The sequence below is a fragment of the Strongylocentrotus purpuratus genome, unplaced genomic scaffold (assembly GCF_000002235.5).
Source record: "Strongylocentrotus purpuratus isolate Spur 01 unplaced genomic scaffold, Spur_5.0 spur5_scaffold_16, whole genome shotgun sequence".
NCBI lineage: Eukaryota > Metazoa > Echinodermata > Echinoidea > Camarodonta > Strongylocentrotidae > Strongylocentrotus > Strongylocentrotus purpuratus.
Window position 1 is genome coordinate 1,056,821 of NW_022145601.1, and position 113,009 is coordinate 1,169,829.

At 37.6% G+C, this 113,009-nt stretch overlaps 1 protein-coding gene across 4 annotated transcripts; it reads right to left on the reverse strand.

The window, feature by feature from the left end:
- Positions 1-15,216: 15,216 nt before the first annotated feature.
- On the reverse strand, positions 15,217-111,600 carry LOC575562 (D-glucuronyl C5-epimerase). 4 transcript variants are annotated; one of them, XM_030986513.1, is made up of 5 exons: positions 111,222-111,600; positions 98,288-98,374; positions 68,144-68,614; positions 45,234-45,320; positions 15,218-16,780 (listed from the first exon to the last, which is right to left on the reverse strand). In XM_030986513.1, exon 5 carries the CDS (start codon positions 16,750-16,752, stop codon positions 16,000-16,002), a length of 753 nt encoding a protein of 250 aa, XP_030842373.1. In that variant the 5' UTR covers positions 16,753-16,780; positions 45,234-45,320; positions 68,144-68,614; positions 98,288-98,374; positions 111,222-111,600; the 3' UTR covers positions 15,218-15,999. The 4 variants fall into 4 exon arrangements, with proteins under 4 accessions (XP_030842376.1, XP_030842373.1, XP_030842374.1 ...); XM_030986514.1 differs by lacking the exons at positions 98,288-98,374; positions 111,222-111,600 and adding an exon at positions 81,111-81,355; XM_030986515.1 differs by lacking the exons at positions 68,144-68,614; positions 98,288-98,374; positions 111,222-111,600 and adding an exon at positions 57,275-57,903.
- Between the last annotated feature and the right edge of the window lie 1,409 nt (positions 111,601-113,009).

Here is a 113,009-nt window from a genome sequence, read left to right on the forward strand (position 1 = left end):
GTCCAACTAAGGGTGTAGAGCATATCGTGTAGACTAAAATGTGCAATGTTGTTCAATTTCTGAATTCTTTGTTTAAAAAACTTGCTTGCTGTCAATAGTGTATACATTTTTTATACGTTTCAAATGTCTAGTCTGGTTAAAAATAGCACGTAATGATTTCATTATTTGACACGTACTTCACATTGATTTATCTTATCGATAAGCGAAACGATTTGCTTTAGTATCATATAACAAATATAACAGTAATGACAAGTATGGTTTTCCTGAAAATTGCATCATACAATGTATATTCATCGTTATGGAAAATGTTGTATAATATACAACAATGGGCATTAACATTTTCCACAACATTTATTTAATTACGTTTAATATTGAAGCTGTTGCCCTTTGTATATACATGAACTTGAAATAATAAGTAGCCTTGAAAGTGTCGCAATAAATCATGTGTGAGTGAGCTTGAAGTTTAATGGTGTAGGTTTGTTTGAAACTGTATAGCATTTACTCTGTTTTTAATGAGATATATCTCCAATCAAATCAAATCAAACTGAGTGATGTTATCGTACAACTAAACAATATCAATCTTCTGTTCTCCTAAATAGGCCTGGGAAACTTGAAAATTGCATTACAATGTGAATTCATTGTCAGTGAAAATGTAATACAATACACAACAATGGGCAAATAATTGTTTCCAGACCAATAATTTAAGTAAGAAGAACTTACATTTTATATTAAAACTGTTGCCGCTGTATATATACATCAGGCGCGGATCCAGGATTTCTTAGGGGGGGGGGGCAAAATTTGAAATTATGCGAGCCAAATATTGGTTCGTAATGGTGACCAGCAGTGACGTAATTGGGGGTGGGTGGGTGGGTGCAGGGAGGGGCGATTTCCCCCTCCCTCCTCCGCGAAACGCGGAAGCTTTGACATTTCAACAAATTATTAGAGAAAGAAGACGATTTGCTGTACCGTTCCCAAAAAATAATCCTCGTCTGAATTGAGTTTTCTTCCTCCCGCGCTAAGCGGAAGCTTACGTTTCATTAAATCATTAGAGAAAGAAGACGATTTGTTGTGTGGTTATCCCCTTTTTTTCTTTTCTTCTTCCTCTTTTTTCCTTTCTTGTATCTCCTCATTTCTTTTTTTCTTTCCCTTTCCTTGCTTCTCTTTTATTTTTTGATTGGGGGGGGGGGGGGGCAACAGCCTGGGAGGCAAGTCCTTTTGCCCCCCCCCCCCCGATCTACTTCTTCCCTCTTTTCTTTTCTTCTTCCTCTTCTTTTTTCCCTTTCTCTCCTCTTTCCCTTTCACTTCTTTCCTTCTCTCTCTCTCTTTTTTTTTTTTTTTTTTTTTTTTGCGGGGGGGGGGGGGGGGGGGGGGCCAAGGCCCGCTCGCCCCCCCCCCCCCCCTGGATCCGCGCCTGTCTTCCACCGCCTCCTCCCGGTCGCTTCCGATATGGCCATCATTCTTGATATCAAGCGCGCCGAAAGCAGTTTTGGATTGAGGTGGCAAAAATTCCAGGGGGCTCACCTTCCAGGGCCAGTGGCGTAATGAGCAAAATCGTTTGGAGGAGGGGGGGGGGGGGCAGAAGGAAAATGTGCATCACCACCACTCCTAGGCAGGCCTACATGTTACATGCAGGCCCCACGGAACATTTTTCAAAGTGGAGTATTAACGATCAGGTTAGAGTTTAGCGAGCGTAGCGTAAATTGGCGTGGGGTCAGGGGGCTTTGCACCGGCGGGGGTCAAGGGACTAAGCGCCCGGAAGCTCATGGTTTTTAGGCATTAAATTAGGGTCAGATAAGCATATTTAGATACCTTATTTGTGTCACTGGCAGGTCACTAATTGTCGGGGGTTCCAGGGAGCAGAGCCCACGGAAGCTCAGGGGTTTTAGGTGTTCAATTACGGTCAGATGAGCATCCAGGGGCCCACCTTAGGGCCCTTGGTGAGGTCCAGGGGGCACAGCCCCTGGAAGCTCAAAGGTTTTGGGTATTAAAGTACGGTCAGATGAGCATCCAGGGGGCTGTCTTAGAGCCCTTGTTGGGGTTCAGGGGCCAGAGCCCCTGGAAGCTCAAAGGTTTTCGGCATCTAATTACGGTCAGATGAGCATATTTTGATATCTCATTTGTGACATTGGTAGGTCACACATTTTGTTCTCTTTCTTTCCTTTCCTCTTTTTTTACAAAAGTGAGGGGGGCTCGAGCCCCGAGCCCCGTCGTTCTGCAGGCCCTGACATGAAGGCTTCTAAATAAGCATATTTTTATGCCTAGCTGTTACTTTGGGAATTAGTAGTTTTCAAACAAACGCATAAAAAGTTATGATTTGCAAAAAAAATGAGAAAAAATACCGGAAAATCATGTCATTTCAGCAACGTTTGTAAATCACTGGTATCGAATTAGAAATACTCCCCGCCCATAAGTACGCCAGTGTTCAGGGGCTTATGTCTTCTCACCACTATAATAAAAAAATAAAAAAAACACTTTCCCATCCTCTTACAATATTTCCACGATATGCGCAAATCGCATATATTATAAAAACCTCCATTGATAAAATGTAGGAGCAAGCGGAATGTATACGACATTTAATCCCTATTAATTTTTCTTTTCTTTGAATCGAATATAATTGATATGTGATTCAATTCAGATTTTGTTCTTTTGTATGTTCTTTTTGGTTAAAAAATACAAATCATCTTTGTCCCTTTACTGCTTTTTTAAAGGGGGGTTGGAGGGGGGCGAATGCCCCCCTGCCCCCCTCCCCCTCCCCCTCCACTTCCGGCGCCTCTGCTTGATATTGTTGTTGCTGCTCTCCTCCTCTTTCTCCTTCCTCCTCATCTCTTTCCTTAAGTTTGTTTCCCTTCCCTCTCTTCCCTCTAACAGATTTCCCCTTTGGTCCCATATTTCTTCGACAGGAGATGCACCCTCGACGAACACTATGAACAGAGTGAGGCTTTATAACCGTTAAGACTCAAAATTTGCATAAATTGTGTACGTACACCTTACGAGCACCTTACGAACGTCTAACGAACGCCAGGAGTCATTCGTACGAATACCATAAGAATCTCCGCTCGTAAGGCGTTCTTACGAACGCCGTAGGAGCCCTCTTTGAACAACTTGAGGCGTTCTTACGGTCATCGTAATAATTTGAAGCTTCTAGAATTGTCCCTCGACCCTAAGAAATGTACGTAGATCTTGCGTGGTTCTTACGATGTAATTACGGCGTTCGTACGGCCGCCTTACGAAGAGAGGGTTTCGTACGATGTTAAAAAAAATCTTGGACAAGACCATCGACCAATCTGCGTTCTTACGAACGGTCTACGAACGGTTTACGAGCGCTTGTTTCGTACGGCCTTCTTAAGAAGATCTTACGAAATGGTCTAAAAATCATTCGTACGGCGTTCGTAGCAGCCCGTAAGGGTATTTGTGACCAAGGCATTAGATCTGTACTTGAGGGCAACATAAGACATGAAACAATACAAATATATACATGTATTGTAAACTAATTCAGGAAGGCTTTCTCCAGGAAATCTGAACTAGAAATCTGGACATCAGCTCAACATATTTATCAGCACTATACATCAGGATATCATATTCTTTCTTTTTCCTGTAAGCATCTATAGTATACCCTGAAATATCAACCTCTGGCAGCCTAGCAGATGATAAATTGTTCCAAAATCAGTACAGAATATTCCTAGAATAGATTTGAACACACTTTAAATACTACTGTGACACAATAGATCATGTCATTGCCCTGTTCTCAGGTTCTTTCAATCCACAATTCGTTGTGTCCACAGTGGATTAAAGCATTAGAGATTAAAGGAGTTATTAATGTATGCTACAGCTTAAACATTAAGGAAAACAGAATTGTCATAGGATTTTAAAGTGAATAGCTATCCCTTTTTATTGCAGAGATTAGGAAGATGACAAAAGAAAGAATTTTGAGAAGGTAGTCTGGGGAAAATGACTATGATACTTTCGTAGAATACTCCAAGAATTCATGTTGTATGTTGTTTGTTGTTATTGTTATAGTTATTGTTCTTTATGGGTTTTTTTTCTCTCAAGAGAGAACTGTTTTTTTGTAGGACCTTCTAGAAAGGCAAACTGTCTACAGTGGCCAATGTTTATGTTTCCCATATTCTATTACTCTAACCTCAAAGAATCTTTACTCTTTTCAAAACTAGACACTGTCCCACAGTTAAGAAATACACATACATATGATTACAAATTTACAATACATAAACTTTCCTGTGCTGACTGTGTGAGTGAAATCAAAATCTTTGAAAAATTCCTCCGGCATGGAAAGGAGCTATGCTATGGAATATAATATAAAGGATTGCATATCAATATATCTGGGTCAACAAGATGTGAAGAGGCTAAAGAAAGGGTGCGATAGTTTGCATCATTCTTATTTGTTTCTGGACCTGAGACTGAAAACAATGTGAGTGTTTTTCCCCTTCATTTTGAGGGGGCACAAGTGACATGTATTTTTAATGTTATTCATATGCACTGATATTAGCAACAATCTATCTTATAGTTTATCTGATCATTTTACCGTCATCATAATTGTGTCAGTTTTTTTAAACAACTTCTGTGTGCCATTGGTGCCTTTACAGGCAGATATAAAGTGCACTTTACAAATCATGATTTATCAATATTGTTATTATTGTTGAACAGGTATAATCAGTTTTCAAATTTCTTGAATTTCCACCAAAAAAAATCGAGTCACCACCCTCCATTCTATGCTTTTTAAAAGCACCCAATCACACAGCTGACCTCAAACTACAATCCATTTCAAATCAAGCAGAGCTCACAAGTTGGACTTTTATTCTCGTGAGAAACTCCACCCCCTATCAAATGTAAATATGGCAGCTTTAAGAAAGAGAGCCAGCCACCTTGGCTTCCTAACTCTCGTCATGGATCTACCAAAGCAAGGATTTCTTCCATTTCCGATTTTTGTTTGCTTTCTCAAATTAGGCAGGTAGAATGCAGAAAAGGGAGTTAAAAGATGTGAAAAAGAAGTTTATCGCTTTTGGTTGCTAGAAGTTTGACCCATTTCCCCCTCAATACACAAAATGGTTTCTTCACCAAATATGATGCTACAAATGTTCCACCCCCCCCCTCTCCTTCCTCAAAAGTACTGGGACCTTTCAGATATAATCCTATAGCCTCTTTCACATGACATGGTCAACTGCATCTCAGAACCACTGCCATGAAATAAAAACTACTTAAATGTAAATAAATAACATGTGGGAGTGAAAAAAAATAGCGGGGCAGTGACTTATCCATGGGTTAAATCATGATACCGAGATGTGAAGTGCACAAAGCTTACACCGGTATATTTTGATAAGGTATTTAAAAATTAAAAAAAATCTTAAAGGTGGTTTACTTCATCAAGTATGAACATGACTTTGGGGGTGTATGGCACCACAATTCAGACTCAGAAGTTTGAATACCGGTACAGAACAATCCAGGGATATGGCTCTATTTTGCTAGCGGAGTGCTCCGCGCCTAATTCCTAATTTGTAGGATTTGCGGTAGCTACCACTCTACCAAGGTCTGTCAAATATGACTTGCCTGAGACTGAGAGGAAGAAAAAAGTTATCTAAATAAAAAAGTAAAACCAAAGTGCAAATTGTAAGACCATCTTTGAAAATATCTTGGTGGATAACGGTAAGATACACTTTGCACTTTCAACTATCAATTACAGTTTGTATTGTCGTCTTTTCTCAAAATATTTAAGTATCAAAGCAGGATCAAACTGTGCTGACGACTTGAGAATGTTTGTAATATGGTTAACACATTTAATACCTATGGGAAGCAAGTTGTTCCTGTGTATAAGCCAGTGGGAAAGTGTTGAATTCCAATCACAGAATTCCAATATGCAGTAACAAATAAATTATTCACACCCTAACCAGGTTTTTTAAAGTCCACCTTTCATTCTTGAGTTACGAAAAACACAGAAAAACCTCAAAACATCCAATTTACAATTCTATTTGATTCTGTTCAAACTGTCACAACTGTTTCTCAAAAGAAAAAAACAGACCATTGAACCTAATTCATGCAAAAGTTAAGCAAGATAAACTTGATTATTTCTCAGAAGCATAACAATGAACTAGTTTAAGCTGAACAGGGATTCTATTTCAACTGTCATGTTTTGTCAAAATTGATATGTATGAAAAAGTTAAGCAGGATAATGTAGATTCCTCAAATAATTACAATTCTTAAGAGGCTAATGGAAGTTAGCAACCGGTTGATTTGTCTCTGGATGGTAGTGAAACAGAATGAGAAACTCTTAATTTCTCTGAATTTGTAAATTTTCGCTATTGATTGGAATGGAAAGTGCAAGCGACCCTCTGTTTATTTTTTGGAACACCTCACTCGGTTGAGATGAGAAGGGATGTAGAAACCATCTTGGGTTACTGTGTACACAGAATGCTATGGATGGATGGATGACCCAGTTCTACTATTCCATTGTACCCCAGACATACTGGGACTGAGCTGGTCAAAGAAGGACAAGGGAAAGACAGAAGGAAGGAAGGAAGAGAGCACGTGAATCAAAAAGAAGACAGGAAGAGAGAGAGGAGAATAATTAAGATATAAAGAGAGAGAATATAAAAAGGGGAAAATAAAAAAAGGGAATGAGAGAAAGGGGAAAGAGAAAAAAAAAGGGAAAAAATAATAAAAGAATAAAGTGAAAGGGGGGGGGGGGGGGGTTATAAGAAAGACAGAGAGACAGAGAATTAAAAGATGGAAGAGGGGAGTTTGAACAGAGAGAGGAGAAAAGGATGGAAAAAAGAAGAAAGGGGGAAAAGAAGAGAAGGAAAAGGGAAAGAAGAGAAAGAAAAGGGAAATACAAGAAAATGGAAGAGAGAAAGAGTAATTCTAGTATTACATTGTAATCAGACTAACTGGGGGCTTGACAAAGGAAACCAAAAAGGGAAAAGAAATAAAATGAAGAGGGCAGGTGAATGAAAATGAAAAAGAAGAAGGGAAAGAGAAAAATAATGAAAGGAGAGAAATAGAGAGAAATAGAGAGACAAAGAGAGACAAAGAGAGAAGGAGAAGAAGAAGAAGAGATAAAGAGATAGCGAGAGACAGAGAAAGAGAAAGAAATAGAGAGAGAAAAAGTGATAGAGAGATTCAGGAGCCATATAGAAATAGTACAAGAAAGCCCCCGTCTCAGAATTCAATTACGTTTTCCACGGCAGTGACTTCCGCCATGAACGGTGGACTTTAATGCCTCCGTTTTCATCCATGTCAACAATACAGGGCTGCATTACAAATGAAAACAAACATGCTATCCAAACAGAAGACATAAATACATAAAGATGATTCAATTTAGAGTAAATTCTGCTTGTTGCTGGTCGGACGTGGGCATGATTTAAAGTGGATTTGGGTTTCATATAAAGCATGCTGTTTATTCAACCTACTCTTTGATGTGGGAAAATTTGAAGAGCTTGTTAGCGAGGAAATACGCTCAAGTTTGATGATGGTATCTGTCAATTCTATTCATATTTTACAAATTTTTCTGACAGTCAACAGTATATGACGATGTTTTTCTATCTTGGAAGGATGATTGAAAATTGAGAAGGAAATAATAAACCCTCAATCATTACACCAGTAGTGTATAGACTTGGCCTAACAAAACCATGAAGTGCATCCATTATATATTTGACTAAAGATGTACTACAAACATGAATCTCAAAAAATTGACAGACCGTTCTTTCTTAAGATTTCAAATCTTTGTATATATTAGATCTATATGTACATCTAGAGTTGTATAAAGGCTTCAATATATCCTGCCACTGAAAAGAATCAATTTCATCCTAAATTTGTTAAAAAGAAAAATTTCTAGACATGGATCCAGGTATCATGGTCTTTTTCCTTTGATTGAAAACTGCCCTCATGTCAGCTTCCCCTAAAAAATCACTTAAAATGTGCAATTCTCAAAACAACTAAACAAGTCTTTGAAAATGCACATGAAAGTAAGAATAATACAACCGCTCCCCATAATCTTTCATCAAAGCATATCATATGTCTTTTTAAGACTACAAATGTTGTTAATATTTCCCTCAGGAATACATAGAAAGTCTAGGAGTGATTTTAAGAAATTCATACATTCTAGATAAAACCGCATAAAAAAACAAACCAACACCAAACCTTTTCCAGATGTGTTTGTTTGATTGGATGGTGATGGAGAAAAATAATTGTTTTGTTTGGAAAGGAGGGAATCTTTCACTATGGTATTCATAAAGATCAAATTCACAGGAAATACTCTATTGACGACCCTTAACTTATCAATCTTAGGGGTTCACTTAGAAGACCCACTGAATGCAAGCTGTCCAAATGGCCTTATCCATTTGTTTCCGCTTGCAAATATTGGGGGCGGTGTCGGCGACTACACCACCAATCAACGCCAATATCAGAGCAGACAGTGAAGTAAGGGCCCCTCGTGTTAACAAGCATATCGATGTCATGTATCGCAGAAGACGCACATGAAACCAATTAAATTCAGCTTTTTATCCTTGTTCCTCCCTTTATTTCTAGATTCCTTCCCACCATCCCTCTTCTAAACTTTCTCATTTCTTGTTCTCTTCTGCTCTTCAGACCGCAGTGTCTCTATATGTGCTCACGACTTGCAGATAGACTGAGCAAATAATACATTAGATTCTGTCCATAAGGGAATATCCTGTTTCCTTTATTTCTCCTGAGAAATAGAAAGGAAATCAAACACACTATGTTCCTTCCTCTGTCTTATTTACCAGGCCATCATACCCTTTTCATGCTCCTAACCACCAAGACGACTATGACTGAGCATAACATGAGCTGTGTTCGCATGGCACCACCTAAGATTTAGGCCTAAACTGTAATGTAAGCTAGCAGAACCTCAGTTTCAAACAACGACCAACTAACAATGATGCAGGTTCACACAGCAAAAAAATGACTGCTTGAAGTTTTGAACTGCAAGGCCAAGCAAGCAGTTATTTCAAACTATGAGGGGGCAATCAAAACCTTATCCACATGGCACATAACTTCAAGTCAGGACTCCTGCTGCTCATGGTTTCTACATTAACCATATAGATCACTTATAATTAAAAACTTTGAGTATAAGCTTTCAAAAGTTTCCAAAACCACAAGTACATGCACATATAATTCTGAACTACAAGATGACCCTCAAGTTTAAAACCACGAGCTAAACTTAATTTTTGTGGACTCTCGTGTGAACACAGCTAGTGACGAAATCCCAAATCATAACCAGTACCTGTGCCTTGCTGGCTCCATGTCAATACCTATCCTATCCTCTCTCTCCAATCTTTAATTCCTTTTGTCTATAGAGCCCATCCAGCTGCGGTAAATATGACTTTAAGATTTGAAATACTCCTGTCCTCACTTGCTCTCACTTTCATTGAGCGTTACACACTTATTTCTCTATTTCCATCTGGAGTGTTTACATTGGCATAGGAGTGGTACAGATCCTTTAAGTAAATTAGCGAGAGAGAACCCTCTTTAAATGCAAGGTTTTATATTGACTGTGTATTCTTCTCACCTGGGGAGTGTTAATTCTTACATTTACATTTCAAATGGATCGTAAAGATCTATAGATCACTCTCGTTTAAAATGTATACAAGGATCATTGCCTACACAGTGCTATATGCCCAGGTTCACTGGTTCAGCATATTTCATCTTGGGTCCTCGCTAGCAACCATGGAACTCTAAACCTCAAAAGAAAAATGGAGAGCAAAGGTTGTGATATTTACACCGACTCCCCTCTCCTTCCTTCTTTTCTTTCAATCTCTCATAGTTCTTTCCCCTGCTCTTTTGCTTCTTCCCTGAGTTCTCTTATAACCCTGTTCTGTTCATTTTCCTTTTCCTCCTTCTATCCATCTCTTCTCTTTGTCACTAAACTGAATGTCTTTCTCTGTCTACCCCCTCTCTCTCTCTCTATCTCTCTCTCTCTCTCTCTCTCTCTGAGTCCTTCTCATTCATTCTCTCTTGTTTTCCCTCTCTCGACCTGTCACATTCATTTTTTGATTCCTAACTTATGATTGGAGAGGATTATTTGCCCTGAACATACTTATATAATCCAATGTGTCAGACTTCACTGTGATCTGATGCATGACATCTAAACACCTGTATTATATTGACATTCCCCAACACACACCTGAGCTTGCAGGTGTGCACTTCATAGAGTATGACCTAAATATTCAACAAGATCTAATCTATCTGGTTCAAGAAGATTAGGCTTATATCATTTAAAAGCATTTTGATATTAATAAAAACACTTCTCTATTTCTTTGAATTATTTCAGAAGTGCATTAAGTATCTGTTTTGTTTGCAGATATGTTTTAATATTCTACCCTCTTTTCATATTTTATACTTTACAATACTCATATACAATTATATGATTGCCAAAGTGAACATTTTCTAAAAATTATAATAGATGGTTCGCAAAATATAAACTATGTTTGTTTGATACAATTCATTTTTATAACAAAAGTGATCTTTACAATCAGAGACATTATAATTAAGAAAGATTTGCCCCTTTTCAATTACCAAGACCCTGAGATGTTTCTTGTTGTGATCTAAATAGTGACTAAAAGTCATAACTGTAATAATAATTTGTTATTTCTAAATTGATAAGGCCTCCTCAGAATGTTTTTAATCAAGAATTGTTTGAGGCACGATGCAAGCCTACACAGAAATACACATGTAGGATTACATAAGCATACTCTCTATTATAATCAGCCTTTCAATGTAATGAGAGTATGTGACAGCAATGGCTTTAAATACTCCTCCACCCCCGAGGGCAGCGCTGCTTAGTTCAGTTCAGCGGCTCCGTTCACAGAAGGTATGTCATCATCAGCTCGAGATTGCCAAATATCCCACTATTTGAACTATTCCGATCACAAATTATCCAGTTAATTTGCGTCTTCATCAGCCCGAAGTTGCAATTAGCGGGATATTTGGTCGAGATAATGATCCCAAGATATCTTAGGCTACATGTAGTTTGCAAAATATCCCGCTATTTGTCCTGTGCATCTTCTCCAGCCCAAAAACTCACACTACGCGCAAACGCTGAGCAAAATAGCTTGAGCTAATTTCTCGAGCTCGAGTTTCATGTTTCGAGGTCAAGTCTCGAGCTGATGAAGAGGCGATTTGTAACTTTGGGATTATTTCCCAAATCAGAAATAGCAGGCTATATATATTTGGCAATCTCGAGCTGATGAGGACAGGCCTATAGTTTCAGCGGCTTCGCTCACAGATACTTTGGTCGGCATTACGAAGCACGGGGTACGATTCTTAATCACATTATCAACAAACAATCCCATGATGCCGATGGTGAGAGACAGGGAGGTGTAAGATAATCGGATCGTAGAGCATCAGTTTCGGAATGTCAGTTGGCGGCGGCGGTGTTTTTAGTCGTTCCAGAGATGGGTCAGAGACAGGACAACTCCAAGTCTTCCATTTTTTTCTTCTCTTCACTTCTCCCTCCTTCTTTCCCATATTTTTTTGCCTTTCATCTATTTTAATAAGTTAAGTAATTTGTCATTTACAATCCTTTAGAAAAAAATGATTATATTTTCACCCTTTTCTGTGCTGTACTTATGAATAACACAGTAGCAGAACTTTTAAGAGTCAATATACACTGTATGCAAGTTTGAAATCTATTATTAAATCAAAACAATAAGTGAAAAATAGTTATGGTAATAAAGTTTCAAGGATGTAGGCCTGACCACCACTGCCTGTTTCCAGGGGGAAAAACAACATTTATTGCGCATCATTAAAATTCATTGGTAAAAAACAGACAAGTATTTTCCAATAAATTTCTACCACAAAAATCCCGTTGGTCTCTAGATTTGTGCATATTGGATTAAATTTCTATCATTTCTGTTACTGCTCTTTCTCCTCTATTTATTTCAAACCCTTTCTAGTTTCTTCATTCTCTATGTAGAAAGTGAAAATATTATTTATAAGCAAATCAACAATTTCTCCCTAAGAAAGAATTCCTTCATATATTTCTTCCTTTGCTATACACTCTTTCTGCAAGTCAAATCTCAAATGACAAGGTTTGCCTGACAAACGGACACTTTTCTAACATCAGGATACCATTAAACGAATTTGTCCGCTATACGGCTAGTAAACTAAATTTCATCACCTAGTAAAAGTCAGGATCTAAGGGCCGAAAGTGAGCAGTGAAACTGGAGAAGGGGGTCGCATCATAATATGAAATTTAGTCCAAATGTCTTCATAATTGGTTAGCTGTCATCTCCTAGTTTTAGCTCTAGTCCATTCCTCACCGTCCACCGAACTTCAACAATTAGCCCTTCCCAAAAGACTTACCATCCCTTTTTCTCTTCTACTGGGGCGTTTTGTGGAGGGGGGGGGGGGGGGGCGGGTGTCTAGTGAACTTTCAACAATTAGCCATTCCCAACAGATTTGCCATCCATTTTTTCCTTTATCAAGGGGAAAGGGAGGGGGGGGGGGAGACAGATAAAGGTTATTAAAACTTTCTCTTGCAAATTTAAAAAAAAAAAAAAAATTGTTAAAAAGCCCTTTCACTCTCGACATATCACCAAAAAAAAAAAAAAAAAAAAATCAACCAGTTGGAAGAAATTTGGAATCTATGTCATCAAATCAAACACTTTATTTACGAAGACTGATTTTCCACCCTTCACTTTGATGATGACTTGCCCCCCCCCCCCATTCTTATAATTGGTTTAATTAGTTTTAATTCTGGTGCTATTCGTGTAGGTGTAATCATATAGATTCCTGCACCTACATATTGTATCCTCATAGTCAGAAGAGCGTTAACGCCATGTAATCTTTAGCATTACAACCTTTCTGACTCTGTACAGACATGTGATGTCCTCTAGACCCCCCCTCCCCCCTCCCCCTCCATTATACACAATCCTTCCAGTATGAATTCATCACCACCCCAAATATTAAGTTTAAAAAGCAGATATCTGAGACATCATTAACCAAATCATAAACATTGTGAGAAGCAGTAACAGACACTCACTTTTGCAAACGATGCACAGAGGTATTGTAAATGTGGCAGATCTACGTCTCCCTGTAGAGCCCGAGAACTCCCAGTAGACTATTCACAGGCTTCTGTGGGTCCCAAGTTCAAGTTTTAAGGCCTTAGAAATAGAACAGATTTATACCCTCCTTCCATTCCCTCCCATGTACTCTCTTCAGTTCATGTTCACAGATCTGAAAGTTGAGCATAAATCTGACATCACAACCATGGAGTGAACGGTACGTGAAACCATCCGAAACCTACGCTAATGACGGCTATTGATTCACCGTCTTTATTGGGAAGACATGCATTTTCCCTGTAGATTTACGGTTATCTATCTCTGAAGTGTCGTCAAGTCTATTCTACATTGGTTATTGCCGATGAGGGACTTCATTTCTCTTTTATCACTTAGACCTGACACTGTACTACCGAGCATTTATATTCAGCATTATAATTTGACGTGATTTTTTGTAGCAAATAGGAAACCTTGGGCCATATATCGGCTTCAGCAAAAAGTACAAAAATGTCAGAAGTATTTTGAATTAAAAAAGAATTCAACCATGAAGAAAAAGTCTATAAATTTTAGAAATAGAAAAAAAAGGAATTACCTATTGATTTGATACATGTTGTAGTGAAGGTAGTCTGCAGATCATATTTGAATGATAAGTTATCATAATACATACAGGTTATGATTTGCATTTAAAAATCAAGACAAGCCCCTATATCCTGCTCCTGAACACATTTTAGATGGCTACATTAATGTTTAAATTTCTCTACAGGTGACAACCCTTCAAATATTTAAAAAAAACTAATCTAGAATGATATGAAATAAGAGAGGAAATTAGTAGTTAAGTATAAATACTTGTGTATTTTTTTACCAGACACATTGCTCCTCAAATAATGTAGTAGACTCGTCAAATAAAAAAGATGGCATGAAAATTTGTTCAAAAATGCCAGCAACAAGTCATACATTCTCAAATAAACTGACATTTTGTTCATCTGTTTATTTGAAGAGATTCAGGATTGATCCTTCAAAAGAAGGCCCTTACCAAGATATATTTGCTGATCCCATTCAGGAATACAGCGGCAGAGCTTTTTGTGTGGCGAGATGGGAATGAAGCTGTATAGCCTCGGGAGCAGCAAACACAGATACACTGATAGACGGAATAATATTCCTTGATCTCCATAAATAAACATCTTGTTCGAGTCCTCTCAGCAACAAAGACATCAGGAGAGGGGAAAATGGAAGAAAGAAAGAAGGAAAAGTATCAACTTCTCTTCAGGGAGTGTAGGAAATGAAAACCGCATATAGCTAGGTGCACTATGTAATATAAGATAGTATGGAAAGGAAAGGAATGAGAGAAGAAAAAAAAGCAACACACAAAAAGGATAGATAGATAGTAGGATACATAAAAAGAAAGAAGGATGAATAGAAAGAAAGAAAGATAGATACATACATCAAGAGATAGATTGACAAATAGATGGAAGGATAAATAGAAAGAGAGAAAGATAGATACATACATCTACAGATAGATTGACAAATAGATGGAAGGATAAATAGAAAGAGAGAAAGATAGATACATACATCTACAGATAGATTGACAAATAGATGGAAGGATAAATAGAAAGAGAGAAAGATAGATACATACATCTACAGATAGATTGACAAATAGATGGAAGGATAAATAGAAAGAGAGAAAGATAGATACATACATCTACAGATAGATTGACAAATAGATGGAAGGATAAATAGAAAGAGAGAAAGATAGATACATACATCTACAGATAGATTGACAAATAGATGGAAGGATAAATAGAAAGAGAGAAAGAAAGAAAGAAAGATAGATAGATATGAAGAAGAAAAAAATTGGTGGATAGCAAAATGAGAGATTGACAGAAAGAGAGGGAGAAAAAGCAATCACGATAGTCAACAAGCGAAGCAGAAAATTGAAAACGACAACAAACTTGTTAATGATATTAAACTCATAAATAAGCGTCATTCTCAGCCGCCTTTAGAAAGGAATGTGAAAAAAAATGTGAAGGTGACTTCACCATCTGTTGCCAAATTTTATTTAAGACAACATATACATGTAGAGACCTCAACCTTCATTTTCAACAGGGGAGGGGGGGGGGGGAGGAGGAGCAAAAACTCACTCAGAATCATCCTTTCACAATATCGCTCTTGACTGAAAAAAATAGCTTGAGTCTCAATGTCAAGAATGGTAGTCAAATAAATAAAAAAATCATCTGAAGGGGCGTTCTTTGTATACTTAACTATGGGCATCTTGAGAAAATTACAAACCCCCCTCCCCCATTATTAGAATGAAGAGGGGTGAAGGGTCACCGCATGACATTTTCACCACCAGGGCCCAAGTTTGCACTTCATCTATATTTCAACAAATCGTCCTCAAAGTTGTATATTTTCAATTTTTCGTCCTCGAATTTGATGAACAGAATGCCCTCTCCCATTATGCTTCTCCGTAAATCAGCCATAGCAGACTCTTCTGCTAATCGTTCAGAATAAAACAGATTTATTACGATGTATGATCACTGTTGAGGTGAAGAAGAGTGGATAAAAACCTCGTCCCCACAACAGGAGTCCTTACCTTCCAGTGGTATTAAGTTTAGACCATAAATTCATCCATCATCTTCATCAACAGTAAAAGATTTAGAAGATTAAAGATCTGAATACCTTAACACGCAAAGCTCTAAAATCGCACAAAACCTAGTTAACATTAGACTTATGATTGCAACCAGAATGTATCAAGGAATTCAGAAATTCTTACTCCAAGAGTAGGAGTATGACCTGGAGGGCGTTTCACAAAACTTGTCATCAGTGACAAATGACAGTTTTTGTTATAAGTTACTGAAATCCTTGCTTCTGGTTGGTTATTATTTGTCACAGATTTTTGTCATTTGTCATTGAAAAAAGGCTTTGTGAAACAGGTCCCTGAAAATAAAAATCCATATTATGCAATGAGACAGTACTACTAACCTTCAACTCCACTGAAGTACTTGACTCTATCTCTTGATTCCACATTGTAGTGATGAAAGGACATGAAGATACCATCGACCTTGTATGGATCCTGGACGTAGATCCTAGCATTACTGTGCTGCCACTCAAACCTCTCCGCACCGTTGTACTGGACAACCTGCCCCTGGACCTCAAAGTACTTATGGATGAAGGAGAATGGAAGATACACCTCCCCATTCTCCAACCTTGCCTGGACGGTATAATCGCTGTTGACGACGCAGTCGATCTCCTTGTATTGGTGAAGCGGTAGCTGTGGCTCATTGTACTTGATGTATGTCTCCTGTCTGCGTTGCTCCTGTGGCGGCTGCTCTTGAAATTGCTGCAATGATTGCGGTGGTTGTTGCTTCTGCTGTGGCAGTAGTGACTGTTGCTGCTGCTTTTGTTGAGATTGTGGCTGTTGCTGCTTTTGTTGTGGTTGTTGCTGCTTCTGCTGAGGCTGTTGCTGGAACTGCGCATCTTGACGATGCTCTGCAATGTGGCGTCTAGATGAGATGTCTTCCGGTCGTGAGTCAAGGCTGTTGATGTCGATGATGGTGTTGCCGACATCGCCGACATTGCCCCGGGCTGCGATGAGGAGCTCCGCCTTCACGTCGTCCTCGGGCCTTGAGCCTCCATGACAACGGAGGAGGAAGGTGAAGGTGATGAAAGAAGACGTTGCTAGGAGGAGGAGAAGAGTCCTGAAGCAGGATCGGCGTGACATCAGACGCATCTCACTGACATCCTTTCAAAGCAGCAACCTGCATTCATGAAAATTAAAGACAATTTGGTTAGAATATCATCCATCTTTTGGTTTACAATAATATTATAGGCCTACAGATATTCATGAAGGTTCATGTGTAGCACATCTTTTCCTTTGATACATTCCTATTCTATTTCATTACATAACTCCAACAGCTTGGCCGGCCTCTTCCTTTATAATAATAATAATGTTGGGCTCATGTAGCACATAATATGTTTCCATCTCTATGCCCTTACAAATCGCAAAATAACAAACTCATATCTTCTAAAACATTTGAAATAGCCACAGTAACTTAATTACACTACTTAGGAAAATATGGCAACACTTTAATATTCTAAATACAATACTTAGTTATCCCTGGATATAAGCTAAAGCAAGAAAGTATGTGTTAATTAGAAAAATAGCATACAATTATTTAAAATTTTCATAAAGCATTTAAATTATTTCATTACTGGGTATGTAAAAGTATAAACACAAACAAGTAGGTAGCTTCAGTACTTGAGATTCAAAATTAAGCATAAAATCTTTCAGAATTGTGTGAGAAGAGTAGTTTTGGATTATCATTAGCACACTTTGTAATAATAATACAGTTTGCATCCTCTATTGACGGAAAAAACAAATGCAAACACACCTAAAAGCACATCCATCAAGTATCAATAAAGTGACACTTGAATTGCAATTCAAAACCAACTCTTTCTTTTGTGCATACACAATTCCTGTTGAACTTTGATGTAACATAAGGTGCTTTACTGACCTCCGTTGTAATATAACACAACAAATAATCAGATTTATGTACAAGAAACACTATTATTGCAATTTGAAAGGTGAGCAAGCTTACTAATAGACCAGTTTGTTATTAGCCTCTGGAACAAATGACCCTATAATACAGGTCCACTTTCTTTTAGACAGGGAGAGGTTCCACTTTGCGTTTACATATCTTAGAACAATTGCTCAAACAAATTGATGGAGGTGCTTCATGAATAGATTTTATTTCCCTTTTGCCAAGATGACGTCCACCTGAGCATCATGGAATGCATTGGTACGTGGTCATAAATGAATACTGAATACATACATAACTTGATCAGCACTCAATAGGCCATTTTTGTAGTGTAAAAAAAATGCATACATCTATGTGAAGTGCCTGATACATATCATTTAATTCCCATGTTATGAATAATTGTATTTCATAATTAAAAATGCAAATTGTATACATATTACAAATTGTTAGGTAGGGCAAGCCCTTGAATTAAGCAACATCTAGTGTATACACTTCAAATTCTGTCTACTGAGATACGATTATTCATAAAATCATAGTATCGATCAAGGCACTTCACAAACACATATATAAATTGAATTTGGTTACATTCTGCCTATTGCTATGTGTTTAATGAGTCAAAGATGGATGTTTTTCATGTATAAGAGAGTAGCTAATCATTAGCATGCTATTAAAATCATGAAGCTTGCAACCACTGCGGCAGGAATACAAATACAAACTCAATAGCGTGTGACACAAAAAGTGTAACAACATAATTAAAGGAACGGGCATTGTTAGAGAAGGTCATATATACTACTGTAGGAAGTGTCTACTGGCATTCATGAATGGTGTGAACAGTCACAAAATCCACATAGGATTTTTGATGAGTGACAAATTATCAGCCCACATCACAAAATATGCTCCAACTTTTTGGGAGAAAAACAAGCACAACAGTGATAACACACATACCATTTGTTGATCAAGTTTGTGTTAATGTAAGAAACTGAAAAACAAACCAACAAATTATTTATTTCATTGATTGAAATATCATAAACTGACAGTGGTTTTATCAAGGAATTTTGTTGGTGTTTTAAACTTTTAAACAAGTGAAATATCTGTATTTGCTGAATTTTTTCAACTTTGTAGCTTCTTTTTTGCAAATTTTTAATGAAAACCACTTGATGTATACAATCTCACTTACTCTATTTTGCTGCTAAAATTGTGTTTTTATGAAGTTATTCATTTTCCAGTTAAATAAATCATCAACATTCCATTGGAGATGCCAAAAGTACTCAGCATTTTCACCAGACTCTGATCCCAAATAAGGACAGAAAGAGAAGAAAACAAACTCTTTCTTCTACTCCGAGGTTTCAAAACACCGGTCCTGAACACAGCTCGGGGGAAACCCATTCATGTTTTGTGATGAATCTAAATCCCACCCAAGTTCGCCCTATTCTGCCCCCCTTTCACTTAAAAAGCAACCTTTCATTTGAAAGCAACAACCCCCTTTTCTTGACACTAGATCCCATGGAGTTTCTCACCTAGTCCTGGCTTACAAAGTTATTAGGATAACATTTCATTGCCTCCACCTAGCTCTCCCGCCCGCTAGATGGAAATTGGGCTTTCTGGAAAGTGGATTTGAAGCAAACCATGAATGTTTCAAATCATTCTTTTATTCTCCTAACCCTGTAGGCAGACTGTGAAAAGCAGCTTTGCCTATGTTACTTATAAGACATAAAAGGAAAAGCTTTTAACACATTTGATTATACAGGAAATAAAATGGTAACATGAGAATGAGCAAATCATAAGCAGAGCTTAAGAAGGCCATATAATCAAGAGCTTTTTTGATCACATCTATACCATTAGTTTCTTGCCATACTGGTAAATATCAAATCAACAGAGTGACTTGATCGATACAAACAACTATTCTGCATTCTGCAATGATCGAGACTAACATCATAGACCTAATACATCAGGGCTCAATATTCATAAAAACCTTACTAGTAAATATAAGCCTAGTTGTCAACCAACTATGTATTATAGAATATTAAAGTAAGTACTTGACAAGTAGTTTTATAGTAAGTTTTAATGAATATGGGCCCTGTTTGCTAATGTACTTCAATTTAGGCATATTCCTCTCCAGAGCCCTTGTATAGGTTACTGACTACTGCATGCACTTGCTGTGCTATATGGATGGACTCTACTTTACATATCCTACATCAGTTGTTGCTATGACTGGCAAGCATATGGCAAGGTTTTGAATGTCAAAAGAATCTTTTGTTCTAGAAGTATTCATAAACTTAATAAACAAGTCTATTATAACTGCTAGAGACGTGAACAGCTAGGTCAACACTCAACTTCTTTTACAGGTAGACATTTCATACTTTCACATACATAAGGGTAAATACTGACTTGAATCATTCATATTATGTCTTTTCCATGACCCGTTGACCTAATACTGTGATTGAATAACGTATGATTAAAAAGAATTATTGCACACAAAACAAATATATCAATCTTGTGTAAATGTGAAAAAACACATCTAAGTGATAGACCTATATCTTTCTGTGAAAACTTAATTTTTATAGTGAATTGTACACATATTCATTTTCATTTACTGAAATGACAATTATTTTTGCCTTTTGTTATCAAAATGACCCATGGAGTGGGTGCATAGAACTTTTAAAAAGTGCGACGGTCACAGACTTAAAACTGTACAGGAGAAAATATTTCAGTTGAGAAAAATTCTTAACAATCGACAGTTACAATTTTAATATACAAAAGGGGTTGAAAGGAATTCTACAACTGCTATGATTTGCATTCAAAATCATTTTTATTCTCCGTAAATGCAGCTGCACAAGTAACAATCCAGAGTTTCCCAAGCTCTGAATCAGACGTGTCATTACTCATCATTCAAATATTTGACGTTAATAAGACAATTCAGAATGTGACAGCTCTAAATCCAACCTAATGCTTTATGATGGAAGAGGGGTCTACAAACGTGTGGCAGATAAACCAAATTCTCTGTGAAACCAGCAAACTACGCGTCCACCACCATAGTCACAATATGGTTTTATGCCCGATTTGACGCAAGGAAACGGGCTGGATATGACAGCTTTAACGGCCACTGCCTTTAAGACATATTTCGGCAGCAGTTCATAACTGAATTTTGATGAAGCACTCGGCCAATTTGATCCGAACAAGGACTAAAAGCAATCTACTTTTCCAATCTTAGGAATGAGATACAGATCTGCTGCTCTGGCAATGCTCTGGCAATGCTTTGGCAATGGTGGGGTAGTGGTTATTCTTGGATATTTGATTAATACAATGAGCATTTAATAGCTTCATGGTGCGGGTCATAGAAAGGTTGGAGAGAAGTTGATGAAAAATAAACATCAGGGGGAAGAGACGGTAGTACTACTGCAGGCACTGCTTTAGTTCAGCATAGTCAAGTTCAAGTTATAAATTACAGCATTCTTCATTTGGCACTGGTAGACTAAAAGGGGATATTTAAAAACCACAAAAATAGGCCATTATGCTTAAAAAATTAATAGAACAAGAAATAATGATTTCAAGCACTTATGAATAAAAGACAACTGAGCAATTATTTCCATTTAGAAACTCTAGCCTGACTGGCCACAAGTCAGTTCGTTATCTAAGAGTACAAAGGATTTATCTTTAATAGTCTTTGATCTAACAATAGTAGGTGAAATATAACCTAGTGGCTGTTTTCTATGTGTATTCAGCTATATCCAGTAATCGGTCAAAAGTTGGACTCTCCAAACTCTGCTGGGGAGACTGTCATTAAGCTTTTCAGGGAAAGAATGGGCCACTTCAGATTATGTCGCAATGTCTACTTATATCATAGTCTCTGCCACTCTTGCTAAGTTGCTACCTTTTTAAGTGTCACTAGGAAGTTAATATTTCTTTGGCAAATATGTAAGGCCACAATGCTACCACCACTACCATTTCTACTACTACCACAACAGCAGCCCCATACTCATCCACTCTTCCTCCTCCTCCCACTCCTTCTTCTTCTTCCCCCTTCTTCTCCCCCTCCTTCTCCTCCTATTACTATATTCTATAAAAACTATATACTTCTAACTACTCCTTATATATATATATATACAAACTAAAAATTAAGCTACTTTGTCTTGTTTATAAATTCTTAGCTCTCATACCTAACATCAAGGCCCAAAATGAGATGTATGTATGCTCTTTATCTACCGCTTTCATCCAAGAGAGAAGGATATTGAAGACAGGTTTCAGCTAGACTAACATCACTAGTAATGTCCTCATCAGCTCAAGATTGCCAAATAGCCCGCTATTTCTGATTTGTGAAATAAGCCAGAAGTTACACATCACTTCCATCAGCTCGAGACTCGAACTTGAAACTCGAGCTGGAGATATTTTGCTCAGTGTTGGTGCATAGTGCGAGTCTTCGGACTGGTGAAGATGCATCGGACAAATAACGGGATATTTTGCAAAATGGCTGGTTATTTGGGAATCTCGAGTTGATGAAGACAGGCCTACTGGTGTTAGAGGTCATGTAAGGTCAAGGTATGTGTGTCTTCTAGCTTCAAGTGCAAGGTATCAAGCCTTCTAATAATAATAATATTCACACTGCCTACCACTCAGATGAGTGATGCTTCAAACCTGCTAGAATCATACCCAATGGATGGAGCTGTAATGCACTCAATGATTTTACAGGATACATGTATCTTGGGGGCTGTTTCACAAAGATCCTAAGTTGGATTTCACAATTATGGAAAGCCGTAGAATATATTGTATTTTAAGGGTACAAATGGCTCTCCATAATATTCAAGTCCAACTTAGAGTTAAGTTTGACTTGGGATCTTTCAGCGTGTTTCCACTGAAAAAAAGTGGAACACAGATTATCTTTTCCTGAATTGAAGTACCGTGTCGCGGCGACACCGTATTAAACCAATCTGTTTGCACAGAGCGCAAAAAAATATATCACTTTCTCCTTTAAAATAAAAAGAAGCAATGAACTTGTAACATTCCTTCAAAACTTTGGAGGTACAGGACAGGGGGGGGGGGGTTCATGACCAGTAAATCCTACATAAATGTTCTTCCTTTCTTTGCACAAGTTCTACTTTTGGCTACATGCAATCCAGATATAGAAGTGTATCTTGTAACTAGTTTCGACACCCAGCCTTGAATTTGATTCAGTGTGCAAATGTGTTGAATTTTCCTCCTGTTTCATGCCAAGCGAGGGTTTTATGGTATTGTTATTAGGGACATGAAGACTGAACTCTGAACTTTTTGCTCATAACTTTTCATTCTTCACACCAGCACGCTAAATCAGTCACCGGGCTCATCCACATGAGCGTGGTGACTGAGTGAATATAGCAGATCTAGAAACTAGCTGAGAAAAATAAACAAAATTTATTTCCATGCTTGTACTTCAGCATGTGTGTAAATAATAGTTGATGTCACTTTGGTATTTGTATGATAAGTCTTAACTTTATTTGTTTAAGAGAAGTTTGAATTCAGGTAAATATGAAAAATAATCTTACTTTCTCATTAAAAAAAAAATGCAATTAAGAGTACAAGATTTTCTCTGATCAGGATTGCTTTTTCAATTCCCTCACATTCAAAATGTGATGAGAAATATTAATGGCTCAACTGGAAACTGGAAATAAATGATTTTTTTCTAGAAATGAATACATTATCAATTGATTGGTTCATTAATCAACAACATATATGAAGGGAGAACAAAAATCCAGGAGTCAGGACCTATACATGAATTGTACTCTGGATTTATCCTTGAGGACACTCAGAAAAATTATTAAAAACTAATCCCTCAATTACAAAAAGGACAGACTCACGATTTTCTCCCAAAAAATTATTGTAGGCCTTCTAAACACCAACTTGTAAAATGAATACTGAATGATGTAATTTGTTCAGTGTATGATCAGCTAGGATGGGCATAATACCTCATTCACTGAAATTCAAATTGATTGTCTATTCTCCTATTTACTCTCTCATGTTTGCATTAGATGACATTGGTCTGATTGTTCTCATTATGCCAGCAAATAAACGCCACTTAGCCCTCGCTATTAATCGCTTGATAAATGAGAATCAATCGCTGTAAAGATCAAGAGCAGAGAATTGGGTTTGCTATTCATCATCATTTGATCAATGACATGAATTTTGTAATAAGCAAGGCAATACAAAGGCTTCTATTTTAATGCTATAGTTAGGGTTTTAACATTAGTCAGTAAGTGGTTTGTTTTTTCTTCAATCTCTCTCTCTCTCTCTATTATGATTATAAAGCCCACTTGTAACATTTTTTTTAAAATTAAAAAGCAATTTTGCTATCTGTTGAAAATGAATTCATATTTTCATCTTATAATTTGAATCATGTACCAGATGTAAAGTGTTGGATGTATGAACAATACCATTTTCGTTCCGAAGTACTGTTGATGCTGTTTATCCAAAGTCATTTGTATTTACACTTATCATACACACTGGTGTCATTAATTTACTGTCAAGGCTAAATGCATTAATAACTTAGATAAGTACAACTGCACTGAATTTGAATCTTGTTCGTGGATAGCATTTATCAGAGCAAATTAGTGAATAAATCAGGGCTCACAAATTAACTTATTTCCATGACTACCATTAATTCAGGATCAGAATAGTATCACATGACCTAATTGAAGGACAGAGCGAAAGAGAACCGACCAACCAGTGACACCATCTGTATTCTATTATTCACATCGGTGTTCTGCTAGTCTCCAAGGCTGGCTAATCAACTGCTACTGGTGGTAGCAATCTAATCGCTCTTTTCTTTCATGCTGAGAAAAGTTCTGGAAGAAATGACCATCAGAATTTAGCAGTGAACTCCATGTGACAGGTTCAAATTGTATTACACTAATAGGAGCTCAAATTAGAGATTTTAGCTAGCTCAGGAATGCCTTTATAACATGTAGGAATGTATTCAATCGTAACAGGCTGCATTCGTTAATAATTGGATCTACTACTGCTACTACTACTCCACCTGCAACAACTTTCGGTCTGTGACAATTTCCTGCATAAAGTTCTTTACCTATCACCTCTAACCCAACCCTAAACCATCAGTGCTCCACACAAACTTTTAGGGAAGGGGTCCGGATTCTGTATGCACGCAGGAGCCCTATGTAAGTAAGGATTTTGACATTTTGGCGGACCTTTAGAATGTGGGTGCCATGTATCCCTGGCCCCGTTAATGTCAGGCCTTGCCTCAACCAATCCTAAAATCCATTTGCAATCCTAAACTTATTCCTATATCTTTGACAAAATATGACCTTGAACATATGTCTCTACAGTATATGTTGGTTACCAACTGCTTATCTGATAATACACTCCAGTGCTAACTTGGTGATCATTTCTAAAAGGCCTATATAATACAGGGGAAATAAATCATGATATCTTAATCTTTTAGAGCTTCAACATATCAAACAGTATAGTAATAAATCCATTTAAATAGCGCAGTTACTATATGAACATACTCTTCTACACTGAATATAAGTTATCACATTATTACCCCTGCTGTAGCTGAGGAACCATGATAAGGCGCTAAAATGGTATTATCAGGTGGTGAGGAAACCTTGCCACAATTAAGAGCTACTAAGATCACACTGCCTTTGTGTCACTGACATTAATTGTCATAAAATAACAAATAATTAGAAAACCTACCAAAGCTATTAAAATTAAACCTTGATCAACTAAAGCTGTTAAACACAGATGGTTTAATCATAACTTTAATTGATTTAAAAGAACAAAAAATTAAACTAACTACCCATCAACCCTGAACAATTAAAGCTACAATTTAACAGAGATATTAACTGTCAATTTAATTTTGTTTTAATGAAGAAGAAATGAAGTCAGCTGTTCACTTACTAATCAAATGAATGGAGTCATTCCTTTACCAGCATGCAGAGAGGTACACACAGTGAAGGGAGAGAACAGTTGATGATACTCTGACAACTGGTGTGATATTTAAGACGACCGATCCACGTCTTAGCGAGACGTCAATATCAGTTTACGCACAAGGCACCGGCAGTGAAATAGATGCGAGGACCCTGATAGGGCCACCGAAGGGTATTTCGTTGTAACAAGTTTAGTCTTGAGAGTAAAGAAAAACCTTCCCTCAAATAACTTGAAACAAATGAAGTCACTTCTCTGGTTGACATGAAACTTCTGAAATCATTTTTATCCTGTCGGCTGAGAAATATGTTTGGCAAGAAAGTTGATTTCATTTAAATCCAATCAAACTCTTAGAAACTGATCAAAAGACTGCTGAGGAATATTAGAATGGTTTGAAAGTTACTCTTAAACTGGATCTGATGAAAAGGTGATAACAATATTCACAAGCTTGAACCTTCCAGATAGTGATGAAGAAGAAAATAAAAATCAAGTGTATCAAAACAGAGAGTGATGTTGAAGTGATACTATCATTAATTCCTTCGTGAAACCAAAGCTGAATTTGATAAAATTCAAATTGTAGAGAGATGTTGAATGAAGTAGAGCCTAAATAACATCAAGTTTGGTTTGAAAGTGGAGCTGTGTCAGTCTCGGGTACCAGTACCTTCCAAGGCAATGATCAAGGATACCAGATCTTTCCAAAGCAACACTCTAACAGAAAATGTGTTATTCATCCATATTCAGAGTCAGTTGAGATCGATTTTGAAAGTCAAGTGCTAAGTACCATATTCATAAGAGATTCAAGTCTTTCTCTCTCTGTGCTGGATCAAAACACTTGATACCAGATGATACCGGTAACATTCAGGATTCAGGAAGAGAGACAGCTTCTGAAGTAGGAACCGACTTCTCAAGTCAAGTAACAAAAAACCAATATCACAATCATTCACGTTACCACTTGACTTTACAGATGTTAGGCGTCCATCAACACTTGTTATACCAATCAGAAGAAAACACTTTCCTAAATCATAGATGTCTGAAGTCAGTAAACAAGTTTGAACTGTACGGTTAGCTCTTCTGGGATTGGTGTGAGAATATCGTGCTTGGATCCTCCTATTTAATGAATCAAGATTTGGGATGAGACCCGTGTTCCAAGATACTCCTCAGCTTGGAAGAGAGAGTGCATCACTGGTCCTGAAATCTTGGTATCAAATCCTTATGAGATGGGCCTCAGAATGCATGACATGCCTCTACCAACCGCAGGAGGTGAACTGTTACCCCCCTCTATACCGGTGTCTCGCTCTTCAACAAGCATTCACAATACCAGAGCAGCAGGGTACATAGGAACCGGTAGGGGAGTAATTGGAGCAGATTTAGACTCCCTGTACAGCCTCTTTGTTGACAAAGTACGCTAGAGGGCCTGCGGGAGATTTTCTCTGTGAAGAGAAAAGGGATTAGACTCTTGCAACAGCCCCTAGGTGATAGGAATGAATGGATTGGAAGTAAACAAGAGATGAAAGAGCAGATGCAAGTGAGGTAGTATGAACATGGTATGGAGGTGATAGAGGAAACGGGAGAAGCAGAAGAGAAGGAAAACAAGACTAAGAAGAAGAGAAAAGAGGACTAAGATGGAAAAGGTAAAGATGAAGAAGAATCAAAATAAATAGGGGGGGGGGGGGAAGAAACATCAATATGGAAGAGTCGTAGTATACGGTAGTCATTCATTTACTTGAATTTCAATCAAGATATAAAGGGTTCAAATCCCAAACCTGCACTAACATCCTTTGGAAAGGCATTAATCTACATTTGCCACTTTCCACCCAGGTGGAAGTAGGTACCTGATATGACAGTGCTCAAAATGTGGGCACTTAGCTATATTAATTGGGTTGAAGAAGATGGTGTGATAGATATTAACCCTATGCAACAACAAGAGATAAAACATTAGTGTTGGCTTCTTTTACATTGCCCTATCCATCATACTAGTAATATGAAATGGAGGAGAAACAGAGAGAGAAAGAGAGAGAGAGAGAGAGAGAGAGAGAGAGAGAGAGAGAGTGTGTGTGTGTGTGTGTGTGTGATAGAGAGAGTGTGTGTGAGAGAGAAAGGGAGAGAGAGTGTGATAGAGAGAGTATGTGTGAGAGAGAAAGGGAGAGAGAGAGAGAGAGATGGTGGGGAGAAAGATGTGCAAAGAAATGTTGAAAGATGATGAGATGGAAAGAGGAAGGTAAAAGGAAAGAGGAAGGTAGGAGGAAAGAGTGGAACCATAATATACCTCTGCTATAATAGTGAGCATGGTATTTGCACATCCCTTTCACACACTTCACATCTGACTCTCTATCATTATAAAGCCATGCCTGAAGCATAAGATGAGAGCTGAAGATGGGAGCTAAAGATGGGAGCTAGAGACTTGAAGAGGAGTCTGGGAGGAGGAGGAGCCTAGGAGGCGGAGCTATGCAAGCAATCTAACCAAGGCTCAGTACAGGATCATACAGGTAAGAACAGGATAGAGTGCTTACCGAGAGCAGAGGAGCTTGATGCTTAAAAATAACATGTTCACACGAAGAACAAAGATGCTATCTTCCATCGTTTTGTTTTGGGTTGAAAAAAATGATGAGCTACTGAATGGGATACAAGAGTACTTGATGGTACTAAATAAGAGGAAGTCATTATGATGCTGATTTAAACAATACTCTTGCAAATATGTCAAACAAAGTACTTGCTCAGTTTAAATTTGGTTCTTCATATTGTTTTGGCTGGAGTATGATTATTTAATAGTTTACAATACATTAAACTGAAAAGACTGCTTTTCAAATTATATTGGTAAAAAATGCATGCTCACATCTATGTTTTTCCTAGCAATTAATTTTGTATTCTGTTATTTCTTTGTAGTAAGAGTTCATGTTAGATAAACTGATAATGGACAAGCATAAATATGTAGGCAAAACAAAAGGACAGGGGAATTTAAAAAAACTTTTCCTAGAAAACCCTATGATTTTACAAACATTTAATACCATTATATCACTAAATAAAATGACATGTACCTGGTACTAAGACTACCCTAGTCCATGATCACTTCATTTACAGCTGACCCAAGAGAACCCAGGCAAACACCTTGAACATAATACAACAAAGATGCATGCAATGTTTGATAGCAGCGGGGAGCAGGAGTAGTCTCTACGCACCAACCCTTGTCAGTCGTTGTGCATAACAATGGGTCTGAACTCAGAGACTATGTAGACTGCACGCCATAGGATCTGTACTTAAGCTGCTCCTTTCACAGCCTGAGACTGACTGAGCTAGGCTCTGCTCCACGCTTTAGGAATTGTGGTAGAGTGTCAAATTAGGGTCTGTGCTCACAGACTATGGTGAAGGAGTAGGAGGGGTAAGGGAGGTTCTTGGCTGTGGATCGGTTACTTCTATCACGAGATGCCCTATTGCCAGAGGTATCACTTACATGAACTTGAGTCTCATGGCACTTGTCCTACATATGCCTTTTGTAACAGAGTTTAGCCTCTCCTTCAGGAAACATCTGATTTTGTGTGCTGGATAGACCAGAGCTTGATTTGAATCTTAGAATGAGTGATAAACCATTTTTAATGATACTGGAGTCAATCAATAGTAATGCATAGAGTTGTAAAATGTGCAAGATATCTGTAACAATTTCTAAAAGTTTCATGTCACGAAAGTGTGTAGTGTTACAGAATAACAAAGAGATCCCCTCTAGAGAATACCCACAGTACATCAGGGTTACAACCTTCCTTCATAGTCACTGCAATCTCCTTGAGCATGTCTATGTTTTAGAGTTTCACTTCGACTCGGACATCGCTAGTCAATGAACGCACATTTACCTACAACCTTCTTCCACTAAACACCAAAGTAGATGAACCTAGCAGTCTCACTTTCTTCCACTGAACAAAGAAATGCATGATCATGGCAATCTTCAGGAGATATGAAGTAATTATTTTGCTAACGACCCACACAAGATTGGCTTTTCTTCTCAGACTGACTATGATGGTAATTACTCATCAAAGTCTGATTGGTTTTTTAGGAGGTGCATGTACTTTGAATTCAAATTGACTTAAACAGTGGGTATATTAACATTTGGATTGAAATGGGTTGCTCCAGAGGGCAATGGACTGGGTGGATATCTGCTCAATGTGCCTTCAATTATCCGAAAAGATGCAATAAATGCATTAATATAGACAGTTTTTAGAAAAATAAATTAAAGGCTTTCATCACAGGGAGGAAAAAGAGGCTTAACAATTTCAAGACATAATTTGCGTAAAAGAATTGTTGAAAAATGAGCGAGAATGTATGATGAACTTTATATGTCCAACTTCTATCATACCATGTAGAGAACCACTCAAATACAATGTCCAAAATAGAAAGAGAAAAAGCAGTGTGTGAACAAGAATGGCAGAGAGGGAGAGAGAGAGAGAGAGAGAGAGAGAGAGAGGAAGGGGGAGGGGGGGGGGGGAGAGGCAGAGACAGACAGACAAACAGAGAGAGAGAGAGAGAGTGGGGGGACAGAGAGAGAGACAGAGAGACAGATAGGGAGACAGGGAGACAGACAGACAGACAGAGACAGACAGACAGACAGACGGAAATGGAAAGGGAGTAAGTGAGAGACTAAGAAAAAATAGCCAGGAAAATATCTGATATCCTCACATGGGAGGAACAATTCAGGTGTAATAACATCCTCTATCTGAGTGTCCTCCTATACATGTTATTATCATGTCTATAGGAAAATAAAATGACAACCGGTACAAAGTATTCACATCAGACAGCCATTATTATAGGCATAGGAAATAATTACAGAGTATTCATATTAGTATGGTAAATTCTTCCTACAATGTACAACAACCTTACCGGGTAATAAATATTTGCTGATTTGTCCGTTTCAGACATATTGCAGTTGAAATCTACTGAACCTTTCTTTGCTGGTTAAAAGGGGTTCTCAAACTTTTCCCTTGATTTCTATGACAGCTTTAAGGTCCAAAACATGGGATGCTAAAGAAAACAAAATTTCCTGAAATTATGCAAATTTTCTTTAAAGTTTCAAAATACCTCTTATGTATTATCAGCCCCCGGGAGGGCTCGAGTTTTAAACAATTCAGAACCTGTTGTGAGCGATAAAAACTCTAATCCATCCCTTATCAATTTAAATTTCTCTGCACCTATTGTGTGCTTTTTTAAACGATTAAAGAGCACAAAACGCCCTCAGATTGAGCACTTCATCTCATTCAACTGTAGCAGACGACACCCTTAATACTAGACAAAACATTCAATAGGATGATGCCAACATGATTGAGATTGGACGCACCTATGGTCAAGAAAGGTAAAAGAAGTCATCTGGATGAAAAGCATTAACCCTTCACTGAATAGGCACTCTGGCTACCTATTCATTTGCTCCGATGATCTTGAGGCAGCAAGAAATTATGTGAACAATCACAGTCCTCAGGGGTGGACAAAAGCTTCTCTACTAAATTCTAAATCAAAGCATTGACTCTTTTAGAAACTTCGGAGTAGTCCCATTCATTTTGTTAGAGGACAATGGGTAGTGTTGACTCCTCTGGTCTTTTTTTGAAGTGTTATGTTATTGTTTGAAGTACATGTAGTCCAAACATATGGGGCACTGTGTGCAATGATTTGTAACTGTCAGGAAAATGAACTATATGAAATACCTTTTGGATTAAATCGGATTCATAAATAAATAAGTTTATGCCCTTCTCGCTGTTTCTCAGCAGATGATATCTTCCTCTGGCGAAGACACTTTACGGCCATTATTTTCAAATGGAAACAAACTTTAATGTGCGACAACTTCTCATCGCTTCCCGTTCTCTTCAAACAAGTAGCTAAAAGTAGAAATCGTAATGGGTGAACATCCCCCTCAGAATGGGAAAGAGCATATCTTTAATTGACAGTATGACAAACGGTCAGCACTCATTCTAACTTGATGGGCTCTCCCGCTTCAGACATGACCCCTGACCCCATTCTGGACGAGGGGGTATCCATTTTCTCTCCTAATTGCAATGTTTGCTTTTTTCTTTCGATCGTGGCTCGAGATTGCCGTCCTATCGGCCAATTTGAGGTTTCAATTTGTATTTGAGATCTAGCTTACCTCGGACGCTGTGTCAGAACATCACATTTAGATGGGGGTACAATTGCATTTTAAGAGCAGAGTTCTTCCATTCTATCCTATCCTTCCTATCTCTTTCTCTTCTTTCTAAAAGAAAAGAGGTATACAATTCTTCCATTCTCTTCCCCTTCCCAACACACAATATAATTTAAGGGAGGGTTTCAATTTGAAATATAAAGAAAGAAAAGAAAGAGATATAGATAACAATATACACAAATCCATGACAAGTAGTAAATGAAATTTATATATCAAATTACAGGAAAAATTATGGAAAACTAGAGATTAAGAGAGAAAGCCAGATGGGGGAGGGGGGGGGGGTTGAATGATAAGCGGTAAATTGAATCATAGACCTAATTGAATCCAATGTCCAAGATGGATGATAGTGTTAAAAGATGGAGACATCTTCTCAAAACAACCATCTCTCCTCAAACCAGGGTATCACTTATCAAAGGTGACCTCAGGAGGAATGCATCTTCATCTCAACAAGATTCTCATAGCATCAAAAATACATCTCCAATAATTGAAGATTGGATTTACTTTGTACCAATCTTGATCTCCCACAGAATAATACAAGTTTACTATTTGGGAGACCTAACGGGAAGAAAAAAAATTTCAGGAGAAAACACAAAATGATGAAGCCACAATACACCCTTCACAGAAGACAGGGACAAAATTACTTTAAAAATTTTGGGGCTACTTTTCAAGCTTGCTTGCATGAAAATAACACTCTTTAATTTGTTGTGCATTGAACTCTATGCAAAATCTGGGGGCTCTTTTAAGACTTTTGGGGGCTCTTTTGGGCATTTCGGGGGCTCCTTTCGGGGGCTCCCCAAGTCCCCGTGTATTTTTCCACTGACAGAAGATGAAGAAAATATTCTTGAAAGATAGTCTCTCTCTTCTTAGGGTCACAGCCATACTAATGACACGGATATCTTTACAATCGCTCTCTAATAGGGCCTCATACCGTCAACTGCTTTCATCATTTCGTCAATACTCCAGTAGATACTATTTCTTTCCTTAGCCAGTCTTGGCTCAGGTCAGCCTATAATATCCCCCCTGTGGCTTGTTGCCGGGTGCTGCAGGTTACAAACTCAATGTTTGGAGTTTGGGCTGTTTGAGATCGAACATGGCACGACTAGATTTGTATCACAGTTAACATCTGGATTGATGAGAGCTAGCATTGCATGCTAATCAATTTAAAGAGAAGATCTATCTCTGGTAAGGACAAACAAATATTCTGAGCTCATCATTTTTATGTCAATATGGAAAGTAGAAATATCCCTTGAACAGGAAAAGCTTTTCAAATGACCTCATATTTGAAATATGACGCCAAATAGTTGAAAAGTTTGAACCAAACCTTCACATCACATGTGTGTGCAGTCCCACTCACCCATTTTTGTGTGCTGTTCACTCTACGTGACGATTAGCAAAAATGTAGTAAATCTCTTTTTCATGATTTTAATGTAAATGCTTATATATATATATATATATATATATATATATTTATAAGCTATAACTTTCTCATTTATCTTTTATACACAATGGCATGACCGGAACTCAAACTTGTCTTTAAAGTGAGAGTGCAGGAGTCGGACCGGCAATGTTGTTGTTGTCACAATTCCGTGGGTATTTTGGTAGTGTGATGAATGATGCCTTCAATTAGGAAGTAATTCATTCACAACATACAGAGTATCAACAGCATCACCCAGCATTCACAAACAGCTAGGCATTACAAAATAAAAACAAATAAAATTCTAAAAGTAATGAGAACTAGCGTCTTTTTTCAAAGTTCTAGAAATTAAAAAAAATGTTGATTCTTGGTACATGGACAATAAATGGATCATTTACAGAGACTCACATTTCCAATTCAAGCTATTCCAATCGCAGAATTTGTAGAGCGCCAAAGGGTCTGATGAGACTGACTTTTAAAAAAAATGTGAATACATTTATACATTTGCATGTATAAATAATCCAAAGTGCTCTTTTGGTGATTGCGAATTAAATGATTACATGTATTAAAGTATTTCCCACATTTCCCTCTCTCTGTTAAAAACCAATTTTTCGATCATTTTTGTGTGGATAGGACTAAAAGAGCAATTAAAATAACAAATATATTAACCCGAGTTGCTTTTTTTTCTTTATCTATATATCTTGAACTCTTGCAGCCCTCCCGAGCGACGGTGTTCCTGCAGCCGTACGTTTGGCCCAATTTCACAGCCATTATGCTAACAATGATTGGGGTCAAAGATTCACCCTCAAGACTGAACGTCTGCACCATCGGGTTTTCTTTCTTTTTCTTAATTTTCCTCCAGTCATCGCAAGAAATAATTAAAACAATGTGATTCCTATCTCTCTCTCTCTCTCTCTCTCTCTCTCTCCCCTCTCTCTCTCTCTCTCTCTCCCCTCTCTCTCTCTCTCTCTCTCTCTCTCGCTCCCCCTCTCTTTCTCTTTCTCTTTCTCTTCCTCTCTCTCTCTCTCTCTCTCTCTCTCTCTCTAATTGATTCTATCTTCAGGATCCAACATCTCATTTATTCTGATGTTTGCCGTCACAAAAAACAACGATCCTATCTCAGTCTTTTTCATTGCATTCTGTCTTCAGAATCCAACATCTGGGATTCTCAAGGGTTTAAAAAAACCTAAAAAAACACAAGTTGTTCAAAATATTACCATAAAATTACTTGGCCATTTAAAATGTTGAGAATTTGTCTAATACATCATACATAATTACATATAAAAGAATATTCAACAACATTTCTCAGTGAATTCAAACTGAAAAGAGGAAGTAACTGATATTTTTTTTTGGGGGGGGGGGGGGCTCATATGGGTTAGATAGAACGGCAGTTAAAAATCTAAACCCTTCCAATTTCTCAGGTTTCTCTGTCTATCTCTTTCACCCTCTCTTGAAATTGTGCTTCTTTCTCTCATCCTATCAATTTTCCTTTGCCTATTTCATAATTTTACATTTCTCTTTCTCTTTTTTAGTAGAAGCTCGGCAAACCCTCACAGGAAACAAAAACTACACAGATGTCAGGAAATGGTGAAATATGAACTTCAATATTCTTCATAATGGAAGGAGTCCCGTGATAGATTAACTCCTAATAGTGGAATCAATGGAGCCGCCATTTTTACACACATGTATCACTTGACACGGAATGATAATAACAACACAAATAAAAAAGTAAAAAGCTGGTTATGAGAATCGGAGTAGGAAAATAGAAAACGAAAGCTGGCTGAAATCTGATGACTTTTTCATCCACCTCATTCTGTTTTGAGAGAGGAAGGAAGGAAATAGAATCTAGAAATTCCACAAAGATTTGAGATGAGAGACATCCTATTAACTGGGATTGAATTTCCTGTGTACATCCATTTTGAGTTATTGATTTTTTTTCACGGAATGATTTTGAAGCGTTGTCTTAGCAAAGTCACGTTTTAATATATAAAGAAAGACAAAATAAAAAAATGAAAAGTGAAGATTTTGAAAGGAACTAGAAGTATATTTTTGCTGAAGCAGGTTTTTATTCAAGTTTCTAGTATTAAATGGAAGAAGATGGAGCATTAGTGCATAGTGGTAATGGAGGAATTCCTTGTAATAAAATGCAGAGATGAGATACCTTTGAACTTTTAGGAAGAGGAAAAGAGGCATCATCTTCGGAAAGATCTGCATCTATGCCATCGGCATGACTACATCATGTAGTCCACCAAGGTATTACTTCAAACTCTAGCAACAGGTCCTTCTATTAACCCATGACATACTGGAACCTAGTGACTCCTGTGGTAAGCCTATGGCAATGAGAATTCAGTAGTTAGAAAGGTTAAGAATCTATACCCCCATAGGAAGAAGTCAAGATAACCTGGCACCTACAGGCTCTACATTATATATGAAATGCTAGAGATGACATGAAATATCAAGTCATATTTGGTGCTAAATTGGGGAAGTCATTACAAGTATGAGATTGTAATCTCATGTCTTACTTGTCAATCATATGTTCATAATCATGGAAGAAAAAACATTGATCCATTTCACATTCTTGTCTGGGTCTGTGTAAATTTAACAAACAGGATTTGGAGACACTTGTCAACGCATTCTAATCAAACAAGATATTGGATTATTTTCTGAATACCAGGCGTCTCGTAGCCTTGGTCTTTGGATTTCACGTTTCATTTCCATGTTCATCCAGATAATCTGATATTCTCCATGAACGCTTCATCTTTCACGATGACTTGATGAATTCTAGAGACATGTTTTCTAGCCTCCAAAGAATTAAAAGATACAACGTAAAATGTACATATTTGTTCCTAGAATCCTAATCAAGATATTATTAATTTCAGGGGGCAATTTAATATCAAGTGTTTAAACATTTTTGTCTTGGTGCTTATAAAAAAGGACCTCTATTTCAAGTAAAAATGATAAATTCTACACATTTTCTTCTTCGTCTTTTACATCACGATGGCTGGCTGGCTGGTCCTACCGGGTGAATCATGCCCAGTTAAATGATTTTTGTATGATAGGTTCGCACAATAAATGAACTCTGACTCTAATTTTTCATTCACATATATCTCAACATCTGTTTTTGCTATATGTTTCATTATTTAACCACTCTTTATATGTTCACAGACTAGATTTTTAAAAAATTCCCTTGTCATACAGGGTTTTGTATACATGTAGTTGTAGAATGAATTTCAAAAGACTGAACAGAGGGGGGGGGGGGGGGGGGGGGGGGGGGGGAGGAGAAGGGGTATTTAATCATGTCAAAGTTCACACTCAGGACACTGCACCTGTCGCCTTTTGTAGTGGGTTTAACTGCACTTGCCCACCCTCTCACCAAATAATAAAAGTCAAATTAATTTTGGTCCTTTGATCTAACCAAGGCACACTTCTAACCTTACACCAATCCATGAGGGATACAACCCAACAGGGATCTCAAAATGGACCAAAAAGAGATCAATCTCGGCCTATACTGAACAGATTACATGCACTTGAGCCCGAACGAGGAATCCGCGGAGAATAAACGAGGTTAAACAGCAAACTAAATATCTCTGCCTTTCTTGAACAGGTGGAAGGAGGTCAAAGGTTAAAAATGCAACAAATTACAAGCCATTGTGAGTTATTTGCAATTGTCACAGTCGGTGACGACACGTCCAGAGAACGCAAGAAACGGTCCCTGAGTGGATCGGTTTCTTTTTTGTCTACCTGGTTATGAAACGTGCCTTGCACACTCCTACGCTTCGTGCAGATTTATTTTGGGATCCCGGTAAGCAGATGCCCAGGGTATCCCGTTGCATGGAGGTGAGGAGGAAAATAGTGGCTAGATCAAAGGGGTTTAACCAAATATAACGAAAGTGTTGAGTTTCTCTCTCCCTTTCAGTTGAATTGTATCTTAAATCCTCTTTGGTTTCTATCTCTCACCCCTTCTTGATACTCCCCCTGACATTCACAAAGGTTTGCAGGACATTGTCCGGTAATTTCTCCTTGATTCTGTCATATCGTCTCTTGAGAGCCATGAGAGCATTAACTGTGTTAAAGCACAGGAGTTAACACCCTTCTGGTTTCAACTGACATTGTCCTCTTTCCCTATCAAGTTTCTCAATTTCATCCCTCTCTCCTTCATTTATACTCTCATTATTTCATATATTATCTGTTTGGAGCCAGAAAGGAGTTATAACTCTGTGATAAAGCATTAGTTAAGGTCCTTCTGGCTCTCAACTGGTGTTAGGTCCTCCTTGCATATCAAGTTTCTTCACATTTCTCTCCATCTCTCTATCTCTCTCTCTCTCTCTCTCTCTCTCCATCTCTCTATCTCTCTCTCTCTCTCTCTCTCTCTCTCTCTCTCTCTCTGCATCCAACTTGCCACTTCTACACCACACTTTCCCTCTTCAAGGCACAACTAAAGAGTTTATTACAAGGAAGGGTGAATTTTAAACAATTTTTAATTTCCTCATGATTATACAGCTTATTGCAATGTGTCCCTTCTATTTACAGCTTTCCTCTGGTACCTTGCATTTAAAATATGTAGATGAAATTTCTTGTCAATTATCTAGACTTAAAAAGCCTTATCATAACTACACAGCAAAATGGGAAGTAAATTGTACACTATCTTTATACTGTAAGCATCATTGATGCTTTCAATACTTCTGCCTGTCCTTAAATGTCCTTCCTTGAATAAATATTATGTGTTCTCATGATCAGCTGGCCACTCCCACAACCTTCTCCCAGCCCCCTTCCCAACCCAGACTCCTGTGTTTGTACTTCATTATCATAACAATCTTCATTTAAACTAAATTGTTCAAACATAGTCATTGCATTGCCTAAAGGGAGAAAGCAATTTTCAAGACACACATGTGCAAAGCTATGAAAACATGATTCATGAGTTATGAATATATATTGGAAATGTTTGACATACCAATGAGTTACCATGTAAACTCTGCATCTCTATCCTACATTTTCCTGACTGTTCAATTACCAAAAGGCATTTTAAAAGGCATTATAAAAGGTAATAACCACTCAAGCTCATTTCAACGGTACAACTAGTATTTCATATCTTTTCTTTCTGAATTAATCAAGTATGAATTATCATTTCTTTGTATCATATGATTCTTTGTATTGTATCAAGGCAATTAAGCATAAATTTAGTTACACTACAAATTAAATTGCCTATTAAAGTTTGAAAGACAAGACTAGCTAGATAGTAGTCAGGCAGGTACTCATCTTTCTATACCAGGTCAAGTCCTTGGAAGGTGCGTCACCACTAGCCCTCGCAAGAATCAAGCTCAAGATATTCAAAATTGGGCACTTCTTTGTAATTTGTAGGTTTATTTGCATTTTGTTGTTGTTTTGTTTAACATGTAATTATTCATCATTGTATTTTGTTTGTTATAGCACTTGGAGACTTCGGTGGTAAGCACTTTATAAGCACCGTTTTATTATCATTCTCAACAAATCAGACTGAAGCTCCCAGTGTCATCCGAGACAAGAAAAGCCCACTTGCTTGAGCAATTATCTAAATATCCAGAGCACATAGTCCAAGTGGCTCTTCACTAACAAAGAAGCCCACCATTTGAACAAATTATGGGTTATTTCATGTAAAGTTAGGTAAGGATAATAGCTTGAGCTTCAATCTCAAGAACAATTCTGAAACATAACCTGCTACTGTGAAACCTGCCTATACAGACCACCCTAGGGAGACAAGAAATGTGGTCTTTATAGGCAGGTGGTCTTTCCATACAGGTGGTCACAAAAGCAGGTTTTACTGTACTTGCATCTTCGCACCAGATTTGCTTGATCTGCTTGTGATACTAGGGTTCATTTCCTACATCATCCGGAATCATATCCCAGGATCAGAATCAGAATGAATCATGACAGCTCTGGCTAATGAGAACAGTCCTTCGTAGCTAACCTGATGGAGAGCTCTACAACCATCAGAGGTCAATGCTCTGCATATTCACAAACAAATCTCAGTCATGGATAGTAGAACTAATGGAAGTCAAGAATACAAAAGTTCTTTGATCTAAAGCATTTTGATATATCATTCACTCTCCAAATCCCTCCTGTACAAAGCTCAACCCCTCCCCTGTGAGTTGGGATGATAATATTCACCTGTTTTGATTGATTCCATGCACCGTTAGTTTACAACAATTTGGAATCATTTTTTCCTTCTTTTTGGGGTAAATAGGGAAATTAATATTTTATAAGTATTACGTACATGTATGGTAGCTTGTTTATTTTCATTACATCCTCAATTCCTCCTATCATATTATAGATATACATGTAGACCTACATGTATACAGAAGCTTTTTGACTCGAGTTTACTATGGTAATCTTACACTGATTTGCACTTCTAAAAATAACTGATTTATTCATTTTACATTTCATGTTTCCCAATGGCATGTCAAGAACCTACTATGTACATGTACATGTAAAGGCTATAGGCCAACGCTGTAAATACTTTCATTTGTATTGGCTACCAGTATCATTCACTGCGGACCAATATAATTACATTTCAATAATCCCAGAAGATTAGATGGAGGAGACCAAATGATGGAGGAGACCAAATGGTAGAGTTTTCTAATAAACATGTTATGGTCAGAAAATAACTTGTCAAAAATTCAAAATGTATATTCTTGGGAGTACAAATCATGCTGTATATTTTGTGGTGTAATTGTTTCAGCTAAATTCTTGACAGAACAGTGACATAAATACATGTAAGTACAAAAGAGAAACAGCAAAGGACAGATAAAGACAAAGTCATAGAGAGAGGGGGAGGGGAGAGTGAGTGAGTAGGCGCATTTATACTGTCAAATACCTCATTTTGAAAAGTCGCGATGTTTCGTGCACCCGGTTACACTTGTGCTGAAACATCACCGACGGAGCTGTTCAGCGATGTTTTGGCGTGTTTCGGTTGGTAATGCGCATGTGCAGTCTTCCCGACCTTTGACCCCGGCCTGCTATAAGATTTTTAGCGCGCGCAATTTCCAGCTAGCGCTATAGCTAGCTAAATAGCGATACATCCCATGCGCATGCATGCGATATGTTTTGTTTATCTCGCGTGTAGTATTTGAGGCAAGAGTGGATAAGTTACGAAGTACGGACTACGGCTGCTGATTCAGTTTTCCCAAATTCAATCGAAATCTAGTAGTAAAAACGATATGGGAAGGTTAAGAAAATCATCGTTGTTAATTGTTAATTTCATGCTTTCACTCATTTCTCTGAAGCCCTTTTCCCCACGTTTGCAGGGACGCTTGGAAGTCTGGTGGAGGAGCTCTCCCTGCCTCCACATCGAAATCAAGAACTTCATCTCATCATCAGTCCAATGGGAATTGTTCACTTCCATATTAATTAATCTAACAAAACACTCAAATACTACTACTAGACAGATATGGCCAGACGGGAATAACGAAGATTGAATAAAGGATGAGTTAACGGAATTGGAACAAACGGAGCTGAATGAACGGATAACACGCGCGACGATGGAAATGCTATAAATATCACACGGGAAGAACGTGGTTTAAAAGAGCGCGGGTAACAATCCGGAAGTGCCGGAAGTCACGTGCCTAACATCGCGATGTTACAACTGCGAGCGGTTATACTTGCCAAACACGCCAAAACACGCCAAAACACGCCAAAAGATCACACTTCGTTTTGGAATGTTTGGGGCTTGGCATGTCTGCCGGTAAAGCGTAGTTGCCCTTGGTAACATCGCGGCCAGGCTCCGGTTTGGCATTTTTTGGCGTGTTTGGATGACAGTGTAACTGCCCTAGTGTGTGTGTGTGTGTGTGAGAGAGAGAGAGAGAGAGAGAGAGGGGGGGGGGGTGGGGGTCTAGGGATGGGGGGGGGGGGGGTGGTGGGACTCCCAAAGTGAGAGAAAAACACATAATTCACCCAGTTCATGTGTATCATCAATTCTGCAGAAGGGAAAAAATAAGAATTTTACAAGATCGTGCCAGAGACAAGTCATTTTTGATCCAATACACAATTGGGCTCTCACATACCAAACCCTTGTTGAACACTGAATAGGATATAGTGGGCTTTATAAAAGGGCCAGTGAATGGAAGGATAAAGCTTTTAGATCACTACAGATGATGAACCAGTCAACAAATTACTAAAATTCTGATATGTTTGCATTTTTCCAGGATTCAATGAAATGGGCACTTCTAGTTATTGATAGGATACCGGTAGTACACCAATGTACAATGTGTATTAGTGTCCTATGATATATAATAGGCCTATATCACAGGAATTTGTTTTCTTTCTTGATGATTCCCATGTTTATTAACCAAAACGGTTTCATATCTAACATTCAATTTCTTATAACTTTGCATTGTATTGTATCTCAGTACTCTGAATCCCCATCACCCTATCAGTGATAATGAACCCAGATTGTATGACTTTATGTTTCATAAGTCAATAGGAAATTACATTTGAACTTCTATACTTCATCGGCCATAGCAGCTATGTATACTGTCAATGGCAGTAAGATCCTACTTGTGGGCAGCTGATAACTATCATTGAAATATTGATATCTTACTTTCTAACTAAATTATCAATATTCAACAAAGAGCAATAATACTGAGCAATAATACTCCTTGAATTTTTACTGATCGGAAGACAGTTTTCTTGAGCAGGTTCTGCATGGGGCCTGTTTCATAAAACTTGTTATGAGTTGAGTTTGAGTTTGAGTTTGAGTTTGAAGTTTATTATCCAAAACAAAAAGTACATCAATATAACAATCAAATGTGAATGATTAATTAACATTGAAAGGATAAATGGGACCAGAAAATAGCATTTAATGCTAATCGTGTCTAGTACCACTAACACACAAAAAGTATCACAGCAATAAATGAGAATGTAATGAATAAATATGAATAACTAGTGAATTCATACCTAAGCTACAAACTATTCTACATCTAGGGTAAATGTGTTCTGTGCTTATATACAAAGCTTTGGTATTTTACACTAAATAAAAGATGAAGAATTATATAACAAAATATTTACAAAAAGGCAAGAGCCTTGGTTCTAAGTTATAAACAACTATTCTATTAACATTTTTGATATAAGAGTTCTACGAAAGCAAGACACTGATGCTTTCTCCCTTACAGAAAGGGGTAGATCATTCCAATAGAGTGTGTTATCTATAACAACTGCTAAATTTCTATGACAAATTTGCTTTAAGCCAATCATACACCATGATTTCAGTAGCTTATAACAGTAGCTTGTAGCTTGTTATTGATATCAAGTTTCATGAAACAGCCAGGGCCCAGGTGCACCTGACTTGTACTCTTGACAAAAAGTTGAACCTTGCATGCATACATGTACATGTATCGGTACAGGAAAGACCCACTCAGTCTCACATGCATGTATGTATTGCTTTCAATTACACTGATAATAAAGGAACCATAATTATCCATCAAAACTTTCAATTCATTTCCTAATAGGGTAATATCTCAGACTATAGTTCTCATTTCAAAAGGTTAAATACATAACCAGAACGTCCCATTGCTACTCGACCTCACTGATATTAAACCCTTGATTCTCATCTTCATTAAATCTAGTGAATAACTTGTTTATACAACGAATGTGCAGTAATGAAGGGATTTCAATCTTGATCACATGGAAGATTAGTGTGGAGGAAAATTATGACAGAAATTGGGAATGACTCTAGTAATTGGGAGACGTAAATGGGTAATGCTTCAGGGTGATATCTAGTCTGTTTTGTTGCAATTCAGCTGCAAATTAGCAATTTGTTGGTCTCCATCTGTGACTCTCCGGCCGCCTCTTCCTAACTCTCATAAACAAGAGATTATCGTCAGAGGAAAGGAAATTAGATGACAAGTTCAATCTCAGAAAGAATGTCATGACCATCAAGCTCTATAGATACAAACGCATCAAACATAGATATATATGCTTGGGGCTAAGGCAGGTGACACAATCAAATTGCTTTACCCATTTTGCAGTCTAGAGGTTTGACCTCCATACCACTTCTTCCCAAAAAATCTATAAGCTTGTCAAGTTCACTATCTTTTTTATTCAGTCTGTATTACACACAACATTATTATTAGGCCCCAAATTATCATTTCCCCAATAATTAATTAAATATGAAATTAATAACATGTATGATAAATTGATAATTCAACCTTTGCACTCACAGATCAGATTAAAATAATTAAAAACAACAGGATCATACATGCATGTACATGTATCTGTATGTACTATTTCATAGTTGACACACTCTTGTTCATATAATTTATGATCATTATTTTTATGGTACCATATGTTGTTCTTTTCTTTTTAATGGAATGTGGAAAAAAACTTGAACTTGAACAATATGTTTATAAAGGGCCAGCAGACAATTAAAAAAAAACCTGATAACAAAATATGCTCACGTGTACCTTTACATTGTAGCAAATGGAATGCCAAGTAAAATCAAGAGTCCATATGCTTACATGTAAGTGTCATGTGATTGAACGAAACGGAAATCATTACGGAAAAGCACATTCATAAAACATGACTAAGTACAATGTATGCTAGTTTCTATTACTCTGTATGAGATATGAGCAAACAGGCTTTACTTTCATTGAAACACGATCAGAAAAGTTTACAAAAAGGCATAGAATGACCAAACTCAAATACATGTACTTGTTACCATCTTTTATGAGTTCAAGTATAGCCGACACTCTATTTGGAAAAGGAACATCTCTAAAACTCATAAAGACAGTGCACGTACGCTGCAGGTAAACATTAGTTGTCAGAGCACTGGCATGTTTTAACCCTTAGTGGATTTACTTTGCAAATATTTAAGGGGAGGCCTTTTTTGTTGGAACAGAACATATACTTTAACAAAGAGCACAGGTGCATATATAGGAGGGTCATACCAGAAATATGAGAGATTAATGATATATTCTATTTCTATGATATGATAAACTTTTAGTAATCTATGCAAAATGTATTTCTATGATATATATATTATATATAATCTATAATACTCTATTTCTATATTATACATATATAATAATATATTTCTATAATCTATAATAATTTATTTCTATAATTCATTACAATCAATTTCTATTGTTATTTCATTTCTATAATTTGTTACAATAAATTTTGTATAATGCATTTCAATAATCTATAATATATCTCTACAATCTATTTCAATATTTTCCATAATACTCTGGGCATACATCATTAGGAAATAACTCAAGAAGTATGATGTAGATTCTCATGTGACTCCAGATCGAGAAAATCATCTCAACAGACAATTTTATTTTTCACAGTAGAACAGTTTTTTTACAATCAGCTTCTAATACGACCGTGGTCATATATGTGGCCTATATCACCATGGAAATGCTCCATCGCCACATCAATAATTATAAAAGTGACATAATATATTGCCATATATGCCAAACTTTATGATATTTGCATGGCACTTAATACAGACGAAATGGAGAGGTGAGACCAACTTGCGTCAGTACTTAACAACAAGTACGCACACTTAAATATATATATATAGCATGCTCCACATAACTCTCTGTCTCTCTGTCTCTCTCTCTCTCTCTCTCTCACTCTCTTTCTCTCTCTCTCTCTCTCTCTCTCTCTCTACCCTCTCTCTCTCTCTCTCTACCCTCTCTCTCTCTCTCTCTCTCTCTCTCTCTCTCTCTCTCCATCAAGGGCAATATATGTTTTCAGGATAGGAGTAGAAAATCAATGTTTTTGATATTCAAAAATTATCTTGAGAATTAATTTCTACAATCAGAACAATTATGAATTTAACTACATTTGCAGAGTTATAAGCTAGAGAGAATTTCTAAATACATACATGTAATTAGAATATATAACTAAAATTTTTAACAAATATTAATATACTCCTGATGAAAGTGAGAAAAAAAAGCATGGAACATCACTTCCTTAACATACAAACAGGTCATCTCTCTTTACAATATTCACAGAGGTGTTTATACAAAGTGTTGATTACCTGAATCAAGCACTAGATGAATGTATCTGTTTAGCGCCAGAAGGGTGTTAACTCTGTATCAATGATAGGAGTCAATGACCTTCTGGCTCTGAGCTGACATATTATTCATAACATCAAACCATAAGAATAAAAATAGAATATGATCAATAAATGATTCACATACCAGAATGTTTTTGTTTATAATCTGTCAGCCATTATACCACTGCTGTACTTCTTGTCATGGTTAGTCCCTATAGCCTAGCAGTCGGATCTGTCAAAAGAGAAATAATATTGTTAGGAATATTGTTGGCACAAACCTTGCATTATTTACAAAATATACTTAGGGATGGATCTATAATGCCTTCTTTTTACTTATTTTCTTTGTGTGAAAGGGCACTGGAAGAATTGCTGTTCGATCATACAGGCATTGAGTAACATATGGCAGTATATTATTTCAACCCACGTACACATTTCCACAGCCTTGATCATATCGTCCTTGTTTTCACGAAGTGACGGTAGTGAGGAAAATCGTAACGCAAAGTGAATGCAATTTTTTTTCACTACCGTCACTTCGTGAAAACAGCGACGATATATGAGGTGGTAACCGTGGTAAACCACCTAAAACACTCTATAGCAGCAAAATGCATAAATGATGGGCAGAAAAGGGTGAACGAAAGAAGCTATGCATTTGTAAAATATATATGTAGAATGCAAAGGAAGCAGCAGAAGGATGTGGACTCATATACCTTCACATGGAGTTACACCCTTCTGCCTGTCAACAATCAATTGAGGTATCTACATGTATTCATGATTTAAAGTGAATGATAAATGAAATCATGGCTTGAGAGCTAGATAGCCGGTAGAAGGGCATTATGTTATTAACATACAATTAAATAGATATCATATAAAACCCTTCTGGCTTTCACAATCAATTGAATAATTTATTCATGATTCAAATTTTGTGACACACAAGTTATTGGTTGAGAGCAAGAAGGGAGTTAACTAATTACAGAGAATGAAATAGATACAATCCAATATCCTTCTGCCTCTGAAACGATGAAAACGTTGCAACATACACCATATCCTGTGGCTAAAAGTGATACTTTGAAACTTTGAAAGGCAGCACCCTAAACTAAATACACTTTTTCCAGAAGAAGTCCTCAAACCACTTGCATAGCTTGTAAGATAGCCCTTTAGGGGAGGTTAAAATCACTTGGCAGCTCAGCATAACAAAGATGAATTTCTGGAGCTTGAATGGAATTCCACCTCCACGTGCAACAATCATGATATGGGCCAGAGGTAAAACTTTGAAAAGCTCAACTTATTTCAATTAATTTAGGAATATAATAATTTCCTATAGGCTTTTATTTTATATTGACACCAAATATCATATGATAAATTACTGTAATCAACCATAATGTTGTCTTTAATCCAACATTTAATATGTACATGGCTTGATAATAATTTAAGAGACATTTTAGAACTAAACAGTACAACAAAATCAGTATACCGTAAAGCATAGTTTAAATAAAATGTATGTTAACTAAGATCCATGAATTTCATCACTTTCTTGAGCTTAAAACGGGCAAAAAAATGAGAAGGAAAAAATGTGTAGAATAATTAAATTTAATAATCATCAAATCAGCTCTGAATTAACATAAGAAAATGGGGATCATGGGGGACCAACAGGCACCGATTAGGCATTGTTTGCTATATAGAGGGCTCAAGAAGCTATAAGTAGTGCAGTGGGGCTTTAAAAGGCTATGATAGTTGGGTTAGAGTGGCCCTTTAATAACTTGTAAGATGACTATTCTAAGGATACGCTAAATCCCTGGCCAGAGAAGGTAGCAATAATATTTTAGCGGTTGATTTTTCTGTACCACTTGATACTTCAAACTGTCATTCATTGTCAACAAATCAACGTGTCTACTCTGCTCGGTAAACCACTCACTGGCCATTGCATGGTTAAAGAGAAAGTCCAGTTTCGGAAAAGATGAACAAAAAATTGTGAGCTTTCTTCTTAATTATTTTTAAAGTCAGTACTAGGAAAGAATATCAAGGTAAAAATGTAGTCAGCCACTGTGCGTACCAGTGTCTGCTCAGTGAGACTATGCTGACAGTATACTGCATAGGCTCTGTACTTAAGCTGCTCCTGATACAGACAGAGACTGACAGGACTAGGCTAAGCTCAAGGATTTAGGAATTGTGGTAAAGTGTCATATTGGAGTCTGTATCTGCGAACTAGTCTCCTGAAAAGGATCACTCCTTAAATGCCCTCATATTTAAATGTGGTGTTGGTTTGACCAAATTAACATTCCTGTCAAATGGGTGTGTACACTGTAGTTCCATTTCTGTGTAGAGAACATGTGACGTTCAGCAACAAAGAGCCACTTTCTTATCATTTTGATGATTCAAAAACCTCAAAGTATCATTAAATATGTACCACATATTCGACTTTTCTGTTCGCTTCCAGACTCTTTTTTTCTTCTTTCAGAGTCGTATGATCATTACTGAACTTTATCTTTAAAATTTCAAACCAAACCATCAGGGAGGAATTCAAGGAGATGCCCGTATGAATGAAACAATATGTCACTTTTCCTGGATTCCATCTCCTTTCCCTCCCATGCCAGGCACCCCCTGCAAGCTCTTCACTTACCAAATATTGAAGAGAAATGACAAACATTAGCCGGCTTGATACCTATCACATTCTTGTTTGTATACAACCAAAGCCAGAATATGAAACCTTCCTCTAAGAAACACTCATCCCTTGGGTACCGGTATTCTTGGTTTCATAAATTTTGCAATTAACTACAGGGGGAAAAAAGTAGTGGGATTCGAAATTAGGTAAATATTAATGTAAGATAATGTAAACAATGCACTTGTACTTTAGAACCTTGTCAAGAGGGACCGATGCTCAGTTTGTGATAAAAGGACGCAGAAAAATGACAATTGTGCGAGAAAGTTTAGACAGCTAAAAGTAGATTTCATTTTCTCAAAGATCACTAAAGATAAAGATTGAGATTTCAACAACAGGAAAGTTAACAGATCTAACATTACAGCTTAGAAATACATGAGTAGGTGTGCTAAGATTACTGATAGCATAAACATTTCCTCATGCAGTATTCATCCCAACAGCTTCCAGTGAAAGATATGGGGTTAAGGCTAGAGTTAGGGTTATAGTTAGGGTTAGAGTTAGGGTTAGAGTTGAAATTAGGTGTCAGGTTTAGGACTAGGTTTATCCAGGTAGGGTCCAGGGACTGGGTTGACCTTAAGGAATTAGGTTAGTGTAGGTCATTGACAGTGGGGGAATTGTGTAAAATAAAACAAAACCATCAAAAACACATCAAAATATGTGTCACATGAAGATGAACCAACAGCTACAATGTACATGTTACAACTGGACTGTCATCTGAAGTCATTCCTTCAAATGGACCCTTCCCTTTTTTCTCCAAAGTCCTCATCTCTTTTTATCTCCTACCACGGATCTCATCATCTCCTTCTCTTACCAGCGTAGTGACAGGTCTTGATAACCCCTTCTATCCATCCTCCTTATCTAAGGAGTCAAGACACTACTCATCACATGATAACTCCAGCTGATAACCTAACTCCTAATTTTCTCTCATATTTCAAAAAGCGAGACGAGGGATGTTCGCACTGTCAAAAACTTGCACCTAGATGCTCATGCATGTACCTTTCATGTTTACCCTACAGGTAGTCCTAGCAAGGTAGACAAATTATTGAAATATATTCTCCAGGGCTACTTTCTACATGTTTATTCTGTATGCTTCTAAATTTATATGAAACTATCAATACTAATTCTTTCTATACAAGGCTCTTATTGGAGATGAGGGAAAATCATCATACAGACACCATTTAGAATTTTTATTGTCAGCCATGTATGCCAAGAATCCAATCCAATCCAATCCAGTACTCTATTTGAACAGTGTGAACAGTGGCAATAAAAACTAAAAACTGGCACAATACTTGACTTAACTGGGACAGTATAAATACATCTATTGAGAACAAGGATATAAAAACCATTTTATCATCCTCAATTCCCTTCTTTCTATCAAAGGATTGGGATTGTTTTTCTCAAAGTTTTACCAAGTAGGAGCCACCCAGAAACTGGCATTTCATGTTGCTAATGAAACTTGTCTGCAACCCTTCAACCAAAAACTTGCCACCTATATGTTACAGTCATGATAAAGAGCTGGACTGATTAATGATAATATGTGTGGAATTATACAAGATGGATAGGTCCATTTGGTGTAGTTATCTCTCTTTTTAAAGCAAACTGTAATTGCTTTCATCAATCAATACTAATTCATCAAATAGAAAATATTTATCGCTTTTTACTCAATCTAACACTCTGAATCAGCCAAGTGTAGAATTGATCTTGAATACAAAAAAATACAACAAAACATGTCTGGATAACAGTCTTATATGCTGATTTTCAGGTATAGTCAAATAAAAGATAATTCTATTTCAGGATGCCAATATTTTCATCAATCAATATGATCAAACTACACATCAAACAGCAACAGGTAGCACCCTTCAATCTATGGGGGGAGTCACAAACCTACATGTACATTGAGAGTGAAGAAACATATTCTATATAACTCAATTTCATAAACTAAAAGTATGCCAGTAAGAAAACCAACGATGAACTATGGAAAGAAAAATAAAAGCTGTCCGCGAGAAGGCTGTAACAACCAAGTATTGTTAATGGCACTTACAGCCTTATTGCTGGTAGCTGATGAAATGCTCAATTCCAAGTGAAAAGATTTCAAGTCCACTGTCAAAGACAGGTGTAATAGGTCCATGATAAAACCAAGGATCTTTTTGTTTTCACTTCAAAGAGGAACCTCTCCTTGCCCCATGGATTGCTCAGTGGGTCAAATACCCAAGACTCCTGAATAAATACATCTCATCCTCCTATATACATCTCTATGATTAGCTGGACAGAGAAAGAGGGTGCATGGATCATAAGGAAGAGACAAAGAGGTGGAGGTAGAGCTTCCGACTTTCTTCCAAAAAGAGTATTCACACTTATGGCAAAACTAGTATTTTACTTTCACAAATTTGTGAAGTGTTCCTAATTCACCACAGCTTCATGCTGTGGAAGGATGGAGTCAAATGGAAATGAAGCTGGGAGCTAGGGATGATCTTTTTTCATTTCCAAAATTATACCTCCGCGTCCTCCGCTTTCATCCCATATCATCTATCGTCTTCTACTCTGGTCGTCAACGGGCTCTTGCTCATATTATCATTTCCCTCCAGTTTATCTCCTAAAATACTCTCCCTGAGATTTAACCGCAATGCATGAACACTTTTCACCACCCTCCTTTCTCCTTCTTGAAGTTCTTCCTCCTCCTTTAACTGTCTTTCATTCATCTCCCATCATCTGTTATCTTCGATATTTGCTCATATTTTAATTTTCATGATTTTTCTGCAGTTAACCCAAACATCCCGGGCCCTGCTTTATAAAACTTGTAATGACGTAAGAATAATAACGGCCAATGAAATTTGTTGATTTCAGTAGCTTACATATCACTGTACAATGTGTGTCAGTAACTTGTTATTCATGAAAGTTGAATGAAACATGGAAGAAAGACTCTCTCTCTCAGGCAGGTCTTTCACTGACTTCAATCAGGTGACACACTCACCCACCAAGGTTAAGTGCAAAACTTGCTTTTAGGGGCACTATGGGGTCATGACCTTTGACCTTAGCAGAAAAGCAGAAAGCATCGGAGAACATTGGCAACACAATAACGTTCATACAGGATGATCTTGTCTTATCAATAATCTATGAGCTGTGTATTTTTATTCAATTTTTACATTGATTTCTGAAAATTGAGCTTAAATAGACAAAAAGTGATCACTCCTTTTTCCATGGCCAATGAACAATAATGGTTCTACTATAAGCTTAATGCATGATTTGTTGAATAAATGAATTTAAAAATTAAAAATGAAATAATAAAAATGAAGTTTAATCACTTCACTTGGTCATTCTGCCAATAAACTACATTGTATTAATGATAAACTCATGAATAGCAATGGCCTCCACACATCCACACTGCACCAACTCTACACACGTTCAAAGTCACCCTCAAGACATATTTGCTTACATTATAATCAAGATAATTTCCTTTTCTCTTTCTAACAGTAATTTGATACATGTTTTACATGAGCAGAAGTAGGAGTAGAAGTAAATGAATCGTTAATGGAATAAGTATTTATTTATTAATATAATTTTGAAATTCGTACTCTTGTAGTTTGAGTTATGCATTTGTAGTATGTTAAGTTGTATTACAATTAAGATTGAAGTTCAATTTGTAAAGTGCTTAGGGAACTTTTTGTTATTACCAGTAAGCACTTTAGAAATATTTGTTTATTATGTTATTATAAAGAAATTAATTATGTACACAAACACAATTATCAATATCATAAACACCTTGTATTTCCCATCAAGAAATCACTATTATCCCATACGGTAATCATATAGAACTGTAAATATATGATGAAGCAAACTAGAATACACACACATGTACAGGAGGCACAATATATTCATAGATTTGGCTAGTATCATAGATCTTACGAAAATTGTTCAAATCAAAGAAATATAATGAATTTGGGATTACATCATGTAATGTATGATCCATTGCATATTACTGAACATACACATACCATACACATTTTTTTTAAATCAATGCCCTTTAATCTAATCTCTCCATGATTCCAGACGAAACAGAAAGAAGTCGTCTGTAACTGTATATAGCATACATTAATTATGTATTCGTGCTGCTGGCTAACTGAACCCTTGACCATGCGCTCTTACGACTCAGGAATCTTCAACAAGTGTCCAACTATATACAACAACCAGTTGCACTCTAGCATATCACACCGAGTGTGGGAGTGTATCAGTTAAGGAAATAAGGATATCGGTAAAGAAAACTTGTAAGTAAATAGAAATTCAGTACATGTATCATTTTCATATAATACATGGAGCGTTGCTTTCTACACATGCATGGAATTAACGACATGAGACAGAGTGCACAGGGGAAAAACATGTGATCGTTGCCAGCTTACCCAAGCCTAAATCTGACGATTTTGATTTGAGGCAACAAGAGAATGTGATAACAATGAATCCAGAATACAGCTGCCATTCCACCATACTGCAGAAAATCACATTACGACGAGCCTGAAATCATATCACTTTTCCTTCTTCTCGACCGGTTAAACGTCTTTGAAAAATAATAGCTCAAAACCTACGAAGCAGAGTGAGCGAGAGAGTGAGAGTAAGAAAAAGGGAATCCTCCGCCGCCACTAACTGCATGTAGGTCGTGAGAAATGACGCGTGTGCTGAGTGAGAAGTGTGTTGCTGTCTCCTACGACGTGATACGCATGCAGGCAGGGAATCAATAGAAGACAAGCCAACAAGTAACGTCAAGGAGAGGTTAGACGTACGCTTCGACTGCGACACGAACAGACAAGATCTTTTTTTCTTCTTCTTGACATTTAAAATTGTTTTCTTATGCGGTATCTATTTCTTGCTCGACTTTTGGAGAGTAAAAGAGAGGATGGAATATATTTGCATTATGTTCTCGTTTGGGAATGTTTCTTTTTTATGATGATTACATTCTTAAGGTGTATGAACTTAAAGACTCGACAAACTGTTCCCTATATTTACTAATAAAGAGAGTAGTATTCTAATAGAACACATTTCAATGCTAGCATTTTGTATGCTGTAATAAGTTTTTACATAAATCAAAGTCACAATGATCATCAACACATAATAGCACTATTACAACTATCATTATCATGACCATATCCTTCAATACCATTATCTTCAATACTATGAGCATTATCATCCCCATCCTCACCATCGTCATCATCATAACCACCACCACTTTTCATTACCATCACCATCATCTATAACAACAACAAACACTAATCCAAACCTTATCAACAAAAATGTAAGCTATTACAAGCAGAACAGCATTTCTTCACCACCTTCTTCATATCTTTCCAGCATCATTCTCCATTTAACCCTGCGTATCATCATCATCACTACCAGCATCACCCTCACCATCATTACCATCATCATCATCATCATCATCATCACCACCATCATCATCATCATCATCATCATCATCATCACCCTCAACATCATTACCATCATCATCATCATCATCATCATCATCATCATCATCACCCATCACCACCATCATCATCATCATCATCATCACCCTCATCACCATCATCATCACCATCATCATCACCACCATCATCATCACCATCACCATTATCACCATCACCACCATCATCATCACCACCATCATCCTCACCACCATCATCATCACCACCATCATCACCATCACCACCATCATCACCATCACCATCATCACCATCATCACAACCACCATCATCCCCATCATCGAGCATCACCATCACCATCACCATCATCACCACAATCATCATCACCACAATCATCACCATCACCATCACCACCATCATCCCCATCATCACCACAATCATCACTATCATCATCACCATCACCATCATCATCACCACCATCATCATCACCACCATCATCCCTATCATCACCACAATCATCACCATCATCATCACCATCACCATCATCACCATCATCACCATCATCATCACCATCACCATCATCACCATCATCACAACCACCATCATCCCCATCATCGAGCATCACCATCACCATCATCATCACCACCATCATCCCCATCATCACCACAATCATCACCATCACCATCACCATCACCATCACCATCACCATCACCATCACCACCATCATCATCACCACAATCATCACCATCATCATCACCATCACCATCACCATCACCATCACCATCATCACCATCACCATCACCATCACCATCACCATCATCACCACAATCATCATCACCACAATCATCACCATCATCATCACCACCATCATCCCCATCATCACCACAATCATCATCACCACCATCACCATCATCATCCCCATCATCACCACAATCATCACCATCACCATCACCACCATCATCCCCATCATCACCACAATCATCATCATCATATTGTAACACACTGCACATTTCTTACCTTCCTTCCTTCCTTCCTTCAACAAATGTACCTAACATCCTTCTTCCGTCTCCCTAAAAACAATCATTCCACCGCGGAATGCAATTAACATCCAAGTATACCTCCAGGAATTTTGAAATATACAACCAATTATTTAATTATCTCCAACACTCTGGCGGATATTAATATCCACTGCATGCAGCCAGCCAGCCAGCGCGTCAGCGTCTGCTACGGTTCGATCTTTTCACATCAATAATCCCATACATCGATATTACACGTTGCCCATTATCTAGCTAACGCTCAGCTGAGGAGAGGAATGAACACTAATTTTGGGATACATGTACATGTAATTACACCTAATATACGCTCTTTGTTTACTAATAATATACAGAGGGATTGTAAGGTATTTTAAAGGGAAAGTCCACCTTTCTTGATTAAGTTGTTTACAAATATGAGAAACAAATACATTTTCAGATTTGATGTGAAAGATGATAGTTACAGTCCTGTATACCAATTTAAAAATGTATCAATCACCAGTTGGATTTTGTTCCAAATTGTCAGCTTGATAGTTTGAGGGCACTACAGAATTTGAACACATTTACTTCATGCTCTAACCTAGTGTAAAATGCTAGAAAATTGACAACAACATAATTTTTAATCAAGTCAAACAGAAAACGTTTCACACAATGGACAGTTCAGAATGTACGATTGGAATTACACAGTGAGCACAGGTTTTCACAAGTTCAATTTGACTGAACATGCTCAAATTAAAAAAAGAAATACATGATTGATATAATTCAAAGATGGCTTGTGTTAAATTTGTGGCCAATGTATGTTGCCTTCATAAATGCTAACAAATTCAGAGAGATTATTGTAAAGTTTGCCATTTCCATTGGTGTTCATGAAAATGTTAATATTCATGTTTTATTGGGAATGAGCAGAGTTTGGAGATAGCAGTTGAGCACTGGCTCATGAAGGAGGGGAAAATATATTAATGTGAAGAGCAATATAATCTTATTTAAATTCATGAATAAATAGAAAAATGAATCATACATTAATTATTTGTTGGTATCTTCAAGATGGAAAACAAAGTAGAAGAGAAATCAGTCTCTTTGGAGGAAAGTGGACTACATTTGATGCATGGAGAAAGAAATGCTAAAATGGAAGAAAAAAAAAACATGACAAATAAATAGAAGCTAAAGGGTTACAGTTGGTGATAATCAGGACAGTTTACACCTAGAAAAGGGCTATATATAGCTTTAGAATAATTGCAATACCATAGAGACAAGATACATGTATTACCCTATGAAAGAAAAACCACTGAACTGACTCCAGCTTCATGACAAACCACATCTCTAGCTGCTCTGATACACAACACATCCCTGGAGTTAAAACAGATTAGAAGATCAATATTCCCGGGTTCTGGATTGCTTCTGCTTGGCTATACCTGAAACAAGTATTTTAATTAAATAAAGGGGTGACCTTTTTGACCAGCATAGCAATGACCGCTTACTTGAATATCAAATGTCAGATATATTTCCAAGTCATGTTCTATTCAAATTACATCGAATTCAATGTTGTTGTGTTCTTTTCTCCATTTTTAAAATGAAAGGATATCTATCTCAGTCATTGATGAGAACATGATCAAAAAATGGATCACCTGGATAGGGCTCGTTGATTCAATATAAAGCCAAAGGATGAAATACCTATAAATCTGTAATGCCCCATACCCAATAGGTAAAATGCTCACGTACCAAATAGATGCTTAAAAATAAATGAGCATTTTTAAAAAGGAGACAAATTTTGGCTTGCATGTTCACTTAAACCTGTCTCACATGCTTGTCACACAAATTCCTCATCAGTATCACATTTGACACCCTTTTCATCACACTTCTTGGGTAATTAACTTTAAATAATGAATAACTCTCTCTCTGAGGTAATATCCATGTTAGCTAATCACCCTTCAAAATATAATAATTCACCCTGTCAAAACGCTCCCTCGGTAGGTCATTCCCTAGGAGAACCTGCTCAACCAAACATTAAACACATAACTCTACGCCGTCGTGCTTCAACCGGAGTGAAAATCATGAATTATTTATAATTAGAGAGCCTTGTTTCATGATTATATGTCACTGAATACAACGTTTCACTGAAATGAAACCTGCTCAAACAATTAAGGGGAATTACCTGTCGAATCCACTAATGCCATTGCTGAATTACGTATTAGGGCTCGTTCCCATACATGTTCACGTTTCAGCACAATGTTTTATGGGGTTGTATGTACTCAATTGAAAAAGTAGCTACATGAAAAAAAAGATCCAACACATATTCACTGTGTTTACAGTAAACCACAGTGTTTACCACAGCATACATTTACAAGAACAAGCCTTTTGAGACCTAATGATGAGGCCATTTAAAGCAGTGTGTTTTATAGTATGAATTTGCCAAGCATACAAATTACAAGTAAGAAAGTGATGAATGCATGCACAATGAAAGTGAAAAATGGGCAAATATAGAATTTAATGTATGACTATGAGGTGCAAACATGCATTACTGGTAATCATCTTTTATTTTGCCCCCTTAAACTTGGCTTACATTTCAAACTTAGTACTTCACATTAATTCAACAGCTCTTTATGTAAATGAACCTACCCGTTAAATGTATACTTTTTACTATAGCATAGCAAAATTTTGAAACTGAGGAGGATGATAATAACATGAAATGGTGGATGGTTTGAAGATGTCATTCAATCTTTTAAGAGTGCTCGAAAATTCCTTTATCAAGTTAAAGAAAGTAGTACCAGGACAAGCAACACAAGAGTTTTGTTATTGAACGTGGATGTTTCAGCCACAAAGTCCCCAGAATAACCATGATGATTTTCTTCAAGGCGTATCTGACTACATGTATGGAGAATAAAGAGCAAAGGAACAGCAACTCATAACAACCATGACATTTGATTTTCTCCCTGTTTTTCTCTCCAATTAATAGCAAGGTGGAGGATAATGCAGAGTTTTAACCAGATCATTTAAGATATTGAACTAGAAATAATTTTTGGCAAAATGAAGTAATTTTGAAAAAAATGACTACCATAGTCGAATCCTTAAAAACATTATTTAGTACATGCAACTTTACCTTTCAGTCCCACTAGTAGGTTTTGGTGTAGGGTTCTGCGCACCCAGGTGAGTGGCAGCATATAAACCAGGCTAAGATATTCCAAGCTAGAGCACCGCCTGGTGTTAAATACCCATCAGAATATTCGCTTTGGAATAAATTTGAGGGAAAAAGGTGAGCCACTTGAACTCCTGGGATGCAGCGGAAGAGAAATTGATCTCGAAAACAAGGGTAAAGAGTTGGTGGGTATCTGGCGCCTTACCGGTACCCTCATGCACAACGGGGGCATCAGGAAAAAGAAGCGGGCTGATGGCCGATTAGCATGAATAAAGACGGCACCGCCTAAATAAAGATCTATCTCATGCTGCGCTGCCTGCAAGCATGCATGTACCACTAAGTGTGGGTAGTGGAATCTGTAATGCTTTGATAAATAGAGAAGGGCTTAAAGAAGATTTTCCTTCTGATCTTCTTTTGAAAAGTATTTATAGGATTAAAGGGAATTTAAAAGTAAATCTTTTGTTGAGCACAGTCTTTCATATCTGAATGAGGGGGAGATTGAGGAGGCAAGACTACCAGAAACTAAATAAAATAAGAAACAATATCTCAAATTCTAGCTACTTCAAAAGTGTGAAAAACATTAAAAAGGATGATTTTGAGCCAATCAAAAATGCATAAAAATGCATAAAAATGGATAGTTCACCCATTTTCTCAGACACCTTGAGTTCACAATTACGATTTGAGTGGGGATAAGAAAATAATGGTTGACGAAGGATGTAAAAACAGATTAACATTACGGCAACTGCAATCATGACGACGCAAGCAATTGAGCAGATAAGCCTGCATAGAGGCCTCAACCATGGACCATGCCAAAACTAAATACTAATATCGGATGTGTCAGTCATCTTCATATGTCTCTAAGAAATGTCAATCAAAACAATTTCAAGACCTCATTCTGCCTTGTGGAACTACCTTGACTGCTAAGATTCCCAACCCCCTAACAAGAGAGGTACCCATTCACACTGAGCAGTTAAATCAATGATTAAACCAAGTCAACATCAAAATGACACCAAGGAGAGGAGAACTCAAGCGTTTCTGGACATCAATCATCCATCCTTTCATCTTTCCCAATTATTTTCATAGACTGATCCCCCCATCTGCCGCATACACCGCATCACACCGCATCACACAGAGCCACTAGGCCTGTCCTCATCAGCTCGAGATTGCCAAATATCCCGCTATTTGAACTATCCCAATCGCGAATTATCCAGTTAATTTGCATCTTCATCAGCCCGAAGTTGCAATTAGCGGGACATTTGGTCAAGATAATCATCCTAAGATATTCTGGGCTAGTTTGCAAAATATCCCGCTATTTGTCCAGTGCATCTTCACCAGCCCGAAGACTCGCACTATTGAGCTAATTTCTTGAGCTCGAGTTTCAAGTTTGGAGGTCAAGTCTTGAGCTGATGAAGACGTGATTTGTAACTTCTGGATTATTTCCCAAATAAGAAATAGTGGGCTATTTAGCAATCTCGAGCTGATGACAACAGGCCACTGAGATACAGATAACTTTCACACTGTGCTCTGAATCAATCACAGCAGATAAGAGGCCTCAGAGACAGCGGTGACACGACTCAAATGCCAGTCAATCTTCCGGTGTCTCATCTTCAAGAGCCCCCATCAAGGCTAATATTTTGGGAGAAAATTCTTGAGAGAGGGAGGGGGTGTCCCAATTTAGAAGGTCCAGCAGAGTTCACTAAACCTTAAATTAAAGGAAATACAAAGTTTTGGTATGGGTTCATGAATTTGGTTCAATTGAACATATTGGAAGCATATTTGATTCCTACAATATTCAGTGATTGTTGTCGCGGTTGAAATCGAGTCTAAAGTGATGAAATTGTAAATAATAAAGTCTTTATATTGTATAGCTCCCTCTCAAGGTCAAGATATTAATTTAGCTTTAGTACAATGTTCTTGACTAAAGTCGATCGATTTGCTATTCCCGTTTGGAAATTATATATCACAACTGCCTATTCTGAGATTTTCATGGTCCCAGCTACCATTGGATGGCCGTATGAGCTATTTGAAATTTATCAACATTTTTACCGGGAGCACCGGTAAATTTTTATATTCAATTTTGCTCAAAAGCAGAAGTGTTTTAGGGGCTAATTTGTCTAGTGCTTCTAATACATCTTCAGGGGCATTCAAATATATCAACATTTTAAAGAATAGCTATACGGCCATTTAAAAAATTTCCCAAAACTTTGTATTACCATTAAAGGAAATCTTGGTACTTGGTAATGACAATTAAAGAACTCTGACAGAATCAAAAAGTTAGAGCGGACGAAGCCCTGCCAAAATCAAATGGTATCCAGTAGGGCTCAGTCAGAGCACAAGCAACATAACAGGTATGAGATATGAATACATCATCTGCTTGGAGCCATGCACAAGGGCGTTAACTCATATACCGAGTGAGTCAAAAAAAAGTTTACACCTAGAAAATTGCTAATTATTTTAAAAATCATCTATGAACAGTAAATTATTATACATCTTATGAAAGAGTGTTTTATCCCAAATCATTTGGAACCATTTTTGAGTGGTATGTGTTCTCGCTTGGATGAACAGGTGGCATTGTTTGCGAGAGTGCAAAAATCGACTTGCGCCAAAGTGATGCCTACAGTATGTATTATGTTGGGATTAGCGGAGTGAGAGAATGGATTGAATGTATCAAATGAAATGCATTGCATATGTTTTTTTGCAAAGGGCAAAGACACACACACCCACATACGCGTGCACAAAATGTTCGCTGATATTTGATATTTATGTGGCATGATTAATTTCGTTAGGGATGTTATTTGGATCTGCAAAGACCGAATTAATACCCAAATCCCAATTGTTTTATTCAAACATCACATAGGCAACTTTGGCGCAAGTCGATGTTTGCACTCTCGCAAACAATGTCTCCTGTTCATCCAAGCGTAAACACATATCACACAAAAATGGTACCAAATGATTTGGGATAAAACACTCTTTCAAGACATATAACAATTTAATGTTCATCAATGATTTAAAAAATAATAATTAGCAATTTTCTAGGTGTAAACTTTTTTTTGACTCACACTGTACTTTAACACTGAGTTAACATCCTTCTTGCTCTGAACAGATGATATGTCCAGGGACCCGTTTCACAAAGCCTTTTTTCAATGACAAATGACAAAAATCAGTGACAAATCTGCTGATAACCAATCAGAAGCAAGGATTTCAGAAGCTTATAACAAAAATTATCATTTGTCATTGATGACAAGTTTTGTGAAACGCCCCCCAGAACAAACTTTCAACCACAGCATACATTGTAGATCTATGTATCCAGTTTATTGATTAACATACCACATTGAGGTATGAATGTCTATAGCTGTGTGCATGCATTGTATATCTGTTTCTACTAGAGAATGAGCGCAGTCCGTAGGTACATGTAAGTAACTCATTAGGGTAAAGTGAAGAGGAGGAATGATGGGCTTTTAAAACGTGATGAGCGGTGACAGTTGATGTCCTCATCATATCAGGAATGTACGTCTGCCGAGATGAACCAGTGAGCACTCCAGCTCCAATTAACTCAACGACCCATACAACCACGGAATTAGCAGACCAGCTAGTGCGGTATCAAAAGCAGAGTGATGTGCATGGTTCAAAGTTCAATTTTCTGGTTTCAAGTTCTAGATTTAATTTCAATGTTTCATATAAAAGAGAAACACAAGACATACAGTACATTATGATAAGATATAATTAATGTAGATAAAGATATTCACATCACAGCATATTTGAGAGATTAAAGAAATAATTTTTTTTTAAACACAGTGACAACCAAGTATATATATATATGTCGGCCTTACCTACAGTATCTTGATACATGCTCATTTCACCCTAGAATAATTTCTATCTGTAAGAATATGACAATACACACATGTAGTCATAATAGTCACCATCAAAGTCAGTTAGACCCCGTTCTCACTCACTTTGAAAGTGGTCTTAGTTAGACCGCTCCAGACCGCTCCAGAGGAACGGGTCTTGAGGAATGGTTTGCGAGCGTTCACACTCCGAGCAGTTTTTACGGCTCAAACCGCTCCACGAGTCAAAGTGGTCTTGTTGCTATGGCAGCTCAGGTAGGCGGGTCAATTTTTTCGCGCGCGGAAACCAAACCCTATGTCACCTGATGTCCCGTTCGCGACGCGTCCCGTATACACGTATATGTGTAGTGCCTGCCCGATCGCTCATCGCGCGGAACGTCACTTCCGTTCAAACTACGCTTTCCGTTCACATTGCACGTTAGAGCGCTCTGGAGCGCTCTTAATAAGACCCGCTCCTCAAGACCACCTCGGAAGGTGGACTTCTGGAGCGGTCTAGAAGTCCGCTTCCTGGACCACTTTGAGCGTTCTCACTCACCTAACAACCGCTCCTGAGGAGCGGGTCTTAGTTAGAGCGCTTCAGAGCGCTCCAACGAAGTGAGTGAGAACAGGGTCTAAGACATAAATTTGAACACTGAATCCTAAAATAAAGAAGAAAGAGAACAGTTAGACCACCAACATGAGGACCCCAAACAGCCAAATCTTCTGATTCATAAGCCCGATGCTTTGGACCGACAGATCTGAAACGGTAGCTCTAGCTCTCAGAATCCTCACTCTCTCTGAATTCCTATGCCATGCTTCCATCCCCATATCAATCCGTCAAAATTACAACCCCATCAATACTTGTCTGTTTGACCCATCCTACCATATATCATAATAGAAAATATAACAGGCTGTGTTACCAACTGACATCTCCCTGGTGTTACTCTGATGAGTGCACAACGAAAAGCTTTGTATCCTGTTTTCACTCTGTTTTCACTGCTACTTTTTGATTTTATAGTACCAATCATCTCTTTGTTATATTCCAAAAAAAAATCTTAATTCAAATGCAACTTTTTCCAACCTTGATCAGCACTATTTATGCTGACATACTGTTACGTGCAATAATTATGAAGCTTGAAGACATGATTTGGAATAGTCTGATAATGTCCTATCAGCAAACTAATAACAAAATGAGGGGAGGATCAAAAGTGCCTGGAATCAAAGCTCTTAAGATTAATATATTTTGTGACAATTTGTTACACTCTGTTGAGGTATGGAAGAAGAAGGGTCATCTTTTTTGGGATAGATTGCTTGATTTTATACAAACAAAATAAATCTTCAAGTAGAAGATACTGACATACTTTTATAACTTTGTTAACTTTCAAACATTTTCATTGGATTAGTATGGTCAAGACATAATGATTGATCTATTGTATATATTTATACCCCCCAAAAAGATCAAATTCTTGCACAAAACATGTTAAAATGGAATAACTCAGAAATTCTTTTCATATGTTATCAAATATCTTATTCACGTAGGTAAATTGCTCACTTCTTTGCAATCTACAAATTTCCTGTCTAATCAAGATCCATTCGCACTCCAAAATAGGAGAATTAGACCGATTTCACAACTTTTTGTTGCCTAAATTTGCCTCTAAGCCCACACAGAAACTTATTGTAGATGCCACGGTCGATGTCAGGCTCGCACGGACCGAGTCTTTGTAGTGTTGAAATTGATGCATTGGTTTGGGCCATGCCTTGGCATTACATTGAACTGTTTCAATGGATTGGAAAAAAGGTCTATGGGAAAATTCTAAAATGCCCCCAAACTACTAGAGTGCCATGACCGTAGTCTTCCCTTCTGCATTAGAACGCTAAATAAAAGAGGATTATATAAAAAGAATATCAGAGTATTAAAACACCTGCCAGAATGTAATAATGGTATTGGGTAAACTCACAAGAGAAATGTCATACCAAGTCTGTAACAACCATTTGGTCTGGCCAAATACGTCAAAAATATCAAAAGATGCAAAGAACAGAGAGGCAATCTAGCTCTGGGAAGCTTCTCAAAAAGTATGGGAAAAGAAAATACAGAACTTGAACGGAAACAAAATTGGAAAGAGTATTTTCCTAACAAGTGATAAAAACACAATCACAACTTTTATAAAGAAAATCAACCTGAGGCAATTTGAATGGCCTTGTATGTCACCTTATGAAGTGTGCAAACATGACAATGATGTATTATGTAATCGCAACATAATTTCCACGGGATTTTTTTCGAAAAGTAGTCAGAGGTCGTGTTTACTGTTCACATAAGAAAAGACTTTAAAAGAGCTTAAAAAATTGGTGAAATTTTCTCTGAAATGCTTTAAAAACCAGACGTTGTCAGGTCGATTACACATTTTCATACTGTACCGAGCCAGATAAAAAATGGATTTATTCTCATCAAACCTAATATACACATGAAGCCCCTGTAAGATTTGATTGGAGGGAAGGGGATCAGGGAATAAACTCAGAACTACAAATCTATATCTGTATTACATGACAGTCATGTGACTCCCACCCCTCCCCCCCCCCCCATTTCCAAAACAAAATCTCAAAATAAATTTCTTGCCCTTGAACAATCTATAAAAACTGCACTTGTCTTCATGACTGTCTACTGATGTGCGGCCCTCGAAACTGCTTCTGTTAGTCACATAAGGGACACTAAACAGGGAGTACACCTACTCTAACGCATAAATACCCCTGAATGAAGTTGAATAATGAATGAATGATGCATTGTCGTTTAATTCACAGGAGCCAATTACATCCATGCAGAGTTATTCAGCTTTTCTTATTTGTTCAATATTTGCAATCCACCTTACCATTAGAAGTGTATTTCTTCACAAGACATTAGACATGTAGCGTGTAATTGGTTGTTCATTGTTACGGCTCATCAAGTACCTATTTGAGGGTTCTGCGGTAGGCTGCTGGGGTAAGCTTAAAAGTCAACACCTACAATATTCAGCTGTCAGTCAGGGGCCAGATTGTGATACATCTTATCCTATTTTATTTTTCTTTTGGGGGGTAAAAGATTTTAAAAGCAGAATACCAAAAAGAAAGATCCACTGCTTTGAAGAAGCTCTTTATAATACTAAGCTTGTTGAATACCTGTCAGTTTATTCCATTTTTATTCTTTTAGGATACTAGAGATCTATATTGTGTCAAAACGCATCTCCTTTGCCCACACTGTATCTGTAATGTACTGTAGGGTAATGCTCCTAAATACAAATATTGATTTTGGTTTTCTTGGTGTGTGAACCACTTTGCATTAAAGTATTCAGCATTTTGTTGTGCATAATATTTATTACTAATATCAAAAGCCTACATACTACAAACAATGTTATTTCATAATACTCTGGGCACCTACAGTATATAATAGTTTTCAATTTAAAACTGAATCTACTTTTGACAAAGTATTGCATGATACCCTTGCAGATAAACAATACCAATTCAATGATTTCTGAATGATTTCTAGAGGTGATTGTTTTTCTTCTAATAAATCCCCTTTGCATACACATTTCAAAATTAAAAACGTTATACTGTAGAGCAATGCTTCAAAAAGTTAAGTCAATAGTTTCCATTGATAAAGTGTAGGCCTATTTCCTATGTACTATTCCAATTACTACATTTGCAGACAATTAGAAACAAATGGTTAAATTTCTTTGAATTCCTGTAAATCCATATCTCAAGGTACAACACATATTACCACAAGTTCTACCTTTCATCACATTTCACCCATAGGGCCACAGTGTCTAGGTTATCATCATAAGATTGGTGCCATAGAACCTTCTTAAAATACATTAAAAAACAAAATCTTACAAAGGAAATTTCTACATCTACAGGATATACATGTAAACCACCTTATGGTGGTTATTGTGAGAGAGAATGCAAGAAAAAACTTGATGAAAAGAAGATAGTGGTCCTTCCAGCCATTAAATGTTTGAAGAAAAAAAAACCTTATCAATAGACAAAGAGCATCTCAGGGCCAATCTACACCAAATTCTGTTATTACTGAGACTACAATCATGAACGAATAAAAGAGAATTGGGGCTTATCACAATGTACGACATCATCAAGACCTACAGTGTACATGTAAAGTACTATTGCTTACAGATTTGTAAAGACCAGTTTTAAGTGCCTTCAAGATTATTCCACATCATTCTGTTTACCACTATTGATTTATTATACTGGGTGTAGGAAATTATGTTCTAAAGCCAACATGAATGTAAATCAGAATCCCTTAATTAGAATTCCTTAATTACAGTATTAATTCTCCAACTAAAGAATTGAATGATCTTCAGCTCAGGTAAGATATTAACCTGCTCTTGCTACTCTCCACCCAGGTGTTAAATGGGTAATGGTAGGATGCGACCGTCATTGTTGGTCTTAAAAAAACATTTTTTGAGCATCATGTGACGCCTGGCTGGAATGCTCCCCAGGGAGTGGAGATTGTGCGCATGTTGTGTGCGGGCAAGCACTGAATCCAATGACCTGGGTAACAGTATATTTGTAAAGTGCTTAGAGACATTTGTATTAAGCGCTACATAAAAATTAAATAGTATATTATTATTAGTTACAACCCTAAACTTGTCTCAAATATCTTTCTATAAACACGTTCTCTATATCAAAGCTGATGCACATCTGCACAGCCAACTAATGCCTAAACCTAGCAGCACATCTACTCTCTTCTTTCCTCTAATCCCATTATCTTTCATTCACCAAGAAGTCCCATAAGTGACTTAGGAGATGTCTCCATGCATTGCCCAAATCCTGAGGGTGTACATGTATGTAGATAAGTATGAGAAATGAGATTAACATGAGACCTTCCATTATCTCCAAATGTCATCCCTTCAACCTACATGGAGGATTACAATCAGCTACTAATATAACACGCAGTAGCTAATACTGCAATTCAGGGAAGCTAGACTTAATTAGTAGACATTCAAAGGTACAGTGAAACCTGTCTATAAAGACCACACAAGGAAGACAAGAAAAGTGGTATTTAAAGGCAGGTGGTCTTTGGATATAGGTTCCTTGTGTACATGTTTCATTGAGAAACCATTTTCAAGGGAAAAAAGAAATGTGGTCTTTGTAGACAGGTGGTCTTTCTATACAGGTGGGCACTAAAGCAGGTTTGACTGTATTTATCATCTGCTAAGATGCAGAAAGGCATCATTTATCCATTTGTATCGAGTTCACACCCTCTGGCTCTAATTAACACACAATTATATTCCTGATAGAAATAGACAAATGATATTGCATTTTGGGTTATATAGTTCCCAATAGAAAGTCTGTCACATACCTGGAAATACACAAGTGTCTTTATTCAGCCAGCTATGATAATATAATGAAGGTCAGTCTATTGTGAATGTATAGACCACTCCTGACACCGCAAACAAATTTACTCTCCTTATCAAAACAAATAATAACAAGATGACAAGAGTATCTCTTTCTCTAAATGTGGGTCATTTGCAGGACATACATATCGTCCCTATTTTCACGAAGTGACGGTAGTGATGACAATCGCATACAATTTGCGTGCGGATTTTCCTCACTACCGTCACTTCGTGAAAATAGGAACGATATATGTCGGGACCAGTGGGAGAGAGGAAAAGGGCAAAAGAGATGCAGAATGTGAAATATATTTACAGTATGTGAAATGGGTAACAATACCAGAATGAAAGAGGTACATGTAGAAAGAGAAGAAAGAGAAAGACAGGCAGACAAAGATAAACAGAGAGAGATAAATGTCTTTCATTCTTGTAACTATTTAAATATACTTGCACATGCTATTTGTAACTTTGTAAAGCGCATAGAGAAACTTCCATTTATTATGCACTTTAATGAACCAATCTTTATTATTATTACAGAGAGAGAGAGAGATAAAGTGAAATATGCTCAAATTGAAATCTGTTTAAAAAAGGAATTTAATCATAAATTTGTCCTTGCTAATGTATGCAGGGAGATCGGGGACATTTGTTTTCAAATATCTGGAGGCAATAACAGTTCTAGTCTAAATTGAGACAAACTCGATGTAAAAGTGGCCTACAATTGATATTACATTTCCGTGACCACTTTTCCAGCTGTCCACAACAACTCAGATTAATTGAATAAACAGGGACTGCTCCAGAAAATAGGTCCTTTATGAAATTTTTCATTTCATGCATTTTTCCAAATTTAGAGCACAGGTACAGGTCAATATACATGCGGAGTGAAAACTAGAAAATCTTCCCAGCAATACAAGTACAGTGAATGACGGTGAATGGCAGGTTGGTATAAAGGAGTGCGCCGTTCATTTTCTTCTATTCAACTTTAATGAAAGCAGATGTCCTGCTCAACTCGGCCCGGCCCAGCCTGCGATGGTGAAGTCGCCCCTCTCTTTATCCACTTGTTCATCCACGAGGCTCCATATCAAGCGCAAATACTCAAAATGAAATTATCTTGTTTGCCAGCACAAGATCAACATTTGTGGAGTGGTTACAGATTCCTTTCAATGTTGTACAGTGACCTAATAATGTTTTCTTCTCCGTTTTGAAAAGAAGGTTGTATTTTGGGGGTTATCACGGTTAGATTCTGAGTGAGCTATTCAGGGCAAACACACACACTGCTGCACTAAGATTGTAGAGAGCCATGTGTTGAAATTGAGCTCAGTATAATGCACTAGCATGATGACAAACATTACGGAATATACCAAATAGTGAGAGAGAGAGAGAGAGATAGAGAGAGAGAGAGAGAGAGAGAGAGAGAGAGAGAGAGAGAGAGAGAGAGAGAGAGGGGGAGAGAGAGAGAGGGGGGAGAGAGAGAGAGAGAGAGAAAGAGAGGGTGGGAGACAGAGAGAGAGAGAGAGAGAGAAAGAGAAAGAGAAAGAGAAAAAGGAAGAAAGAGAGAGAGAGAGAGAGATAGAGCCAAAAAAAAGAAGAGACAATCAGAAGTTGAAAAAAGCAGAAAGGTGAATTTAATTACTTACCGACACTGTATCAACATTTGCGTTCCCTCTCTTTGCCTTTAGGACTGGTCGTACTTGTGGCAGCATTCACCATAGATAAATTGCAAGTCACGACCAAGAAATCCAATGTATACAACAACTGATGCTCATCCTCCTATTCCAGAGTTAAGAAATCAATTCCTTTTAGTAATTGTCTAATTTATTCCAGTAGATCCAATCTTCGAGGTTTAAAAGAACACCTTTGCTTACTTCTCTTGAACTGTGATATGAGCATGCCAAGCAGGTATGTAAGAGAGTTTCAATAGTGAGCCCTCATGAGCGCTGTTTGGCGAGCCGCACATCGTCAAAGAGACAGACACAGATAGAGACGGGTCTTTGACATCTAGGTGAAGTCTAAGGCTTTGTTACGAGGATTAGTCGTCCGCTTTTCTCTCTTCTTCCCTCTGACAGCTCTCAACAATGAAGATCTGCTGTGATTTATGTTCCATTAACCTGCAAAAATGAAGATAAATCAAAGAACGGCTTTGCTTACAATGAGGAACAGCATGACAAAGAATATGTTGCTACAATCACTAATATTTGCGTTCATATTTGTAAGTCTGGCAAACTGGTCAAAAATTTGAAAGATAGTGCTCGTAAGTCTAGCAAACAAAAAACAAATTAGGGTCTACTCTGCAAACAAAAAATAAAATATGACATTAAATACAACTAATTTATAATAATCACCTAAATCATTTCCTTCATACATGTTTCTCTATGTAACCCCTGGCTGTTACTAGCCATTTCATTCACCTGCTAACAAAGAGGCACCTCTATGGATGAATTTCACTTTGCATAAAGTAGTTGTTGCTATGTTAGGAAAGCTTCTGGGTCTTCTGGCAAGCTTTTTAGTCATCAAGAGAAAGTTTTGTTCAAAAATTTATGCACAAAACTAGTAAATGGGTCTATTGCATTATACTTGTATTTTTTTCAAAAATAAATAAAATAAATAAATCTATGCTTAAAAAATAGATCATTACAGTACCTAATTATAAAGTAATTAGACTGGCACAAAAGGTTATTGTTTACATGAATCACAGTTTGACTTTATGTAAAATGAACAATATATATATAGATTGAGTACTTGCTTGTTTATAACAAAGTATGAACACAACAAGGGCTCGGAGTATGCAAAAGAAATAACCACACAATCTTACATCTGCAAAGGGCAAGAGAAGCCCAGGCCTCTGGCGCAATCAAAACCTCTACTGAGAGCCATAAAAGTACGTCTGGACGAGATAATGCAAGAGTGAGCTAACGAACTTGGTGGTATAGAGGGAAATCATCTAAAGAAAGATCTATTAACTAAACATTCATTTTCATTTTCAAGCAGTCCTGCTGACACACAGAGTAATACAATGGGACTGAACCCCTTTCAACAACCAACTTTGCAATGGAGCTGCAGCAAAATACAGAAAAAGGAGAAAAGATTTGCAGCCCAAAAGAAATTAATCATTGCAGCCAGCCCTAAGGCCCCTCTGTAATAGTCTACACATTTGTCAAACTTGGGTATTCCATCTTCGCTTGGAATTTTCCAAATCTTGGGCTTCGACTAAATCTGATTATTCTTGTTTTCAAAAGCGAGCCCTAATACAATGGATTCTCTTTACCTGTGAAAATAGTGTAGATAAGGGAAGGAAAATTGGACCCTGAGGGAAAAGCTCATTAAAGGTGAAGTCCACAATCATCACAGATTTGAAATGAAATCAAACTTGACCTGCAAACCTTAGTAAAGAAACCTTCCAAAATAGAAGCACGACAGTAGAATCTAACATCTATTAAATCACACCTTTATAAAAAGGTTTCCAACGCCAGGATTGATCTTGCTTGCTACTCTTCATACTTGTGACCAAGGCAATTGCTTCACTCAACAATAGGAACTCTTGTCAAAACATTTGAAAAGGGCTCAACTGTGTACATTGAAAGAACGGCATGAAATTGACCCCCTTTGTATACTCTGGTTTTAGCCACTGACCCAACCAACGAACAAAGTGCGATGGGAACGAATGGATCATATCTTACACCGATTTCGTCCCATTTTCTTGTCAAAATTGGGTCAACTGCCCCCAAGACGATATATTATTTTGTCCAATACTACAGGATACAATGACCCAAAACCTCTTTCAATAAAAAAAAAATGACCTTCCAAATAATCAGCTTATCAAAAATATCAGAGGCAATAATCATTGAATTATTCATTTAAATTTTCAAAACTAATCCTTTAATTTTCTTTTGTCAGTCTGATGGTGAATGGCCTGAGTTCCTAAGCTCATGGCCACGTAGGAAACCTTTAACAAATAGTGCCACTCTTTGTTTCCTTATTTCTCAAATTCTTAAAATTTAATCATTATCAAAAGTGGGCTTTTCCAACTAAATGGTATAAAAAGTAAAGTGAAAGTAGAGATATGCCAAAGGAAATTAAATAGTTTACTTTGAAATATAACATTTACTTTGTAACTTACAAACTACACTGGAACTGCATTGTATTGCTTCACAAAGTTTAACAGAAGAACATATCACTAAAGGGCACGATGTACACAAAGTTTTAACCATTTTGAAGTTCTTCTAATTAAGAAAATACTTCTAACAGGTCTGAGAAAATCACTAACACCATGAAAAAAGATTATATTGTTTTATTGCATATTTCCTGATTGTGCTGTGCTCCCAACTTATTATAATTTTCTCCCATTTTTCATGGGCTCATCTGTTGTTTTTGATTTGTAAATGAGGATAGGGCATTCCTTTAATGAACAATTGCCCTACATTATATGGCTCTCCTGTGGAACACCAAGACAAAGTTGACTGGGGGCTTCTCTGAATTATATTACAGACATCTTGCTAAAGATCTAGAACAAATGATAATGGGGGTGGGGTGGGAAGGAAAGGGAATTGGGTTAACTTATACGACGATGCACTTTGAATTGAACACATTGTCAGTTGAATTGAGGACAATGACTTAGAAAGCATTTTAAAAGGAGGGTTAATTTGAGAAAGGCTAAATATCTCCTCAGGGAGTCTTTTCTCAAATATATATTTTCTTAAAAGAACCTATCTGGGAAATGTATGGAAGATGTGTTCATTTCGCATTAGAACTAAAGCAACATTAAGTTTTAAATATCAGCTTAATCAATAGTCCAATATGGGCAAGTCGTCCCTATTTTCACGAAGTGACGGTAGTGAATGAAAATCGCATACAATTTGTGTGCGGATTTTCCTCACTACCGTCACTTTGTAAAAATAGGAACAAAATGTTAGTGTAAGAAGTCTTTGCAACAACTTTATAACGTTAATTTGAAGCAAACAAGGGGAACACAGAGTTAAACAAAATTGATCTTATACTGTTAAATTCATGATAATATCAATGGCATAAATAAAAAAAAATGTTGAAAAACACACCCCCAAAAAATGTAAAATGAGAATATTACAGCAAAAATTAATATACACTTGATTCCTCTCCAATGATAACATGAATAACCTTATCCTGTGAGAAGGGGGCTTATTTAGGAGTCACCTTAACTTGAGGTGCAGTATAAAAAAGTGTGTGTGTGTGTGTGTGTGTGTGTGGGGGGGGGTCTATTCCAAAGAACCAATAGATAACAAGAAGGAGGCATTATGAAGTTAATTGGAAGTAAATTCTACATTATCGCAAAATCATACAATGCTTTTTACGACACAATCAGAAGGAAAGTCTACATGGGTTTATGTCTGACTATCGATCATATTCCTGACACGGACATAGCAGCACTTAGAAAAGCCATTGCCCTCATTTAATCCATTTCAGTGCATTTTAATGTGTAGTCATGAATGCAACATACAAGAAAGATCAACAATGAAACTATTTTTATTGGTTTAAAGGTACTATGTCCCTTTTGCAGCCAACCTCAAATTCTGTAGAACTTTGCAGGAATTATGAATATGTCATGTATGTCCTATCTGTGAAATTTAAATGTTAGCAGTGTCCTCATATTCAAATTATGCAAGGAAACCCGTTTACTTGCTAGACTTCACTGTCAGACACTATTGAGTGACTGACTGGCTTTTTTTTCTTCTTTGGTAATAACATACATGAAAAGAGTTGTAAAGGGTACATGAGCATTTGTCTACATCAATAACCCACCTCTTGTGATGGCCAAGATTAAACTGAATGAATCTTTGCGCAGCATAAAACGTATGACCATTCGGTACAATTGTCTGAAAATCAAGACTATTACTTTTGGGCTCTAAAGCCCTAAAGTCGATTTGACAACTAATAGTCATTATTTTCCCACTTGAAGACATTTTCAAGCCCCACCTTTTTTAGGGAAGTTCTAAATTAGTATTATCTTTCAAATGCAGTAGGAATTTAACTTTTTCATTTGTTTGGCCTGCAAATGGGACATAGTACCTTTAAGAGTCAGATGGGCATTAAAATTTACATGACTGTATAAATTAACTCCCTTCTGGCTACAGAGGACCTGTGGTGAGCCAGAAGGGCGTAACTCCTATCAGTTCAAGGTCCTTCTAGCTCTCAGCTGGTTATGTGTTCAACTGAAAACACTATTCTGATTTTGCCTATGAAGTGTGAAAGTCTTTAGGGATTTTGGGGAACTGGAGTGAAACTTTTCAAGAAAATGATAGGTTTACGTAGGTCTGCATGATATGATCTATGGAGAGACAGAAGGATGTTAAAGAGAAGGTTGAGTTCTGGGAAGAGATGAAAAATAATTTGTGAGCATTACTCGTTCTTATTATGCAAGTGTGGAAGAACATCAGTTAAGACATGTTCCCTGAAAAGCATGGCTCTTCAAATGCCTTTATATTCTAAATATGTATGTAACATCGTAAAAATCGGGGGGGGGGGGGGCGGCTTTTCACGCCATGTGTTCGTGTAGTCCCATATACATCTTTCTGTGCAAGTGTTTGTAACTTTACCAAGACTTGGCCACATTTCTTATCATTTTGATGATTCCAGAACCTTGAAATAAACACAAATTCTTATATGCTAGATGATCAACCTTTTCTGGTCGGTTCCAAACCGTTTCTTTCACAATGCAATCGCATGACCAGAACTCAACTTCATCTTTAAGTACAGAAGTAGCAGCCTTCTGGCTCTCAACAGACGACATGTTTGGAAGTTTTTATATTGCTCTCAAATCCAAAATATATGAAATAAAGAGGGTATATGTATTGTCATGACTATATGGAAAATCACAATCAACTTAACATGGGGCCAAAGCATCTCCCCCAGAATACATGAAAGAGAATAGACTACATGTATTTCATTCCGGGCGGTAGAATGCTATTTGCAGATTTCAATTACATGCTACAAATGAACCCTCCAAATGACATCAATTTTCCCGCTAGATGACCTTAAATACTCACAAAACAAAATACCCACAAAGAGAACAAAAGGTTATCTTTATAAATCTGATTCTTTTGAACCCAAGAGAATTATTTGTTGCCATTCTGTGACGGTTCTCTCCCACAAGATTTGTGGAATAAGTTTATCTTTATGCCTCGTTTACACATCAATCAAACACAGAAGAAGTATTGAAATGATATTGTCAAGTCGGGTAATTAAATCTGGTTGAAACTTATCATGACTCTGTCCTCTATTTTCATGTGGTGCCTTGTGGTTATCTATTGTAACAACAACAAAAATTAAGACTCTGCAGGATAGTTAAAATATTGACTACTACCACAATCTTAAAACCTGTTTGTCAGAGTATCTTTTAGCACAATCATATTTCTTGAATAATAAAAAACAAAGGCACAGAAATATATACAAGATGATCAGACGTATACACTATTGTTCTCAGTCATTGTATTTTCAGACAATATGTGATATTTAGCCTATTTTGATGCCTTTTACATAGTAACTACTTTTATATACTTAACTCTATTCCATTGATTTGTTTTGTTTTTAAATACACATGTATACAAAACTTGCTACAAATCTTACTGAATGTATGTTATCTTGAGATATATATTACTTTAAAACAATGAAAACCATCTTCATTCAACATGACTGTATACTATGGACATTGTTTATCAAACTGTAGTTGCTGAGCATTTACAAAAATGAGGTATTTCAAATGACAGCTGTACATGATTAATTTTGCATCTGAATAACCCCCTTGATATAATAAAACAAAATTACATTAGAAGTACAAATCTCATCAAACAAACAAAAAGAGGAGCGCAAAATGTCACCGAGGTTTAATGTCCTTTCTCACAAAGGAATAAAAAGAGCTCTTTACTGCTTTAATATTGACGGACCAGAAATGCAATATTTAGAGCTCGCCAGGATTTTACAATTTGGCAATGTCAAACTTCACCGCAATTTTAATATCTAGAGAACCAGAAAATTGAGGATATTTGATAACTTTGGTATGCTTGATCTGCATGGTCTGTAGATTATATATGATCTGTAACCAGTGAAAAAAATACACGGGGGCTCGGGGCGAATTAGCCCCCGAAATGCCTAAAAGAGCCCCCGAAAATCAGAAAAGAGCCCCTGTAAATTTGCATAGAGTTCAATGCAAAACAAATTTTAGAATGTTATTTTCATGCAGGCAAGCTTGAAAAGTAGCCCCCGAAAAATAAATATTAATTTTTTCCCTGTCTGTAACATAGCATGAAATGGGTTGAAAATTGCCCTTTAAAGGTTCTATGATATATATTTTGAAAGACTTCTCGAATGCCTAACGGTATACTTTAGAGTTTTGGCAAAACAAACCAAAAATTTGACAGTACCAATAGTACAGTTTTATTGTTGAATATGTCAAAAAAGAAATTTCTCTATTTGTGGTCAGCCTGCTGTTGTCTGAATTAACTCAGTCTAATTAAGGGGCCAACAGGTTGATTGTGATATACATTTAATCAATATTTTCATCTTTCCAACTACAGGTGCATGTACTGACTTTAATGCAGGGGGGGGGGGTGTCAATCATTGAAACATATTTAGCTCAGAATGCTGGGGTCTACAGTATGCTTGCTGGTAACTAGTTTTCACAACACCAGCTTTGAACATTTTACATCTGTAGAAAGACAATGCAAGGTAAAATACCAAGCTTAAATCTAGCTGAATGAAAAAGGGGGGGGGGGGGGGGGGGTGTAATTGGACTGGTTGACAAACTCATATAATTTGGTGCATAGGAAATTCCATCCAAGTTAGCTCCTTGATATAATAAATTAATTTCCCCCCTATTCATCTTTCCACCCCCTCCCCACTGAAAAAATAAATAACTAAGTAAAGAAGGAAAAGACAGCCCCCTCTTTTAATACCCAAGGCCTCTTTTAATACCATTTTTCATTCAACCTAACATTTCAATTTGTTTTTAGAATAAATGCACCTTACAAACGTAAATGAATTAAGGGTTACTTTTCATCTTCATTAATTTAGGAATTGAATATATTGCGAGGAAGAAGAGCTTAACTCCATTAACAGAGTTTTCAATTTATCATGACAAAAAATCTTATACGATAGGTTTAAGAGACAGAATGCTTTCACCTTTGCAGGGAATGCTTAACATTTTGAAGATTTCATCCCTTTCTCATCAAAAATTGTGTCTCTTTTTTGACAGAAATATATATGTAAATGTTTTTTAAGGAGTTGACCCCTTTTTTCTCTAACATATTTGATTGGAATCCAAGACGTACTAGTCAATGTTTTGTGAAAAGCAATCTGCGGAAATGAAGGTAGATGGAAGATAACTCCTGGCCCACTCTAAGTAAAGCCAATTTGTCCTAATCAACTTGACCTAGCAGTGTTACATTTGTACATATTTGTAGGCCTATATCAAAACATATCCTCCATGGAGAGAGAGCCAGAGAGAGAGAGATGGAGAGAGAGAGAGAGAGAGAGAGCGGGAGAGAGAGAGAGAGAGAGAGGTGGAGAGAGAGAGAGAGAGAGAGAGAGAGCGGGAGAGAGAGATGGAAAGAGAGAGAGAGAGAGAGAGAGAGAGAGGGAGAGAGAGAGAGGGGCAGAGAGCCAGAAGGGAGTTCCCCATGAGTTACTGCTCATACAATGTTATTTAATGCCCTTCTGGCTCTAAGCAGATTTAATATTTTTCTTTATAATTTTTCTCTTATAATAAAGTTGTACTATTCAGAGGATGATACATGTACGGCTCTCTCTAGCAAAATGACATTTCATTTCCTTTCCCCCTTTTTTTTCTTACTTTCTTCCCTACATTCCTTCCTTCTTTCCTTCCTTCCATTCTTTCTTTCTTCCCTCCTTCCTTTTTTCTTCATTTTGTTTTCATTTTATTTCATTCATTAGTTCATGATCAAAATATTCTGACAGGAAAAAGGTCTTCCAAGTTTGTTCGCATTCATTCTCTTTCATGATAGGCCTACTTGAAAAGTGCTAACTAAAATTATTCAACAAAGAAGACACAAAGACAAAGTTTTATGACGTTTTCAACCACGACCTAAACTTAAAGTTAACAGACTGTCTAGTGGACATAACTATTAACTCCAAAACATAATGGCCTGTTAGCGCAAAATAAGCGTACCTTGCCTTTCGCGCGTCTAATATTGGACCTCTGACTTGAGTCGCGCTTAAAGCTGATACTCTAAGACAATCCCAAATACTGAGATAATTACATAAATAGAAAGCTTTTAACCCCCATAATAACACCAAATGGTGTCCACCCAACAAAACAAGTTTAGAATAATGAATTTATTCGAGTAAACTCTACCAAAATATCTAAGTCTGAAACCCGGAAGTGCACGTAGAGTCGGGCCTCTATCCGTGACGTCACGAACGGGAGTCATGGGCTCAGTGAGAGTGAATGGCAGTGATATCCCTACGTAAATGCTATCCTGTCAGAGCTTAGATTTGTTGTTGTTAAGGAGTATATTTGATGGATTTTCTATTTTCATTTGAATGAAGAATAACGAAGCAACATTTTCCAGTCGCTGATTTCTTTTTATATTCTCATATTCACCTATTTGGTAGAGATTTAAGACGACTTTACTGCTTAGGAATTAAAGTTAAATCGTGCACTTATGAATAGGCGGATGCATTATAAATTATTGTCATCAGATGTACATGAGCAGTTTTGTAAAACGAATAGGTCTAGAACTATGATAGTACTTATCATAGATGTGTGTGACTGCCTCAAAAAAGGATACAGTAACAGTTAAACATTTTATGTTGTAAAATATCAAACTTGAACGAGATCATGCAAGCGCGCTTCCTCTATAATATTTTGGCGAGTGATGCGGCTCTTGCATGAACGTTCGTGGAGCGAGCAGAATCGGGAGGTAAGACCAAGCCGCTGCTCTAGGCGCTGCTTGCTTGTGATGGAACGTACGTGCGCTAGTTATATGTTTATCGGCAATTGCAAGAGAATGAAAGTGACGTTGCCAGCTAAGAAAAACAACTAACAAAGACTTGCTCCTGACTACCGGTGTCAGAATTGGTAGATGAAGGATGTTCAGGGCCAAGGAAGGCGAAAGACATGGGAAAAAGGAAGAAGAAACCATCGGGAGATCGCAGCAGTGTATGGTAATGAACTGTGCATGGGTAGACAGCTACTGTTCACTCCGTGCCTGGGCCGATTTCAACACCAAAACAAAAATTACATGGTGAAAATATCGACTAATAGCACATCGTTGGCATGTATATGTCATAATTTTTAAAAGGGGAATTGATATTAATACTATGAAGTACTAGGGGAAGGTAAAGAATTGTACATAGAACTTATGATTTATTAGACTTTTCAGCCTTTGAAACAAAAATATGCAGAAAATCGTATCACTCTGCACATGTTTGCTATGGAACATCCGGGTACGTGAATATACTCTCTCCCGGACGTGAGGTCATAAATAGTAGACCAGCGTCGTGACTGATTTTCTATGCAAAGAGAGGCGGATATTTTAGACATTTCAATTGAGGATTTCGAGTAGACAGAATTTTTTTGTGATATACTAAGTAATTGAAAAACTTAAAAATAACATATACTTGCCGTAGGTAACAAATTAAGGGACATTTATTTGCTTAGAGTATCAACTTTAAAGGAATCTAAAACCTTCATACTAAGTTACTTTTATTGTAAAGTTTAAGATATTTGAAACATATCAGTGACAATTTGAACAAAATCGGGCAAGGAATAAGGAAGTAAGAGCTTTTTGAAATGACTAGTCACTAGAGGGCGGTATTCAATTTGATGACATCATCTGTGAACAACTCTCCATGCCTTTTGTACATCAAATTTCATGTTTTTCCTTCTTTCTTGTGATTGAGATAATGTACTCCCCCGAAAGCAAGATATAGAATGCAAAATGATATTCTACTTCACATGTTATGAAGTCGGATCAAGAACACAAATAAATACGAAGAAAACAAAAAAATTGAGAAATTTTATGTACAAAAGGCATGGAGAGCTGTTCACAGATGATGTCATCGAATTGAATACCGCCCTCTAGTGACTTTAATTTAATTTTCCTTTAATTTCCTTTAATTTGCGCTTATTTTAGAACATGGGTTATGTAAATGAGGGTTTAAACCATGGGTTAAATCTATACCTCCTTTGTGAATTCGGGCCAACAAGTTTGTAACAAATTAGCAGCTGTGCATCTACGAACAGCTTCCATACTCCTGGGCAAGATAAATTTATGGTCTTCCATATTCAAGGTGGACTCTAAGAGCAACTGCATGTGGTGTGTTTAGGGAGGTGATTGACAAAATATAACCAAATACAATTTCATAAAATAAGGCCATTCTAATTGTAAACATGCCATGTCCTATTTTAACTTCTCTCTAGTGTAATTGTGCACCCTTCATCTTTCATAGATGGTGTGTGCTGTCGTTAGTTCTTACCATACTGTCTCCAAAACCTCTCCCTATAGACATTAAAACAATTCCGTTTATTTACCGCTTTGCACAGGATGTTGCCAATTTAAAGTCCTTTTGGTCTAGATCTAGCGAGTCTACTACAAGAATCTCAAATCAAACCGAACACAAAGCAAACAGGACTATTACATTGAGCTGTGAATATATGATTTTCTAAATTCTCTGGTGTATCTATTAAAGGGTGTATCTATTAAAGGCTGCATTCATAAAACTCTTTGAAGCTAGAATCTGGAACATGAAACATATCCAAATCACTGACTTAATGCACTATTTCATGACACGCCCCTGCGGTACTCAGTCAGCAGAAATGATATTGCATAAAGTTGTTTACAGGGTGCATATGGATGAACTTTTCATTTCCCTTTCTTTTTAATCTTTACAAAAATAATCTTGCGAACTGAAGAACAATTTTCCTTTTAATATTCATTTTAACCTATTACCACTGAGAAGCAGATGGTTCCTGTATTAAGCCTATAGGAACGAGAGATCTCAGTAGTCAACAGGTTAAACCTGCTTAACACCGCCCCATTCTTCAAAGCACAATACAGCTTTCTTAACCACCCAGATTAAATGAGCCCAAAGCCTCTATGGTTCCAGCACAATCCCTTCTCAATAACAGACAATCTAAAGATGGATTAAGAGGGCTCATTAACAAGCTCCTTTAACTGGGGCCTATTTTATTCAAATAAAAGAGCAGTAATCATGCTCAAAACTGTTGAGAAGCTCAGTCTTAACAAGAAGACTTACATGACAGAGTATTCATTGATGACAAGCCTCATATTCTCTGTAGAGAGTAAAGACCGTCTTAAAGAGATTGGGTATCTTTGCCTCAGATTCTAAACAAAATCCTGGATTTAGCTTATGCTTCAATCATAATTATAAACCTTGAGGTCAGTCAGGATTTCCATGACTTTTACAATACATCTGATTTATGATTGGAATTCAAAAGTTAAAAAAACGTTTTCCTAACGTTTTTTTAACACTTCAGTCTATTGGGGAAAATGAGTATGGTAAAACCGGTCACTCAAAGATTTTTACTTTTTTGAGGCACTTCATGATCATTTTGAAGCGAATTTTTTTTAGGGCTTCAATATTACACCATACCACAGACACTGATAACACGTAGGGCCATCCATCTCAGATTTGTTAAACTTGAAACATTGCCTTTAATTCTAGAGGAAATTTATACAAAATCTGTTATAAAGGAACAATGTAGTAGGCCTACAGAAGCATTGTATAGAGAAAAGAGCATACAGACTAGATGATAATGTGGTAGAAAGAATATAATTTTTGCTTGTGGTGTAAATGACCCTACTCTCACCTTCTGAAATGGCCTAACCTTCAAATGCAAATAGGAGATAATCATTTCATCGCTGTCCTAATGAAGAAAACACACTCCAGCCAGACAGCCAGGCCAGCAGGGCAGTCTACCTACAGGGTCCTACAGGGTTCCACAGGGTGTAATATTGCTACCCTAACCCATACTGACAGGCTGAATGCCTCACATTCGCTGCATGATCGTGGCAGGTTATAGCAAGTGGTCGTGATGATGTGGTGCTCATAGATAACACATGAAGTGGCTCAGTGAAGGTGTCCCGTGCACCCTTCCAAACAATACATGGTGTAGCTGCAAAATCTTTGATTTTTCTCACATTCCGGTGTTTCATTGGATGTTGCTAAGCAACTAGCAGTAAACACACAAAAAAAAAAAACATCTTTGGTGTGTGGTTTATTGACAAGCTAGGTAGGAGAAACATTGTGGCTTGCCGTACCTTAAAAACACATAATAATACAGTCAACCCTGCTTTAGCTACCACCTGTATAGGAAGACCACTTGTCTATAAAGACCAAATTTTTCGTTTTCTGTGAGCATGATTTCCCATTGAAATCTGTACTAAAGGAACCTGTACATAAAATCAACCTGCCATTAAAGACCACTTGCCATGTGTCCCTTGAGTGGTCTTTATATACAGGGTTCACTGTATTTAGGTACCGGTAATGCAATTTGCACTCTTTTCGTAACAGGTGAATGAAATGGTTTGTATCCAGGCACTGAAGTATAAATTTGTTTACATTGGCCTATGCAACAATGAACTTGACACTTACCCTATTAAACAGACCCTGATCAGAAACGACTCTCAATTCATCCTCAACAGAGCAAAACTAAGCAAACAGAGAGACAGACAGACACAGATATAGAGAGACCTGGTATAGTGGTGGACGTACAGAAAATGGAGTGCATTCCCAGAGGTTACTGACTGATTGACTGTAAACCAGCAGGTGCTTTCCAGAGATAGAATCTTCCACTCCAGTAGGTAAAGAGGAAACGCAAGGTTCTCCTCCTCGTTACCCGTAATGAAAAGAGAAGTTTACTCATTGATCTTTCCACTTGGTTGCGCTCCATTGCTCATCAATGGAAGGCCCTCTGCCTGCCTGGCAGGCCGTGAAAATTTGACTTCTGATGAGCTGTACCTACATACTGTAGGCCTAGTTTGCAGGCCAGGGACCCGTTTCATAAAGCCTTTTTTCAATGACAAATGACAAAAATCAGTGAAAAATCTGCTGATAACCAATCAGCAGCAAGGATTTCAGTAGCTTATAACAAAAACTGTCATTTGTCACCGATGACAAGTTTTGTGAAACGGGTCCCTGGACAACCCTTATCACATACACGTAGGGTCTGAATTTAAAGAATTTTGAAAAACCCAACAGGCCCTGTGCTGTACATGCAGATCTATGCTCTTGGGTTAGGCTTCAATCATACAAGACACGTTGAAATGAAGGTACACAATTTTAGCTACCTATTTGAGAGAGAGAGCCCTGGTAAAAATGAATGGGAAAAATATGGGGAAAAAGAAAAATACACAAAATACTTCCATTATTGATGGATCAATTAGATAATATTTATCACTCCATTGACCATGTATGGAGTATTATACTTTTTATTATCAGGGAAAAGTTCCAAAGTTCAGATGAGGAATAGTTGTCCCATACAGTGGTTAACTTTAACTTGGGAATATAAACAATATGCATTGTTTGTAAACTGTTCTAATCATGACAACATGTTGACACTTGGAAACTCTTGTCAAGTCTTTTAATTTGTGATATTGCAACTTTGTAAATGTATGTGTCTCTATTGTTATTTCTTTCATATGCTTGGAGGCTTTCTCTGTCTGTCAGTCTATCTGCCTCTCGCTCTCATCCTTCCAGCCCTGCTTCCTTCAGTATCTTTCTGTTCATCTCTCCATCTCCTAGCAATCTTGATCTATTTCTTCCTTTCCCTATCTCTATATCTTGAGCTCTCTTTTGTTATTTCTTTCTTTCAGTCTTTCTTTCATTTGTTTTCGCCTCTCCTCCTCCTCCTCCCTCTGTCTGTCCATCTATCTATCTGTATGTACTACCCATTCTCCCTCCCTCCTCTCTCTCTCTCTCTCTCTCTCTCTCTCTCTTCCCTCCCACCCTTCATCCATCCCCTCTACATGTATCTCTCTCCATCCCTCCCTCCCCCCTCTCTCTCTCTCTCTCTCCCTCTCCCTCCCTCCCCCTCTCTCTCTCCCTCCCTCTCCCTCCCTCCCCCTCTCTCTCTCTCCCTCCCTCTCCCTCCCTCCCCCTCTCTCTCCATCCCTCCCTCCCCCTCTCCCTCCCTCTCCCTCCCTCTCCCTCCCTCCCCCCTCTCTCTCATCCCTCTCTCCTCTCAATACCTAAGAATCAATGTAATACTAGTAATCAAAGCATCCTTGGCTACTACTACTGCACCAAAGTCAGTGCACACCGACACACAGTAATTACAGGATTATTCAGATCAATATGAGGTGGTCATGTTAATTGGTTTAAGGAAAAAGGTCACTGAAACCATGTTCACATGTGACGAGAAGTAAGACGCCTAAAGAAAAAAGTCGCAGCAAAATAAAAACATTTCAAGTGTAAATGAGTCGTAGATGGAGGTGGAGATTGGTAGCTACGTGCATGAAACGGCTTGAAGAATACTTCCATATTCACCCAATTATTATTGCTTGTCATAGATGTTTGGTTATTTCATACTTGTTCACGTTTGATTATATGACTGCAATGTCTTGATAACATCTTCAAGGCATTTTATCGATTTATAAAGAGCCAGAAGGGCATTGACTCTGTGATAGTAGATCCTTCTTGCTCCATGCAGACAGACAGTATGACATACATGTACATTTTTAATTTTTATGTGCAAAAAGTTGAAATGTGAAGCACGTTACACTATGCTTACCATATTTGGCGGCAATAAGGCCGCAGCGCCGCATAGGCCGCACCCCCGATTTTGAAGAAAAAAAACTTTTGTCGGAGGCAGGATACAAACTCACGCGTCAAATGTAGATAGCGACCCAAAACCACCGCCTTAGACCGCTCAGCCATCCCGATCCTGATACTTTCTCTTGCAGATTTCTCTAGTGTATTGCTTCTCTTGTGTATTGCACCATAGCTTTGCTCACGCGAGCTGAGAAGATTGAGATTTCTTTAGCTACGGCAAAAACTTAAATCTAGATCTACCAGTAGAGTTTGGGTGGTAAGTTATGAATTTTATTTACGAGATTGACAAAACTTGACAACACATAATTGTCGGTAAGACAGGTGTTATTCTAGACAGTTATTCTAGAAATGTCAATCACCTTTCATTGTTGTCCCAAATGTACAAATTTGTGCTGTCTTTCATGGTTTTGACGTTTTGACTTTTTGATGTTTTCTCTTCCAAAAATACTGCGGCCTTTACGTTGGCAAATACAGTATGTCAATTGTTGAGGTGGCTTACAGCATCAAACTAAGAGATTAGCACAGCACAGAACAGGAAGAAAAGGAGGGAGATCGCGATGATCAGAAGTGAAGATATGTTCACCAATCGCTAGCTAATGACGGCGACAGCCAAATAGCCAGCCAAATAGCCAGTTAGGTATGCACAGCCTCATGTGTGGACAATGCCAGGCCAGACATTAAGGAGGAGCCATCAATGACACAGGAGCATTCAACAAACAATGCTTCCATACCGGCCATCACATGTCACATCAAATACATGCACTCAGTCAATGAATCCATGCTTGCTTGTACACACTCCGACAGGTATTGATTACGCAATGTAACAAACAATCAAACATTTTGCTTCAGAGGTTTAATTGTTCTCTTCCCACACCGATTGAATCGGATGTCAATGACTCTGTGCTAGAGTGACTGATATAAGGCATCAATCAATACACACACTTTAATACTCACATCTACATGGATACCCCCCCCCCCCCCCCCCCCCCCCCCAAAAAAAAAGGTCTTTAAAAAAAAGTATCTTTCTAAAGACAATAAAACTAATTCATTGTTGCAAATCTACTATATTGCATCTGGGCTATATTTGTACCCACTACAGTGAACATTGCATATCAAAGCGACTGAATCAGGTGTTATTGATTTTGTCTGCAAGTGACTTCAAATCTATATATTTATCAAAAAAACATGTACATACTGTTGCTATTTTTAGGCATATTAAAAATGTCCTGTAATTTTCTTTTTTTGTTTGGCAGCCACTACATGCACATCATGATAGATAGGCTCATCACATAAAGATGTGAACATGTTACTACCAACAAACATAATGTCAAGTCACATAGTAGTGATTGTAACAATATGGAAAAGTAACAAGGTAAAGAAATACACATTCTTAAGTCCAAATTACTTCATGTTCTCCAAGAAAACTTGGTAAGGTTTACAATGATTTCCTCTCATTTTTCCTGTATATCACAGCTCTCCCCTCCTTCTTCTTTTCCCTTTTCTCTATCTTCTCTATCCCTCACCCTCTCTCTAAAGTACATTCTACCAAACTCACTCTCCCATCCCCCTTTCTCTCTCTCCCTCTCCTCTCTCACCCTTTCTCTGAAGCACATTTAATCAATCTGAATTACCCCCCCCCCCTCTTCTACCTCCTCTCTCTCTCTCTCTCTCTCTCTCTCTCTCTCTCTCTCTCTCTCTCTCTCTCTTGTATAACCCTCTCTCTGAAGCACATTTAATCAATCTGGGTTCGATTCCCTCCTCTTATTCCTACCTCTTCTCTCTCTCTTACCCTCTCTCTCTGAAGCACATTCAATCAATCTAGATTCAATTCCCTTCCTCTTCTCCTCCCTTTCCCCCTCCCTTTTCCCAATCTCTCTTAATCTCTCTTACCCTCTCTCTGAAGCACATTCAATCAATCTGGATTCAACTCCCTTCCTCTTCTCCTCCCTTTTCCCAATCTCTCTTCCTCTCTCTCTTAATCACATTCAATCAATCTGGAATTCAATTCCCTCCATGTTCCCCTCTCCTCGCCCCTCTCCTCGCCCCTCCCCTCTCCCAATCTCTCTCCTCCCTCTCTTACCCTCTCTCTCTCATCAGCACATTCAATCGATCTCGATTCAATTCTCGGAAGCACCTATAATGCATGAAATATTCATCCTTTAATGATGCGTGCTGAAATGAATCCCCAAGTATTCACGGATGAGGTGCACGCTAAGACCAGACCCTGAAGATATCGCTTTCATCATGTTGCCTGTTGAGAGCCAGAAGGGAATTAACTCAGTGTGAAAGTACATGTATGGGATTGAGTTAATGCCCTTGACGCTCTCTAGAGATGTATAGATTGAGGACAGGGAAAAGTTGAATGAGCCGATAATGGATATTAGAATTGCGATTGAATTCAACTCAAGGGGATCTTAATTCTTCACTTCTTCTTCACAACCACAAAAAAAAAATCTATAATTTCTAAATCAAGAAATGTAATTATGCCCCATTGTCTCCTTGATAGTTTCAGGATTCACCATGAAAAACCTTATAATAGAGTATCCATTTCCACAGCACCCAGGCCTGATGTTTATGCCTACTTATAATTTTGCATATTTTCAAATTTCATTGTAATATATCTTCTGTAAGATAATACAAATATTACAATGAAAATAATACAGAGCTTTACAGTGCATATTCCAGCAGTATAGCATCTCCATGTGCTTCTGTACAATATCTCCTCAAGCAATCAAATTCTGAACATATTATTAACAAATCATCCATTAGAAATGATTTCAAATATTGAAATACATTCTGGGTTTTTGTTTCTTTTGTTCAAAGGAACACTTTTTAAACCTATTCTGTGGGGAAAGTTTGTGATATTACTTGATTTTTTTTCCCGAAGGAATGTTAAATTTTCACCAGGCTTCTTTTTTAGCTTGATGAGGTGCTCTGACCGACCTGCTGTCGGAATTCTTTTTCTAAATACTTGTACTTGAAACACCTTGGAGAGGAGGACGGAGTAACATTCCGCAGTCAGAAGGGCGTTAACCCATAACCTTTTACACCTTTCTGGCTCTGGATATAGATGATTTCATATCCATGTCTTGGGTCGTAGTGGTACTTGTATAGTCACATGTCAGAACACAAACCGTCTTTATTGCCTCCTTTATGTCCCCCCTGTTGGGCCTTAACTATTCAATTTGCGCCTGTCACACACTAGAAATGTCAAATGGTCACAGCCTAATGGGGCCTTCTCCTCTAGAAGTCAAACAAATTGACAGAGCGGGTCTGGATTATAAGATCACAGTCAGATATAAAGTGTTACTTTTCAAGATAAAATGAAAGTGCCAGTTGCTATAAATCTTTGATATATTCTCCTAAATTTCTCCTTGCCCTAGCATTGCTAGGTGACGGTGAGAATGATAATATAAAATGAGTTCCAGTGAGGTTGTCTCTAGACTGAAAATAGGTTTCAGGTTGTTCCTGATGAAGTAAACAAATGCTTTGAAAGAGGGCCGTCCAACAGCAATCTATTTTAAGTTATATAGTCACTGGTTTGATTGGTTTGGAAGGGAAAATGTATCAATGAAATACTCAAGGGGTAGCTATGTACACCAGTCTGAATGGGAGGGGATGGTGATGGTGATAGTGATGGTGGTGGTGATGGTGATAGTGATGGCAGGCGCGTAGCCAGGGGGGGGCGGTGGGGGCGGTCGCCCCCCAAAAAAACGCCGGCCCCCAAAAAAAAAGAGAGAGAAAGAGAAGAAAAAAGAAAGAAAGAGGACGTAGGAAGAAAAAGGGAAAAGGAGTCGAGAACGGTACAATGAAACGTCAAAGCTTCGCGCGAGAGGGGGGGGGGGACAGAATTCAGACAAGGATTAAGAGTCGAGAAAGGTACAACGAATCGTCTTCTTTCTCTAATAATTGAATGAAACGTCAAAGCTCCGCGTGAGAGAGGGGAGGGACTGAATACAGATAAGGATTAAGAGTCGAGAGAGGTACAACGAATCGTCTTCTTTCTCTAATAATTTAATGAAACGTCAAAGCTTCGCGCGAGAGAGGGGAGGGACTGAATTTAGACAAGGATTATGAGTCGAGAAAGGTACAACGAATCGTCTTCTTTCAAAGCTTCCGTGCTTCGCGCGGGAGGGGGAAAACTCCCCCCTCCCCGCACCCACCCCCTAGGGAGCGCGCTTCGAGCGCTCTCTAAGTGATTCGCACGCTTCGCGTGCTCACTACCGCCCCCCCCCTAAAATGAAATCCTGGCTACGCGCTTGAGTGATGGTGGTGGTGGTGGTGGTGGTGGTGGTGGTGGTGGTGGTGGTGGTGGTGGTGAGGGGAAGGTGGTGGTGAGGGGAAGGTGGTGGTGAGAGGGAGGGGTGGGTTATGAACCAAATTTGCTGATAGTTTTTCAGAAAAAATCCCCTATTATCATCTGTCAATATCAAGCATGCCAATTTTCTACAGCTAAATTTAGGGATCTCTTAGGGTAAAATCAGGAAAACACATATTCAGAAAGAACAGGAATCTAGGGTTCATAATTTTAGTCTGAAGGCCTAAAAAATAGGAACTTTTCTTTTGGTATGAATGAATTATGAATAAGTCTCATGGAGGGTTCAAAAATAATCACAAGTTTCATAAAAGACATAGATGGTATGAATCTCTAATGGCAATTTTCCTCTTTCATTCGAAAGCTGCCCATAGATGCTCATCTTGGTATCGCAATAAGATCTCTTTTAGCTCTCTGTAGACAGGCGATATGTTACCCACACACCGTCTGTGGTCTAGTCTAAAATAACTGGTAATTGCTCAAATGACCCTGCTCTGTTTGAAGACCTTTCTAAACTCACAAAGTCACACCGTAATCACCCATTATCCCCTGGATAATGTGTACCTAATACCTACCTGCCAGAAATTACACTGTGTCAACAAAGATATGAAATAATTAGGATGTATATAGGCAGACAGGAAAACTTTGAGAGGTTTCTTTATTAACAGATAGGAAAAGGAATGATTAAAGTTGAATTTTAATCAGCATTAATAACAGCATATCTTTTAGCAGCATGCTATCATCATTTTATACCACAGATAGAGATCATATTGTCTGTCTGGAGCCCGATAAGCATAGACTCCTATAATTTTAGACAGAATTAACAACTTTTTGGTTCCAAAAGGATAATGATTTATTTTCAACACTTGAGGCCTACTTTAGTGAGGAAGCTTGCAGAAAACAGTTCAGTTGTTGGTCAGGGAAAAAAATACATGTATTCAAAACAGGGGGAAAAATATTTTAAAAATTTCAGGGGCTTTTTTTCAAGCTTGCTTGGATGAAAATAACACTCTTTAATTTGTTTAGCATTGAACTCTATGCAAATTTTTTGGGGCTCTTCTATGACTTTGGGGGGCTCTTTTATGACTTTCAGGGGCTCTTTTTGGCATTTTGGGGGCTAATGTGCCTCTAGCCCGTGTATTTTTTTCAATGATTCAAAAGGGTAGCACAAAAATAATGCAAATTACATGTATGTTGCATGGAAAGGATGAACACGATCGCAACTATTTTCAAAAAATCAATTCAAGGGCAATTTCAATACCTTGTTTTATGTCCGTAGAAAATAGAAATCATGTTTAGATTACGTAATACCAGTACCTTATTGTCAAGTTTCACATTTCAAAGGGTAAAAGTGTCATCTATTTACTGGTATACAAAGAACAGAATTGGACTTCAACATTGAGACTACATACATGTATACCAGTACTTTATGCAGGCTCTAACTGTAGACCTCAAATCAGAGCTTTTCAACCACAAAAAAGGTTGATTTTATGGTAGTTTTATGGGATTTATCGTTTAATTTCTAAACTTGATTGGCTTCAATATGATACCATTGTATACAGGGCGGAAAGATCAGAGGGTACAATTAAATCTGATCAGGGATAAAAACATTAAATTGTGTCATTTGTATGATTGCTTATGCTTTGACTATGCAAGTAATAGGGGTGTATGATGTGGACTAAGTTTTCCCATGATCGGATCAATGCAAATTCAGTTTCATTGGATAGATTTTCAATGTTTGCAATTACAAGAAATAGGAAGAACAGTTGCAAACTGAAGTTATTGATATAGGCCTACGAGTAGAAAATGGAAACATTTTGTTTCAATGCTGTGCTTTTAAATGCAGCTGTTATTCAATACATTAAAAAGATCTAAGGTTTAGGTATTTCTTAATCAAAGAGACAAGGCTACAATCAGACTATCAGAGATTGATTTTTAGAAAGAGGGAGCGAAAGAGATAAAAGAGAGATATAAAAGAGAGAGAGGGAAAGAGATAAAAGAGAGATAGAGAGAGAGAAGAAAAGGATGAAAGGAGATGTGTCCATTTTAAGAGCAGAGGAGAGTGGAAAATCAACAAGTGCCAAGAAATATGGACCTATCAGTACTTCTCAAAGGAGATGCACGTACAAATGACATTTCTAGAATGTACATGTGTATTTCAATATTTGAATTCTGTTTTGAATATTCAGTAAACTAAAAGTGTAAGGATAGTGACATTCATCAATATTCAAAGAAAGATACATGAATGCACCCTAAAATATCCTAACAAGACTTCGTGAACATTCAATCCTGTACTGGTGAATACATTATGTTTGTAAAGACATGTTTGTGCACAAGAGTTTAACAATGGACCGCAGATTAACAAAGATATCTAATTATAAAACCCATAAATCACACTTTGATCCTGTCTACAAGATTACAAAGAGCCTATGGGTACAAAATGAAAAGTATGACACCCTTGTTCAACCCTCTGAACTACAATTAAAACTAGTGAATGATTGAGTTTCCTTCTATGTACCTCCATTTTGTTTCTTCCAAAATACTGCTATCAATCAGTGGGATCTGTCACTTCAAATATAATCACTATTTTGAGGAGCTTTGAAATAAAAATTTTCTTTTCTTCTAGATTCCAATCAATTAAAAGAAAAATAAATGAAAATCCTACATGTCTCCATTAATCAGAATGCGAAAACAAGAAAGTAAACAAGTGACAAAATCCACAAGGAAGAAGTGAGCAAACTTTAGCCCTGGAAAGCTTGAAAGGTGCTATGGAAAAAAAAATAGAGAACTTTAGTTTTAAAATAAAATACACAAAAAGTTGCCTCGTTTAATTGAACTTTTACCGGACACAGCAAATCCAAAAAGAGCTATTAGGAACTTTTAGCTAATCTAAAAGTCCCTATTGTTAGCAAGCACTTTACACAAGTATTCAAGTATTAAATTTTATTTCACATCTCTTTAAAAACACATCAAAAGATATACAAGCAAATAATTATAAATCAAAACAATATAAATATTTTTAAAAAAATATTCATTTACATGGTACAATGAAGGAAGAATGAAGGGTGGTGGATGCGAGGGATCAACAAAGGCCATTGGCCTGTCAAGGTTGATCCCCTATATTACCACCCTTCAAGAGAAATACATCATATAAAATATAAAAAATAAAAACAATCAAACAAACAGATAATATAACATAGCATAATCACATAAAACACAACATAACTATTTACATAAATCACATAAAAGGCAATTTGAGCTGCCACATAAGCAAGCACATAGCATCCTGCATTGGTGTTTAAATACCTCTGATTTTATGGTGTGCATTAAAACTCTATAGATGCAATAAGAAATTGCAACTGGAAACTGTGCTTCACTTGACTCTCACTTGACTATTTTGCCGCAAGCCAAAGTTCTTGTTGCACAATTTAGTGATAAATGAGGCTACACAAAAACTAGAGATCGACAAGGGAAAGCCAAACAAGGGTGATTAAGTCAAATAGCTACTGCTCTGCGGAAACTTACAATTACATAATTCTAGGCTTCTTTCTTGTTTCTTCAAAGACCTACTTGAGAGGGACAACCCACTAGATGAAGATTAAAAGCATTTGGAAAGTTCAGACAAATTTAGAGTTAAATTAATCACTGAGAAGTGAGAAAGAACAACTTCACAACTCCATTATCCTATCGATGAAACATCAACACCATTAATGTCCACAAAAAAACAGACAATGCTTGCATTAGCCATCTAATGAACGGGGTGCTAGTGATTGTAGATATCAAAGCATATAACCTAAAGCAGTTCTCTCTCTCCAACACCACGGCATCAACAAGAAGAACAACTCCAACAGAAAATGTTTTCAATCAATTACGCAATGCACACCCAGTAAGAAATGTCTACAAGATAATCGACACCTACCACATTTTGGGCCTAACCAACACATTTTCACTTTCTTTCATTCACTGAGCCACTTGACCAAGAAGCCTTACAAATTTCTATTCAGAATGCTTATGTCAGATCTTCTTTCCCCTAGGAATTGGAAGACAGTTTATCAAAGGTGTTTTGGGGATGTGGGAGTAAAGCAATTTAACTGCTTTCTTGAGATAATTGACAATTTAAGAAACAGTTACAAAATAGTTGGACAGAGTAGACAACACAAGTGAAGTCATACATGTGTTTTCTATTTAAATGTGATACTTACATGTAGCAGTCCAATTTAACATTTAACCCGTCTAAATCTTAAAGCATTGCAGGGAGCTAGCAATATAGAATAAACATGGATAATGCATGATGATGAACGTTTAGTTTACTTGTATGGAGGTATGATTTGAATTGTAATTATTATGTAATTTAACTTCTTATTAGCTTTCTTTTTTGTTTAAATTGATGATCCTATTTTATGATAACCTTTACATTGTAAACATTGTGCGATTAGTTCCTGAACTACTACTTTGTATTTTTACTAAACCAAATTGAATTGAATTGAATTGAAAATTTAGGTGATAATGATGAATATATTTGGAGCTAATCATTACATGATTTGTAGGCCAATAAATTCTTTTTCATTTTGAGAAGAAAAAAACATATTTCAGCATCCTTTTACCATAATTTTAGCATAATTTTGGCCAATTCTCATAAATCAATACAGATGGAAAATGATGTGACCGCACAAGAACATTTTCAAGAAATGTAACAAACCCGAACTAAAACTGTATATTAACATAGATAGAATTGCAAATACAACATTGATTATAACTAAAGTGAATATTCATATCCATCAATTTACTATGATTAAAATGAACCACTGTTAAAAACTAAAGATTGCAACCTAGGACATAAATACAACCTACCATTCTTTATTTTCTTTAATACCCCTTTTATGCATCTCTTATCAACATTTCCTTTCTTTCTTTCTCTCTCCCTTTCTTCTATTATCTTTCTCATTGGCAGGAAAAGGGTCTTTCCTCCATTGCCTGAGGCTAAATTGATCGCCCTGGTCCATCTTTACTCAGAAAAGAAGATGCACATTACCAACAAGTAAGAATAGAACAACAAAGTAATAAGAACAGGGGATGGAATCTATAGCTTGCCTTAAAAGAAAATAAGATAATGGGAAGATGGGGGCCCCTTTCTTATTTCTCCAATACCTGGATTTTGAAATAACAAATTGATGGACGAATTTCAGCAAAAATCAATACCTTCAGACAGTTTTTCCGTTTTTCTATTGGAATCCATTTGCGCTAATGACCCCTCTAAGCACAAATATTACTTGTTGAATGCATACAGGCTATTGTACGAGGAGGGGACAGTTTAATAGTATTTCTATTTCTTTTTCTCCCTCCCTTTTAAGCTAACTTCTTTCATCCTCCTTCTTCAGTAGAATCAAATGACAGAGGCTGTACATGTTGGCAGGGTATGATTAAAAGGAAGGGGTATCAATGAATTTAATGATTTTAAGTGGCCAAACTAAAGTGGTTCCATTTCACCAGCATTTCCCAAGAGACGATCAACATCCATCCCTCAATCTTTAATCATCCAATTACAGGAAATGGACAGAAAAAACACAAATTAAAAGGCAAACAAAAATAAATTGTTTATTTGATTGATTATCTATTATCCTTTCCAAAAGAAACATGAGCGCTTAATTCCCAAATCAACAGGGTTTCTAAATGAAAATCAGTCCATCATTAAATGGATCTTAAAAGCCTTCAGATGCACTTAACTGTCTATAAAAATCCACCATAACGTGGGAAAGGGAAGGGAAATTCCTCACACACAAAAAACTCTAATATAGTCTAAAACTCAACAAATTGGTCTCACTTTAGGTCGCTAGGACTAGATATCCCGTCCACAGTATTCAGATTGTTGACTTCATCTCCATGCACACTAAATAAACAAGTATTTACTAGAATTAATTCAATTTTCACACACTAAATTTCCTGTACTAATTTCTCTCTTACATTGCACAAACACATTGAACATATATGCACTGTACTTTCCTTTTGGTTCAACGTTAGCGGTAAACCCTCATTTAGAAAAGAGAGCAATATAATAAATGGCCCTCCTGTTCTAGATTTCACGCCATACATACTACATTTCAAACACTCAACACAATTCCAAAAGTCCCATGCCTTTCACTTGAGGCGCGTCTCCATCATCTCGAGATTGCCAAATAGCCCGCTACTTCTGATTTAGGAAATAATCCTGAAGTTACAAATTGTGTCTTCATCAGCTCGAGATTCAACCTCGAAACTTGAAATTCGACCTTGAGAAATTAGCTTGAGATATTTGCTCAGCGTTTGCGCATACATGTACATGTAGTGCGGGTCTTCGGTCTGGTGATGACGCATCAGACAAATAGCTGGATATTTTGCAAAATAGTTGGATATTTTGCAAACTATCCCAAGATATCTTGGGATGACAATCCTGACCAAATATCCCACTAATTGCAACTTCGGGCTGATGAAGCCGCAATTAAGCTGGATAGTTTGCGATCGGTATAGTTCAAATAGCAGGATATTTGGCAATCTCGAGCTAGTGAAGACAAGCCTTTGGTGTATGCATGCTTCCAATCTAATGCAATAATCGCAGTACAAGCAGCGGCGGGAAAGCATTGTCACCTGGGCTGGCGAGGAGCGGCTTCAATTGGGGGAAATGGGGACAGCAAATACTTGGCCGATTTCAAGAGCACTTGAAGGACCCTGCTCAAATACTTTGGGGGAGGGGCAAATCGACAACGAAAGCACCAGGGAAGAATGAGGCAGTGTTTACATATTTAGGCATGAATCTACTTCACAGACTGTACGATCTCCACTCCTACTAGGAATAAATCGAGATGCAATATTTACAGGGCAGGAGGGGGATTGGATTTGATTGTGAAGGGGCAATTGAGGAACGAAAGCTGAGAAGGTGAGAGGGAGAAGTGGAAGCAACAAGATGCCAACAAGGTGAACAGATTATACAAGAGAGGGAAACATGGTGCGCGGAAGAGATGTGTGTGTGTGTGTGTGTGTGTGTGTGTGTGTGAAAGAGAGAGAGAGAGTGGATCAGGGAGATGAGGGGATGGAGACACCTGAGCATGAATACAAGGGCAGCAAAAGAGAGATGAAAAATGACTGATAAATAAACAGGCAACATAGGTTGGACAACAAAAAAAAAAGACAAAATAGAGGAGAGATAAAGACGCTGGATAGAACTGCATAAATGAATTTACAGTAGAACAATAAGTGAGAAGAAGAGAAAGATAGTGGTAGGGAAGAGGAAAATCTTGATTTATTACGATATCAATTTTTTTAAATTTGTGATTGGGAGAGAGGAAAGCTATCCTGCATTCACCTATACCAGATAAGTATTCAGAACTTTCCTCAAAAAAACAAAATCCAAACCATAAAACAAACAAAACCAAAACAAAACAAACATGAGGCAGAATTTACAAACAAACAAACTTGAGAAACACCAAGCAGACAAGGCCCATATACTGTTAAAGAGGCTCGCACTTTTTCTTCTCTGGGGATTAAGGGATTGATTTGACATAAATCTAATGACAATTGGTTTTCATTATTGGATACTTAACTTTTAAAACTCTTTTCAGCGGTCTAAATAATCCCACAAAACCAATGGATAATTGCTCTTTCCACTAGATCAATGAAGTTTAGCCTTACCAGCTTACACTAAAATAACATTGCAGGGAGAAGCATCTACATTGTACACACCACACGTGAAAGAGATAATGTTCATTGATTTCCAATTCTAGGGGAGCTTTGACATTTTTTTATTTTCTGGGAGGGGGAACACTTTCAAAAAGATGAAAACAGCACCATTCATAAGAAAGAACATGTTGGATTACCAGGAAGCATCCACACACCACTTGAGGGGGGCAAATGGTCATTGATTTCCAATTTCAAGTATGATGGAACACTTTAAAAACGAAAACACAATTTAAAAAAAGTTGGATTACAAGAAAAGTATCTTAAAATCATTTGTTCATTGATGTTTTTATGCACTAAACTTGGATGATCCTAGCTTTAGCCTAACTACATGCACCCTAATGATATGAGGTGCTCTATAGATGGAACACCAAGAGACCTTCGCACACAAACAATGGAAGTAGAACGTTGAAAGAAACATTGTCCTTGGTGTAAAGGGATGACACTTTCTAATCCATGCTTTACAAGTAAGTATCAGCTAAAGTATACTTTGTTCAAGATATATTGTAAAACAGCATCTGAGGAACTAATACTTCAACAAGCTCTGCTTCTAGTTAGTTCTTCTTTTTCTTGTGCTATTTCTTTTTTTATATTTGTTGTTTCATTATATATTTTTTTTTAAATATACTTTCCATTGTATTATGTTTTGCATGAGAAATAAAATCATTTGAATCATTTGAATCAAATAGATAATGTAGAGGCTGTGAAGTAAGACTAGTTGTATTGAAACATGAATGTCTTACATGACTTCAAAGCCCTGACAGCTATCCTGTGAGGATCCTCAGTCAATGGACCTCATTCCAAGAGGGGCTTTCAGAACAGAGTGAGAACATTAATTATTTAAAATGGCAATCAAGGGGGACAAAGGGAGGGGTATATTACCCTAGTCTTTAAAGGGGAAATCCTCTCTGGCATCAAAGAGAGCTTTGAATAGAAAGCTACATGAGTTCCTGCAGCTTATTGAGAGAGATCTGAGAAGGGATCATGTAATCATTCCATTGTATTGATCGGTTATGATAGATGATAATAACAGCTCGTTCTTATAAAGCGCTTTTCAGGACCACAGATCCTCTCAAAGCGCTTTACAGATATATATTATTACCCCGGTCATCGGATTCAGGCTTACCCGCACAGAATATATGCACATTCTCCAATCCCTGGGGAGCATTCCAGCCAGTGCATCATTTTTACAAGCGCACACTTGCTATAAATCTAACCACATTAAATTTCGCATCCTACCAGGTACCCATTTAACACCTGGGTGGAGAGTGGCAAATGTAAATCAATGTCTTGCCAAAGGACATTAGTGCCATGGCGGGACTTGAACCATGGACCTACCTTGTGATCCACAGTCCAATGACATATCCACTCGACCACGACACCTCTACAAAGATTAGATAAATTTTATAACCTGGAAATGTTATTTCTGGTGAAACTCTCAGATTGAAGTACTGTACAGTACTTTATAATTTCTAATTTCTACTAAAATGCAACAGGCTCTGGCCACTCATCATCAGGATTCATTTTGTATATCTACATGTAATTTAATCTTTGATGACTCTACAAAGGCATAAAACAAGTCCTTCCTGTCACAATTGATTCCTTAAAACCACACACCACACAAGGCAGCTGATAATCAATATCTGTTTACTAAACATAAGGACAAATTGCTTTGGAAGTCACGGGTGCATTTGTATAGTGGTTGTACAACTCATGCTGTGCCGACAATGCGGAGTCACTTCTACAACTACTTGAATTATGAACTTCAATTCAATACTGGACCAAAAACCTAAATTAAACTGGCTAAAACCTACATGTATATACTACAAGCCTAAACCCTAAACATAATCCTTAACTCTCTAAGGCTGTAGGTTCTCAGGTACCAGTGGTACTGTCTAACTAGAACTAAGCAGTAGTTATCAAACTACATGTGCATAGGGCATAGGCCTATGAAACGTCATGAAAAAATGTATTATACACAAAATACAAGCAAGAACTAGAAGGTGCACAATTTGAATTCATATCTTCAAATTAATAACTCTTACTTTTCTTCAACAGATTACTTGTTCTGGCTTAGTAACAGTGAAAAAAATACACGGGGGCTCAGGGCGAATTTGCCCCCGAAATGCCCAAAAGAGCCCCTGAAAATCAGAAAAGAGCCCCCATAAATTTGCATAGAGTTCAATGCAAAACAAATTTTAGAGTGTTATTTTTATGCAGGCAAGCTTGAAAAGTAGCCCCCGAAAAATAAATATTATTTTTTTCCCTGCTTAGTAAATGCTGTAGCCCACAACCCCAAGTCCTGTTCTGGTCTAGCTTGCTTTAATGGTTTTTGAAGGCACCGTTTCTGTGATCAAGAATGATTTGTGTTTGGCTCTGCAGAAACCTTTCAATATGTAGCTTTTGAGACTGGTTCTGGTTACGAGCTACTTGTACACCTAGAGCAGTACACTTATTTCCCAAGCATGAAGTAGATCCTACAGGCCAGACTTTGTTGGACTAGCACTCACAGGGCTTACAAATCAATACAAGATTTCTTTAAAAAAATCAATCCTATTCCCCTCCCCTAGTTCTTGACCCCCTCCTCGACGCAGCTAGAAGCCACTTGCCTGAGCATTATACGTGTGAGGTAAAAGGCTACGATTGGAATCGATATGATTCGGTGATCTGTAGTATAGGCTACAGGAGATGGCATGCATATGAGGGTTTAATACAAAAGATAGTTGACACCATTCTTTTCTGTCATCACAGGTGTATGCTGCTTAATGGAAAAGGAATAATTCTTCAATGATGTGAAGGAGCTTCGGATCAATATGCTCTTTATATCACGGCATGTTTCGGTGTGTCTTCACTGTCTTGCTAATCGACGCTAATACATGTACAGTATGTCGTATACAGAAGAAGGAATGAGACAAGAGATCGCCAGACCTCACAATTCTTTTTTTTAAATGGTAGCCATCAGTCATTACCCACTTACCGTATGAAACCAAGCCCCAAGACTGATGTGTGATCTGACAGACTTCATGTACATCCAGATACTATCACCTGTCAGGGTCCAGATTTCCTGCACAGCAAAAAAAAGTGTAGAGATTGAGAAAATTGATAAAATTAGACTTGAAAAATAAAAAAAATTACATCAATATATTAGTTGTAATATTTGAAGCATTAATGAAATGAAGCAAAGTAGGATATTTTAATCATTCACCACGCAAACATTACCAATGTCCACAAACAGTACTATTGTGCGATCATAAAAGCAAGTACAACCCTGTACATGTAGATGCCATGGGAATCAGAAAATAAGTAGCAAAAACACTGAAGACTTCTGTAACTTAAAATTAAACGCAGCTCAGATAGAGGGTAGGGAGCTACATTTGAAGTACACATAAACACTTCCATTAGAACTAAATACTAAGCAGGGTTCTTGTTAATAGCCGGCAACCGGCTATTTTTTCCGGCTGTAACGGCAATCGTAGCCGGCTGTAAGCCTCTCCAAAAAAAAATAATAATAATACAAAAATCACATCATATTCGGTCAAGTCGCTATCTCAAATTTCTGTTATCACAAGCTTCACGAAGACACGCTTTCATAGCGCGGGGTTGTGAAAACGGTCGTAAAGAAATGAGATGAAACGTCTCCGAAACGATCGTAAAATAAAACCCTATTAAAATATGGACTTGCGGCGCGGCGCACGCGGGGGCAGAGCTATCTAGTATATGCCCAGTGCGCCAGAGCCAAGCGCAGGCCGGCAAGCTAGCTTACGCAAGAAAAGCGCGCGTTGTGAGCCGAGCTGTGCTAGCTGAGTGAATTTATCTCCGAGATCGCACGCCAGTCGAATTAAAATGGAATCGAAACGGCAGACATCGATGTCTTCCTTCCTTACTACAGGGTTCGTACACTTACACATTTTAAAAATTCCATGACTTTCCATGACTTTCCAGAGCAGGATAATGTAAATTTCCATGACCATTTTCAATGATGAACATGTCTTAATCTAAAGCGTACAACTATACATCATCGCAATACTAGGAAGCAAATTACAAAACTGTAAGGCGCACCCCTATTTCGAAGATAAAAAAAAAAAAATCTAAAAAAAAATCTGAAAAAAAATCTGGAAAAAAACAACAACATTGTTACTAGACCTAGGTCTAACTTAGAGGCTGTTCACACCGGCAGAGATAGCGCGGTCTAGCGCGCGCTAGACCGCGCTATCTCTGCGGTGTGGAAGGTACAACGTCGTTTCGGTCCGCCCAACAGCGAGCCACGGCGAGCCAACACTGGAGCACCTCTTGGGGGTGGTCCACGAGAGATAGCGCGGTCTAGCGCGCGCTAGACCGCGCTATCTCTGCCGGTGTGAACCCGAGCTACGATAGCACGCCGGATTTCATCGTTCTACACGCGGGGAATTTTATACTCATTCTATTTTGGTGCGATCTGAATCTGAATCGGTACAATAGGCCATTTTCGTAATGTAACCAAATTTAATGCATAAGTGTTTGTGAGGTGCCTCAATACAAATTATTTCATTCACCTGATAGGAACAATAGTATTTCAATAGTCAGAATGCAACTGCATATATTAAGTGTTGCTATATAGGTAGGTCAAGCCATAATGCTTGTCCAACCTGACAACAACTAATGTATGCAGTTTGGATTCTGTCTATTGAAATACTATTATTCTTATCAGGTGAATGAAATAATTTGTATTGAGGCACTTTACAAAGACGTATGCATTAAATTTGGTTACATTACGAAAATGGCCTATTCAGAACGTCACGCGTCATGACAACAGGACCTCTCAAAAAAGGGGGTGCAGTTAGACCGCGCTATCTCACTGCGGTGTGGATCCGGCGAATGCCAATGGGCGGACCGTGGGTCGCGCTACGATAGCGCGATCCATGGTCCGCCCACGGTCCCCCCTTGCGGTGTGAACACGCCCATAGAGGCTGTTCACACCGCAATGAGATAGCGCGGTCTATCGTAGCACCCCCTTTTTTCTAGCGCGCGCTAGCCTGCGCTATCTCTCGTGGACCACCCCCAAGAGGTGCTCCAGTGTTGGCTCGCCGTGGCTCGCTGTTGGGCGGACCGAAACGACGTTGTACCTTCCAAACCGCGGAGATAGCGCGGTCTGGCGCGCACTATCTCTGTCGGTGTGAACAGCCTCATAGTTCACAAGCACTTGAACTGTGCCTTGTATAATGAAAAGTAAAAGTATTTTTCGAACACTGAAATAAGACGTGATCTAATCTGGTTAACAAAAAGCCACCAAAAAAAAGCCAACATTGGTCATTTTGTTAACATCAGATCGGCTCTTATTTTAGTGACAGCGTTCGAAAATACTTTCATTTTATTACGAGGCACAGTTGAAGTGCTTGTGAACTAAGTTAGACCCATTGAACAATGTTGTTTTTAAAACTAAAGATGACAGAATTTTCCTCCGAGTCCAAACAGAAATGTGGACAGGCTAGTTTTCACGTGGTGATTCGTTATCCCCTGTGTAAGTGAGCTTGCATCATACAGGTGAGTGAGCTGGAGACACGGGAGAGCTTCGGCCGGCAAAGTCCTTGTGACAGGGCATAATTTATCGAGACTGAAGAAAAAAAACTGGAAAAAAACTCTCTTCCTTTCAAATTTGGAACGTAGTTTAACTTCAAATAGTAGATCCTATTCTTTATTTGCATTATGTAATTCATGTTGAGACACAGAGATTTTTGAAACCACTAAAAAGTAGCATTTGAGGACTCAAATATCCTGTACCTGACTATATAAGGCCCATCCCCGACTTTGGATATTTTGCTGAGGAAAAAAAGTGTGCCTTCATTGCGGACGTTGGGGAAAGCAGCAACCACGAGGCTAGGTTAGCTAACTACTGGCTGTATGCTCGCGCTCGCACAATGGACGCCAAATGTATATCAAATGCGATTCAGGGTTGCGATATTCGAGTAAAGAGCAACACAATTTTTAAAGGGGTTCTTAAGAAAACACGAGTGGCTCATGATACATAGTTATTTACATTTAAATTATTGTTTCATGAATATTCTGTGGTAAAACCCCAGGGTAAAACACCTTCATTCAAACTTTTAATCAAAATCAAAGCAACAAGCTCGATCAAAAAGTAATCGTACAGCGTGCATGCAGCATTCTTGTATGTACACACACCGGCACCACGCACCGCACCTGTCACTGCAAGTCATTCACGCGCACAAACATCTTGCATACAGTATGAAAGACACAATAGACACGGTACCAGTAGGTCCTAAAGATATTGCGTGTTACGAAAAAGGTCCTGTGAACCACAGATTTTACCAAATGTTTTTTTCCTTTGTTCACAAGACAAATTAAATGCCATTTTAACAAACATCTTGAAAAAAAAAGATTTTCCCTGACTTTCCAGAAGAAATGGATGAATTCCCTGACTTTCCCTGACTTTTTACTTCTGGAAAAAACATTTTTAAATTCCCTGACTTTCCAGAAATTCCCTGACCCGTACGAACCCTGTTACTATTAAGAGTAAGAAGCAACGTACAGGTAAGTTTTTTATTTGAAATGTAAATAATAATGTAGGCTAAATTATAAATAATACCGGTAGTAATAATGAGTGTGAAACTGTGATTGATTTGGCGATGCACGATTCGATAACGTATTCGTAACACCCCCAGACCCCTGTGACAGCTGTCACATACCTGCAAACCATTTACCAATCCAATTTTGTCATATTTTTTTTATGTGTGTTCCAATTTTTTTAATTTTTTATCGCAAACGATTTTTCTTCACTGACAAGGTCCTGTAAACGTCAGTTAACCGTTTTTTGCCCAGGACTACCTTGTATCATTATCATGTAATTCAAAATTGTAGATTCATCACAAATATGATTGATTTATCAAAAACAATAATGGAGCATTTTCATTTCATATTGTATATCATATGAAAAGTAAGTTATTCAGCCAAAATATTCATGATCTTTATCATTAAACTATGGCTCATACAGTGTGGTCATACCTTCAAAAATAAGGCTAAGATAGCACCAGAGAGCATCTAAAACCCTAAAGCTTCCAGGGCCCTTGGGCGGGCCCTGGACCCCGGCCGCAAGGGACTTCGCGCTCGTGATGTGCGCTTCGCGCACATGGTGATGTGCGCTACGTGCACAGAGATTTTTCTTTTGCAATTTTAGTAGCCTCCTGTAAATCATAAATAGCCTGCTATCAGAAAAATTAACAAGAACCCTGCTAAGCTACAATAGTTTCAATTCTAAAAGGGTTCTGGAGTTCATAAACCATGTACGATGATTAAATCTTTGTAAAAATCTTTAACTGATACAACATTGTGCATAATCCAATCCATCATTGCTTACAAAAACATTCCCTCAACTTTTCCACTACATTAATAAATCCTTATAACTAAAGTCAGGACCGTAAGAATAAGAATGAACAAACATCAACTCATTCATTGAATACACAATACACAGACAAGAAAGAAATCGTCAAAACCGAAAGCAAAATGATGTATGGAGCATGGAGCAATTTTCTTAATTACATGCCTCTTTGTGCACGAAAGTATACTTTTCTGCTCTTTGATAATCCTTATTAACAAAGCACCGTGAAGGAATGGAACCTTTGCAAAATAATCATTGTTATTCAGAGTTATCCCCCTTCATCTGCTCATGTCACTGCTCCCTCATTATGCTCGCTTCTAAGACTGCCCTTGGCTGTGACAAGAAATTACGATGCTGCCCGACATCAAAACATTCGGACGAAATTAATTTCAAACGTGCTCTACGAGGCGCGATGCAACAATGCAACGCAACACAAAACCTCTCCTCTTTGCTGACAAAATATTGCCTGAGAACTTTACTGGAACACATTCGCAGATGACAGCAAAACAGGGCTGAAACCAAATGGTTTATGAAATGCTTCTTCAAGAAAAAAAAATGAGGGTACTTTGGGGGATATTTGATATGATGAACTTAAACATGCCCCTCTTTCAGTAGAAAAAAAAGTGGTTTACATGACTGCAACATATTGCATATTTCTGGATAATGTTATTGAGTTTGGGCTCCTTATACAGTTTCTTTAAAGAAAATGTTCGCTTGCAAGCGCCGCTACGTCTGCATTAAACCAGCAACAGGACGATGGGAAAGGACATGGAAAGCAATCTAAAACTCCAAAATCATTATCGTTGATCTGAATCTAGACTTGTTTGGATGAGCGGAGGACTCTCCCATTTCATGACAAATGTCACACTCTATACAGATTGTTTTTACAATCATTCCAGTCATCACCAGTAGCCAGCACTACACACTTACTTCTTTCACAGGGGGCTGCATGAATCTGTATGGAGTGTATGCATGCCCCCTGTTTACTTTTTTTCGGAAGGGGGGGGGGCAGAGTTGAACTTTACAAACCCATGTCACCCACGTATACAGATCCCCATCTCAATCACCTGATACACCCATTTAATACTGTATTATCATCTCTATGGTCAATCAATACATGGTGATTAAAACATACAGTGTAAGCTCCAAGATTCACTGTGTCACAGGATTACAACCTGTATGCAATTGAGTTTTTAGGAGTAGGGTAAGGGTTAGGATGAACCGATGAAGTTAAGAGTGTCAGAGCCAGACCACAGAGTATAGCTTCAATGAAGCATGTCTTGTACAAAGGTTTGAATCCATATTTCTTCCAAATTTCATTTTGCTTAAAATTCTTCATAACTAGCTCAAAATCTGTACACAATAGATCAACTTTTATTGAAGTATTGGTTTTCATTTTTCTTCTTTCTTCTATACATGTATCTCTTATGAGGGATGAATCTACTGCCAAGGGGAGAAGAGAGGGTCAAAATGACTCATGGTCGATAAAAATAAAATCAATAAGAATAATAACAATAATAGTAATAATAATAAATGGGGCAGTCTATCTATCACTCCATTATTTCATCTTTTTACTCAAATGTCTAGTGTTCTAATTATCTAATGTCCATGGTCAACCCACATAAAAATTAATCCTTACTTTACTCTGTCAAGATTAAACCACCAATCCATCAAAGTATACAAAGCAGTGGTTAATGATGTCATTATTAACGCAGGTCATTAGAATAGAAACCCCCATTTATAAATAGAGAGATGGAGGTTGCCAAGTTTCTTTCTTTCATCTGTTTGGAGTTAGAAGGGCATTTACTCACACACTTTAACAGAGTTAACATCCTTCTGGCTCTGCACAGATACTTTAATCTAGATTTCCATAATACATTGACCCAAATAGAGACAGTTGAATAGATGAGATATCCAGTGATGCACATGAAATATCCTTGAAAAAATAAAATTTGCAATGGGATATAAAGTTCACTTTTAAAGGAAGTAATTCTACTTGGATTGCATCCTGCCAGGTCAAATTCTCATTTACAGATGTGCAAGTACTAGATATGAGAAAAGGAGAATGACAGAGACAATATTCCTCCTGTAAAGACTAACTGTAAAAGCTGATATTTTCCTCATGCAGATGATTTTTTTAAATTTCTTAGTTTTTCAAACATGAGCTGTTAAAAATTTGTCACCAGACAATATGCAAAATTTGTGAAAACTAAGGCCTCCTGAAAATAACAGATTTTACAGTATCATGTTCATGGCTCATGTACCTCCATTTATTTATGCAACAGTTTATATTAAAGGCAATACAGGGTCTCATACTAAATATTCTTTTATCCATTTAATTCATCAAAGTACCGGTATTTAAAATATATTTCTTGATACACCCGTGTGTGACTAATGAGTAAAGGTACATGTAGTGAGACCAGCAAGAAGTAATACTCAAATACATTAAATCAGACTTTCAATTTTGTATGAAATGAACAAAGTAATTAATGTGGTACATGTTTAGAATCACAAAAGATTTGCAATATTGAATTATTGCCCATTCCTGTTTTCCCACAGTATTTGAAGATTAAAAGGAAATTGTCTACTCCTAGTTAAAGATTAGTCATCCTACACAATTGCTTAAAGATTTTGATTTCTTTGAATCACTGCACATCAATAAATACTTAATAAATCTTAAAATCTATTCCATTCATCATGCCTCTCCCATATACATGTATGTCACTTTATTGTCACTTAAAAAGATTAAAAGAGATTTGGAGGAACGTCTAATAAATCAACTGAGACAACAAAAAAGTAATAGCTGGACTGAATTAAATGCAAGTTCATGGTTGTGTGCTTTAACTCAATGTAACTCAAATAACTATGGTATCCTCTTTTAATTAATTCTCTGATGCAGTTTTACAATGTCAAGAACATTTCAAGCAATCTTTTTTGTTATTACTAACGGTACGGATATATATTTTTTAATAGTATTTTCCTTCACAAAGAGGAGAGATTAAAAATCAGATAAAATGTAGGAAGGGATGGATATAAACAAAATGTTGCAGAAAAAAACTTTTAAGTACAAATTTTCTGAGTTTGTGGGGGAAAAGGGAAGCAAATATCATTTTGAACTCCATTTCCTTTAGAACAGGGGCCACATCAGGGCTCAGCCCATGTTCTACAATTTTTTCCTAGAACCCAGATGTTTCATGAAGGCATCCCCCTCCCAGTTTTTTATGCAGATCCCCTTTTAATAATGCCAAAAATTATAATGTTTACCAGACCAACCTTGTAGAAGAGGTACATTGCTCTTTAATGGGAATCTGGAGAATACTGGGTGTCTCTGTGTTTATTAAAAAGTATAGTGTTGTCTCTATACATGTTATTCAAGGGTTTTAAGTTAAAATTTGGGGAGGGGGAGAGGGGTTTCTGTGTGTAATAAGGCTGCGACGGGTAGTCGAATGCTCGAGTACCCGCACGGTTGACAACTACTCGGGTACGATTTCTTGTACCCGAATATTCGGCCGCAAAAAAAAAAAATTAAAAAAAAAAAAAAAAAAAAAAAAAAAAATGTCCAGGCCAGCGCTTACCCGTGCCAGGGAGAGCGGCGTCCGCTGGCACGGTACCGTCGGTAAAAATGTTTCCCAACTCAAGCACTGTCAAACTCACCTTTCAGAAACTGGGACCAAATGTCCAGATTTCTGTTTGGACTTGGAGGAAAATGGATTATTCTGCCATCTTTGGTTTTTAAAACAGCATTGTTTACTGTTATTATTCTTATTAAATCGGCACTTTCAACTGCAACTCAAAGTAAAGTTGCATGCGTTTTCAGCGAGGGACCTGAGAAACTGCCGAGTGGTATGGTAGTGGCAAAAAAAGAAAAAAAAGAAAAAAAATCAAAAAATCAAAAAAATTCAAAAAAATCAAAAAAATTCAAAAAAATTCAAAAAAATTCAAAAAAATTATAAAAAACATGGCGTCCGAATATTCGAGTATTCGCCTGTGAGCCTGGGAGTGTACTCGGGTACCTCATTACACTGTTGTGCACAGCCTTAGTGTGTAACCTGATCGATGTCAAGTACAATGTATGTGTACATCACCGTTGCGTGTTGAGGGTCCTATCATCATCATATTACATTATATGGATACAGCAAATTACTGCAAATTCAATCAGAAAACTGGATGTTTATTTTAGATTTCATTTGTACAGGAAGCCTTATCATGATTGGATTATTTGTGCTTTGTCTCAGCAAATATTGACCTCTTGCCAGATAAAAAGGATAAATAAAGAAAAGGACAAAATCTCGCCAGGTTCATGATCCCTAGGCAGGTAAATACAAATATTTTGAAAATTAGTCATAATGTCAAAGGGTTAATGTATTTTGCTGTCTTTCCATTCATTGCAAACTGGTGTACATACTGTACAGACAGGAGGGCTTATTTCAAAATACTAACAATATATACCTACAAAAACAATGTACATTTGCATGAACATGATACACGTTTTGAAATGACATACCCCTTCCCTCCCCCCCCCCCCCCATATGAAAAGCATTTATAATCAAACTTGTCCAATACATTATTTATTAAGTAATGTATGCATGTTTAAGTAGCCAGACATCTGACCCACGCATTATCTTGTCCACCGTGCATGAAGGGCTACATTGTAGGTTTAGGATTATAGTGACATTCAGGTTAACCTGTTGACTGCTGAATGATCTATTCATGGGAATTTTCCATAGGCTTAACACAGGGAACGCTTGATTCCAGTAAGCAAGGGGTTAATGTTAGTTTAGGGGTAGCTAATGTTAAAGTTACATGTACGGTACCTTCATGGTTGAAGTTATAAATTTGATGAAATAACCACAGAGTAATTGTCATCAAAGCATGTGTCCTACAATACCAGGTGAACATTGCCAGATGAACATTGCCAGATACATGCCTTTCTGACACACTAAGAGACAATTACATGGTGTTTGATTAGACGGAACTCTTCTAAAGCCAAGATAGAGCATCATTCATTATTCAGAAGACGACATAAAAGCACTGAACTTTTGACGAGGGTATCGGAGCCCTGAGAGGAACCATTTTCAATGTTCAATTGCCGGAGGTAATTCGTGAAAAATCCATTATCTGATGTATTCATCTTTTATTCCGAGAGCTGAATACAAAAACGGATCTTTTTTTTCTTTCTACCGCGGTGCATTCTCTCTCTGTTTTCAACTCACAATACTTACAGAAATAAGAGCCTGCAGCACCAACTCATACATCACAGGATTACTGAATGTGTGCCGGTTTTATGTCTTTAAAAGTAGCTCTCTCTCGAAAGATCGGTAAGTGCAGAACTTCTGCATTTCTAGACAATGCAAAACACTATTGAATAATGTAATCCTACATATTTACCTATAATATTCAGGTATCAAAGTAGGTGCCAGGTTGGGCACATACGTACATGTTCAATAACATAGCTCAGTGGGCAGTGAAGCATGTGAGATACTTGGCAATACCCAAATATTTTTTGTTTAGAGCCAGACCCATAGACATCAAACATAATGATAATACTAATAATAAAGATAATAACAATAATAACAAAGTCATTTATATTGCACTCTTAGTGTACACAAACGGTTTCACAGCGCTTCACAGGGTTCAAACAAATTAACAAACAATTATCAAAAAGTTAAAGATTATCATTGAATAGGAGAGTTTTGTGAGCCTGCTTAAAAACATCTTATGAAGGAGAAAGGTGGACAGATCGTAGGCAGGTCATTCCACAATCATGGAAATATTGATACATTGTAATTTCCATTTTCGTGTCATAACATTTTTAGTAGGAAAGAATATACAATTGGCAACCTGTTGAAAAGCTGGCAACCTGTTGAAAAGCTCACAATCATTGTTTTCAAATTATAATTGGTAATTTCCACTTTGACATGTGAAGTCTCTGACTCTCTGTCCATATTTTTTTATTTTTTTATTAGAAATGTAAACACAGCAACAAAAGATAGAGATCAGTGTTGCCAATCTAAAGAAGAAAAGCTGATCAATTCAGCCTATACCAAAATTAATGCCCTGCCCGAGTAGATTTCATGGGGCAAGGATTCCAAGTTAGTAAATACTCCCATACAGATGGTGTCAGACCTGGAAGGGTTGGCAGCCATTTTAGAAAATATCTCTTTGAAGCAGAGAAACTCAACCCCTCGATTACTCTGTGAACACAATAATCCTATGATTAACTAAAAATAAAGCTTAAGGGGAAGATCTGCTAATCTAGATGACAGGGCATGAAGTGAGAGGAAAGAAGTTTGTACAATATGTACATGTAGAATGAAAACTCTAAGGGTTTTCTTAACAGGGCTAAGGCAAAGGCAGAGGAAGAAATATCATAGTGTGGAGGGGAGGAAAAGGAAAAAATAAATCAGTTGTTGGAACTTTTTTTACCAGGGGGTCTTTTTCTTTCAAGTTCATGTGTGATTGAATCTGGAAGGTGTATTAAGTGGCTGTAAAAACAGGTGTGGAATAGTTATAGAGGGCTGAACAAAAATAATGTTTTTGTTTCCCTTCAGAATCCTGTCATTTTCTGGAGGTGCCGCACTCACCAAAACAGCAGAAAATCTGCATTTTTTTCCTTCCAATCTTCAAAACAAAATGGATGGTGGCAGTGTCAAATTACAGATTTTATGGATTATGCTTTGAACAATCCAAACACAAAAGCTTTTCTTTTTTCCAGGCTTTGATAAAACTGCTTGACCTTGAAGGGACTGCATAACTGAGATCCTTTCTCCACTTTTTTCTTCACTAATTCTCTCCTTTTCTTTTTCTTTTTCCTAAAGATGCGTATTGTAAAAAAAAAAATTCTTCAAGAGCTCCTTCTGGATTTCCAAAAGGAATAAGCACGGTTTCATTGCAACGTTTTTTGTAAGTTTATCTTGCTTAATATTCAGGGATTTTCACCATAGGCAGAGGTCTAGTAGAGCTACTTTTCAGATTTTTTCAGCTCTTAGTCTTAGCTTTCATGAGCTAAATTGCTTGCCACTCCCATCATTTCATTGATGATGATGATGTATGAAAGATTCTTTGGTGATGATGTACCTGTACTGTATCAAAGATTTAAATGGCCAGCCCATACAGTTAATTGTGTTGTCAAGGTCTGCGTCTCCAGTCTGCTATACTCTCCCGATTCAAAGAAATCTGTGCCTTTGTCAAGACATGTAAATCAGTACACATGGAAAGGTTGCTTCTTCGTTTTGATCTGCTATAATATGTAATGATTGATATTTCATTCAAAAGAGGAAAAAAAACGGAGCTGAAAGTAATTTAGCTCTAGAAAACTTAAGCCAGAAGGGGTAAAGAGAGAGAGAGAAAAATACCGGTAGTAAGAAAGGGAGAAAGATAGTGAGCAAGGAAGAAATAAAGAAAATAAAAGACAAAAGGGAGAAGGAGAGGGAGAGAGAACAAAAAGACAGAAACATAGTCAGACAGGAAGAATTACAATGTACATACAGTGTATACAGAAAAAAGGGAGAGAGGAGAGAGGAGAGAGAAAGAGAGGAGCTCATGTATAAACAAGGAAGTATTTTAACACTGATTGACATGACCTGACATCATTTGCAAACAATACCTTGTCACTAACATACATGATTTTTATGATAAATCACCAAAAAGTTACAAACTTTCAAAACAATGTACACTGGAATGCGTACAAACGAAATGTTACAGGTCTGTTCGGTGCAGAGGGATCTTTTTGTGTTCAAGTTTGCTGAGAATCACACTCGGTTGCACCCATTACCTGCACAATCCTGAGCAAATAGCAGGTCCTGTGGTCGCCATTGTGATGCTTCAATGAGACACATCAACTGTATTTGTTCAAGTGTGATTATACTCTGTTACATGGTGCTAAAAGGTGGAAATATTAGAGGAAGAATAAAAAATGTCACCTTTGTCTTTATTATTTTGTGTTTTTCTTTCAAAAAGTTCTTGAAAACTTCCAATATTAGTCTTTAAGTAAAGACAGTCTTTGACATCTACACAAGCAAAAATAAAATCCTGTTCGTTCACATTAGTCGTTAGAAGAAAGCATGCACATGGGCATGGTTAATGCACACACAAAAGAGGAATAATAGAAGTGACAACAGTGTAAATTAACCCACTGCCTGCCTACAGGAACCGGGTGGCTCCTGTAACTACACAAGCGTATCGGAATGAGACGATTCTTCTCTTCTTCTTCTTCGCTATTACTATAAGTAGTCATGCTACATGTAGTTTTACGATAGCATCATCATCATCATCTAGCACCCTAAAACAATTTTAATTGAGTCTGACCATGATGAGATTCTCCACATGGAACTCCCATGTCCATCAATTCATTTTCCATGGCATTTTTGTATTGATGTAACTTGAACTTGAACTTGAACTTGAACTTGAAATTTACACTTGATGACAGCCTACAGTCTACTCATCCTACACTGATTTTGTTTCTCTCATCTTTAGACTAATCATCATTAAATGTTCACACATCACTGCACGGACACCTTCTCACAAAACCACAACTTACCAAGTTTACTGCACCGCACACAAGACAATAGAATCAACACACAACCTGTGTAATGTACGGTACGTACACAGCAGCAGGTGCGGGTCGCACTGTCGAAATGCGAGTGTTATTCCTCCGGGAAACTTCGGGGGTGCACGCGTGCACTCCACTGTTCTAAAAGTTCACTCGCGAAGTCTTTACGTAGCTGCAAAAAGGTTTCCAAGCATTTCTGTCTCGCAAAGAGATGACTGCAGATTCCCAGATAATATTACTTTTAAGAATTCTCAATAGATCCTACGTACTCACACTGAATTAGATATAATTTCCACGAAAATACGCGCCATAAAGATCCCGGTTATAGCCACAAAGCCAGACACGCTGATAATTTCTGCTACATGTTCAAGTCAGCTATTGATAGATGGCGCTATGGCTTAAATGGATCTCTCTAACAATCAAGTGTCACTAGTTTGAGGACCATGTTGGCAGCATCTTGGTCTAGGCTCAGCCATTGAATAGGAGGATAGGGCCAGAGCTTTTAAGAAAACAATGCAAATGATAAGGGATTTGGGGGGGGGGGACTCTTATCATCTTCTTTTCACTTTCCCCTTTTCCTCCACTCCCTTCCTTTCTTTTCAACCCCCCCATGCAGTTTTTAAGTGGGTGCACCCAGGGGCGTCGCTAGACCTTTTTCAGTGGGGGGGGGGGGGGGGGGGGGGGGGGGGGGGGGGGGGGGGGGTAGAGGCCAACGATTGCCGACAGAACTAGCCACCAATTACCGACAAAATAAAATGTCCAATATCTACAAATTCAACCCTATAAACCTGGGGCCGAAGGCTAAATTGTTTTTCCTATGGATTATCTATAGTACTTGCATATGCGCAAAATGGTCATTTTCCTCGACGACATAAATATACGAATTATTTCTTCAATTTAGTCAGCACCATAGCTATATATTTTAATGCAGGCACGGAGCTAAGATCTTATAGGAGGTGCGGTAGTGAGCAAGGAAATCACTTAAAAGCGCGCTCATTAGGGGGTGTGGGTGATGGGCCTCCCGCGCGACGCGCGGAAGCTTAGACATTTCCTTAAATTATTAGGAAAAGAAGACGATTAATTGTACCGTTTTCGACTGGTAATCCTTGGCTGAATGAAGTTCCCCCCCCCCTCCCGCGCAAAGCGTGAAAGCTTTGACGTTTCATTAAATTATTTAAAAAAATAAGACGATTTGCTGTAACGTTCTCAACTCTTAAGTTCCCCCCCCCCCCTCTCGCGCGAAGCGCGGAAGCTTTGACGTTTCATTAAATTATGAGAAAAAGCAGACGATTCGGTGTACTGTTCTCGACTCTTAATCCTTATCTGAATGAAGCTTCCCACTCCCGCGCGAAGCGCCGAAGTTTTGACGTTTCATTAAATTATTAGAGAAAGAAGACGATTCGTCGTACCGTTTTCGACTCTAAATAAGCCCTATTAATTTTGTCTGAATTCAGTTTCCCCCTCTCGCGCGAAGCGCGGAAGCTTTGACGTTTCCTTAAATTATCAGAGAAAGAAGACGATTCGTCGTACCGTTTTCGACTCTAAATAAGCCCTATTAATTTTGTCTGAATTCAGTTTCCCCCTCCCGCGCGAAGCGCGGAATTTTTGGTGTTTCATCACAATATAGAGAAAGGAAGACGATTCCTCGTACCGTTTTCGAATCTTATTAAGCCCTATTCATCTGAATTCAGTTTCCCCCTCTCGCGCGAAGCGCGAATGCTTTGACGTTTCCTCAAATTATTAGAGAAAGAACACGATTCGTTGTACCCTTTTTTT

Coding starts and splice junctions, on each gene's coding strand:
- LOC575562 (XM_030986516.1), bottom strand. CDS start 16,752: ATGCGTCTGATGTCACGCCGATCCTGCTTCAGGACTCTTCTCCTCCTC.